The following is a 124,175-nucleotide window of genomic DNA, read 5'->3' as shown; positions in this document are numbered from 1 at the left end:
AGCTGTTTCATGATGTTGCTACTGTTCCTTTTTGCCTTTTTAGTCTTCCAATACCCATTTTACCAATTCCACCTAATACATCCTGTTAAAATAATCAGTGTGCTCTCTGTTTTCCTTACTTGATACTAATACACCTCATGTGTATGAATCAAAAAACAAAATTTATTTTCCAGTTTTTAAACTTTATATCTATATTGTCTTTTTATTCTTTGTCTGCCTTCTTTTCCACAACTTTTGGTTTGTGATATTCATCCATGTTATTGAATGTACCTGGAGACCATTCACTTTACATTGTGGTATTGTATTCCCCTGCACAGGTATATCACAATTAATTTATTTATTTTCTGGTGTTTGTTTTTGTGAATACACATTCAGATACCTTTCAGGTTTTCTATATTCTAAATAACACTGCTATAAACATTCCTGTATTTGCCTTGTAGTACAAATGTATAAGCTTTCTATAAGGCAGTGGTTTCCCAAATATTGGGTTTTATAGTTTTAGCTCTTATATTTAGCTCTTTAATCCATTGAGTCAATTTTGTATATGGTGTGAGGTAAGTGTCAAACTTTATTCTTTTGCACATGTCGATCAATTTGTCCTGGCACCATTTGTTGGAAAGACTGTTCTTTTCCCATTGAATAGTCTTGGACTCTTGGGAAAAGTCAGTTGACCATAGACATAAGGGTTTATTTCTGACCTCTCAACTGCAGATTTCATTCATCTATATGTTTATTCTTATGGCAGTGCAACATTGTTTTAATTACTGTTGCTCTATAGTAAATTTTGAAATCAGGAATTGTGAGTGTTTCAACCTTGTTCTAGTTTTTCAAGGGTTCCATGCAATTGTAGATGCATTTTTGGGGTTGAAGAAATTCCCTTCTATTTCTAGTTTGTTGAGACTTTTTATCATGAAAGAGTGTTTAATTTTTGTCAGATGTGTTTCTTCATCTTTTGAAATGATCATGTAGTTTTTGGTTTTTATTCTGTTGACATGGTGTATCACATTAACTGATTTTCAGAATTTAAAACAATCTTGCACTTCTGGGATAAATCCCACTTGGTGATGATATCTAATTCTTTTTACATGTTGTTGGATTCGTATTGCTGGTGTTTTGTTGAGTATTTTTATGTCTGTATTCATAAGAAATATTGGTCTGTAGTTTTCTTGTGATGGCTTTGCCTGGTTTTGGTATAAGGATACTGGTACTGGCCTCGTAGAATGAGTTGAGAAGTGTTCCCTCCTTTTCTGTTGTTTGGAAGAGTTTGTGAAGAGTTGGTATTCATTCTATAGAATTCAACACTGAAGCCTAGGTCTGGACACTTATTTGTATATAGTTTTTTATTACTAGTTTATCTCTTTATTATTAGATCTATTCAGATTGTCTATTTCTTCTGGAGTCAGTTTCAGTAATTTGCATCATTACAGGGATTTGTCTGTTCCATCTAAGTTATCTAATGTTTTGGCATACAGTTTTTCACAGCATTCCTTTATAGTCTTTTTATTTCTATATGGTTAGTAGTAATGTTCACTCTTTCATTTTTGGGTTCCAATAATTTCGGTTCTCTTTTTTTCTTGTACGGTCTAGCTAAAGGTTTGCTAATTTTGTTGATCTTTTTGAAGAGCTAGTTTTTCATTTCACTGATTTTCTTTATATTTTTCTATTACTAATTTCATTAATTTCACTGTTATCCTGAATTTTGCTTCTGTTTAGTTTGGTCTTTTTCCAGTGTCTTAAGGTGAAAGCTTAGTTTACTCATTTGATATCTTTCTTCTTTTTTAATATGGGCATTTATAGCTATAAATTTTCCTCTAAACCCTAATTTACCTGAATCCTATAAGTTTTGGTATGTTGTTTCTTTATTTTCATTTATCTCAAGTATTTTCTAATTTATCTTAATATTTCTTCTTTAACCCTCTGGCTATTTAGAAATTTAATTTCCGCATATTTGTGGATTTTTAAATTTCTCTGTGTTTGATTTCTGATTTCATTCCATCATGATCAGACAACATAATTTGCATTATTTCTATCCTTTTCAATTTATTTGGATTTGTTTTATAACCTAGCATAGGATCTATCTCAGAGAATGTTCCATATGCTCTTGAGAAGAATGCACATTCTGCTGCTGTTTAATGGAGATTCTATAAATATTTGTTAGGTCTAGTTGGGTTTATAGCATTCTTCAAGTCTTGTGTTTCCCTACTGACCATTTTGTAGTTGTTCTATTCATTATTGAAAGTGGGGCTGAGGATTCCAACTATTATTTTTGCATTGTCTATTTTTTTCTTCATTTCTGTCACTTTTGTCTTTATGTATTTTGGTGTTCTTATTAATTGCATAGATGTTTATAATTATGATATCTTCCTGATGGATTAGCCCTTTTTGTCCTTACTTGTCCCTAGTAACATTATTTGTTTTAAAGTCTACTTTTTCTATTAGTATAGCCATTACAGCTTTTTTTGGATGAAGTTTGCATGACATATGTTTTACATCCTTTTACTTTCAATTTACTTGTATCTTTAAATGTAAATGATGTCTTCTCTAGACAAAAGATAGTTGAATACTGTTTCTTTATCCACCCTGAAAATCTCTGCCTTTTGATTGAATTGCTTAATATATGTACATGTAATATTATTATTACAATTATATTACTGCTATATTTGGATTTGTCTGGTATTTACTTTTTATTTTCTGTATATCTCACGCCTTTTTGGTTCTTCTATTCCTCCTATATTCCATTTGTGCATTAAGCAAATATTTTATACTGTAGCATTTAATTTCTTTGATGATTTTTCCACTATAAATTTTCAATTATTTCTTCTGATTTATACTAACTTAATTACAGTGAGATATAAAAATCTCACTCCCATATAGCTCTTTCTCCTATTTCTCCCTTTTAATCATATTGTTGTTATACATATTACAACTATAAATATTACAAACCTAACATTATTACAATTATTACTTTATGTAATTTTATGTGTTTTAAATAAGCTGAGAGAAACAAGAGGAGAAAAAATATGTGTGTGTGTATATATATATAGAGAGAGAGAGAGAGAGCTTATTCTATATTAATCCTCTTATTTATCATTTCTGGTTTCTTTGTTTATTCCTATAAATTTGTCTTAAGTTATTTCCTTAGCCCAGTGCAGCTTTCTTCTCACCCACCTCCTTTTGCATAGAACAAATCCAAATAAATTAGCAGATATATTACATTTCTATATGCTATAGGCCCCCAGATGCATAATATGCATATTGTTTTGTACAATTACTTTTTGAATCAGTTAAGTACATATTTATACTGTCTTTTATAATTACGTGATTACCTTTACCAGTGCTCTTGTTTTAAATGTGTATTTGAATTACCATATGGTGTCACCTTCAGTCTGAAGAATTTCCTTTAGTATTTCTAAGACAGGTCTTCTAACAACAAATTCTCTCAGTTTTTGTTTATGTGGGAATGTCTATTTTGCTTTCATTTTTGAAAGGTAGCTTTGCTAGATGTAGAACTTTGGGCTGACAGTATTTTTTGTTGAACACTTTGAATATCTTATCCTGCCAGGCACGGTGGCTCACGCCTGCAATCCCAGCACTTTGGGAGGGCGAGGTGGGTGGATCATGAGGTCAGGAGATTGAGACCATAGTGGCTAACACAGTGAAACCCCATCTCTACTTAAAATACAAAAAAATTAGCCAGGAGTGGTGGCAGGTGCCTGTAGTCCCAGCTACTCTCGGGAGGCTGAGGCAGGAGAATGGTGTGAACCCGGGAGGTAGAGTTTGCAGTGAGCCAAGATTGCACCACTGCACTCCAGTCTGGACAACACAGCGAGACTCCATCTCAAAAAAAAAAAAAGAATAAGAATATCTTATTCCACTGCCTCTGGCCTCCATTGTTTCATATGAGAAGTCAGTCGTTAATTTGTTTAGGGTTCTTCTGTAAGTGATGAGTCATTTTTCTCTTGCTACTTTCCAGATTTTCTCTTCGTCTTTGTCTTTCAGTGCTTTTACTTGACATGTCTCTTTGTGGAACTCTTTGTATAATCCTATGTAGAATTTGTTGAGCTTTCTGGATGTGTAGATTAATGTTTTTCAACTAGATTGGGAAGTTTTCAGCCACTGTCTTTGACAATTTTTTCTACTCCTTTCTCTGTCTCCTTTCCTAGTGCTTTCATTTTGTGTGTGTTGGTGTGCTTAATGGTATCCCACATTTCTTTACCTCCTCTCCTGAAACCACTGTTGCACTCTCTTTGCTGTCTCTATTGTTTTGCCTTTTCCAGACTGTCATGTATTTGAAGTCATATGTAGCCTTTTCAGATGGTTCCATTCACTTAGCAATGTGGGTTTTAGGTTCCTCTATATCTTTTCATGACTTGATAGTGCATTTCTTTTTAATATTGAATAATATTGCATTGTATGGTTATGCCATAGTTTATTCATTTGCCTGTTGAAGGACTTCTTGGTTGCTTCCAATTTTTGCAATTATGAATAAAACTTCTATAAACATTCATGTGCAGGTCCTTATGTGGATACTCACTTTAAGCTCATTTGGATAAACACATGGATTGTGGTGGTTGAATTGTATTGTAGTACTGTGTTTTAGCATTGTAAGAAATTGCCACAGTGTCCTCCAAAGTGGCTGTACCATTTTGCATTTTCATCAGTAATGAATGAGAGTACCTGTTGCTTCACCTCCTCCTTAGCATGTGGTGTTTTGAATTTTAGCCAGTTGAATAGGTGTGTAGTAATATCTTACTGATGTTCAATTTTCAATTATAGTATCTTACTGATGCTTAAATTGCAATCAGTAGTATTTACTGATGTTTAGTTATATATAGCTAAACACTGACATATAGCATATGTCAGTGATGCTTAGCATCTTTTTACACTGTTTACCATCTGTATATCTTCTTTGGCGGGTTTCTGTTCAGATATTTTGCCCATTAATTTTTTACCTTATTATGAGTTTTAACATTCTATGTATGTTTTGTATACCAGTGCTTCAGCAGATACATACGTATTATGCAGATATTTTCTCCAGTCTGTGGCTTGTCTTTTCATTCTCTTAACAGTGCCTTTCACAGAGCAGAAGAGAACAGGAGGTGGCCTGAGCAAGGGACTGAGCCGAGTGTTTGTGGAGGGCTCAGGTTCTGGGCCGTAAGACGCGATTTCCCGTTCGTCCACTCCGGATCTCTGAGGCCACTCCTGATGGCAATCGCCATGAGTTTTCCAAGTGCGAACGGGAAGGAAACCTGGACTTGGCCGCTGGGAGACACAGGTGGATCTCAAAGGTGGCTGTGCGGCAAATGACTGACACCTACTGGCAGCGTCAAGAGCTGCAGAAAGGGAGAAGCGCGGGGATCTTCAATCAGCTGCCTTCCCGACTGCTAGTGCCACAAATGCCATCTGGACGGCACAGATACACCGGTCCAGACCTCCAGTCTTGCGCACCTGGGAAAGCCGACCGCACTCACCCCGCGGGGAGCGGATAGTGCTCCCCACTCAGACTCAGGGGATCCCGCGGGCAGACAGATCTGCGCCGGGGCCCTGAGCCCCCTGAGCCTGTACCTTCGAGGCCCATAATGGTCGCAGCCTGGAAACTGTGCACCCACTCTATTCCAGCTCTGCGCCACTTGGTGAAACCGGACCACAGGGTCCCAGACAGCCGCTGCCGACGCCAGGGGCGTGAGGCCGTGCGCTTCCTCTCGAGCTCCTCTCCCCGCGCCAAGTACTGTAACTCGCTGCAGAGAGAGCAAAAGGTCTGACCGCCCCGCTGAGGTCTCAAAACAGCAAAGCAAGTTACTGGGGCTGCTGAAGTCCCGCGTGTCCCCCGTTCCCGCGGGTGCCGGGTCTGGAGAGTGCCAAGCGCCCTGAGACTCGCGCTTTCCTCGCGCGTGAATCCCAACCGTCAACCGAACACTGCGCTCTTCGACTCGGTCCGATTGTGTAGATGTCCGAAACCTCGGAAGCCAAAACCTTGTTTGAAGCCACTGACTGCGCCTAGTCTTTCCTCATGGGCAGTTTCCTGAGCAAGCTGGGACTTTCGCCCTCGTCCCCAGCCCAGGTGCGCACCGACTTGCCCGAGAGGCCCACGAAACGCAGGCCAACTCAGCCCCTTCACCAAGTTCATCGGGTTCAGTTAGTCCACCGCGCCCACCCTGCCCCACGGTATAGACCTGTGAGGAGGTCGCCAAACCTGGATCCTGCCAATCCAACCACGTGGCTGGCCAACGAGGCTTGGAGGCGCTTTCCCATGAAGAAGTCCCAGAATTCCACTCTGGGGCCTCTCCCTTCAGACTGGTGGGAAACTTTCTTAAAGCGGACTATTTGGTCTCTTCGACATCCTAGGCCAATTTGGAGCCCAGTGACCATCAAGATCACTCCTCCTGACCAGAAGGTGCCCCCTTCCACTTCTCCTGAAGATGTAATTGCCCTTGCAGGACCCCCACCCTCTGAGGAGCCCTCAGATCCGTGTTCAAAGGAGACAGTGTTGAGGGCCCTCAGAGAGTGCAGAAAAGGGAAAGGGAGGTTGGAAGAACCACTGTTCCCTGAGGGCTTGGACAGTAAGAGAAGGAGTCCAGAGACCAGACCATCTGCATTTAAGCCTCTGATGAAAAATGGAACCCTCACTTCTTTTGTGCCCAGGCCTGGGCCGCTGAAGAGAAGTCTCCATTCCTGCAGCTCAGATCACAGCTTGACTAAGAGACCCAATTGCTCCTCTATGAGCTCCTTGGCCAGCATATACAGAGGTGGCCCCCTCAGCTCCAAAAGGAATGCTATTTCCAGCTCTTACAGCTCTTCCAGGAATTTCTCAGACCCTTGGAAGAGAAGTATTCCCAGTGTATCATTCGAGACACCAGAGTGGCCAATAAAAAAGAAAAAAAGTGGTCATCGGCCTTACTCTCCAGTCCCACTGGTATCAGATTTTGAGTCCCCAGGAGCATCTGGAAGTTCTGGGCAGCAAAATCAAAAGATTCCACAGCTGCCGTCTAGTCCTGAGAACCTGCTGTTGGAGATTCCACTTCCCCAGCTTGGTTATGCAGTCTCTGATGAGGACTTGACCTTGGGGAAGAAAACTGAACTACAGTGGAGCACCAACGCAAGAGAAGATACAACTGAGGTCACCACAGACCCTGTCCCTGAGACTTGGCTTGCTATTCAGCCTTCCCTATCTCTCACTCTGCCTTCCTCAGAAACAGATCTAACCCAGGGGGCAAATCCTCAGTTGGAAAACTTAAGAAAAATGCAGAAGTCTCTAGGTCCACTGACCTCCCCACAGTCCACGGGAGAGGCAACCAGTGTTGCCCATTCTCCTTTGAAGACACCCAGCCTACCAACCCCACCAGGGTGCTCACAGTCAGAGCTCCTTCCAGGCACCTCTCCAGACTCAAAGCCCACAGCTACTTTCATCCTGCTGACCCCCACCTCTCCTACATCACCAGTTACTGACACCACCTGGCTGCCTTCAACCTCTCAGGCTGACAGGTCTCCCATGCCCCCAGACCCACCTGCACCACCCACCATCCAAAGTACTTTGCTTGGAATGGTGAGTAGCCCAACTCCCCATCTTTCCGCATCTGCACTTCCTGATGCAACTTCTGCTCACCTCATGTTAAAACCGACTTTGGGGCCCCTGCACAATAGCGAGATTGGAGGCTCCTCATATTCCAGAATTTCAGTCACAGCTGCAGCATCTTCAGGCTCTTCCCTCTCCACAACTCAGGGCACCTTAACTTCTACCTTCAAGCCTATATTTGGCAGCATAGATCTACTTAAAACTATGCCCATGATAGCTCCTTTCTCCTCCAAGCAGACCCCTCCTCCATTTACTCATGCTTCTACCCATCATTTCCATGGCCTGGTCAAGGCCACCACTGTGGTCATGCCCACCACCCTAGCCAGCACATCTAAAGACTCTGTTTTTAAGCCACCTTTGGATTTAGGTATAGTGAATGTTACAGGTGCCATAGGCAACACTTATTCTGTCACTTCCACTTGCGACACTTTCCTGCTTAGGACTGCTCAGGCCTTCAGGGCCAACTTCACCCCAGCCACAGGATTCATTTTCCCACCACACCACCATCCTACCATTCCTACTGTGCACACAGTCACTATCTTTACCCAGGTCCTTTCCAGTGCTGTCCAGATATCCCCTAGAAGCAGCACTGCTAATTTCAGGGGTATGGGCAGCCCTCTGCCCGCCTCAGCCCTAGTATCCACGAACTGGCCTGCATCATCCCTCAGTGTCTCCAACCTGACTCCAGCAATCACAAGTCCCTTGGGATCAAGCTCAAGGCCACCTTTCCCACTATCCCAAGGAGCTAATCCCCAGCCTGCATTTGGTGCCACAGATGGACAGAAGCAAGGGCCTTCCCAGCCAGCCTTTACTCCAAGTGTCAGTAGCTCTTTCCTTTTTGGGAGCTCAGCAGTGGCATTGCCAACCCCAGTGCCAACTCCAGCTCAGTCAGCCTTCATCAGTACCACACAGTCGGCCTTGGGGTGTTTGATACCCTCAGCCTCCACCTCTCAAACCCCTGCCAGCACCTGGCCAGGCATTGGCAGCATTCCAGCAGGTTTTTCCATTAGTCACGCTAGTACAACTGGGTTTAGAATTGTAATTCAGACCCATCAAAGTGGGGCTTTTGGCTCAGTGTTTGGCAGCAGAGCCCCACGACCTTTCGCTTTTGGGGGATTCGTGACCCCTATGGACTGTGATGAGTCTGGGATTAGAATGACTGGCCCAGACATGAGCTCCACCTCCGGAGCTTTCAGCATTGGAGCATTGCCTAGTGGGACCACCAGTACCATGATCCCGTATGGAAAAGGCTGGAGCCAGAACACTCAAGGCCTGCCCAGCCACAGCACAGCTTTTGCCTTGGGGAGAGCCGGCATTTCTGCAAGAAAGACTATGGCCCCCATTGCTCAAAGCATCCCAGTCCCTGGACAAGCTAAGGCAGGCAGCAGTGTTGACTTTGGGATGCCTTTTCCACCTGCCCAGGGCTCTGTTGGGAGAGGACCTTTTAGATCATCAGCCTCTTCATTTTCCATGGGCACAAAATCAAAAACCTCAAAGAATCGGGAGCAAGGGCATTCCCGAAGGCATCATGCCTACAAGAAGTAGCCTGTGTTCCCTGTCACTTGCACCCTGATTTGGACCTCAGTATTGTTTTTGAAAAACCTCAGTGTCTTCCAATTTTCTAAAGTAAACATACTTCAGATCTAAAGCTGGAGCTTTGGATGTTCACACTGTGTGTCCTAATCTACATCCCTGAAGAATGTGAAGGACTGAAGCATCTAGTGGTGATTGCAGACTGAGGCCAGGTGGAACCAAACCCATTGGACTTGAACAGAACCTCGCCTTCCCCTTCCTGTCCACTCCTCTCTGTGTCAGGTGTGCAGCATGCACATCAGCAGGATCTATAATATCCAGACTTTCCAAACAAGTTGAATGTCTATCAGTAAGAACATTTTTTCATACATCCCACCATCCCTACTGCTGGTAAACACTAACATGTTCTCTGTCAGTCACTATACATTGTCTTTTTGATAGTGTCGCTTAAATGGAATCAAACAGTATGTAACCTTCGGAGACTGGCTTCCTTCACTCAGCATAATGCCACTGAGATTTATCCAAGTTGTTACTTATATCAATAATTTATTTCTTTTATTGATGACTAAAAATCCATTTTTAATTGTATTCAATTGTATGAGTATACCACAGTTCATTTATCCATTTACCTGTTGAAGAACATTTATTTCCATTTTTTCTCAATAATAAGTAAAGTCACCATAAACATTCATGTTCAGGTTTTTGTGTGAACATGTTTCCATTTCTTTAGGAAAATTTCTGGGAGTGGTATTGCTGGGTCATATGATAAGTGTATATTTAACCTTATGAGAAACTGTCAAACTATTGAGTTAATGAGAATCCTATGAGTAGGCACTGTTTCAGTCATTATTTTGCAGATGGGGACAGAACAATGAGGAAGCCAAGTAGTTTGTCTAAAGACACACAGTGAGAAAGTGACAAAGGCATGAATTGCATCTAGGGTGTTGGCCAGGATGCAGAGAAAACATTGTACGTTGGTGGCAGAAATGTAAATTAGTACAGCCATTATGGTAAATGGTATGAAAGTTCCTCAAAAAACTAAAAATAGAACTGCCATATGATGCCCCAATCTCAATTCTGGATATACATTCAAGGAAATTGAAGTCAATGTGTTGAAGGGATACCTGCACTCCCATGTTTATCGCGGCATTATTCACAACAGCCAGGATATGGCATCAACCTAAGTGTCTGTCCATCAATGACTGAATGGATAAAGAAAATGTGGTATAGATACACAATGAAATATTATTCAGCCTTAACAAGAAGGAAATTCTGTCATTTGCAAATGTGTAAGATGAACCTGGAGAACATCATGCTAAGTGAAATAAGACAAGCACAGAAAGCAAATACCACATGATCTCATTTACTTGTGGAATCTAATATGGTTGAACTCATAGAACTAAAGAGTAGAATGTGGTTACTGGGGTCGTGGGAGAGGAAGGGAATGAGCTATTGGTCAAAGGGTACAAAATTTCAGATAGATAGGAGGAATAAGTTTTGAAATATATTGCACAGCAAGGTGACTATGGTCAACAAAAATGAATTGCCTATTTCAAAATAAGAGAGTAAATTTCAAATGTCCCACCATAAAAAGTGATAGTAATTCAGCTCATCTGTGTATGAAAAATAAAAGATAGGCAAGGGAACATATTCAGCACCTGATTTAATTTAATTAACTAGCTTGATTTAATCATTCCACACTGTATACATATATCAAAACATCAAAACATCACACTGTACCTCATAAATATAGACAATTATGATTTGTAGATGAAAAATAATTTTAAATTTTAAAAAATTGTTGCTAGGTAGTTTGACTCCAAAGACTGTGCTCCTCACCCCTCATTATGGGACTTTCCTGGAGTAAAGGGTAGTGCTAAAAGTATAATATAGTCCAAATCTAGGCTGACACATGGCTCACCTCACATAGGAAAGTTTCTCAATCACTCTGTGCCTTTTACCTAATTAATAGAGAATAACTCAAAGGAAAATTAAGCATCTTAAGCCCTTAGACTAGTACTTGAATACAGTGAGGAAACAATGCCTCTTAGCTGATAGTACATTCCACGGTCCTCTTTCCGGACACCCAACACCTATGATATCGTTAACTTTCCTCAGTGTAGAAAGTGTGATATAAATATGGGTTATTTTCAATCTACACCTGGAAGGCAGTCATTTTCCTTAGTCAAGAGTTAATAATCTAGGAATGGTCCAATTGCTTCAGCTCTCTTTTCTGGATCAATAGCAGACACCATGCTGGTTAGTCTAAAGAATGTCAAAAACTGTGTTTACAACTGTAAAATTAGTGATATATTAATCAATGGACATTGAAAAGAGGTCATGATAAAAATTTATGGTATACAAGATGCAGACTGGCTACATCAGCCATAGTCCAACAAAATATAACACAAGCCACAAATGTGAGCCAGGTATATAATTTTAAATAGTCTAGAAGCCACATTAAATGGGTGGTGATATGTATTATTTAATATACTCAAAATATTATTTTAACATTCAATTAATTTGAAAAAGGTAGAGTTTTTTCACATAAAGTTTACAAAATCTGTTGTGTATTTTACATTTACATCACATCTCAAGTTCAGTCACATTTTTTTCCTTCTTTTTTTTTTTTTTTTTTGTTAGAGACAGGGTCTCACTTTGTCTTCCAGGCTGGAGTGCAGTGGTGTGATCTCGGCTTACTGCAGCCTCGACCTCCAGTGCTCAGGTGATGCTCCCACCTCAGCCTGCCAAGTAACTGGGATTACAGGCATGCTCCACCATGCACGACTAATTTTTTATAGAAACAGGGTTTCACCATGCTGCCCAGGCTAAGTCTAGCCACATTTCATGTGCTCAATAGCCACTGTAGATAACAAGTACATGAATAGTGCAGGTCTAAAATGTTTTAGAGTTACTTCTTATCCTTCATCAACACAGCATAAGAATATGGCAAGACTTACAGCTTTCTCCCTTAAGGAGGGCACCCCAGGTTCAATCCCCAAAGACTCTGTGTTCAGCAATTATATTACAAGTCTTCTTACTGGCTAGTACCCTAGCATAAGGAAACAGAATAACTCCCCTTGAATGTTGTTGTGTTTACTTCAGTTGAAACTTTCATGCAAGATATGACTGGATTCTCTAAAAGAGAATGCTGGAATTTAATAAAATTAAAGGATTAATTAAAGAATAGCTATAAATTGTTTGGTGCCTTTGTATGTGTGTCTATATGTCTATCTATCTGTGGATTTGTGTGTGAGCAGCTGCTCTGTATGTGTTGATTTCCCCACCAGTAGTTTTAACTGACTTCCCCACCACTGCCCCAGAAATAGCCTGACTCTCTTTACTCATTTTCCAGGGACCTCAGGATATACTCTCTGCTCCACTCCTGGACTGGCATAGTTAGTACTGCACATGCCCAACCACTCACGACAGTGCATAAAAGGAAGCCAAAAAGAAAACAATAGAAAAGCATATGGTCTTCATGCAGTAATTGCAGCCAGCCACAGAAGAGACCTGTCCCTACTCGAGAGATCTTTCTTTGTCTCTGAAGTCCAGATCCATGGTCCAAACAGACACGTTTTCCTGAATATTGAATGAATGAGCACCTCAGTTAAACAAGAAGTATTTCTTAGTTTTCTGGAGCTCCATTTAATTTCTGCTTTGTTTTTTTTTTTCTTTTGGAATTAATACATTAAAAGGAAACTTTCTTCTTATTTAAGAGAAGGCTTTCAAAATCTATCAGAGCCAGTACCCCCTTTAGGTCCACCATTCTGTCGTACATTAAGGCCTTTTGTAAACAATCCTGCCTTCCTGGGAGGAGAGCAAGGCTCAGCAAAATAGTGTTTTACATTGAGAGGGTGTTATCTGTGGGAGGCACAGCTCAGGTACTTTTTCCAAATAGTGCTAGGAATTTCCTTCTGCTCCTACGGACCACTTCATGGCTCTACAACTTCATTTAGGAAGTTGTTCTCTGGTCAATTTTGCCTTAGCTCCCTGAAGTGTATATAGAACATACTTTCCTTTTTCTTGCCTTCTTTCTTTCCTTTCTTCATTTCTGCTTTCACTTTTTTCAGTACTTTATTGAAATATACTTACATACAATAAAATGTAAAAAGAAAAGTATGCATAGAGCTCAATGAATTTTATACATGTATAATTTCATGTAATTTTGAAATTACACCATCCAGATCAAGATTGAGAAAATATCCAAATTGCATTGGGTTCCCTTATCAAGTCAATAATGCATCCTGCAAGCTAAGTTGTATTCTGACTTCTATCACCAGATGTTAGTTTGCCTGTTCCGGAACTCGATAGAAGTGAAATAATAGAGCATATCCCATAGTGTGGCATTTTTGCACAACGTTATGGTTTTGAGATGTATTTATGTCTTTTTAAGATTTATTTGAGTTGGGTGCGGTGACTCATGCCTGTAATCCCAGCACGTTTGGAGGCCGAGACGGGAGGATTGCTTGAGCTCGAGAGTTCAAGACCATCATGGGCAACATAGAGAAAGCCCCTCTCTACAAAAAATACAGAAACTGAAAAAAAAAAAAAGGTTAGCCAGGTGTGGTGGAGCGCGCCTGTAGCCCCAGCTACTCGGGAGGCTGAAACAGGAGGATCACTTGAAACTGGGAAGCAGAGGAGAGGTTGCAGTGAGCCTACATGGCCTAGCTGCCCTCCAGCCTGGATGAGAGAGGCCATGTCTCAAAAATAATAATAATAATAATAATAATAATAATAATAATAAATAAAAACTTTTATGTGTATTTAAAGAGTACTTGTGTTGTCACAGAAATTCATTCTTAGAGCTAAATAGTATTCCATTTTATAAATAAACCAGAATTTGTTGGTATGAGGAAATATAAACTTACTGATTATCATCTTAGCAAAGGAAAGTAAAAGGTCTCTTCAGCCTGCTAGCAGAGTGGCGCAGCAGAATCGTGCTGGGCCCATAACCCAGAGGTCGATGGATCGTTAAACCATTCTCTGCTAGGGTGTTTATGTTAATGATCACTATTTCCCAGGATCGTGGGTAACTTGATATAATAAAGAAAATCAGATACTCAACGTCTCCTTACTTAAAGTCTTAAAATTAGTTATTACACCATCGCCCAACTTTTATAAAGGTGTTAATCGTTTTCTTTTCTCATCTGTTCTTGCAATACCTTCCCTTATCAGTCATTTCAAAAGAGAGATGACAAATTTCACTTTAATTTCCAGCGGATTCACGTTCTGTCTTCCAGTGAATATAACACACACCTATCTTTGGTATGTTATGGTTTTATAATTTTCGTACACGAGAAAGAAAAGCATTTTTTACTTCTGCTCAATAACTATACAGTCGTCCTTTGGTATCCGTGAAAGGTTGGTTTCAGGACCTCCTGCGAATAGTAAAATCTACCAATGCTCAAGCCCTTGATGTAGAATGACCGAGTATTTGCATATAACCTATGTACACCTTCCGACATACTTTAAACTATTTCTAGATTATTTATCACACCTTATATCAGGGGTCCCAAACCTCCTGGCCGCGGAGCGGTACCGGTCCGGTCCGTGGAAAAATTGTCTTCTACTAAATCGGTCCCTACTACCAAAAAGGTTGTGGACCGCTGTCTTACATGATGCAAATGCTATGTAAATAGTTGTTATATCGCACTGTTTAGGGAATAATGACAAGAAAATTTCTGTACATGTTCAGTATAGACGCAGGGTTTTTTCAAGTATTTTAGATCCGTGGTAGGTTGAATCCATTGCATGCAGAACCCATGGTTACGAAGGGCCAGCTGTTTTGCATTTTTACTTGGGTTAGACTCTCCTGCTCACTGTCACTCCTTTGTACGCATTCACACATGATTTGTACACTTTAGATAAAGTTAATGAGAATGCTTTGTGAATTCTTCTCTAAAGCAATATATGTTAATCATGAAGACACCTTCTTTTTTTTTTTTTTTTGAGACCGAGTTTTGCTCTTGTTGCCCAGGCTGGTGTGCAATGGCACGAACTCAGCTCACCGCAACCTCCGCCTCCCAGATTCAAGCGATTCTCCTGACTCAGCCTCCCTAGTAGCTGGGATTACAGGCATGTACCACCACGCCCAGCTAATTTTGTATTTTTAGTAGAGACGGGGTTTCTCCATGTTGGTTGGGCTGGTCTGAAACTCCCCACTTCAGGTAATCCGCCCGCCTCGGCCTTCCAAAGTGCTGGGATTATAGGCGTGAGCTACTGCGACCGGCCCAAAAAGACACCATTTTTATCCCCACATACATAAGCTAGAGTCATTTGGACTTTATGGGGAAAACAGAAACAAATAAGTTAAATCTGAAATGCTAGTGGGGGAAATGGAATGCATTAAATTTTTTTTAAGTTTGTGCATCAGGTTTCAATAGCAAAATCGGGGAGGGGAGTCTTAGTACGATATTTGCAATTTTTGTTGCTGTTGATGAGGAAAAGGGGTTTTTTTTTTTTTTTTTTGGACTACAGGCGCACACTACCACGCCCACGTAACTTTTTTTATTTTATTTTATTTTATTTATTTTTATTTTTTTTTTAGACGGAGTTTAGCTCTTGTTGCTTAGGCTGGAGTGCAATGGCGCGATCTCGGCTCACTGCAACCTCCGCGTCCCGGGGTTAAGCAATTCTCCTGCCTCAGCTTCCCGAGTAGATGGGATTACAGGCATGCGCCACCACTCCTGTCTAATTTTGTATTTTTAGTAGAGACGGAGTTTCACCATGTTGGTCAGGCTGGTCTCCAACTCCTGACCTCAGGTGATCCGCCCACCTCGGCCTTCCAAAGTGCTGGGATTACAGGCGTGAGCCACCGCTCCCGGCCTATGTTTTGTATTTTTAGTAGAGACAGGGCTTCGCTATGTTAGTCTCGAACTCACGGACTCAAGCGATCCGCCCGCCTCCGTTTCTCAAAGTGCTGGCAATTACAAGAATAAACCCCCCTGTGAAACAGAGTGAATAGGGACGATATCTATTAACTTCTACGGAGCAATTTCTAGAAGACATTGTTAAGTGAAGAAAAAGCAAAATGCAAAGGAATATTTATAGTACTATATTACTTTCTGAAGTGCAAGAAGAAAGGAAAAATAAGGCAGACGTGCAGAAGGATAAATCAGGAAGCAATGAAGTCAATTACCTAGAAGTGTAGTGATTGCCAGACGCTGTGGCTCACACTATTAATCTCAGCCTTTTGGGAGGCTGGGGCGGGCGGGTCCTTGAGATCAGGAGTTCGAGACCAGCCTGAGAGAAGGGCAAACTCCTGTCTCCACACACACAAAACAAACAAACAAAAACAAACAAACAAAAACACAAAACAAAAAAAAGAGCTATTCTGGAGAGGTGAGAGGGTGGTTTGAGCCTCCGGGAGGTGGAGGTTACAGTGAGCTGAGATCAGGGCCCCACATTCCAGCCTGGGCTGGTATTCAAGAGAATACCAAATCACAGTGTAGGAAAAGAAAGAACCAGACCAAGTTACTTTTAACTTGGGGCAGGACGAGAATTACAAACAAATCTTGGACTCTTTTTAATTGATTTTGTTTTCTGTTGTAATGTGGACAAAGCAATTTTGAAGCAATTTTAGGTGTATTATAGGATAGGGCACGTGAGTAAATGTGTTGATTTGCTCATTTGAGTAAATCATTTCAGCCACTATTCTAACTGCAGAAGAGGATCATACAAATAGATGGTGGGAAGGCAAAAAATAAAAATTTAAATTAAAAAAATATTTTAAAAAGCCCCTCAGGAGATACATTAGAATTGTAAATATCTGGACGGATACAGTGGCTCACGCCAGTGCCGGTAATTCCAGCACTTTGGGAGGACGAGGCCGGAGGATCACCTGAGGTCGGCAGTTCAAGACCAGCCTGACCAATATGGAGAAACCCCACCTCTACTAAAAATACAAAATTAGCTGGAGGGTAGTGGCACACGCCTGTAATCCTAGCTACTCGGGAGGCTGAATCAGGAGAATCGCTTGAACCCGGAAGGTGGAGGTTGCCGTGAGCCAAGGTGACACCATTGCACTCCAGCCTGGGCAACAAGAGAAAAACTCTGGCTCAAAGAAACAAACAAACAAACAAACAAACAACCTCTCGGCTTTCGGAGGGGGCAAAGATGCTACTTTCTTCTGTTGTCCGGAATCCAGGTTCATCTGACACTAGCCACCTCCACTATGCCGCCGAAGTTCGACCCCAACGAGATCAAAGTCGTATACCTGAGGTGCACCTGAAGTGAAGTCGGTGCCACTTCTGCGCTGGCCTCCAAGATCAGCCCCCTGGGTCTGTCTCCGAAAAAGGTTGGTGATGACGTTGCCAAGGCAACGGGTGACTGGAAGGGCCTGAGGATTACAGTGAAACGGACCATTCAGAACAGACAGGCCCAGACCGAGGTGGTGCCTTCTGCTTCTGCCTTGATCATCAAAGCCCTCAAGGAACCACCAAGAGACAGAAAGAAACAGAATAACATTAAACACAGAGGGAATATCACTTTTGATGAGATCATCAACATTGCTCGACAGATGTGGCACCGATCCTTAGCCAGAGAACTCTCTGGAACCATTAAAGAGATCCTGGGGACTGCCCAGTCTGTGGGCTGTAATGTTGATGGCAGCCACCCTCATGACATCATAGATGACGTCAACAGTGGTGCTGTGAAATGCCCAGCCAGTTAAGCACAAAGGAAAGTATTTCAATAAAGGATCATTTGACAACTGGTGAAAAAAAAAAAAAGTAAATATCGTTGGGTAGGGCCGGGCGCGGTGGCTCAAGCCTGTAATCCCAGCACTTTGGGAGGCCGAGACGGGCGGATCACGAGGTCAGGAGATCGAGACCATCCTGGCTAACACGGTGAAACCCTGTCTCTACTTAAAAATACAAAAAACTAGCCGGGCGACGAGGCGGGCGCCTGTAGTCCCAGCGACTCGGGAGGCTGAGGCAGGAGAATGGCGTAAACCCGGGAGGCGGAGCTTGCAGTGAGCTGAGATCCGGCCACTGCACTCCAGCCTGGGTGGCAGAGCAAGACTCCGTCTCAAAAAAAAAAAAAAAAAAAAAAAAAAAAAAAAAAAAAAAAAATATCGTTGGGTACTCATAATTATTAAAATATTCATATGTATGTGCACACACATGTATATGTGCACATGTACATATGTGTGTGTCTATTTGCATATTTTGTATATGTGAGTATACACATGTATTTCCTAGATATTGTTGATAAAAGGTTCTAGAAGCAAAGGTGTCTTAGAAACAGTAAGTACACCTAGACCCTGGATATTGGTCTCTAATACATTCCTCACTAAAAGATCACCTCTAAGAAATAGGAGACTTCAGGACGGGGACAGGGTAAATGTAGTAGAGCCTAGAACAATTTGTCATGCCAGAAATTAAGAAAGTTTTAAGAAATATGGTGGAGGAATGTCACAAGGACAGAGTACTCAGCTTGAAGGATCTGCCTCTGACAAAATCTGGGTTATATGGACTACTAAAGTTATTAACAAGGCAATAATGGAATTGTAAATCACTGAAAAATAAGATTTTATGAGCCCATACTGATAATAAATACATAAATGGATGTTAAAGGGGGACTCTTTTTTTATTTTTTGAGACAGAGTCTCACTCTGTCGCCCAGGCTGGAGTGCAGTGGCGCAATCTAGGCTCACTGCAACCTCCGCCTCCCGGGTTCAAGTGATTCTCCTACATCAGCCTCCCAAGTAGCTGGGACAACAGGCGCCCGACACCATACCCGGCTAATTTTTTTTTTTTTTTTAAGTAGAGATGAGGTTTCACCATAATGGCCAAGCTGGTCTTGAGCTCCTGACCTTGAGATCCACCCTCCTCGACCTCCCAAAGTGTTGAGATTAGAGGCGTGAGCCACAGCGCCCGGCCAAGGGGGATTCTTGATTACAATAGAATGCCAAAGTAAAAACTGGTAAATGTGAAGAAAATTCTGGAGTTGAAAAAAAAGAACATCATTTTGCAACCATCATAGTAAATATGGTCCAGGTAGGAATTATCAATAGACGCTAACTCTAGAGGAAAATTTTGATGGGGAGTAAGTTATTTGTATGATCTTTAAGCATCTCCCGCAGATTGCTTATTAGTTGCAAGGAGGAAGCTATACATATATATCAGCTTGACTATGTGATTGGAATTAACCTCAGTAATGAGGGCAATGAACATTGCATGTCTCCAGATTTAATAGTCCTGAGAACGACATGTCACATACATTCTATTCTCTGGGATGCATAACGTGAACCCAATTATAAGGGGAGAAAATCACGCAAAGTCCAAATAAGAAATGTTCTCTGTTTTAAAAATGTGAGCGGTTACCATGTTCTTCAAAAAATCAATGTCATAAAATAAAAAGAAAGGTTGTGAAAATGTTCCAGGTTAAAGGAGACTAAAGGGGTACGGAAAACACCCAATTCTAGACTGATTCCTGAATGGGAGGGAGTAAATACTATAAAGGATATTACTGGTCAATTGAAAAAAATGGAATACAGGTTAGAAAATTCCTAAAAACTTATATCAATGTTAAATATACTGAATTGATAACTATATTATGGCTATAGCACAAGAAATTACTCCTTTAGGAAATACTCACTGAAATATTTAAAGGCAAAGGAACATATATATATAATATATATAATTTACTCTTAAATGTTCTGGGACACATACACACAAACATACACAGATATAAACATATACGGAGAGATAGAGAATTAACGTTAATAGGTAAATCCCGATAAAAGGTATATGGGTGGTCTTTATACTATTCTTATTCTTAATTTTTTTCCTTAAGTTTAAAATTATTTCCAGATAAAAAGTTTTAAAAGCTCGAGCACAATGGCTCACCCTGTAATCCCAGCACTGTGGGAGGCTGAGGCGGGTGGATCACCTGAGGTCAGGAGTTCGAGACCAGTCTGGCCAAAAAGGTGAGACCCTCATCTCTACTAAAAATGCAAAAATTAGCTGGGCGTGGTGGCGGGCGCCTGTAGTCCCAGCTACTCGGAAGGCTGGGGCAGAAGAATCGCTTGAACCCGGGAGGCGGAGGTTGCAGTCAGCTGAGATCGTGCCGCTGCACTCCAGCCTGGTCGACAGAGTAAGACTCTGTCCAAAAAATAAAAAATAAATAAAAAATGAAAAACATTTTAATAAAAATTTGAGGAAGTAAAAAGATTAGTATAACGAACATTCAACTTCCCATCAACCAGCTTAAACAATTAACAATATTTTGTCAATGTTTTCTCTATTGCTCCCCAACATCAACTAGTATTTTGAAGCAAATCCAAGACTGGAGATTCCAAAGCACTTTACTTTGACAATAAGCAAAGGTACAGATTACTCGTTTATATGTAAATAGAGAGGAAGGTGACACACAAACACTTCGGTTAATTGTTCGGAGGAGAGGGTAGTCGGGGTCTGAACAATGCCTTTGGTTCTTTGACTTTGTAACATGAAGCACTATGTGAGTGGAGCAAGGGATCGGTTGCACCATGCGGACATCTTGGCTAAGAGCCCTTCAAGTGCAGACAATGCCCGCAGCCCACGTGCTGGATGTAGTAAACTGTAATCTAAGAATGGAGAGTAATTCCACTCAGATCCGCAGAAATTCTGTGGAACCTCAGGAGGAAATAAAACTGATAGATGGTCGAGAGAAATAAGAGGAAGCAAAAGGAGGAAAGCTGTAGATAATCTATATAACGTTTCTGAGAACAACTCAGACCTGCGACAGAAACCTGGTTACCCTCTTAAACAAAATAGTCGACGAAGGTGGGATTCGAACCCACGCGTGCAAAGCACAATGGATTAGCAGTCTATCGCCTTAACCACTCGGCCACCTCGTCCTTCGGGTTGCGATGTGTTTTTGGGATAATCCTTTAAGGCTTGCTTTTGAGGAAGCTTTGCAGCTTGATTTTGGTGATGTGTTGATATGGATTGTAATGTCCTTCAAATTGTGGTCTCTTTAAAGAATTCTTACACAAAACAAGTTCTTTCCACCTTCGTATGGAGAACCTTTTACAGTTTAATGATCCTGCCCAACGCCCGTGTGTCCAGTCTTGAGTGTTATCGTTCCTCCGTATCCATTCTCACTTTCCAACTACAGTGAATTTTTTTTCTCCCCAAGCTCCATGCTCTCCTTCTCATTTTCTACCCGCAGCACTCTTAACTCTTCTCTCTGCCCTCACTTCATCTGCCTTAGTTCATTACTCATTTTTCAGATCTCAAGTTAGGCCTTACAGCCCTTCTTACTGAAGGCTAAGCAGCTGAAAATTGGGGGTGGAAGGGGAGGACGGGGGGGCACTCTTTTTCTGTTGCAAATGTATTTCTGTTCTGTTTCTGCCACAGAATTTTATCCCAATATTACGTATTTTTATGCTTAAAGACCCTGTCATAAGGCACAGCAACGGAAAATACTTAATATAAATTGAAACCTCTAATTTTTTAAATTTCCGTTAAGAATCCCCGAGAGTTTCACCATTTTTCTTCTGGTTTGAATTACCTTTATATTCAATGGTGGCACACAATAACAAACACAAATCAACAATTTTGGTAAGTAATTTAGTATATATGAAAAGTAGAGTTGCATTGGAAATGCATCTTTTAGTGAAATGGCTGTTAACATGTTTTTTCTCCATCAGTTCATGTGTCCGCGGATAAATACTTCTTATAGCTGGAATAAGAAAGGTTCGGTGGAATTAACAACAAAAAGATCAGTAGATTGTCGTTTTGAATAAGTCCGAGGCTTCCAAAAGGTGTTTTTATGATTATTTAAGGTGCATTATTTAAAGTGGAACCTTCAACACATTCCCATCACGTTTATCTAAGTTTAATAAATAAATGGTAGCAGTAAATAAAAGTGATGGCGAGCAGGAGATTTGGGACCACGCAAAATATATAACTTTACGGATATTCATATTTGATAAAAGTCAAAGAATTTTCCTACTAGTCTCAATAATTGTAAAAAAAATTGAAAACACTAACTTTCCACGGCCCAATATGTACGTTCCGATTTGTTAAAAATGGAATGTTATTAGTTGGAAGTAAATGAGGAATTTGTCAGTTCCTTCATGAAATCATGTAAAATACGCAATTGAGACGCGCAACTCTGTGTCTTGTTTACAGAAGACTTTGGAGACAACAGCATTTCCAATTGTTCTGTCACAGTAAGATGTTATCTAAAAGGCGAGAATGATTCGCAGGGGAAGATGGAAGTAGGGAGCACTCACATCCCATAGGGAGTTGGTGCGCGGTAGGGGAGACACATTTGGGGAAATGTTTCTTTGTAGCCTCGTGGTCTCCAGTGCAGCAACCCTGTCGCTAAGCTTCTCTGCTGCACCGGGCGCTGGCTTCTCTGACATTCCTTAGCGCAAGAACTTTTTCCTGATGACATTCCTTAGCGCAAGAACTTTTCCTGATCACATTCCCTGCCTTCTCTCCTCGCTCACCGCTTTCTTCTTTCGTCCCCGCCTCTCTCCAAAACCAAACCGCCCCAGCAATTTCCGGGTGGCTGAACTTCTCCAATCTGTCTAAGAGGGTCCGACCTCTGAAATCCCTTCTTCAGGAGCTGGTCCATGCCCAGACGTGGAAATGCCAAGAAAGCCGAGTTGCTGCGCGCCCAGCAATGCGCTCAGGGAACCCTCACTGGGAAACGCTGAGGGACTCTGGGGGTTGGGGAGAGTGGGCGGGGAGGGGGCGTAGAGTAAACTCTGTTATGCTGGGACAGGGAGTCTTTTCAGCTCATTTCCTCCTCTTCTCTGTCCAAGCAAAACTTGCTTGTGCAAACTCGAAGCAGCAATTATATTGACTATTGACTGTCGACAGTTGTAGCTTCCCGTCACCTGTCCTATCGGCCCAGCTCTCAGAAGATGAGCTTGTATCCCCTTGTGGTCTTGTCTGAGGACAGTTTTCTCTCGGCTTCGGCGACAGTCAGCTCTTCCAGACCCATTACGTGGGTAAATCCTTTCCTCAGTTTCCATCTCAACTTTTCTCTGTCCGTGACTATCACCAAATTTCCTTTCCTCTTCTCACCAGCCTCAGTTTTAGCAGGGCACAAAAACTAAGGTTCCACCGAGACTTGAACTCGGATTACTGGATTCAGAGTCCAGAGTGCTAACCATTACACCATGGAACCTACACCTACCCTCGTGTTTCCTAAAGTCATAGGTGACCTATTTCGCCACCTTAGGTTCCTTCCCTATGCCCCGTAGTTTGGGTGATGGGTACATTCTGCTTTTCCTCTTGGAGGATTAAGTCAAGAAGACGCTTACCTGCCACATGCCTACATTCAACACTTTTACACCAGAGTCGTAATGGAAAACGTTGACTTCCAAGTGTCCGGAGTACTCTCATCCCTGTATTTCCTTTCAAGTGGTTTAGGAGCTTGGCGCCCCGGGCCTCGGGCCTCTCTATTTCATCAATGGAAAACAAGTGAGATTGTTAAACAAGACTGTGTGCCAGGTGCCAGGCACACAGTATACCAGGTTACCATGTGCCAGGTTTTGTGACAAGTGTTTTCTATTGTTACCTCACCTGTGAGACTCACAACCACGCTGTGAGATGGGATCCATAGTTTCTATTTTACAGGTGAGAAATTTGAGTCAGATACCTGAGATGCTTTACACCTTTTCGTTATAGATCTAATTATTTTCTCAAAAATCATTTTTACCAGGGTGACATGTAGCGTTTTTGAGGACACGTTATGGAAAGATTTTACCGAAGTCACAGGTAAGTCACGTTGCTGTTTATAGAAAACTGAAATAACTGCACTTGAACTACAGGTTAGAGGAAGATCCCAGCAACCGTAGGATAGCAACTCAGGGAAAGAAGGGGAAGAATAGACAAAGGTCCCTCTGGAGTCTCCCAGGACAATGCACAGCTCCCCGGTCCTTCCACTGCCCTTCACCAATGAGAAATATGTACAGGGTAGACTTCCAAACGGACACAAAGAAAACTCCCTGCTTCTCCTTCGCATATCCCTTTGTGACACACACAGGAGCCCATGTGAAAACACACACACACACACACACACACACAAAATCGGTTTCTGTGAACAAAATAAAACAAAGAAAGTCTGTGGTTCCTTGTTTAAAGTGATAGCTTCCTCACAGGGCAACTTTGTCTCTCAGTTAAATTCGAAAGGGTTTTCAGAGACACACATCCACAACATTCTAAGAATTTATTCTTTATCTTGTGTCTCGACAATTTGAGAAAGAAGGTAGGTTTCAGGACTAATTTGGAAGGAAAATGTGAAATCAAATAAGCTTTATTTTTTTAAAAAAATGCCAGTTATCTTTCCACTCCTTGAACTCTTTCCGCGCCCCCCACCCCCAATCTGATTAAGCAGGCTCCCAATCTTGGAGGTCTCTGCTCTGAACAACTTTCTGTCCCCAATCCTTATTCCTGGAGGAAACAGAAAGAACATTTAAAACAAAAAAAAGAAGAAGAACATTACCTGGAGAGATGCAGCATTTCAGATGATTAGGAAACAAACTTAGGTTCTAGGTTCGTTAAGAAATGGGGACGGTGAATTTGAATCATCTTAGAGCATGAAAACCAAATTTCTCGGAGGGGAAAAATGGAAGCCAGTGGCCCGTACGGGGATCGAACCCGCGACCTTGGCGTTATTAGCACCACGCTCTAACCAACTGAGCTAACCGGCCGCTCCTGGAAGCTCGGCTTTGTTATTCTTCTCACCTGCATCCCTGCCCCTGCTCTGCTAAAGTATTAAATTCTTTAACGTAATTCCTGTTTGTCTTACAGGGAGGAACAATTTCTTAGTTGCTTTAGAGTCTTAATAGGAAGAAAGAGAAATTTCCTCTTAATGCAAAAACAGAACAAAATAGCTGTATTCGTAGACTTGAAAGAGGACGCTTAAACATTTCAAACTGTGGCTAATGGCCCAAGAATTTATGGAAATATTTGCTGCCTTCTGAATGTCTAGTCAACACATGCAGACAATGAATCAGATTCGGTGAAATATTAACGAGTCTTTGCTTCGTAAAAGCCGCTCACTAAAACAACATACAAATTGGTACCTGAAGGATTTTCCCAACGAGTCTGATTCTCGATGGTCCCACAATCGAGATCGTCCCAGGTTTCTTGTGTCCAGATCCTCAATTTGGGAGTCTTCCTACGTGTTCCCTTAGATTCCAAAAGTGAACTCAAATCAAAGGTCGCTTCGAAGACCTTGGTATTGGAAAATGCTGGAAATGTGGTTCTAGTCACCATTCTAGGGGCCGTTAAACCGAATCATTGTCTACTCAGCCATTGTTTCCCAAAAGCATTACCATTGTTTTTAATATCTTGTTTATCGTTCCAGAGATTTTGAATACATAGACAAAGTTACTCAAGTGTTTTCTTTTTTCTCTTCACGAATAGTAGCATTTTATACACTTTTAAAATCCCTTGCCTTTTAAAATTTTTACTTACAATGTATTTTTGCAACCTTTCCATATCAGAATAGACAAGTGTTCTCCATTCTTTTAAAAATATGTATAGTATTATATATACTATACACGTGTATACCTATGTAACAAACTTACACATTCTGCATATGTACCCCAGAATTTAAAGTATAATAATTTAAAAAATATATGTGTAGTAGTTGGCCAGGAGCAGTGGCTCACACCTGTAATCACCACACTTTGGGAGGCCAAGGTGAGCAGATCATCTGGGTCAGGAGTTGGAGACCAGCCTGGCCAACATGGTGAAACCTCATCTCTACTAAAAATACAAAAATTATCCAGGCATGGTGGCACACGCCTGTAATCTCAGCTACTCAGGAGGCTGAGACAGGAGAATCACTTGAACTTGGGAGGCGGAGGTTGCAGTGAGTGGAGACTGTGCCACTGCACTCCAGCCTGGGCGACAGAGTGAGACTTCATCTCAAAAAAAAAAAAAAAAGTATAGTATTCAATTATGTTATTATATATCATAGTTTAATGACCAGTTAGTTTAGTTTTCCATCCTGCTATTGCAAACTCTTTATGTCTATGAACATACACCATCTCTGATATCTGCCATGATACCACGCATTCATGTGGAAAAGCTGCATCAAAGAATACGTATATTGGCAATTTTGACAGCCATTGTCCCCCTGTGTTTTAGAGGATTGATCCCAATATTCTTTTTCCTTGTTTGTTTGTTTTAACTATATTGAGCACAAATAGGACGCTGGGCACATTTCTACCCCTCTTTCTTCCTGAATTACAGTCAGTGAAAATGTAGAGAAATTCATACTGAGGAATGTTTGTTTCTGGAATATCACCTTCTCTCAGTTAGGCAAGACTTTGGGAATGTGATAGAATCAGGTGGGAGAAGGAAGGGTCTGAATGGAGAGCAAGGAGAAGGACCAGCAGAGGCCTTCCTTTGTGCACCTCAGAGAGAACAACATGGCAAAAACACCTGATGGGAGAGGAACTAAGACAGTGTCAGTGTGTCTGGTGATTAAGACTGAGCTGCAGGGTGATGTGCAAGCAGTAGGAGATGACAACTGAGGAGGAGAGAACATGTGCATGCTGCAGGACCCTCTAGTAGATTATTATAAATAAATCAGGATACTTTACTTGATAGTGAAGAGGATGGGGCACTAAAATTAACAGGCATTAATTGATCTATATTGAGTCTAAACTAAGAACTATGATTACTCTGTATGGGCCAAGTTAAGGATTTTTGAATTGGCCCTACCAACAATGGGAATCCATGGAAGGATTTTAGGCAGAGAAGTCTCATGAACAGATTTGCATTTTGAAAAGATCTTTTTAAGTTCCTGTAACAGCAAGCCCATTGTTACTGGGCCCATGCTTAGCTTCCATCGCTGACATTAGGCTATTCAATTCATGTAATCAATCTGCCAGCACTGTAGTGGCTAATTATTTAGGCTAGCTGACAAAAGCTGGTAGAATCATTCCAGTTAGTTAGTTGTTTAGTTCTTCTGTGGTGGACGCACTCTGGTTAACTTAACTTGTGACACAAAGATCTTCACGCTTTGTGTCCACACATCTCCCGTCTAGGTTCCTTTCGAGGACCCCAGTGTATGTACATGTAGGAAAACACGCTAACTTTACCCCATATCCACCTGGAGCGTCCTTAAGTGGAACTTTGCCATGCCCCGGTGGGAGCCAGGTTCCCAGCAGCGAGTGAGCAACCAGAGCCCAGCCTGGACCTGGAGAGGCGGGTCCGGCCCAATGTTCCATGCAACGCTATCTTCCCACAAAAGTGCTACTACGCATTGACCTCGCAGTGGAAACGCTCCGAGCCAAAAGGCCCTTAAACAAGGCTCCTGCGAACCTAATCCCTGAGGTCTTTGTGGCGATCGGGAGATGGGACCATCAAGGGAAAGGATCGTGGAGAAACACGCGACGCAGTAGCCTCTGCCCTAATTGAGCTCTCCCTGCAGAATCTTGTCTTATACGTATTCCCTCCCCATTCTTTCTTCTTTTCTTCCCTAAAAGTCATGCGATGTTTGAAAATATTGTCTGACAATAAATGAATTGCTGGAGACTGGTAATGTTCACTCAAGTGGTCAGGGACTCTTGGTCTAGAAGCAGCGACTCATACTTATGGAAATCCCCAAGAGCCTCTCTTCGAATAAAGCCAGCAGGCAGCAGTTCGCATTAGGAAGAGAGCAGAGACCCCTTCACCCCCAATCTCGCCTCCTTTAAAGGCAGGAACCTCCTCCTATTCAGAACACTGCTGACAACATGCAGAGAGAAATACCTAACAGAACAGTATTAAAGCTTTTTGAAAGCTGAGAGTGTTCGAGAGATCGTGCAATGGTGCCTTTGTAAAGACGTCCACTGACAAGGTAAGCTAAGGGAATCTTGAAAAACAGAAACACCCCAAAAAATTACAAGTTGCTTCCGCTCGGTTTCGACCCGAGGACCTTTCGCGTGTAAGGCGAACGTGATAACCACTACACTACGGAAACCCATGTGTGTCGCCGGTTTCCTTCGTTAAGGGAGAAATAAATTTTTCTCTTTCAGCTTTGGTAACATCGAGTTGATTGGCCTTTCCTTTCAGTATATTATCAAGGTTACAATACTTTTCTTTACTACAAAGTCTTTCATTAAAACTTTTTTTTTCAGACGTGACTAGAGAATTTAAGAAAATTTCCCCTGAGATGCGAGGCTCGTTACTGTAGACGTTGATTTTCTTTTTCTTTTTCTTTTTCTTTTTCTTTTCACGGGGCAGAGGCAGGAATTCAGAAGAGTGTGATTTCGTTGTTGTTGATGTTTATGGAAAAAAATGTAAAGAGATGTAATGTAGTAAACAAGATTCTACATAGTGTAAAAGGAAGGGTTGTGGTGGCCAGAATATTGCGAACTTAAGTTGAGGCTCAAAGTGAATGTATCTCCTATCTTGATGACCAGATGTCTGCGTTTCCTGTCTGGAGATCTTCATATTGTTCTGAATATATCACGAGAGTAAGCATGCTTACAGAATTTGGTAAGGGCAGAGGATTATCAGGAAAGTGGAAAGGTTCTATTGTCTATGAAATACCTCTCTATACAGCATTCAATTTGTGTAGTTAATGAGTGTCTCACTGGGGTGATTGTGAAAATCCTGTTCAAATACACCAGTCTGCATTTTTCCTTAAAGATGCTGACCATGAAGGCCATTGTTATTATCCATCTTTTTTAAAGGGAAGAATTCAACTCCTCTTTCCCTACTGATTATACAGTTTCTGCAATTGAGTCCCAAATCTGAGAAAAATAGGAAATAACTCTTTTACTAATTCTGCAATTTGGACAATTAACTATTAACCTCAGTTCCTTGTCTCAAAATAAGATTAACATTTACTTTGCAGAATGGTATGGATTCACATATTATTCAAATCATATTTATTGTGTGCCCATTGCGTATATGGGCATTGCAATGGACAGTAGGGTTTTATTAGTAAACGAAACCAGGCACTGCACCTGTCTTCTTGGAAGTTATATTCTTGTGAGAGACAGACAGTAATCAAGTTATCATCCAAATTAATGCATCATTTCCAAGAAAAGAGAGACATATAGTGCTCTCATTTAATATATGAAGATTAATTTAGAAAGTTTAGGGGAAAATTTCTCTGAGAAAATAATGATTCTGCTCAAGTTTGAAGATTGGGGAGATGTTAACTAGGTTTAAAAGAATGTTAAAGGTAAAAGAAATCATATGTACCCAAACCCATGGTAAATAAGAGGGATTGATTTGCAAGTAGGACAGTGTGGTTGGAAAGAAAGGGGCAGTGGGGTATGAAATAAAGCTGAACACATGAGAGTCAGCCGTGGAGAGGATTTCAGGTCATAATATTAAGGATTACATTATTAAATAGCTATAAAATGTGTGATAATCGGCTCTTTTAAAATGCCAGTTTCTGCCCTTTATCCTTTCGTTCTCTCAAAGTATATAGGATGTGAGACCTAGTGTGACCTAATCTCTAAGTTAAAACCAGCTAAAATTTCCCCCAAATAATTTGGGAATACTCAGAGGAATTCAGATCATGTGTATACCCTTAGCCAACTAAGAACAAAGGCGATGGTTTCAGTTGAGAGCCCAGCAAATTTGATTCCCCTACGTAGAATTCCAGTTCTGTGTTCTCTCCGCCCCCACTCCCCTATCCCATCCTGTGCTGGGCTCTGCAGATGCACTAGGATTTAAGACATTGAAGTGTAGCTGGACTAGGGAGGTGGTAGCACTTATTTTCTAGTCTTGTACTCAATTAAGCAGAAATCCTGCACTCCGTATTTCTCATTTTTTAAAACCAAAATCTGTGACTAAAATACACTCCAGTAAGTCAATACACTATTAAACCATTTCCTCCTCTCCTTTCTCATTTCAAATTCCCTCAAACATCCTGGCAAATCCAGAGCCCGCTATGCACAGTTCTGATTCCGGGGGGAGTAGGGCTCCCTCCTTGCAACCAGGACGTCTTCATCCCCACCTTGAGCTGAGCTGGATGTCGAGTCCTTGGCAATATCCTGCACCAGCTGCTGCCAGTCTAGATACCCTGCCTGCGAGGGCCCCAATGCCGGATTTCGTATCTGTCTGTCCCATAGACCTATTTCTAAATCACACACTCAAGTAAACTCATCCTAAGCCAACCTCAACCCAGGCAGGACTATTCCGTGCCTAAATCTAACTCGCTGGAGCGGTGACTCTAGTGACAGTTGGATAACTCACAACCTCTGGCAGAGAGTGGCCGCCGCACCCAGGGAAGCCTCCGCCTGGACTCCAGACCCCTGCGCGGCGCCCGGGATTCCTAGAAAGGTGAGGCTCGGAGTTGACCCTGTTGCGGAAACACCTTAGCAGAGAGACGCAGATCAAGCTGGGCTGCTGACCAAGTCCCTGGAGGAATTGCTGGTGGTAAGAACAGGGTCGCGGCGGCAACTGCGGCGAAGGAAAGCAGAGTGAGGTTAAGTAGTCATCTCTATCCAAAGAGATCTGCCGCAGTTCCAGACAGGAAACTTTTCTTAGTAATCTTCTCTATCCCCTGCTACTTTCCACCCCACCCCCTCCACGCAGAAATCTCCTGCGGAAGGTTTCTGAAAATAATTCTGTAAAGGAAAAAACAACAATAAATGTTTACCAGAGATGGATGACACCTGGTAGCGTCGTCTCTCGTTTTTCGTTTGTTTACTTGTTTAGAACCTCTTCTTCTTCTTCTTCTTTTTTTTTTTTTTTTTTTTTGACTAATTGCAAATTGTTCTGTAGCCATTTGGCTGTCTTTGTGAAGCTCCTGTTCAAATTGTTCAACCATACACCTTAAAGTGCAAATGAAAACAAAGCCTATTAAAGAAAATTTAGAAAAATCCTTTTTGCCTTTGTGATAGCCAAATGTTTTGTAGATTTGACAAAACAAGTAAGCATTTTTAAAAAGATTGAAACTATGGACTTCATCCAAACTAAATGTTATTTTCATCAAAAGGCTATTGAGAGAGAGAACGCCAGCCTCAGACTGGAAGAAGGTATTTGTAAGACAAAATTTTTTGGAAAAGCTGTTGTTTCCACTGGATTTAAAGACCAGAATCCTTTCACAGGCTAGGCGGACATGCTAATTACTACATTACAGAAACTCCCTGCTACAATCAGGCCTTTCACAGCAGAATGAGACGGTGATTCTTTGGATATACTGAAACCTATTAACTTTTAATGTTTCTCTTTTTTCTTTTTCTTTTTCTTTTTTTTTTTAAGACGGAGTCTTGCTCTGCCACCCAGGCTGGAGTGCAGTGGCCGGATCTCAACTCACTGCAAGCTCCGCCTCCCGGGTTTACGCCATTCTCCTGTCTCAGCCTCCGGAGTAGCTGGGACTACAGGCGCCCGCCACCTCGCCCGGCTAGTTTTTTGTATTTTTAGTAGAGACGGGGTTTCACCGTGTTAGCCAGGATGGTCTCGATCTCCTGACCTCGTGATCCGCCCGTCTTGGCCTCCCAAAGTGCTGGGATTACAGGCTTGAGCCACCGCGCCCGGCCTCTTTTTTCTTTTTCTTTCTTTGTTTCTTTCTTTCTTTCTTTTTTTTTTTTGAGATGGAGTTTCGCTCTTGTTGCCCAAGCTGAAGTGCAGTGCTGCGGCGAGCTCAGCTCACTGCAACCTCTCTCTCCTGATTCAAGCAAATCTCCTGCCTCAGTCTCCCAAGTAGCTGGGATTACAGGCAGATGCTGACACGCCTGGTTAATTTTGTATTTTTAGTAGAGACAGGGTTTCACCATGTTGGTAAAGCTGGTCTCGAATACCTGACCTCAGATGATCCACCCATCTTGGCCTCACAAAGTGTTGGGATTACAGGCATGAGCCACTGTGCCCAGCCACGTTTTTTCTTTATATTTTTACCCACGTGTGTTTCTTTCCTTCATGCTTTCTTTTTTTTTTTCTTTTTCTTCTCCCCACCCCCAAGATGGAGTCTCACTCTCTCCTTAGCTGTAATGCAGTGGCACGATCTCAGCTCACTGCAACATCCACCTCCTAGGTTCAAGCAATTCTCATGCCTCAGCCTCTTGAGTACTGGGATTACAGGTGTGCGCCACCATGCCTGGCTAATTTTTGTATTTTTAGTAGAGACAAGGTTTCACCATGTTGGCCAGGCTGGTCTCAAACTCCTGACCTCGTGATCCGCTGGCCTCGGCCTCCCAAAGTGCTAGGATTACAGACGTGAGCCGCTGCACCCAGCCCTTTCCTTCATACTTTCTATTTGTTAAAATTAATGCTATAGAAACTCCATGATTCATAACCAAATACAGCTCATACCTAGAGTCTAAATTTCTCCCCCAAAGCTAGGCAGAATAAATACAGGGATTTGATTTCAAGGAACTCTTCAATGTTTTCCTATGGCTTTGATTTCCAACTCTCTTCTTGACCATGAGGAGCCAGGAGGATCCAACACACTAAGATCTGGAGACCACTCAAGCTTCTGCAAAGTCATTGCTTGTCTGGAGGACACTGCTGAGCAGGGGATGTGATGGGGGAGGGGTGGGCTGTGCCCAGTTGACTGTCAGAAGGTGAAGAAAAAAGAGATGGTATCTGGGAATTCATGTGACTGGGAATTCATGTGTGGTGAGTGTGTCTAGGAGTCATCAGTCATTCTATTGTTTGTGTCACTCATACTGCTCTGGAAAGCATATGCTCAGTGATAACATCAATCTGTTTAATGGACAGATGATGTACGACATTTTTCTATTCTTTATTTATTTTCCTATTTCAACTGACATTTGTCACTGTCTTTTTTCCTTTTCCAGCATTTCCCGGATATCTGGAAGGTGCTCAACAGTGAGATGGTGCTCTTCCTCCAAATCTGTTGACATGACAGGACAGTGCCGCTTATGAATCTCTGACAAATAGCAAAGTGGAAAACTCCTGCTCTTGGCAGCTAAAACTTGGGTTGATCACAATGTTTCAGGAAACAGAGAAGAAAGACAGAATTTTCCAGTTAGCAAGATCTTGGGTCTTATGATTTTTTCTGACATTAAATCTGAAACATAAATGGCATGAGTTTATTATTTTCAACAATTTGATTAGACATTTATTTCAAAGAAATTAATGAGTAGCCTACAATATGCCCCATCCTGAGCTAGGCTCTAGAGGTAACAGATAACCTGAAAAAATTGACATGCCCGAGGTAACAAAGGGCTCAAGCACTGATTTTCATAATAAAATTACCCAAAACAGGGTAGTTATATTTTAAATTGACAAATGAAACCTCAGAGATAAATACTCATGCACTATCACAGAAACATAGAGAAGGGAAAACTCTGTCACTCCAAATAGTGAGGAAAAACTTTCAGAAGAAGTGATAACTGATCCAAGACTTAATAGATGAAAAGTAAGAAATTGGCTGATGAGAGACGGAGGGTATTAGGGGAATCTGTCATTAGAGGCAGCATGGACAAATAAGTCAGTGTTTGGGGAGACTCCAAGGAATTCTAAATTTGAGGCAGGGAGTAGGAGCGAATAAGACAAAATGAGAAAATAAGGGTTAGAGCAGGAAGGAAGAGGAATATCTTTCACTTAACACTTTAGTGTGATGTGCTGTGGAGAGTTGGGAAAGTTTGAAGAAGAAAAATTATATTTTCCATTTCAAGCTAAAGTCTCAATGGCTACTATGCAAATAAGAAATTTAGGGGACCAAATATGGAGACAAAGGAGCAAGGAAGGCTTTTCTGCATATGTTAAGGTAAGGCCTCAGAAAATTTAATACTTTAATTGGATTATCTGAAAGAAAGAAAAAAGTCAATAGAGTAGATGTAATCATTGAAACGATTATCCAAGGAAAGTTTCTATAAATAGAAGCCTAGTATCAGACTTCTGAACAGTAATATAAAAAATTAGATCAGTATTAAAAATAGAAATAAAGTGTGAACCAAGAATTACATAACAAGCTAAGCTAATCTTCAAGAATCAAGATTATGGAAAATAAATCGGGAGGCTGAGGCTGGAGAATCTCTTGAACTCAGGAGGTGGAAGTTGCCGTGAGCCGAGTTGTGCGATTGCACTGCAGCCTGAGCAATGAGAGAGACTCCGTCTCAAAACCAACCAACCGAACAAACAAAAAAATATATATATGTATATATATGACAACAACTAAGCAATATCGTTTCTTCAAATTAAGGTATTAAGTGTTACTCAATACCCCCTCTGGCAGGTGAAATTATCTTGATGACTGTGCTTGGGTTCAGCAGTGACGATCTGTAGTTTGTATTCAGACATATTGGTTGCGTTCACAGCGTTCACAGATGATCGATATAAATGATGAAAAGCTAACACCCACTGTGGCCCGTTCGGGGATCCAACCCGCAACCTTGGCATTATTAGCACAACGCTCGAACCAATTAAGTTAACCGGCCGTGACGCGAAGTTCACTTCCCTCTTAACAAGATACATATATGTAAAAAAAGAAAGAAAAGGTCAGGCACAGTGGCTCACGCCTGTAATCCCAGCACTTTGGGAGGCCGAGGCGGGCGGATCACGAGGTCAGGAGATCGAGACCACCCTGGCTAACACGGTGAAACCCCGTCTCTACTAAAATTATAAAAAATTAGCCGGGCGTGGTGGCGGGCGCCTGTAGTCTCAGCTACTGGGGAGGCTGAGGCAGGAGAATGGCGTGAACCCAGGAGGCGAAGCTTGCAGTGATCCGAGATTGGGCCACTGCACTCTAGTCTGGGAGACAGAGCGAGACTCCGTCCACCCCCCCCCCAAAAAAAAACAAAAATAAAATAAACAAAACAAAAAAACTATTTTTTTCTCTCTTCATTTTTTTTTTTGAGACGGAATGTCGCTCTTGTTGCCCAGGCTAGAGTGCAATGACGCGATCTTGGCCCACCGCAACCTCCGCCTACCGTGTTCAAGCGATTCTCCTGCCTCAGCCTTCCGAGAAACTGAGATTACAAGCATGCGCCACCACGCCCGGCTAATTTTGTGTTTTTAGTAGGGACGGAGTTTATTCGTGTTGGTCAGGCTAGTCTACGAACTCCCAACCACGGGTGATCCGCTCGCCTCGGCCTCCCAAACTGTTGGGATTATAGGCGTGAGCCACCGCGCCCGGCCTCAAGCAATTTTCTTATTCGAGTTCAAAATGGGTCATAAAGCAGCGGAGACAATTCGCAATATCAACAACGCATTTGGCCCAGGAACTGCTAATGAACGTACAGTGCAGTTGTAGTTCAAGAAGTTTTGCAAAGGTGAGGAGAGCCTTGAAGATGAAGAGTGTAGTGGCAAGACAATTGAGAGCAATCAGCGAAGTTGATACTCTTACAACTACCAGAGAAGGTGCCAAATGACTCAGCGTCGACCATTTTACCGTGCGGCATTTGAAGCAAATTGGAAAAGTGAAAAAGCTTGGTAAATGGGTGCCTCATGAGCTGAGCAAAAATTTTTTTAAAAAATCGCCGTTCTGAAGTGTCATCTGCCCTTATTCCACGCAACAACGAACCATTTCTCCATCGGATTGTGACGTGCGATGAAAAGTGGATTTTGTACGACAACCGGCGACGATTAGTTCAGGGATTGGACCGAGAAGAAGCTCCAAAGCACTTCCCAAAGCCATACTTGTACCAAAAAAGGTCATATTCGCTTTTTGGTGGTCTGCTGCTTGTCTGATTCACTATAGCTTTCTGAACACCCGTGAAACCATTACATCTGAGAAGTATGCTCAGCAAATCAATGAGATACACCGAAAAGTGCAATGCCTGCAGCCAGCATTGGTTAACAGGAAGGGCCCAATTATTCATGACAACACTCGACTGCACGTCGCACAAGTAACGCTTCTGAAGTTGAGCGAATTAGGCTACGAAGATTTTCCTAATCCATCATATTCATCTGACCTCTCACCAACCGACTACCACTTCTTCAAGCATCTCCACACCTTTTTGCAGGTAAAACGCTTCCACAACCAGCGGGATGCAAGCATTTTCTAACTGTCCAATCCCGAAGCACAGGTTTTTACCCTCCAGGAATAAACAAACTTATTTCTTGTTGGCAAAAATGTGTTGATTTTAATGGTTCCTATTTTGACTAACAAAGATGTGTTGAGCCTAGTTATAATGATTTAAAAATTCGCGGTCCGAAACTGCAATTACTTTTGGACCAACCTAAATATTAATTTTAACGAATTGAAAGTATGAAGGGGCGGGGCGCGGTGGCTCAAGCCTGTAATCCCAGCACTTTAGGAGGCCAAGGCGAGCCCAGGAGTTCAAGACCAGCCTGGGCAACATGGTGAAAACCTGTCGCTACTAAAAATACAAAAAAAAAAAGAAAAGAAATCTTCAGGGTATACTGACGTAGGCTTGTAATCCCAGCTACTCGGGAGGCTGAGGCACAAGAATCGTTTGAACCCGGGAGGCAGAGGTTGCAGTGAGTCAAAATCGCACCGCTGCACTACAGCCTGGGCAACAGAGGGAGACTCTGCGCCACCAAAAAAAAAAAAAAAAAAGATTTCCGTATCTTGGTGGTATGCAGATAATCTCTTGGACATACTGATTTCACTTCCTTTAACTATATACCCACTAGAGGGTTTGCTGGATTATATAGTATCTTTATTTTTAATTTTTTGAGGAACCACCATACTGTTTTCCATAATAAATGGTATTAGTTCTTTAAATAGTTGATAGAATTCACCAGAGAAGCTACAGGTCCTGGGCTTTTCTTTGACGGGAGACATTTTTATCACGGATTCAATTTCCTTATCTACTATTGGTCTGTTCAGATTTTCTATGTCTTCATGATTCAGGCTGGATAGGTTGTGTATGTCTAGGAATTTTTTTTCATTTTTCCTAGTCCTTATCCTGCCTGGCAGACAACTGGACCCACTCGACTCCCGGGCCCTCAGTTTCTTCCCTTGGAGCACTGCCCAACACAAACAGCAGGCCGTTTCCAGGGTTCAATCCGCTGGCTTCCGGTTATTTTCTTGGGGTAATTTTCTGCCTCCCAAGAGATGGAGATCACAGAGCCTTCTATTGTTGGAGAAGGCCTAACGGAGGGAGCACTTAAACAGAAAAAAAATGTACTCTACTGGGGGGCTAAGTAAAATTTCTGTGCTATGTTTGAAAAGAAAATTTTCCACAAGTCGTGGTGTTTTCTTTGTGTGACTCCTGAACTCCGATATTACTGATTTTAATAAATAGAAAAGCTTATCAACCTTCATAATTTCCTGAAAGAAAAGATCAATTCGATGTTACCAAATCTGGGATACCCAGAAAAATTTTCTTCTCCCCCTAGGAGAAAAATTGTCAAACATGAGGGTTTCTGTAGTGTAGTGGTTATCACTTTCACCTCACACGCGAAAGGTCCCCAGTCCGAAACCGGGCAGAAACAACTTGCATTTTTGAGGAATCCTTAGCTGAATTTCTCATTGCACGTTTTTAGAATTGCACCCCCGCACCATCTTTAGCCGTTTAGGAGAGAAGGTTGTCCTTGTCACCTGAGGTGTGAATATAAACCAAAGTACCCCTGCCGCCTTTCTCCCGCCAGAGCCCTTACCGTTTTCGACAAGGAAAAAGTCCTCTTCAAAGCCAAGAGTCCATGTCTTCTCAGGTGGACACGAACAGTCCCAAGCAATTTTTTGCCGAACAAATTATTATTATTATAATTGACGCTCTCATCGCCTGGTCCCCAAAAGACCTCAGGGACTCGGTTCGCAGGCAACTTGAACGATCTTTCCGCTCAGGAACATTTTTTCTGCAGGGTCAATGCGAGGCCTAGACTTTGCTGAAAGCCACCGTCTCCGGGAGCACTGGGCCAGACCCGCCTCTCCAGGTGCAGGCTGGGCTCCAGTCGCTCACTCGCTGCTCCTAAGTCTCGCTCCATGGGATCATCACAAGGTTCCACTTAGACTCAGTACGCTCCAGGAAGATTAGGAGTGGGATTAGGGTGTTTTCCTATATGTACATGTACTGAGGTCCTCGAAAGGAACCTGGGCGGGCAGATGTTCTCTCCGAGTTCCCCTCCCCACCCAGACTCAAGAGTACAGCTCGGAGATTACTGCAATCAGGCCAAGGCCGGCACCTGTGGGTAAATGGAGCCTACCGGCTCTGGATGTATGGACCAGTTTGTGGATTTTTTTTTTTTTTTTGAGGTATAGAAGGAGCCAAACAGCCACTCGCCTCTTTTCAGATTTATTCACGAAGAGATCAACCGGAATCCTAGAAAAGTTATTCCCAGGTGGGTTGAATTCATTAATGAAGGAAGCGGCTCTGAATAGGGCAAGTGGTAGACTGTAATGGATATGATGGTGTTCTACCTAGAACCCACTGGCTTTCTACATTGCCCAATGTTTTGTGGGGCAAGGTACTCAGACACCCAACATCCTGGTGTGCTGTTTGCTGCTAACTCAAAGCTGAGCTCTTCCCAGGAATTGTTCTAAGCTAAAGAAAGCTACCGTGTTTAAGGTTATACCTTTTCTCTGGGATCAGCTTACATCTAAAGCCAAGTCCATGAGTGGATACAACGACCCAGCTCCTTTTTCCCAATTCAGGACAATTCTAAAGGATCATTATAGCTCCAGAGCTCCCCATGGGAATGGTTGAGTCCTCTTTTGTATATCATTCTTGGATACACAATAGACTTCCTTCATGAAAACTAGATCCTGGAGTCTGTTTCTCATAGAATACAAAAACCTAATGCAATCTTTTTTTTTTTTTTTTGAGATGGAGTCTAGCTCTGTCGCTCAGGCTGGAGTGCAGTGGCGCGATCTCGGCTCACTGCAAGCTCTGCCTCCTGGGTTCACGCCATTCTCCTGCCTCAGCCTCCCCAGTAGCTGGGACTACAGGCACCCATCACCACGCCCGGCTAATTTTTTGTATTTTTAGTAGTGACGGAGTTTCACCATGTTAGCCAGGGTGGTCTCAACTCCTGACCTCGTGATCCGCCCGCCTCAGCATCCGAAAGTGCTGGGATTACAGGCGTGAGCCACCGCACCCGGCTAATGCAATCTTAATATAAAACCGAATACAATCTCCTAGAGTCTGTTTACAAAAGACCTAGTAAAAACAGTATTTTAAAGCATGTATCAGATTTGTCTCTCCTGAAATCAGAATTATACAATAAAATTATTTAATTCCCATTTTACTTGAATTAAAGCCAAAGTCCTAAGACCTCCTACAAGATCCTACATACTCCGATCCTCCATTGCTCTCTGATCTCATTTCTATGACTTTCTTCCTCCCTTGTGCTCTGGCCACATGAACCCTTTTACTGTTCCTCAAACATTCCATGCGAGTACCCACCTTTAGACTTTTATAGTGGTTGTACTCTGCTTGTAACACCTCACATGTCAGATGGCTTGATTGCTCATTTTCTTCCAGTCACAATCTTACTAAGTCTGCACTAACAACTCTGTTCAGCATTCCAACCTATTCCCATCACTCCAATTCCTCCTACCTACCTCTATTTACCAATCACATTTAACACCTTCTTACATATTTAATAATTTACATTTTTATTATATTTGTTGTTTATATCTGTTTCCATCCTCTATGAGGGCAGATATTTCATTGGTGCGGTACTAGTGATGTGTTGCTATAGTTCCCTGATGCCTGTCAAGTGTCTAGAACTGGACCTGTGTGGTTGTTACACAAAGTTAAAGAGATCTTTTTAAAACATGAATCTGGCTGGGCATGGTGGCTCACACCTGTAATCCCAGCACTTTGGGAGGCCGAGGTGGGTGGATCATTTGCGGTCAGGAGTTCCAGACAAGTCTGGCCAACATGGCGAAACTCCATCTCCACTAAAAATACAAAAAAAAAAAAAAAAAAAGTAGCTGGGTGTGGTGGCACATGTCTGTAATCCCAGCTACTGGGTAGGGTACTAGGGAGCCTGAGGCAGGAGACTCACTTGAACCTGGGAAGTGGAACTTGCAGTGTGCTGAAATCGTGCCACTGTACTCCAGCCTGGGGGACAGAGCCAGCCTCCGTCTCAAAAATAAATAATAAACAAATTTTTAAAATGTAACTCTGTTCATGTGACTTTTCTGCCTAAAATCCTTGCATAGATTCCCATTGTTGTTAGGACCAATTCAAAAATCCTTAACTTGGCCTATAGTGATCATAGTTCTTAGTTTAGACTTAATGTAGATGAATTAACACCTGATAATTTATTTTTATTTTTATTTATTTATTTATTTTAGACGGAGTCTTGCTCTGTTGCCCAGGCTGGAGTGCAGTGGCGCTATCTTGGCCCACTACAAGCTCCACCTCCCGGGTTCACGCCATTCTCCTGCCTCAGCCTCCTGAGTAGCTGGGACTACAGGCCCCTGCCACCACGCCTGGCTAATTTTTTGCATTTTTAGCAGAGATGGCGTTTCACTGTGTTAGCCAGGCTGGTCTCAAACTTCTGACCTCAGGTGATCCGCCCACCTCAGTCTCCCAAAGTGCTGGGATTACAGGCGTGAGCCACCACACCCGGCCAAATTATTTTTAGTGCCACATCCACTTTACCATCAAGTATTCTGATTAATTTATAGCAATCTACTAGAGGGTTTTGCATCATGTATTAATACATGCTCTCTCCTCCTCAGACTTCATCTCCTTTTTTTTTTTTTTTTTTTTTTTTTTGAGACGGAGTCTCGCTCTGTCGCCCAGGCTGGAGTGCTGTGGCCGGATCTCGGCTCACTGCAAGCTCCGCCTCCCGGGTTCACGCCATTCTCCTGCCTCAGCCTCCCGAGCAGCTGGGACTACAGGCGCCCACCACCTCGCCCGGCTAGTTTTTTGTATTTTTTTTTAGTAGAGACGGGGTTTCACCGTGTTAGCCAGGATGGTCTCGATCTCCTGACCTCGTGATCCACCCGACTCGGCCTCCCAAAGTGCTGGGATTACAGGCTTGAGCCACCGCGCCCGGCCAAGACTTCATCTCCTACTAGTCGCCCTGTACCACTCTGCAGCTCAATCTTAATCTCCAAACAGACTGACGTGTCTTAGTTTCTCTCCCTCAGGTGTTTCTGCCCATGTTGTTCTCTCTGAGGTGCACAAAATAAAGCCACTGTTGGCTCCTTCTCCCTGCTCTCCACTCAGCCCCTTCCTTCTCCCACCTGATTCTATCACAGTCCCTTTACATCATTACTTGTAACCCCAAAACAATATTCCAGAATATAATATGCCCCAACTAGACAGTCTACACACCGATTGGCTAGTTTTGCTTCGAATTTGTAGCAGGGAATTCAGGAAGAAGAAGGTGTAGAAATGTGTATAGGATCCTATTTGTGCTCAGTATAGTTAAAACAAACAAGCAAGCAAAGAGAGTATGGGGATCAACCCTCTAAAGCACAGTGTGACAATGGCCATCAAAATTGCCAATGTACATTTTCTTTGATGCAGCCTTTCCACATGTGCAAAGTATCATGGCATACATCAGATACAGTGTATGCTCATATATATGGACAATTTGCAATAGGAGGATGGAAGTCTAAGCTATGCCCATTGAACTATGGTATAAACTCATGTAACTGAATACTATGCATATTTAAAAGAGAATGAAGAACACTTCTGTTCTGATATGAAAGAATTGCAAAAATATATTCTGAGTTAAAAAAAAAGCAAAGGGTTTAAAAAGTGTATTATCAGGGAAAACCCCCACCCCCAATATTCAATGTGGGTCCTTTTCTATTTCCCTAAGCATTGGCTGGTCTGAGAAATAAAGGGAAAGAATACAAAAGAGAGAAATTTTAAAGCTGGGTGTCCGGGGAAGATGTCACATGTCGACAGGTTCCATGATGCTCCCTGAGCCGTAAAACCAGCAAGTTGTTATTAGCGATTTTCAAAAGGGGAGGCAGAAAAAAAAAAGTGGGGGGAGGGAGTATACAAATAGGGTGTGGGTCACAGAGATCACATGCTTTAAGGGCGACAAAAGATCGCAAGGCAGGATGTCAGGGCGAGATCACAAGGTCAGGGCGAAACTAGAATCACTAATGAACTTCTATGTCCACCTGTGCACACATTGTCATTGATAGAGCAGATCTGGTCTTACTATAGAGCAGAGAACTGGTCTTACTATAATTTGCCAGGCTGGAATTTCCTAATCCTAGCAAGCCTGGGGGCGCTGCAGGAGACTAGGGCGTGTTTCATCCCTATCTACTTCTGCATAAAAGCAGACACTCCCAGGGCGGCCATTTTAGAGGCCCCACCCTGGGAATGCATTCTTTTCCCAGGGCTGTTAATTATTAATATTCCTTACTGGGGAAACAGGTCAGCGATATTTATCTCACCCGTTTTCGGTAATAAGAGAAATATGACTCTGTTCTGCCTGGCCCAGACAGTCAGACTTTAAAGTTATCTCCCTTGTTCCCTGAAAATCGCTGTTATCCTGTTCTTAAGGTGCCCAGATTTCATATTTTTCAAACACACGTGCTCTACAAACAATTTGTGCAGTTAATGCAATCATCACAGGGTCCTGAGAAGAGATTAAAGTAAAGACAGGCATAGGAAATCACAAGAGTATTGATTGGGGAAGTGATAAATGTCCATGAAATCTTCACAATTTATATTCTTCTGCCGCAGCTTCAGCCGGTCCCTCCATTCAGGGTCCCTGACTTCCCACAAATGCCACTATTTGTGAAGAGAAAAAAGAAAACATTTGTTTAACTTTGTCTATGCGTTCAAAATCTCTGGAACAATAAAGAAGATACAAAAAACAATGGTAATATTTTTGGGAGACAATGGCTGGGTAGAAAGATCGGTTTAACCATCCCTGAATGGTGTAGAGCCACATTTCTAGAATTCTCCAATACCAAGGTCTTCAAAGTGGGCTTTGATTTGAGATCACTCTGGAAGTCTGAGGCAACAGGTAGGGAAACTTCCAAATGGAGACTCCGGGCATAAGAAACTTCCAAATGGAGACTCCTAGGACGATCTCGACCGTGGGACCATCGAAAATAGACTCGTCGGGAATGTCCTTCAGGTGCCAATTTCTAGGTTGTGTTAGTGAACGGCTCTTAAAAAACAAGGACTTGCTAATATTTCACCGAGTCTGATTCACTGTCTGCACGTGCTGATTACCAGACATTTAGAAAGCAACAAATGTTTCCATGGATTCCTGGACTGTTCGCAGCAGTTTGAAATTTTTAAGCGTCCTTTTTCAACTCTAGGGACATGGATTAAAAAATAAAATAATAAAAATAAATAAATGAAAAATGTTCTTTCCTTGTTTTGTTTTTGTTTTAAGAGAAAGTTTCTCATTCTTCTTATTAAGAGTGTAAAGCAAGTAAGAAATTGTCTCTTCTTGTTAGACAAACAGGAATTATATTGCTAAATTTAATGCTGTCCCAAAAAAGGGATGATGGTCGAGAATAAATAGAAGAAAAAGAAACGCTTGGTAAATTTGGCTGGTTAGCTCAGTCCGTTAGAGCGTGGTGCTAGTAACGCCAAGGTTGCGGGTTCGATCCCCGCACGGGCCACATGTTTTTCTCAGCACACTTTCACGGCAGTTCTACAGAAACTCGTCGGTTTACAGCCAGCTGAGGGCTACGGATAATTAACAAAGCAACGCGTCGGTTTTCAGCCAGCGAAGAACTGAGGGTAATAAACCAGTGCTCTCAGACGGTTGAAATTCGCAGCCGTCATTTCTTAATCCATCTGAAACCTAACTCCATTCCCGAGTCCCCAAAATTTCTACATCTTCTCAGGTAAAGTTCTTATTCTTTTCACTATGTGTAAGGGCTGGGGACAGAAAGCTGTTCACGGCAGAGGACCCAAGATTGGGAGCACTGCCTAAGAAAGAAAAAAAATTAGAAGATTATTGGCTTTTAAAAAGTTATTTAAATGAAGCTCACTTTATCTCAAATTGTCCTTCCAAATTACTCCTGAAACCAACCTTCTTTCTCAAATTGTCAACAGATACAAGATAAAGGGAAGACATTCTTAGGAGATTGTTATTATGTGTCTCTGAAGACTCTCAGATTTAACTGACAGAAAAGATTGCCCTGAGAGGATGCTATCGCTTTGAACATGGAGCACAGACTTGGTTTGGTTTATTTTGGTTTGGTTTCTTGTTTTGTTTTTAGGAAAGGATGAATTAGACGGGTCGAATCTGGCCTCTTGTGATTAATAAACATGCATATTGCATACTGCTTCCAACTTGAAAGGGCTATTCAATATTTCTTCTCTGTTATCTCGTATCTCTTGTAAATTTGAGAAACAAGGTTGGTTTCAGTAGTAATTTGGAAGGACAATTTGAAATCAACTAAGGTTTATTTAAATAATTTTTTAAAAGCCAGTAAAATTCTAATTTTTAATTTTTTTTTTCCTTTGCCTGAGGAGATGTAGACATTTGGGGGATTCTGGAATGGAGACATTTGGGGGATTCGGGAATGGAGTTAGGTTTCAGAGAGATTAAGAAATGATGGCAGGGGTCGGGCGCGGTGGCTCAAGCCTGTAATCCCAGCACTTTGGGAGGCCGAGACGGGGGGATCACGAGGTCAGGAGATCGAGACCATCCTGGCTAACACGGTGAAATCCTGTTTCCACTAAAAACTACAAAAAACTAGCCGGGCGAGAAGGCGGGCGCCTGTAGTCCCAGCTACTCGGGAGGCTGAGGCAGGAGAATGGCGTGAACCCGGGAGGCGGAGCTTGCAGTGAGCCCAGATCGCGCCACTGCACTCCAGCCTGGGCGACAGAGCGAGACTCCGTCTCAAGAAAAAAAAATTAAAAGAAAAAAGAAAAAAGAAACGATGGCAGGGAATTTGGACCATCTGAGAGCACTGTTAATTGCTCTCAGCTCTTCGCTGGCTAAAAACAGACGAGTTGTATTGTTAATTATCCTTAGCTCTTCGGTGGCTGAAAACCGACGAGTTTCTCTAGAATTACTGAGGAAAACATGACGCCCACACGGGGATCGAACCCGCGACCTTGGCGTTACTAGCCCCACGTTCTAACCAGCTAAGCTAACCTGCCAACGGCTGAAGCGCTGGGTCTCTTCCTCCCCCTCTCACCCCATTCATCTAGATCCTCATCTTTTTTTGTTGAAAGCATGAAATTCAGCAATATAATTCCTGTTTGTCTCACAAGGAGAAACAATTTCTTAGTTACTTTAGACAATTCAATACCATATTACCTCTGATGATTCTGGGTAGTCTTTTCTGTCCTGTATAGTTTCCATACCTGCACATACTCATGAGTATTAAGCTGAACACTGCAGAAGTTTTTTCTGGAGTTATCTCATATTACAGCTCTCTTCTTTCTGGTATGCTGTCATATTAACTGTAGCTGCCCTAGTCTCCCAGTCTATCAATTCCTCATCAACTCTGGGAGTCCACCGGCTCCGCTTGGGTTCTGCCTTCCTGCACTGGGGCCTGGAAACTCAAGGCCATAGTTAAGGGCTAATCCTGGTGTTCACCTCCCCCTCTCTTCAATCATTCATTTTTTTCCCCTGTGATTCAGGGGTTATTATTCTTCCTTACCAAATATTGTACGTCTTGAAAAGTGTCATTTCATCTTTTTTGTTAGGTTTTGGTTCTTTACAGCAGGAATGTAAATCTGATCCCTGTTATTCCAACTTGACTGGAATCATCTCCCAGTTATTTGCAGGATGAGGAGCTATTTGGAGGAGCTATTTTCTGCTACGGGTTGCAGGCTTTTGGCACCAGAGAGGACCCTGTTATTATGTAATTGCAGCGGCCTGTCTCCCAGGGCTGTCCGGAGATCTTGCAGCCTCAGGATTCTTGGGGCAGGCAGATACTGAGCTGCATCTCCAGGCTCCGACTGGGACAGCATGTCTGAAGAGTTCAGGCTACAGGCCCCAGGGTGGCTAAATTGCCTGCTCTTCTTTTGGGTTTGCCCTGGAATGCTCTGTTTGGCTGATTGGAGTGGGCACAGAGGTAGAGAGAGAGCTTGGGGGAGGGCAGGTTCTGGGACCAGGGGTCCGGAGGGTCAAATATAACTAAAATGGACATTCGGATCTCTGCCGGACATCAACTGGTAGGTGGGATCCACGCACTTTTTCTTTATTTGTGCCCTGTAGCCACCAGTAGATATCCTTTACCTGAGGAAATCGGAACACCTTCGCCTCTGCACTCTATGGGCGTCTTCTGGTAAGCGAATCTGGGCGGTCCTCCCAGCGTCTTTACCTAGGAGGCCCAAGGGTGGTTGCCATCTGGCACAGCCTAGGGGATTGTGAGTGGATGAATGCCACCCGCCCAGAAACTGAGTTCCCCACAGCGAGTCCGCTCAGGCCCTGTCCTTCCCCACAACAGAGGGTACGGAGACCAGAGATCTGTGTGAACTCGCTTGTGGACTAGATGACTTTTGATAAGTTGTTCGCTGACGACCTTTAAATTACCTTTCTTGCAAAAGTTACATTCTACCTCTATCGGTGGTGGTGTTAGAAAGAGTTGCTTGTGTACATCTTTAAAAGCTGCTTTGTTTGAAATTCTCAGGAGATTGAGTATCCTAGCTGCTTTTATTATGGCATAAATATTTAGCCACTAATTCAATTAGATCTTATGGTATTTATACTAAAATTATAAAATCCTAGTGACCCTACAATTGTATCGAGATAAGTAGGCTTTTGTTCACCTTTTCAAATAGTTAACGTTCTAATTTTAAAGTGTATTTGGAGAAATAGAAGTTAGCATTTTTATTATATGCCCTGAGAACTTCTTTAGTTTCATTAAGAATCACTTCACGTATCTGATTTTGTAAATCAGTTACCCTTTAAAAATAATAATAATTTTTCACTGTTTTTGTCTTTTTCGTTTTCTCTATGAAGTAGCTAATACATCTTATTTATTGGAAGTAATATAAAGGTTCCTTTTAGATACAAATCCATATTCCAAGCACACCTGCATTTTCTTCGGTGAACATTTTAAAAAGAGAGAACAGAAATAAATCTATATAAGAAATATGTGGGCCGGGCGCGGTGGCTCACGCCTGTAATCCCAGTACGATTGAGAGGCCGAGGCAGGTGGATCACGAGGTCAGAGTTCCAGGCCAGCCTGACCAACATGGTGAAACCCCATCTCTACTAAAAATACAAAAATTAGCCGGGTCGTGGTGGCGTGCGGCTGTAGTCCCAGCTACTCAGAAGGCTGAGGCAGGAGAATTGCTTGAACCCGGGAGGCGGAGGTTGCTGTGAGATAGGGCCACTCTACCCTGCACTTCACTACTCCAGCCCGGGCGACAGAGTGAGACTCCGTCTCAAAAAAAAAGAAAGAAAGAAAGAAAGAAAGAAATATGTGAGAGGATTTAGAGAAATTATATTCTGTAAATCAGACAGTGGTCAACTTGCAACTATTTTCCCGGGTGGTTGAGACAAAAACACTTAGATTCCACCTCTACCAAACAACTTGATAAATGCAAAAGAAGAGGAGTATGCTAACACAGGAACTCTGCCAAGAAACTAAATCAGCAGAGATGTCAGGTTAACAAACTGTTGATAGTTCCCCATCTCGAAAAAAGAACTTCTCGTTGTTATAAAGGTGCTTAAAATCTAAACACGAACCCTGTGCCTAGCCTACAATTTTTTCAACAAACTGCAAAGAACCCTACACTAGTATATTAATATCAAGTTTCCACCCAAAATGGTCCAATAATTTGTTTGAAATACTTAACATATGAACTGTTAACTTGGCAAACTACAATTACGATGAAGTTTTATAATAAGATTTCAATCAGCCTACTCCTAAAGTTTCACCATTGTAATTTCCCATAAGCCACTGCGCCCAGCCAGAATTTCCTTTCAAGGCTGAATATTCCATTGTATGTGTATACCACGTTTTGTTTATCCATAAATCTGTTCATGGATATTTGGATATCGTGAATAACACTGCTATGAATCTGTTTGAGCCCCTGTTTTCATTTCTTTTGGATATATATCCAAAAATGGAATTGCTGGATCATATGGTAATTCTACATTTAACTGGGGATTGGCTGGGTGCTGTGGCTGACGCCTGTAATCCGAGCACTTTGGGAGGCCGAGATGGGCGGATTGCCTGAGCTCAGGAGTTCGCGACCAGCCTGGGCAACACGGTGAAACCTGGTCTCTACTAAAATACAAAAAAAAAAAAAAAATAGCCAGGCATGGCAGCGTGCGCCTGTAGTCCCAGCTACTCGGAAGGCTGAGGCAGGAGAATTGCTTCAACTCAGGAGGCAGAGGTTGCAGTGAGCCAAGATCATACCACTGCACTCTAGCCTGGCAGTCAGAGCAAGACTCTGTCTAAAAAAAAAAAAAAAAAAAAGGAAGAGACTTTTGAGGAATCTTACTGTTTTCCACGGTGGCTGCACCGCTTTTCATTTCCACCAGCAATACACAAGGGTTCCTTACCAATAAATCCTTACAAATTTATTTTCTGTTTTTTGATAATAGCCATCCTAATTGGCCCACAAATTACTCTAAAGTATACTTATGAGAGTCATATAGATTAATGGAATAAAATAGGGACTACAAAAATAGATGTACATGTATAATAAATTTGCTTTCAACATAGGTGCCTATGTGCTTTATAAGGAAAGGATAGTCTTTTTAAAAATGGTGCAGAAACAAGGAGATAGTCATATGGAAAAAAAATTAACTTTGACCCTTATTTTAGAATACACAAAAAAATTAACTGAAAATAGATCATAGGCCTAAACGAAAGTACTAATTTATAAATCTCTGAGAAGGAAATATAGGAGAAAATCATGATTATGAAATAGGCAAAGATGTCACAGGATATCTTTCACAAACATTAAGTCTGACAACAAATGCTGAGGAGGTTGTACAACCGGAACTCTCATACAATGCTTTTTGGAATGTACAGTGCACCACCACTTTGGATAACACTGGTAGCTTCTTATAAAGTTAAACACCCACTTACTAAATGACCAGTAATTCCACTTCTAGGTATTTCCTGGAAAAGAAGTGAAAACATATGCAATGGTTAATTTTTCACGTCAACATGGCTAGCTCATAGTACTCAGATATTTGATCGAATACTAGTTTAGACGTTGATGTGAAGGTACTTCTGGATGAGATTAACATTTAAATCAGTACACTTTGAGTAAAGCAGATTGCTTCCTACCTGTTGAAAAATACTTAAGAGAAAAAAGACTAACTTCTTTCCCCAGGAAGAGGGACTTTTGCCAGCCGACTGCCTTTGAGTTTTAGCTGCCACAGTAACTTTTGCTGGATCTCCAGCCTACTGGCATACCGTGCAGAATCTGAATTGGCCAGACTCTACAATCATGTAAGTCCATTCCTTAAAATCACTGTCTATACACACATGCACGCGCACGCGCGCACACACACACACACACACATACTATTGGTTGTCTGTTTCTGAAGAACTCTGGCTTATATATGTCTACACAAAGACTTGTTACACAAAAGTGCACAGCAGCCCTATTTATAATAGCTAGGACGTGAAAATAACAAAAATGTTCACCCACACATGAATGGAAAAACAAATGGTGGCATGTCTGTACAAATAGAATACATTTTACCAATAAAGTGCTAATAAATGGAATAAATTACTGATATGTGCAACAACATGAATGAATCTCAAAAATGTTCTGAGCAAAAACCAGGAACTAGAGTACATAGCATATAATTCCATTTAGATTAAATTCCAAAAAAGGCAAAACCATCATAATGGAAAGGGCCTATAGTTGACTGGAAATTGTGTGGTTGGAGTGTGACTCACTGGGAAAGGCATGTGTTAGTTTCCTATTACTGCTGTGAACGATTACCATAAACTTAATAGCTTAAAACAACACAAATTTTTTATCTCACAGCTCTGGATGTCAGGGGTCTAGAGTGAGTCAGCAGGGCTGTCTTTCTTCTGTAAGCTCTAGAGAATCTGTTTCCTCACCTTCACCAGCTAAAAGAGGCTGCTGGCATTACTTGGCTCATCGTCCTGCATCACTCCAACTGTTTTTTTTTTTTTTTAAGATGGAGTCTCACTCTGTTCCCCAAACTGGAGTGCAGTGGCACAATCTCTGCTCACTGTGACCTCCGCCTCCCGGGTTCAAGCAATTCTCCTGCCTCAGCCTGCCGAATAGGGAGGATTACAGGCGCATGCCACCATGCCCGGCTAATTTTTGTATTTTTAGTAGAGATGAGGTTTCACCATGTTGGCCGGGCTGGTTTCAAACTCCTGACCTCAGGTAATCTGCCACCTCAGCCTCCCAAAGTGCTGGGATTATAGGCGTGAGCCACTGTGCCCTGCCTCATCACTCCAACTTTTGCTTCCACGGTCACATCTCCTTCTCTAACAATGATCCCTCTTAAAAGGATCCTTGTGATTATAACGCCCAATCCAGGTAATTGAGGATAATCACCTCATTTCATAATCCTTAATTTAATCACAGCTGCAAAGTTCCTTTTGCTATGAAAGATAACATATTCACAGGTTTCAAGGATAAGGATGTGGACATTGTTGGGGGACCACTATTCTCACTATCACACGCCACAAGGGAACTTTTTGGGATCATGGAAATGTGCTCTACTTTGATTGTGGTAGTTGTTACGTATATGTATAAATATGCCAAAACATCAAATTGTATACTTTATCATATGTAAATCATCCCATAATAAAGTTGTTTTAAATAAAAAAATCATAATCTTGCAAAACTGTTTTGGATTCTGTTTTTTCCACATAACAATATCTCATCAGCAACTACCAGATGTAGAATAACAACTAATTATTGCATTCTAAAGAGTGGAGAAATCAGTAAATATTTGCTAAATTAATACATATTCTTGTACTATTTTATGCTGTTAGGCAGAAAATGTGTTGTCCTCCTTTGTAGCAGAACATTATAGCTGTCATCATCTCTCCGACTTTCAAGTTTCTCAAAGTCTCCTTCTTGTATACATTCCCTCCTTCAATGATGCAAACAGAACATTTTAGGTTCAACTTCTGCTGAATATGCCAACTCTTGAAAATGAGCTCTGATTTTGCCAACTGTAAAGTGCTATTTTCTAGATCTTTAAATACTGATAAAATAGTGATTCTAAGTTACATTGTGAAGTGATGAAGGCAAATTGCAACACGATGTGTTCTTTTATAAAAAAGAGCCGGTCAGACATGGTGACTCAACGCCTGTAATCCCAGCATTTTGGAGGCCAAGGTGGGTGGATCACTTGAGGCCAGGAGTTCAAGACCAGCTTGGCCAACATGGTAAAACCCTGTCTCTACTAAAAATACAAAAAATTAGCTGGGCATGATGGCAGATACCTGTAGTCCCAGCTACTCGGGAGGCTGAGGCACAAGAATTGCTTGAACCTAGGAGGCAGAGGTTGCAGTGAGTCAAGACGGCACCACTGCACACCAGTCCGGGCAACAGAGCCAGACTCTGTCTAAATAAATAAATAAAAAACAAGAGAGAAAACCAGAATTTCTATAAATATTGGAAAAGATACATAAGCAACTATGCATAGACTTTACCTATGGACATTGGAAATGATTTATGGGTGGATGAGCTATAAGAAGAGACTTTTTACTGTATCTTTTTATGCTTTTTAACTTTGAAATGTGAATATATTTCTTTTCTTTACTTTTTGAGACAGAATCTCACTCTGTCACCTAGGCTGGAGTGCAATGTTGCGATCTCAGTTCACTGCACCTCCACCTCCTTGTTCAAGCAAATCTCAAGTCCCAGCCTCCAGAGTAGTTGGGATTACAGGCGTGTGCCACCACACTCAGCTAATTTTTGTATCTATACTAGAGATGGGGTTTCGCCATGTTGGCCAGGGTGGTCTTGAACTCCTGACCTCAAGTGATCCACTCACCTCGGCCTCCCAAAGTGCTGGGATTACAGGCATGAACCACTGCACCCACCATATTTCTTACCCCAAGATTAAACTTTAATTAGACATTTAAACAACAATGTCTTTTATATGTCATTTCAGTTTAAAATGAAGCTTTTAGTTGTTTTTTTTTTCCTAGTGTGTTGATGTTAATGAAAATTGTTCACATATGTCATTTAAAAATCCTATTTCATGTGATCCGGTGAAAACCCAGGCGTGGAAGTGATTGGAAGTGCAGATGACTTTACAATTTCTTCTCAGATGGAGACAATTCACATAGGCCAATTTTCTGTGTATGAAGATGGAAATAAAAGCAAAGACTTAAATTGTGAGGGAACAGCCATCGGATTCTACAGATTTACTGGGGATGTTGTTAAACCTTGGAGAGGACTTGCAAGATCACGAAGTGTGCTTAGCCACGGACAAATGGGAATCTATGACAGAATTCTAACCAGTTGAGCTAACCAGTCACAACAAATAGAATCTTTTTTTGTCTTTCACAAGTTTATCGTGAAACGATGTTTCAAAAAGTTTTGTCTAAAACAAAACTGGAAACTGTTTAATGCTATTTCCCCTTCCTTTAGCACACACGCCTTACCTTACTCAATTTTACTTAAAAACAAAAATGAAGGCCTCCATCTTAGCTCTCACGTTACTTTTTTTCTCTTCTCTTCTTCTTTTTTTTTTTTTTGAGATGGAGTTTCACTCTTATCAGCTAGGCTGGAATGTAATGGTGCAATGTTGGCTCTCTGCAACCTCTCCCCCGCCGGGTTCAAGCAATTCTCCTGTCTCAGCTTCCCGAGTAGCTGGGATTACAGGCGCCTGAGACCATGCCTGGCTAATTTTTGTATTTCTAGTAGAGACGGGTTTTTACCATGTTAGCTAGGCTGGTCTGGAACTCCTGAACTGAAGTGATCCGCCCACCTCGGCCTCCCAAAGGGCTGGGATTACAGGCGTCAGCCACCGCCCTTGGTCACATTATTCTTTTAAAAGACCGTGTTCCCAGTTCAGTAGTGGTGATATAGAGCTTTTTTTCGGAGAAACTGTAAGCAGAATTCACAGGAGATGTGATCAACAAAAGTGGTAAAGAACTAATTCCCCTCATGTGGCCCGTAAGGGGATCAAACCCATGACCTTTAGCATGATTAACACAACACTAACCAACCAAGCTAACCAGCCGGCAGGATGAGAATTGCGGCCCCTTTGTTATATGCAAAGGAAAACAAAACGAGCTTTTTTTCTTTATTCTCTGTAACTCTTCTTTCCTTGCAGGGAAGAATAATCCCCAAACGTGAAACAACCAAAAACAATTTTTAAAAATCTTCACATTCTTCCTATTGCATTCTCTTCATCAAGCAGATAGGAAAAAGGAGAGAGAAAAGCTCAACATTTGGCCCAAAGAACCCTACTTCTTACGTGGAAAAGTAGTCTTTCTTAAACAGCCGATTCTTGACTGGGTGCGGTGGCTCACTTGGTCTCAAACAACTACTACCACTACCACTACCACTACCTACCACTACCACTATCACTACCACTACCACTACCACTACCTACCACTACCACTACCACTATCACTACCTACCACTACCACTACCACTATCACTACCACTACTACTACCACTACCACTACCACTACCACTACCTACCACTACCACTATCACTACCACTACCACTACCTACCACTACCACTATCACTACCACTACCACTACCTACCACTACCACTACCACTACCACTACCACTACCTACCACTACCACTATCACTACCACTACTACTACCTACCACTACCACTATCACTACCACTACCACTACCACTACCACTACCTACCACTACCACTACCTACCACTACCACTACCACTACCTACCACTACCACTATCACTACCACTACCACTACCTACCACTACCACTACCACTACCACACTACCACTACCACTACCACTACCTACCACTACCACTACCTACCACTACCACTACCACTACCTACCACTACCACTATCTCTACCACTACCACTACCTACCACTACCACTACCACTACCTACCACTACCACTACCACTACCTACCACTACCACTACCACTACCACTACCTACCACTACCACTATCACTACCACTACCACTACTTACCACTACCTACCACTACCACTACCTACCACTACCACTATCACTACCACTACCACTACCTACCACTACCACTATCACTACCACTACCACTACCTACCACTACCACTACCACTACCACTACCTACCACCACCACTACCACTACCTGATTCTGACCCGAAAAACTTCAAGTTCCCACGCAGGCTTCCTTCTCCCACCCGGGGAAGGCCCGGGAGCAAACGCCAAGCTGCTCCAACCCTGAGACTGTGGCAAGTGGATCCGGGAAGCAACCACGAAGCCACCGCAGGGTTCAAAGGACTCGGCTCCCTTGGGCAGGGTGCACGTTCCTTTTCACTTTTGGAGACCCTTACCCGGCAGGTGGGCTTTTTCCTGAGGCCTCAGAACCAGGGAATTTGCAGCCTCTCGCGCCTGGCCTCCGGGTGGTTCTCCAGTCATCACGACCCTGAATGGTCCTACATGGGTGGGTTTTGTTTTTATTTATGTGTTTATTTTTTGAGACAGATTTTTGCTCTTGTCGCCCAGGCTGGAGTGCAATGGTGCGATCTGGCTCACTGCAATCTCTGCCTCCCGGGTTCAAGCAATTCTCCCCTTTCAGACTCCCGAGTAGCTGGGATTACAGGTGTCCGCCACCATGACTGGCTAATTTTTGTATTTTTAGTAGAGATGGGGTTTCACCCTGTTGGCCAGGTTGGTCCTGAACTCCTGACCTCAGGTAATCCAGCGGGTGGAGTTTTAAAAACTGTATGGGATGGCCTGTCTCCAGAACTCTGAGTTCTCCCCATCTCCGGGCACAACCTAGACTCCCAAATCAATGCCATGAAGAACTCGAGGCCAAGGTGCATCCAGAGTCGGGGCATTTCCCTTGAGAGAAACATCAAAATTTGGGAAAAGCTGTAGGCATTGAGACTTAAGTTGGGTAAATTCACAGGAGGCAGGCAGGAGACACCTTGGCCCTGCCAGGTGCGGAGCAGCCTGGCCTTTTTCATTGACTATGGAGATAATGTTTAAAACTGCCCCCAGGCCAGGCGCGGTGGCTCACGCCTGTAATCCCAGCACTTTGGGAGGCCGAGGTGGGTGGATTACGAGGTCCAGGAGTTCAAGACCAGCCTGGTCAACAAGGTGAAATCCCATCTCTACTAAAAAATGCAAAAATTACCTGGGCGTGGTGGCAGGCACCTGTAATCCCAGCTACTCGGGAGGCTGAGGCAGGAGAATTGCTTGAACCCGGGCAGCAGAGGTTGCAGTGACCTGAGATCTACTACTTCCCTCCAGCCTAGGTGACAGAGTGAGACTCTGTCTCAAAAAACAAAAACAAAACTGCCCCCCTGGGACGGTTGGAGGTGACTCCCAGTCACTGCAGAAAACTGTTTAATTCAGGAAGGATGTGTGTGTGTGTGTGTTTGTGTGTGTAATTTTAATTTTAACGAATTTGATGTTAACAAAGGCATATACCACCAGGCAGGTTTTCCCCAGGAAAAATGATAGTCTTGAATTTGGTTGGCAGAAGCATTAGTTAGGAATTTTAATTTTTGAGAGTGCTTGATCCAGTATCAAAAACTTCCTCCAACCTCTTTGTCCAACACACACACATATGCACACACATACATGCCATGTGTTCCAGGCCACATTATAGCCCTGGTAGTGAAATAAAAGCTTTGAACATAAATTTAGATGAGTAGGTTTAAATATGAGTTTTATTGCCTTTGTTTCTGTGAGATGCTCGATCATCTCTTGAGATTTCATTGTTCTCATCTGCAAACTATAAGAGTCTAGTTTTGCTTTTTTTTTTTTTTTTTTTTTAAAGAAGGGGTTTCACTCTTGTTGCCCAGGCTGGAGTGCAGTGGTGTGGTCTCAGCTCACTGCAACTTCCACCTCCTGGGTTCAAGCAATTCTCCTGCCTCAGCCTCCCAAGTAGCTGGGATTACAGAGCCGGCCACTACACCTGGCTAATTTTCTATTTGTAGTAGAGAGGGGGTTTCACCATGTTAGCCAGGCTGGTCTTGAACTCCTGACCTCAGGTGGTCTGCCCACCTTGGCCTCCCAAAGTGTCAGGATTACAGGCATGAGCTACCATGCCTGGCCAAGATCTTCTTGTTTTAACTGTGCTGTTTACTTAAAAATACACCAGACTCTATCGTAAAAGTAATTTCCCACATTCTACAAGTGCAGTACCTCACTTATCCCAGGTACAGGTAGGATTTTCATTTAAAGTCTCTGGAAATTGACCAAATTTCTACAGTGTATTGAAAATCACTTACTGAGTATTGGTAGAGACCATGAAAGTCTGTGGCACTTAAGCCAGGGTTTGTGCTCATCTCTCCCCTTCCCAACATGTTGTAGAAGTCCCACTCTAGACATGAAGGGTCGTCTGTGAGGACCAGTAACTCCCATTGCTCCTGTGAGCCCCACTCCTACTCCTTGACAAGGAAGTTCTGCTCCAACAGGGCCAGAGTAGGCCATGAGGACAGGAAGGACTGGTGGCTCCTATTCCCACTTCCCTAAAGCTTCAACTCTGTGTTAAAGAGGTTCTGCCCTAGTAGGTATGGCAAACCTTGATGACTGGCTGCTCAGGGCCCCTGCGTGAAGGGGTTGACTTTATTTGGAGTAGAAGATGGAAAAATCCGGCCCAAGGGCAAGGTTGAAAACAATAGAGGTCACAGTGAAGAGTAATCAGGGAAAACTGACAGCTCAAGGATACTAACAGAAGCATACAAGTTAATATGTTTAATTTAGAAATCTACCAGAAATTTAAAAATGACATCTAGGGATGACCGAAGGGCACCCTACCCTTGTGCATGTGCACAGTCATCCAGACCACCCACTCATCTCTGGTGGTCTGGAAGACTGTACACATGCACAAGGGTGGGCTTGCTCAGAAAAGACCAGAAAGGATACTGTCTCTGGCTGAATGCACAGTAGACTTGTAAACCCCCTGAACTAGAGAGCAATCCCCAAGCCATATGAGATCCAAGATAAAAAGTTTGAGAGATTGGCCGGGCGCGGTGGCTCAAGCCTGTAATCCCAGCACTTTGGGAGGCCGAGACGGGCGGATCACGAGGTCAGGAGATCGAGACCATCCTGGCTAACACGGTGAAACCCCGTCTCTACTAAAATATACAAAAAAAATTAGCCGGGCGAGATGGCGGGCGCCTGTAGTCCCAGCTACTCGGGAGGCTGAGGCAGGAGAATGGCGGGAACCCGGGGGGCGGAGCTTGCAGTGAGCTGAGATCCGGCCACTGCACTCCAGCCTGGGAGACAGAGCGAGACTCCGTCTCAAAAAAAAAAAAAAAAAGTTTGAGAGATTGAATATACAAATGGATAATGGCCAAACTAAAAGTAAAAATAGACCTCTGACCTACAACCTGCAGTAACCAGCCCAGAAAGCCAACCTACTATTATAGTAACCAGTCAAGCTACTATCTGTAGCAAACAGTAGGAGAAGACAAACAATAATACCCCTGTTCCAATTGGCTCCAAACGGCCAGCACTTAGTAAATATAATAGCTCACAATTCCCTAATTTTTGCCCTTACTTTCAACTTAGGACCAATGAAAGAAAGCCATACATGTACTCCCAACCAATCACATATGATGCCCCTCTTCTAGTTAGCCTGCCCACAGCTTCCCCATGCCATAGCCTCTAGTTAAGGCATACCAAGAACCTTCTCTTTTTTCCACTATAGTGCTTTCCCACTCCTCTGCCTGTTGTGAATCGCTGCCAAACACAAATAATGGTGGTGGATTGTCTTGGTACAGCAAGTTCTGAATAAATAGCCTTCACTTGTTATCATTTGGGTGGTGTTATGGGTTGAACTGTGTCCCACCTTCTCCCCAAAAAAGATACAATGAACTCCTCACCCCCAGTACCCCAGTCTGTGACCATATTTGGAATCAGGGTCTTCACAGAGGTAACCAACTTAAAATCAGATCAATAGGCTGGGTCTAGCCCAAGATAGCTGGTATTCTCATAAAAGGGGAAATCTGGACATATGGATAGGCACGTGCAGAAGGAAGGTGATGTGAAGGCACACAGGGAAAATGGCCATGTGACTGGAGTAATGCATCTACAGGCCAAGGAACACAGGAGTGCTGGCAAACACCAGAAGCCAGAAGAGGCACGGAAGCATTCTCTATTTGTCTTTCTAATCTCCTTCTGTTTCTCTGAATATCTTCATTTCTATCTCTGTGTTTTTGTCTCTTTCTCTGTTTGTCTTTCTGTTCTTCAGTCTGTAATTTTATTTTTGACTCTCCGTCAGTGTCTTTGTCTCGCCTCTCTCTCTTGCTCTGCCCTGGCTATTTCCACTGCTCTATTTCTGACTCTCATTTTTGGTCAAGGAAGGATTAGAAGGCAAGGAAGGATTCTATCCTAGAGCTGTGAGAAAGAGAACGGCTCTGCTGACACCTTGATTTCAAACTTCTAGACACAAAAACATATAGTATATACTGCATGTTTCCATTTATATAAAGATCAAGAACAGGCAGAACTAATCAGTAGTGGAGATTGACTCTGGTATGATAGCATGAGGAGGCTGCCTCTTACCAACAAGGAAATATGAAACTGGGTAAAACTCTAAAACTACCATCTCTGTGCATACAAAGATGTACAAAAAGCTGAGAAGTATTTATTGTTGAAAACAATTGCTCTTTAGGAAAGAACAGTGCAAATCTATGGCAGGTTCTTGTCACAGCTAACATAGCTTAAGCAGGCACCCTTAGGATTAGCCCTATCCTCCCAGGCCCTGGAAGAAGGAGTCTCCACCAGAATGATGAATTCCTAGGGTTGGAAGCTGGAAGTATCAGGGAGTGATATTTGATTGTGGGAAGAGATGGTGAGTGAAGGGTGAAGGGTGTGGAAGGAAGACTAAATGAGAGAGACAGAGAAGGACAAAGATTAAGTGACAGGAAAAGAAATAGAGATACAGAAGAAGAGCATCAGAGACAGAAACAGAGCCTCAGGAAGACAAACAGACTGAGGACACAGCAGAGGAGAGAGAGAAATATAGACAGAGATACAGTGAGAGAGAAAGTGACTAGGAGACACACAGAGAACAAAAATGAGAGTCAGAAATAGAAAAGTGGAAATAGCCAGGGCAGAGCAAGAGAGAGAGGTGAGACAAAGACACTGACAGAGAGTCAGAGACAAAAACACAGACTGAAGAACAGAAAGACAAACAGAGACATAGACAAAAACACAGAGATAGAAATGAAGATATTCAGAGAAACAGGAGATTAGAAAGACAAATAGTGACAGGGGAAAGAGAGAGGAAGAGACTGAGGGAAAGGGGTACAGTGAGATAAACTGAGAAGCAAGGACAGGTCCAGGATCTAAAGTCCAGAAAGAGAAACTTACAGCAAAGCCCCTAACCCAGGAGCTGGAGTGGCAGAATTTGAACCAGAACCTGATCAGCAGGGGGAGGACACCAGCATGAGGAGTCACATTTGTTTGACATTTAACATTCAAAATACCAATATTTACAATGAGAATAATCATCTACTTATATTTCCATAACTCTCTGAGATAAAGCACTTGAAGTTGGGAATAAAGATGTTTGCAGACACATGCCGGTTACATGCAGAACAGGTGCTGAATCCCAATTCCTGGGAGTTTCTTCTTTCAAAACAAGCTGCTTTCTTTTGTTCAGTGAGTAAGTGTGTCCAGGACCGAGGTGCCCATGCAGGGAGTGGAAAGGGTCTGAGATTCAGACCTCACCCTTAACCTGGCTCCCCTTTGCTAGCTTGAGCCAGGTCTGTAGCTGCTGAAAGATGTTCTGTGGGGAGGTGGGAAGAATTTTGAAAGTCAGATTTCAGCACCAGCAGAAGGAAGGAACATGCAAGTGATTATTCAAATGAGAATGCAAATTATTCAGAGATGTTTTTGTCTTACCTGGCGCCCTAGGCGGAGGCTGGGGGAGTCTGAGGGCCTCTCAGGTGCCATGTCCAAGCAGTGGGAGCCAGTGCGGATAAGAAGAGCTGATTCTGAGGATCCTAAAGCCTGCGTTACACTTAGCACATGCCAGGGGTCTGTGTCCCCTGGAAAGAAAGGAGAGGATGGGGCTAGGTAGATGGGGGCTGGGAGAGGATGGGGCTATGTTGAGCTGGGGCTAGGTGGAGGCTTAGGAGACAGGTTTTGATAGCATGCTCACCATTAACAAACAGCACTTGGCTAGCCCCAGGGGTCTGGCCACCGTAGTAGGAGTTTGTCTGAGCCACAGCCTGGGCTACTGACAAGGCTGAGAGCCCGAACACCTTCTCACATAGGTCTAGCTGGGAGGGCAGTGCAGGGAGCTGGGAGAAAGGACATCTGGGATTCTCACAGGTGACATCTGTGTAGGGAGATACCTGTAAGTGTGGGTATACAGCCAGCCCACCACTCTCCTTTAATAATCATTTTCAGAGCTTTCCTCAGTGATGACCAGAACATTTGTAATACTCCCTTCAAGGAGCTCACAGTCCTGGCAGAAAGACTCACACAGTCCCCCAACAGTGACAGCCCAGAGTGATCAGGGCTATGATGGAAAAAGGCCAGACGGCAGGGATCCCAGAGGAAACATGATGGGCTGAGGGAAAGCATCCTGCAAAGGATAAGACCTTGAGAAATGAGTAGGACTGAGCCAAACAAAGATAGAGAGAGAAGGCATAATAAATAGAGGAAATAGCATGTGCAAAGGTCTGGAATGCTCGGAGCTCAAATTGCATTATGTCTCCCCTGCTTAAAATCTGTAGCTCACTGTGCTTTCAGGGTAAAGCTAACCCATAACATCAGATTAATTCATCCCTTCCCTCCCTATTTGTTGACCACCTACCATGTGCTCAGATAAATATTGTACACTATTGGACACACGGTGGCAATCAAGACAGCTCCAAGTTCTGCTGTCACAGGACTCAATCCAGGGGGGAAGACAGGCAATAAAAAATGTATGATGACAGGCTGTGTAAAATGCTAAAGAGAACACAGAGCTATCGAAGTCGGAGGTGGGAAGGCTGACTTATCTTGAGGGATCATGGCTTCCTGAGGGAGGGCATCCTGTTGAGACTTGAAGATGAATAATCTAAGCAAAGTAAACAGCATGTACATAGATGTTAAGGTGTTAGGAAGACTAATGTATTAAGAGGGTTAAAATATGTAAAGCCTTATAATAATAACAATAGCAACGGTTTATGGAATACTTACTGTAGACCTGCATTATTCTTAGAATGTTACAAATATTATCTCTTTTAGTTCTTGAAACAACCCTATGAGAGAAGTACTGTTTGTATTCCCACTTTATAGATGTGGAAACAGGCATAGAAAAGTAAGTCACTTGCTCAAGTTTGCCCAAGATCACGAGTAGAAAATGGAGCTGGAATTTGAACATTTAATTTTACCATATGTAGTATTTGGGAGATGCTTATACTAAAAAAAAATCTGTTGTATATCTGAAATTCAAATTTAACTGGGCATCCTGTACTGTATCTGGCAACCTTACCCTGGGGTCTTTGAGGAGCTGTGGTTTTGAGTAGAGGAGGGACAAGGTTATATTTACAAGGATCTCTGTGGATGCTATGAGAAAGCTGGATTGTAGAGATGAAGTGAAAACCATGAGACCAGAGTGGAGGCTGGGAAAGGATCCAGGCAAGAAAGGATGGAGGTTCCTAGCAGGACAGCAGAGGTAGGCGTAGAAAGCAGACGGGATGGACTACAGAGTTGTCCATGCAGAGTGAGGAGGACTCAGTAATTGACAGGCTAGCTAGAAAATGGGAAGGAAGCAACTAAAACAAGGCTCAAGTTTCTAGTCTGGTGGCTGGGGAAAGGGGGGCATCCCTGGAATGGGGACACAGAGAAAGAACAGGCTGAAGGGAAGATCACTCAAGTGGAGACCTGGGTGTGTGCGTGAAGGCATGTGGGGCCAAGCACATGCGCACACTAGCATGGCTTCCACCTTCTCCAGCCCAACATCTACAGGTTACACAATGCCTGGGAGCCGGGTCGAAATGAGTCCAGACCACCTGTAAGATGACTTCTCTGGGCACAGTAAAAACGTTGTTTGAGGGGACAAAGTTAGGGTTAGGCCAGTCACTTACAGAAGCCGAACTCGGTACATGTCTGGTACAACCACTGCCGGTCACCCACACCGGACAGTTGAGGTTCTGTGCTCCTCAGTTGTGCCACTGTCTCTGCTCGGGAAAAGCTTAAACACTTCTGGCCCAGGCTGTGCAAGACAATCTAGGGAACAATGTACATACATAAGACATAAATTCCTCCTCTCTTCCCAGCAAGCCAGGGCCCAAAGGCGTGTGTTCCCAGAGGTCAAAAGCCAGAAATGGATGAGTTCCTGAGTTCTCCTGGGAGTCAGTGCACAGTGGGTGGACGCCTGGGTCCTTGGGCTCACCTGCACCGCCCGACGAAGACCGCAGTAGGGCGTGGAGTGGCTGCGGTTGCCCCCGCCCACGAGAAGTCCACAGAGCTGTCGCACGCTTAGCGGCGCTCCCGCCTGCCCATCATACTGCACTGCACCTCCCACCAGTGCCTGCAGCGCCCCCAGCAGCTCCGCCTGATTTTCAGCGCTGCCCAGGATACCACACGCGCTCAGCTCAGTACGCAACGCTGCTTGAGCCGCTCCACCCAAGCGCAGCCGCCGCTCCACTTCCGCGAAGGCGGCGGACACCGCCGCCCGGCACTGTGGGAAGCAAGAGGCGATGTCCGCCAATACTTAGGCTGGGCCTCGGCTTTCCCTTCCCAGGACCTGCCTTCTCCTTGGGTTCCCCACTTTCCTGCAACGAGACTCAGAGGGTGCAGACCCAGCTCTTGGCCCAGGCCCCGGCCCCCAAGCCCCCGCCCCCAGGCCCCCGCCCCCAGACCTTGGACCCGCAGCCCTCCTCCTCGGGTGGTCCCTGCAGGCCCCGCCCTCCGATGTGGCCCGCCCCACCTTGAGCCTCACCTCCGGATAGGATCGTCCCTGCCAAACCCCGCCCTCTCTGGGGAGCGCTTCTTTTCTTGGTGCCCCGCCTCTTCGTCAGCTCACGCCTTCTTCCAAAACCTGCCTATTCTCCCGATCTCCGACCTTCCTTAGACCTCGCCACGTTGCAGGTTTCACCCTTCTGTGGCCTTCTGTTCCCTGGCATCCGAGGCCTCTTTTTCCCTCCCAGTCCCCCTCGGACTAGGCCCCACCTCCTACCTCCAGGGACCCGCCGATCGCCGTGCTCATTAGGCTTCTGGATACCACCTGTGGTCGGACCGCAGAAGAAGGTATCGGAAGTGTCAAGGGTCTCTGTCCACTGGGACCCCCTCTACCCACCGCACCTGCTGCCCTCCATCCTTACGTCATTATACTCGGAGAAATCCAGCACGGCCCGCACCGGGGCGGAGGAGGCAACGGACGCGAAAATGAGATGGGGGAACTAAGGAAGGAGAAGCCGTCAGCCTGCGGGCTGAGGGACAGGAATCGCATATCTTCCTGCCTCTGTGTCACTCCCTCGCTGTGTGATCTCGGGCTTTTGTGAGAACAGCTTGTGCAAAATTCTTGGGGGGGCGGGAGGAAGGTAGTGGTGGGAGGGTATTTCTATTATCTGAGACTGGGGCCCTGGAGTCCGAGTTCCCTCCCCCCAGCCCACCCGCAGGAGTCGCAGGACCTTCAGCCGGGCCCAGGCGGCCAAGGAGCCGGCATAGGAGCCTCCGAAGCAGATCCAGGGGCTGGAGGAGGAGACGTTAAAGAGGCGGGAAAGTGCCAGGCGGGCAGAGACCACATCAGCCAGCCTAGGGTCAGAGGGGGGACTCGGTCGGTCCTCATCGCTGAGAATCCCTGAAGATTTCCCCATTCTGGGGGAAACCCGGATCCAGATACATGAATGGGTGAATCTGGCCAGAAGCCAGGGCTGTTTTCTCATGATGTGTTTTCAAGGGTTCTCAAAGCCACATACACTTCCCAGAACGTGAGTGCCTAGGCCAAGGGAGACCCTGTCCTCGTCCACTTTCTAGAGAGCCTCCACCCTCTTTCCCTTCTCGTTTTAGGTAAGAGAGGAAAGATTTCCAAGTCAGTTTAGATGAAAACCTGACAAATGTAGGGAAGGGTTGAGGGCACTCAAGGAGGGCTACTCAGAGGAGAAGGAGGCATCCTAACCTAATGAGTTACAAGGTATTGGGAGAGGGAACAGACACAAAGAGAAATGGAAAGTGAAGTCTGGCTATGTCTAACATCCTCTTTCTCCTCCCAAAAGCTTTCTTTCTTCCCTAACGTTTCTGAAATGGCCTGCAGTTGGTGCCATCCTGCTGTAGTTAGAAAACCGTGCCGGGCGCGGTGGCTCAAGCCGAGACGGGCGGATCACGAGGTCAGGAGATTGAGACCATCCTGGCTAACACGGTGAAACCCCGTCTCTACTAAAAAATACAAAAAACTAGCCGGGCGAGGTGGCGGGCGCCTGTAGTCCCAGCTACTCGGCAGGCTGAGGCAGGAGAATGGCGTAAACCCGGGAGGTGGAGCTTGCAGTGAGCTGAGATCCGGCCACTGCACTCCAGCCTGGGCGACAGAGCGAAACTCCCTCTCAAAAAAAAAAAGAAAAAAAACCCAGAAAACCATTTAGCTTGTAGAAAAGATTAAGATGCAAATAGACAAAGAGGCACATATGTAGATACAGAGACGGAGAAAATGAGACAGACAGGCAAAGAGACTGTTACAGACAGAAACAGACAGAGACACCAATGAGGAAAGAAAAAGCTAAGTTCTGTAAGAATAAAGCAGATGAAAGAAACAAAAAGCAGGTGAAGTAAAGTTGGGGGAAAAATGGTGGGGGTTGTTAATAGGAGTGAGATGCACTGAAGGAGGCTAGGGTGGGAGCCATACAAATATCTGGGGGAAGGTCACACCATGCAGAGGGATGAGTTCAAAGGCTCAAGGCAGGAATGTGCCTGTAAGTCTGGAGGACAGTGAGGACCTCAGTGTAGCTGGAGCCCAGTGAATGTGAGAGAGTGGAGGTCAGAGTTAACTAGAGGCCAAAACCCATTGGACCCCATGGTCACTGTAAAAGCTTTGACCTTACTCTGAGCAATGCAGAAGACGTCTGAGGGACTTAAGCCAGGGAGGATCATGACCTGGTTTATGCTCTAATAGAATTACTCTGATTTTCACCTGAAAGTCAAGGGCAGAGCAGGGAAAATGGTGAAAATGGTGAGAATGCTGTGGCTGTAATCCAGGTAAGAAATGCTGGTGGTCTGCACAGTGATACAGTGGCTTACTTCAGACAGAGACACAGAAACAGAAAGAATACAGGATAAGGGAAAGACAGATAGGGAGAGACGGAGACCCAGAAATGGAAAGAGAAAAAACAAGACACTATGAAAGACAGAAGAAAATAGAGGGAACCAGAGACTCAGAGGTTGACTTCAGACAGTGGAGGAGAGAGACACAGATGCAGAGATGCCAAAGCACAGACATTCTTGTCCTTTGACCATAAATACTTTCCCTTCCTCCACTCACGCATGGCGGCTGGACAAGAAGCGGAGCTGGGCCATTTCCAGGCCTCCAGCAGGTATACTCAGGCCATAAAATCTGTGTTCCAGGCTTATCACCAAGGCACCCCAGGCTGGGGCCAGGGCTGCGGGATGGCCTGTGAAGAGTGTATGGGTAGGGGGGTGTGAGATGCAAGTTGAGTTTAAGTCCTTGCACCCCTCAGGTCTCACAACATTGCAATATGCAGCTCCCCTTCCTGGTCCCCACCAGCATCCCAACTCCTTCTTTCCCCCAACCTTGCCTCTTACCTTTCATCACTGAGCCAGGCCCAAGGCTGCCCTCACCCCCCAGATGCAGGAATATGGGTCCATCCTCGCCAACCCAATGTTGGTCATTCACCCAGTAACGCTAAGAGGCGGGATGGGGAAGAAGAAATGGCATTGTGAGTGAGAGTCCTGACTTATTCTTGATTCCTCGTTTGTTCCAGTCTCTCTCCCTAATGGATCTTTCCTTATGTACTTAACAGTATCTGAAATGAGCTTGTTTATTTACTTGCTCACTTTTCTCCCGTTCATCTCATCTAGAACGCAAAATCTACAAAAGCAAATTTTTGGCCTGCTTTTTCACTCTTATATCCCCAGAACTGAGGGAGTGGCTCTCACATTGAAGGAACTTGCTATTTCTTGAAGTAATAATTGTAGAATAAAACATAAATGCAGATGGATTTAGGAATAAGATCCAAGTGGAATGATCTTTGGAGACTAAATACAGAGGAAGCACTGACAAATGGTGAATTTGTTCCTTCTTTTGGTAGATATCTTTGAGAGCCTGTTGTGAGCTAGGTCTGAGTCCAAAGCTGGTTCAAATTTCTGCTACCTACTGAGACCTGGTGGTAGGTTTTGTGTCCAGTCTGGACAGGAAGAATTGGGTAGGGAGGAGCAGTGAGAGAATGAATGTGAATGACAGAGAGAAAGAAATGGTGAAAGGCAAGATCTGAGAGACAAAAAGAGTGGGACCCCGGGGAGAGGGGAGACTAAGGCCAAATCTAAAAAACAGGGAAGGAAAAGGGATACAGACAGGAGGCATAGATTCAAGCAGAGGGATGGGGAGAACTGAGACGTGGAGAGGGAAAAAAGTGCAGACTGAGGAAGAGATGAGGGAGACTGAGGAGAGGGCAGGATGGGCAGTGGACTCCCCTTCTCCTGGCCTCACCTGCAGGAAGGATCGCCTGTCCGACACGTTGAAGGGGTCCAGCAGTTGCTCCAGCCACCCCACTTTTGGGAGGGCCGCAGCACCTGGCCCCAGGCTCAGGCCCAGGCCTTGGGCAGAGCTCTCCTGAAACTGCTGAATGTGCTCACCCAGGCGCCTAAGAAGGGAGGCTGTGGGACATGGAGGGGAGGAAATCAGGCTGGGCCCCTTAGGATGCCCTGCTTGACCCTCAGCCTCCTCTTACCTGGAGCCGAGAGTCCCCAGAGGGAAACCAAGAGCAGAGGGCCCAGCCACCAGGCAAGCCAGGCAGTCATGGTGTTCGGGACTCTGGTCTCCCACAGGAGGACCTTTATCTTATCCTCAGCAGCCAGGCTTTAAATCCATCACCTTTCAGCAGAGGCTCAGGTTTCTTTCCTTTCCTGGCAGGTCAAGCGTCTGTAGGAACTGCTGAAGCGGGGCAGGGACGCTAGAGTCTGTACACAGAGGCTGCTGATGTGGCATCGGAACTCCCAGTTCCTTCTCTCTGGGTCTCTCAGTCTGTTCTTCCCTCCGCTCTCAGTAGCCCTCACTGTCTCAGTCTCCTTCTCTCCACCCTTCAGTCTACCCTTTCTTTATCTCAGATTCCTCCTTTGCATGCCTTACTGTCCTTCAACGTCTGTGTCTCCCACCTCAGCACCTCTTCTGGAACCCCAGTTGTCCACTTATTCTCTTTTCTTTCCGCCCCTCAGCATATCTTCAGTATCCCTCAGTTGTTCCCACACTCAGTCTCTCTCTCTCTTTGTCCTCAGCACCCCCATCTCTTTTTCAGTCTTTCTCTCCATCCTCCAGTCTCTCTGTCCCCCAATCTCACCTTGTCTGTTTTCCAGCCCCCTCACTTTCTGCTCCTCTTCACTGCCCCGAACCTCTCTGACCCACAATCTCACACCGTTCATAGATTTCTTACAGTTCTTTGAACATACCAGGCTTTCTTCTGCCTTAGGGTTCTTATTCTTGTTGTTCCCTGTGGATTTTGATTTCCCCATATATCCACATGACTTGCTCCCTCACTTCAATCAGATCTTTATTCAAAGGTCATTCATTCAGAAAGGTCTTCCATGGTCATCTTTTTAAAAATTGCCAAACCTATGGCCCTCTTCTATTCCTTTTCAAACTTTATTCCTAATTCTTTTTCCCTTCCTTCCTTTCTTCCTTCCTTCCTTTCTTCCTTCCTCCCTCCCTCCCTCTCTCTCTTTCTCTCTTTCTCTTTCTTTCTTTCTTTCTTTTTCTTTCTTTCTTTCTCTCTTTCCTTCCTTCCTCCCTCCCTCCCTCCTTTCTTTCTTTCTGTCTGTCTGTCTGTCTTTTTTTGATGGAGTCTAGCTCTGTTGCCCAGGCTAGAGTGCAGTGGTGTGATCTTGGCTTACTGCAAACTCTGCCTCCCGAGTTCAAGCGATTCTCCTGCCTCAGCCTCCCGAGTAGCTGGGACTACAGGTGCCCACCATTACGCCTGGCTATTTTTTTTTTTTTTTTTTGTATTTTTTAGTAGAAACGGGGTTTCACCATGTTAGCAAGACTGGTCTCTATCTCCTGACCTCATGATCCACCCACCTCGGCCTCCCAAAGTGCTGGGATTACAGGTGTGAGCCACCGTGCCCGGCCCCTAATTCTTTTTCAAAGGACTTGTCAGTATGAGAAATGTTGTACATTTAAAAAATTATTCCCATAAATTTAAAAAATATATCCAGAATCTGATGACTTCTCACTACCTTCAGTGCTATCTCTGCTGAGCCACCATCATCTCTCTCTTGGGATATCACGGAAGCCTTTTAGCTGGTCTACCTGTTTCTGCCTCATGATTTATTCTACACTCAGCAGACAGAGAGATATAATTAAATATTAGCTCAGTCATTCACAATCATTCACTCGCTGGTTCAGAACACTTCCCTGGTGCCTCATCTTACTCAAAGTAAATCTAAAGTTTTGAAAACAGTTTTTAAAACTCTGTATGACCTGGCCCCCTGTTACATATACTGTCATGATTTCATCTCCTACCCCTCCTGGGTTCACTGCTCCAGCTGCATTGGGCTATTTTATATTTCACAAGACACACTCCTTCCTTAGAATTTTTGCTCTCATTGGATGCTTTTCCTCCAAATATCTGCAAGTCTTATTTATCACTTCCTGTAGTTCTCCATTCAAATATTGTATCTTACCAAATAGGTTTTACCTGACCACCCTTATAAAATGGCACAACCCCTGACACCCTTCCCCTGATCCTTCTGTTGTCACTCCCTGATAGTGATGATATTTTATTGCATTTCTCTTCCAAACCATTCCCCAGGAAGTAAGCTTATTGTGGGAAGAAATTTTGTCTGTTTTGTTCACTGGTGTACTCATAACATCTAAACTACTTCAAGGCACTTGATAGGTTCTCAACGAATATGCAATGAGCAAAAGGCTATATGGATAAATTGATTAATTAATGAATTAGTTTTCTGCTCAGGAAAGAATTCCCTAAGAATGTGACCTAAGAGCTGAGGCAAGGGAGTGAGTGGAGAGGAAGGAAGGCAGGGAAAAAAAATATCTGAGGCAAGAATGAGGAGCTGTGGGGAGCATGAAGTTATCTGGAGTCAGAGGGTTTCTGGCCCAAGCAAAAGCAGGTGCAAAGACTCTGAGTCACAAACCTGCTTGGCACCTCCAAGGAACATCAACAGTTAGTGGGCTAGAAAGTCAATGAAGGAATTTGAATTAGATGAGAAGAGAGAAGTAATCAGAGATTCAACCCTGCTGGCAAGCCATAGAAAGGGCTTTGGTTTTTATTTAAAGACTTATATATGGCCAGGTGCAGTTGCTCACGCTTGTAATCCCAGCATTTTGGAAGGCTGAGGCAGGCGGATCACAAGGTCATGAGTTTGAGACCAGCCTGGTTGACATGGTGAAACCCTGTCTCTAGTAAAATTACAAACATTAGCTGGGCCTGGTGGTGGGGGCGCCTGTAATCCCATCTACTCAGGAGGCTGAGGCAGGAGAATCGCTTGAACCTGGGAGGCGGAGCTTGCAGTGAGCCGAGATCAGGCCGCTGCACTCCAGCCTGGGCAACAGAGCTAGACTCCATCTCAAAAAAAAAAAAAAAAAAAAGACTGATATGTTGCCATAAGGGTCCCTTTAACAAATTAATACATAAGTAAATTTAAAGTTGGGTGTGGTGGTGCATGTCTGTATTCTCAGCTACTTGGGAGGCTGGGGCGGGAGGGCTGGGAGTTCAAAGCTGCAGTGCACTGTGATCGAGCCTGTGAATAGCCACTGCACTTCATACTGGGCAACACAGTAAGAACCCATCTTTTAAAAAATGTATTAGTAAATTTCTAAATTTATTTTTTGATAAATACCAATTTACGTAGTTATTTTAATTGTTAGACTGGAAAGACAGGGATCTTTATCCCAACTCAATAATAAGACAAATAGCACAATTGGAAAGTGAAAAGGGGTTTGAATAGGTATTTCTCCAAAGAAAATATACCAGTGGCCAATAAGCACATGACAAGATGCTCAACATCATTAGTCATTATTAAAATGCAATTTTTTTTTTTTTTTTTTTTTTTTTTGAGACAGAGTCTCACTCTGTCGCCCAGGCTGAAATGCAGTGGTGTGATCTTGGCTCACTACAACCTCCACCTCCTAGATTCAAGTGATTCTCCTGCCTCAGGCTCCCGAGCAGCTGGAATTACAGGTGCACACCACCACGCCTGGCTATTTTGCATTTTTAGTAGAGACAGGGTTTCACCATTTGGCCAGGCTGGTCTCGAACTCCTGAACTCAGGAGATCTACCCACCTCAGCCTCCCAAAGTACTGGGATTACAGGCGTGAGCCACTGCACCCAGCCACTAAAATGCAAGTGAAAACTATGAGATAATCCTTCATACTGACAAAAAATGGCTCTGATACAGATAGGCAATACAAGCACTGGAAATGTAAAAGGAAACAGCCACTGTAGAAGACTCTTGAACTCATTTAAAAAAAAAAAATCACTTTTGTTAGGTATAATTTACATACCATAAAACTCACCTGTTTTTAAGTGTACAATTTAATGTTTTATAGTAGATTTACAGATTTGTGCAACTATTAGCAGAGTCCAGTTTTAGAACATTTTCAGTAACCCCCCAAAAGTCTTTTCATGCCTATTTGCAGTGAATTCCCATTTCTATCCTCGGCCTCAGACAACCGTTAATTTATTTTCTCTATGTATTTATTTGCCTTTTTTGAACATTCCATATAAAAGGAATTCTACGATATATGCTTTTTTATGTCTGGTTTCTTTCACTTAGCATAATGTTTTTGAGGTTCATCCATGTTGTAGCAGGTATCAGCATTTCATTTCCTTTTATGGCTGAATAATATTCTCTTTTATGGATATACTGTATTTGAATTATCTGTTAATCAGTTAATGAGCATTTGGGTTATTTCCTCTTTTTGCTATTGTGACTAATGCCACTATGAACATTTGTGCACTAGTCTTTTTGTTGAGATACATTTTCATTTCTATTCAGTAGATACCTAGATGTGGAATTACCAGAGCATATATTAAAATAAAATTTAACTTTTAAAGAAATTGAACTGAACTGTTTTCCAAAGTGGCTGTACCATTTGTTCATGTAATTTCTTAGACTCCAGAAACCTGAACCAAACAGGTAGAAAGCCCCCAATTTCAAACATGAACACGCTGGAAAAGTGAGAACTGAAAGACGCCAGGAAATATCATTGAATAGAGAGGACCAGAGGCTGCCAGATTATCCCTTCAGGCATGAAACTGAATCTTTTTATTGTGGGAAGAGGTGCCTGCTGCCTGAAGTTCAGTGGGTCAGACCCCTGGCGAGCATAGACATGATATCCTCCAGGAGGGTCAGAAATTTCCGTAGATTCCCCAGTCAGAAGCTCCAGGTTTGAAAACGTCTGCATCCTTTGTCTACTCCATGAGTAGGATTTAAAACCAAAGTTTGTTTGTTTTAATCAAAAATAGATTATTCTTTTTATTGAGGCAGGGGTGGAAGGTGGGAAGGGACTTCTTTCCGGTCTAAGATTATCTACAAGAAGAATGTTGATGAAGTTAATGTTTTCAAAGCAAAGACAAGTCAGTGGAATGATTGGTAGCTTAGTTAGGCTCGAGTGTGGTCCTAGCACCCACAAAATTGTGGGTTTGCTTCCAGTACCCGTACCTTCTCTGTGGTTTTTGTTCCTCTAAACTGTTCTTACCAGAAGTCATCTCAATTTGAGCAGTAAAACGGGATAAATTATGATACTGTAGGAAGCTTTAAATCCATCCCCTAGATTGCTTTGCCTTTTTAAACCATTCGCAGCCCAACAGATTCGTGATCATCCGCAGGCAGAACACTAGCGCTCTCACTCATTTCAATCCCCCGTGCCCCATCCAGCACGCTTTCATGAACGTCAATCAACCATTATAAACTATTTTTGAAATCTACCTGATAACTAAGGACATCTTTTGATTTGTGTGAACGACTTTCCATGTGATCTTGATTTCCTCTCAGTCCTTCACTCTGTCTCAAGCGTCTGGAGTTCCTGGCCCTACACAGAGAAAGGAGACCCATCTCTTTAAAGTGACACACATCTTTTGATTTGTGTGAACGACTTTCCATGTGATCTTGATTTCCTCTCAGTCCTTCACTCTGTCTCAAGCGTCTGGAGTTCCTGGCCCTACACAGAGAAAGGAGACCCATCTCTTTAAAGTGACACTGTCCAAAATGTATTTCCCATATCTTCCCTCCACCCTTGCCTTTTCCTTTGGGAGTTTAACTTTTTTCAGAGATCTCCTGCTCTCTCCTTGGGGACACTTTCTTAGTTACTGCCTTTTGCTTTGAAGCCATTGCCTTCTTTTTCTCCAGAACCTCAGGCACTAGTGGAAGGAATTTGAATTCAATAAACTCCTAATTATCTTGCAATTTCTGGTCTGCATCTTTCTCGGTCCTACAAGCGACCTGAAAAGGAATCAAGACTCCCCAAAATGAACCTTGGAACTCTCATGATGTCTCTGCTATGTTAGCTTCTGTCTGGGAGAGACTGTGAGGTCGAGACAGGTCTAGGTGTGCAGGTGGTAATGGCGGGTACTGGGGCCATGCAATGAATGCCCAATGAGGATAGAAGAGGTCTTTAAATGCCTTTCTGTTCTGGGTCAGTCATATGTTTTTTTTCAGGTCTATGCTGTATATATGAAAATTTCCTTTTTGATGAATTTTGAAAATTCATTATTGATTAATCTGGTTTTAAAATTTAAAAATATAGTTGACTCGCCAGGCACGGTGGCTCACGCCTGTGATCCCAGCACTTTGGGAGGCCGAGGTGGGTAGATCATGAGGTTAAGAGATCGAGACCATTCTGGCCAACATGGTGAAACTACTAAAATACTACTAAAATACATGTCTCTACTAAAAATACAAAAATTAGCTGGGCGTGGTGGTATGCACCTGTAGTCCCAGCTACTCGGGAGGCTGAGGCAGAATTGCTTGAACCCAGGAGGCGGAGGTTGCAGTGAGCCAAGATCATGCCACTGCACTCCAGCCTGGCGAGAGAGCGAGACTCCATCTCAAAAAAAAGTTATATATATAAAATATATATATAATATATAAATATTATATTTTATATATGTGTGTGTGTATATATATATGTGTGTGTATATATATATATAGTCCCAAATTAAGTGACATGCATTACTGTCCTTTTTCTTCTAAAATGTCTAGCTAGAAGTGAGCTCCATTTTCTTGCTTCTAACTGAAACTTTTTTTCATGGCAAGGCAGACGCTTACAAAGGTGCTCAGAAGTAAGACCTTTTTTTCCCCCACAAATTAGAAATGATTTGGGATGTTACGAAAAGCCTTTTCACATGAACACTATGTATGTGCCGGGTCCAACCTGCAGACCCTGACCGAAGGTCGGATGAAAACATGCACTCAGACACAGATATCCAGTGAAAGAGTGGGCTAGGGGACCGGGCGTTCACAGAAGGAGTTGTTGCAGTCTGCTTGCACACACCAAGGAGGGTGTTCTAAACAGTACGTAGCCACGGCCCTGACAAGCTGGCCCTGCAGGCATTTATTCAGTACAGATTTACTGGCAAAGGCTTTGAGTCAACACACCTGTGGATAATTAATATGGTCACCCTCCCCAAAGAGAGCAGTCCTGCCGGTGACTAAAGACCAGGGTCAGAGGCCTAAGTAAACTAACTTTTCTAGATCAGTTTCTTTACATCCCCTTGTTATTTGCTTTTTACTGTTAGCTCAAGGTAAGAGGATCAGGCTGCCTTCAGCCATAAGCCTTTCCTAAAGCTTTTACAAAACCTCCCAGTGTTCCAAGAAGGTTTATGTTTTTCCTGTAATTTTCTCTTACAACTTCTTCCACCACCCTGACCGAAATCCTACATATATGTGGTTCATATAGCAAGTTTCCTTTACCCTGTTAATGCACATGCTTAATGTATTTCCTAGTGTTACTCAGAGTTTAGTTACATCTGTCCCACTCTCTCCACTGATTACAAAGGCACAAATTCAAACATGTTTCAATTCTGACTTCCAAAGGCAATAAAGCGATAACTTTCATATGCCTTGGCTACTTATTAACCAAGTGCCATGGTGAAATTATTGAAACACTCAATAATACCTATCCTTTAGGAGTATGGGTACCACAAAGTAGTGGGACATGATAGATGGTGGAGATCTACTCTTTTCAGAGAATGAGGTCCAGTGGTCTACTGCAGCAGTTATCAAACTAGGGTAATTTTACCCTTGGGAACACAAGAGGACCTAATTTTAAAAAGTGCAAGATCCGGCCGGGCATGGTGGCTCACGCTTGTAATCCCAGCACTTTGGGAGGCCAAGACAGGTAGATCACAAGGCCAGGAGTTTGAGATCAGCCTGACGAACACAGTGAAACCTCGTCTCTATGACACACACCACACACACACACACACACACACACACAATTAGCTGGACATGGTAGCACATGCCTGTAATCCCAGCTACTCAAGGAGCTGAGGCAGGAGAATTGCTTGAACCCGGGAGGCACAGGTTGCATGAGCCAAGATCGTACCACTGTGCTATCATCAACCACCATATAGATTTTTTCTAAAATTGATCTGTCTGAGAACACTCCTGATATCAAGGTGTGCATTTTCTCAATGGCCTTTCTTATATTAAAAAACAAAACAAATAACAACAAAAACAAAACAAACAAACAAACCCATGTTTCTCTCACTCTTCTCAATATGACCAAGGTTCTTTAGCTCAAAGTGCGAAACACTCTGGGCTTCAACACAGGGACCATTGGAAAGACCTGGGTGGGAAGAGTCTTTCCCTGGTAATTGAATTGTTCTAATTGCTATGTAAGTATCCTTTAGCAAGTCAGGAAGTTTCCAAATATTTGATTTAAGCAAATTAAGGGAGAATCTAGTCAAGTTCTCAACTAGAATAGAGTGTAAAATGTAATTATTTATTGTAGGTTACTATGTGATTTTTGGTAAATAACTTAGTGTTAAATAATTCTGAGACATTTGTGTAACAAAACCTGATCTATTTTCACTTATTTGTATACTAAAATACATTTTCTCAGTAGTTTTAAGTTGGGCATAAAACTGATGTTGAAATGACTTATCATGGCAATGTGTACATTTATCAATAATCACATGAACTAATTATAAAAGCCCAAGTGTGTCATTTAGATAAATATCCAATTAGTTTCACCTTTATACTTACTGATTAGTTTCCAAATTCATATTTTTATTGTTATGCTTGATTGTATATAAGTAATAATTTTAGTGATAATTCAACTCAGAGGAACTCATAAAAATGAAAGCCGGCCAGGCACAGTGGCTCATGCCTGTAATCCCAACACTTTGGGAGGCTGAGGCGGGTGGATCACGAGGTCAGAAGTTTGAGACCAGCCTGACCAACATAGTGAAACCCCGTCTCCATTAAAAATACAAAAATTAGTCGGGCATGGTAGCGCACACCTGTAATCCTAACTACTCAGGAGGCTGAGGCAGGAGAATCGCTTGAACCCGGGAGGCGGAGGTTGCAGTGAGCTGAGATCATGTCATTGCACTCCAGCCTGGATGACAAAGCCAGACTCTGTCAAAAAAAAAAAAAAAAAAAGAAAGAAAGCCTGTGCCATCCCCCAAATTGATTGTAATGTACATATGTATTTTTGTTGTTGTTGCAAGTAAGTAGGCTATGGAAAACTTAAAATAATTTTAAGCATAACATTATTACATTATTCAAAATTTATAATCTTCAACGTATTCAAGAATTATGCAACACTTAAATTTTTTAAAATGTCAATAATTATAATACAAAGAAAAGCATCTGCTTAATCTTAAGATACATATTACTTTATCAAAAATGTGTGTGGGGATGTACATAGTTTTAAAAAATTGTGGAGGACGATGGGTAACAATATTTTGAAGCCTAAGGGCCCAGCTTGGCTAACCACTATGCTCTGTTAAATCTTCAGTTTTTATCTTGTGTCTATTGGAAACAGCCTCCAAATCCAAAGAGGCCCACTCAGACCAGATATTACAACATGGCCTCCCTCAAATTCTTGAAGTTTTCCTAGATACTCAGCAGGGTCATGGAGGCTAACGTTATCCTCTTTGTCCTCAAAATAGAAATCAAAGAAACCTGAAAGTGACCTGAAAATTTAGAGCGCTCGCTCGTGGATGCCATTGTCACTCCAGAAATGGTCTGAATTCCTCTTTCCACTCGAAATTTATTTGCTGGCCAGCAAACTAGAGTTGGACTCCAAACTAGACCTGAGCCACACTCTTAATTCCTGGGAAATTGTCCAGGAAAATGAGCTGCCTGTTCAGGATCTTTGCGAGGACTCTAGGGCGCAGACTTGTCTATTTCAACACATGCATACCTGAACCAACTCAACCCTGTTTGCATCGCCAGTGTGTTCCCTGTCTGAAAAGAACTGGGTGCTGAGCTTGTTGAACTTGAGAACCCTTAGGCTGCCCGAGGCGCAGCGAATGTGTACCAGGAACAGTACTTCCCGCGCCCGGACGGGAAGAGGCGCGGAAGCCTAGCTGAGTGGAATTCCTAGTTTTCCAACAGCCATAGCGGCGGGAGTTGGGAAGGAAAAGGTACGCACAAAGTCCTTTGTCGGAGAAGACCTCCGAACTGTTATTAAAGGACAGCTTTCTGCACCATCTTCCCATTCCACCACCAATGAAGAGGTAAATTGATTTCTGTTGAAAATATTTTTTGGAGGGGAGAAGACGTTGAGACTCCTAAAGACGTTTGCCTGACGCCTAGAGGATCCTCGTGCTCCACTTTGAAGAACTGAAGTCTTGATAATCAGCAGAAATGACTTCTGCACACCTTTTCCCCATTCATTAAACTATCGAGCAGCCTACCATTCTGTGCGGGCACCCGAGGTACCAGGAGAATGAAGAACAGGATAGCACAAAGAGTAACACAAGCAGTTAATTATAATAACGTGTAGCGGAGCAACAGACATAACCACCGGGCATTTTGAGGGGCCCACAGAGAAGGAGTACCTCCCCAGTCTTTAAGAACTCGCGAGGCATATCTGCCGGAGAGTTTCTTCCTTCCAGTATGGAGCGGATTCCTCATGCCGCGAACCAAATCCACCAGCCATTCCGCAGGGTGAGTCAATTTCATAATCAAACCATTTGGACGGAAAACTCAGAACGACCAACTTCTGCTTCTAGATCGTTCCCTGGGTCTCTGGACCCTTCCCAGGATCAGAAGGAAGGAAGCCCCTCTCGTGAATGGTTCTCTGTAGTATTTTCTCCGGGCAGAATAGGTGAGTTTGAGAAAATATCATTTCCCACGGGAGAGGCGAAGTTCCTTTCTGCTGGAGGTGGAGTTTTTGGTCTTGTCGTTGTTTTCGTTTTCGTTTTCCTTCTTCCCTGCGGGAGTACGGGAAGGGAAAATGTAAAACACCAACAGAAGTTTGAAGAAACAATATTACATAGTCGCAATTAAAATTATTTTAAGACATCTCTTTGAGGAGAGGAAAAGAATTTCCTTTAGTTTTAAAGAAACACAAGAACAACAAACTTTTTGCTCTTGTAAAATTAAGAAAAAAAAGATTGTCTCTGGGATGGCTGGTTAGCTCAGTTGGTTAGAGCGTGGTACTAATAACGCTAAAGTCGGGGGTTAGATCCCCGTACAGGCCGGAAGGATTGTCACCTTTTCTCTTCAATTTTGCGGCAGTCACTTCACATCCAGCTACATGTTGAAAATAACAACCTCTTCAACTTAAAGTCGGAATTAAATGTTGATGTCATTTCTTCTTCAGCAGTGACACCTACCCGTTTGATTCCTGCCCTCCTCTAAACGGGCTTGGGAAAGAAAAAAAAATCTTATGAAACAAGAGACCTGACACCCTAAGACATTTTAGTGAAGAAAATGAGGGTGTTAGAGAGGGGGTAGCACTGGGCTTGTATGTGTGTCTGATGCCCGCTGTCCATCTGAACTCCATGTTTTTTTGGTCCCTTTCTCAGGATCCAGCCTATCGCGTCTGCTTGTGGCTGTCACATGCTTCCTCCACCTGATGGTCTCCTCAACCCTGACGCTATCTTTTCAACACTGTTGAAATTGATATTTTGTATTAAGATAACCACAGTGGGAAACCATGCATACTTATTTTGCTTTCCTTTTTTTCATATTAAATTCTCAGTCGGTTCTCATCAGAATTTTTGTCTTTGAGGACAGAATTTTTTCTTTTTTCTTCTAGATAGCCAGGTCTCAGAATGGCTCTGAAGACAGAGTAGGCATTCAGTAAATATTTGTGGAGTGACAGTTGAAGACTCATCATTAGAGTGTGTTTTCAAACATTGGGATTTTGTTTGCCCAGTCTGACTGATAAACATATGTAAAGGAGCAAAAGCCTGCCAAGGTCTACATTTACAGCAAAACAATGTGGTTGTAAAGACCATATCATTTTATAGAATACACAGAATTACAGATGTGAAAAGTAAATGGTAAAAATAATCCCAGCAAGAAACGAAACTTAGACATTTCGGATTTGACAAAGGGGCATTTTCAAAGGATGATGAAACCACCGCTCAATACTTTAAAAAAACAAAATCAAAGCTCATTCAAGGGAGAGGTATACTGTAAACCACAGTCCCTGAAAACAGAACAGATTGCTGATCTTTTTCGTTAGGTTGTTATAATCTATGGGAGCATGATTACTTGTCAGAGACTGCCATTGTTTGGTCGGCACTCAGAGGTACGTTTATTGGAGTGAGTCCATCCCTGATCAGCTAACTTTCAGAAGCCAGGAGCAGACACTGATTAGTTTTCAAAAGTGTGCTCACAGAAGTGATTGTTACTGACAGATTGTACTGATTGAAAACCGGTTCTGGGCCGGGCGCCGTGGCTCACGGCTATAATCCCAGCACTTTGCGAGGCTGAGGCGGGCAGATCACCTGAGGTCAGGAGTTGAAGACCAGCCTGACCAACATGGAGAAACCCCATCTCAACTAAAAATGCAAAATTAGCTGGGCATGGTGGCGCATGCCTGTAATCCCAGCTACTCCAGTGGCTGAGGCAGGCGAATCGCTTGAACCCGGGAAACAGAGGTTATGGTGAGCCGAGATCACGCCACTGCACTCCAACCTGGGCAACAAGAGTAAAACTCCGTCTCAAAACAAACAAACAAACAAACCCCAACCATGCTCCCTTCCCTTTTGTTGGGAGCAAGCCCCCCAAAATCTGGCCATAAACTGGCCCCAAAACTAGCCATAAACAAAATATCTGTAGCACTGTGACATGTTCATAATGGCCCTAATGCCCAAGCTGGAAGGTTGTGGGTTTACGGGAATGAAGGCAAGGAACATCTGGCCCGCCCAGGGCGGAAAGCCACTTAAAGGCATTCTTAAGCCACAAACAATAGCATGAGCGATCTGTGCCTTAAGGGCATGTTAAGTAGCACAACCTATTCCTTTACTTTGGCCCATCTCTTCGTTTCCCATAAGGGATACTTTTAGTTAATTTCATATCTATAGAAACAATGCTAATGACTGGTTTGCTGTTAATAAATATGTGGGTAAATCTCTGTTCGGGGATCTCTGCTCTGAAGGCTGTGAGACCCCTGATTTCCCACTTCACACCTCTATATTTCTGTGTGTGTGTCTTTAATTCCTCTAGTGCCCCTGGGTTAGGGTCTCCCCGACCAAGCTGGTCTCCGCACCTTTACCCATGCTGTTCTTCAGGTGACCTTGTAGTGTTCTTCCACTCTTTCTTTAAGCTGAGCATCATGACTTTGGGACGTTAGCAAATATGACAAAGAATTTTTTTGTTGTTGTTTTTTTGTTTTTGTTTTGAGACGAAGTCTCGCTCTGTCGCTAGGCTGGAGTGCAGTAGCGCTATCTCGGGTCACTGCAAGTTCTGCCTCCTGGGTTCAGGTCATTCTCCTGCCTCAGCCTCCTGAGTAGCTGGGACTACAGGGGCCCGCCATCACGCCTGGCTAATTTTTTGTAATTTTAGTAGATGCGGGGTTTCACCGTGTTAGCCAGGATAGTCTGTTGTCCTGACCCCGTGATCCGGCCTCCTCAGCCTCCCAAAGTGCTGGGATTACAGGCGTGAGCCACCGCGCATGGCCCCGACAAAGAAGATTCTTGAGTAAGCCCTTTGCTCTTTCTGCTTGCTTTTTTTTGTTTTTCTTGTTTTTAAATAGACTTTATTTTTTAGAGCAGTTTTAGGTTCACAGCAAAATTAGATGAAAGAATACAGGGAGAGTTTTCATATATACTCTGCCTAATCCTCCTCCTCAACCTCCCCACTATCAACAAGCCACACTGGAGTGGCACATTTGTACATATGAATCTGCATAGACACATCATTATCCCCCAAAATCCATAGTTTACATTAGGGTTCACTCTTGGAGTTGTACATTCTATGGGTTTGGAAAAATATATAATGCAATATGGAGATTGATTTATTATTGTGCCCCAGCTGGGACACAAACTGTCTGGTCAATCCCAACTTATCAGCTATGAACTAGTGAGCTAAATAGATCTGAATTTTTTTTAAGCTATTGAGGTGGTTTATTAAAAAGTATATTTGTAGCAATAGGTAACTGATATGTACACTAAAATATCATTCATTCTACATCAGCAAAGTTAGCTTTTTTGCTACTATTCTAATAATAAGAGAAACACATCAAGGTCTTTGTGGGCATGATTTCCTATGTTTGGAATGACTTTACCTAGATAACCCCATGGCTAATTCATTTTCTTTCTTGATAGTTTTGCTCAAATATAACATTTACTCCATTTAGAAATTGAAAATAAAAACTCAACCCTAATGTCCATCCTTGATTAACTTTTCTCTTTAGCATTTGTCATCACATCATGTATTTTATATACACTGTCTTTTTTTTTTTTTTTTTTTTTTTGAGATGGAGTCTCACTGTTGCCCAGGCTGGAGTGCATTGGCGGGATCTTGGCTCACTGCAACCTGTGCTGCCCAGGTTCAAGCGATTCTCCTGCCTCAGCCTCCTAAGTAGCTGGAATTACAGGCGTCTGCCACCACACCCGGCTAATTTTTGTATTTTTAGTAGAGATAGGGGTTCACCATCTTGGCCAGACTGGCCTTGAACTCCTGACCTCGTGATCCACCTGCCTCAGCCTCCCAAAGTGTTGGGATTACAGGTGTGAGCCACCTCACCTGGCCTATGCTTTACTTTTCTAAAAAAGCACATTAACCCTGCCATTAGAAAGGAAATATTTCTTTCTATTTTGTTCATTGGTGTTACCCTAGTGGTTAGTACAGTATGTGACACATAGTATACATTTAATAAATACTTCTTGTGAATGAATGAGTGATCAAATTCTTCTTTGTCTAAAGAAAAGAGGACACATGCTTGAAGAGAGGTTGGGAGAGAGGAGCAAAGATTACCTTAGGCCTGGGACTTCAGATATGTTGTGTCATTAGAACTGGAACAACCTATTTTCCTTTTCTGAAAGTTCATAGCAGGACCTATCTGGTGTAAGCTCTCTCCATCCATCTCCTGTCCCTCCTTCTAATACCTGGAAGCTAGGTGTGATTGAAGTTACCCACACTGGGTTTTAGCAATAAGGTCATCTATATTCCAGCTCAAAGTATCTCTTAATTTATTAAGATCTATGGAAAGTCTAGATTATCTCAACCCCACTGAAGGGCAGTAATTCATTGATCTATATTCTATCAATTGGGGATGAATGTGAATCAATAAATCTTTCAGTGTCATCTTCTCTTTGAATCTATTATGTCTGTCTACTATCTGATTATCTTTAGTTTTTCCAGTTTCAATGTACCCTTTAAGAATCCATGTGGAGTACCTATCTAAATACTTGAATCCCTTTTGGGAAGAGCTTTTGTTTTTATTTATTTATTTGTTTTAACTGAAGGTCTCATAGATCTCCTCACAGATTACTTGATAGCCAATGGATTAACTGCCTTTACAAAAGGCAAATTACATATGGCCTGAGCTTGAGAGTCAGCATTAAATGTTAGAAAATATGGACACTTCTGAAGAATATAGATCACTTTTGTGATAGGCTGGAGGTGGAGCAGTGTTCATTAAATGACACCAGTGACATGGCAAACTAGTGGATTGCCAAGTCTGTTGCTCCGTAATTGACTTCTCATGATTCCTTCCACCACTTTAAATTTTAGCGTAGCTATTCTAGAATGAGTCTCCATGTATCTTTGTCTTGAAAACAAAAAATAACAGAAGAGAAGCATGAAATCAAAATTTACTGGTGACCTGTTGTGTTAGACAGCTTTGAAAAATTCCTTATTCTCCTGAAGGGAAAGTAGTTTTCCCATACTCCCATCAGTGAATTACTAATGACATAAAGAGAATTTTATCTACATTGAACTCAGCAATTTTCTCCTAGCTTTTGGATTATTCCTATGAACATTTAAATATGACATTTGACCCCTATCTTTTTTTTTTTTTTTTTTTTTTAGGCGGAGTTTTGCTCTTGTTACCCAGGCTGGAGTGCAGTGGCACGATTTTGGCTCACTGCAACCTCTGCCTCCCAGGTTCAAGCGATTCTCTGCCTCAGCCTCCCGAGTAGCTGGGATTACAGGCTTGCGCCACCATGCGCAGCTAATTTTTGTATTTTTAGTAGAGTCAGAGTTTCACCACGTTGGCCAGGCTGTGGCTCATGCCTGTAATCCCAATACTTTGGAAGGCCAAGACTGGCGGATTACCTGAGGTCAGGAGTTTGACCTCTATCGTAAAAAAAGCTTCTCTTGGCTCAACATTTTTCTCTAGTTAGTGCCCCATGTCTCAGATGACTTTATTTAAAAATTTCCTATATTCAGTTATTCAGATTTACAATCTGCAGTTTCTCTCTTCCCTTTCTTTTGGAAACCCACCACCTTTAGGTTTTTTGGTATCAGCACTTCATGGAAACTTCTGGTCAAAATCATGAATGACCTTTACATGTCTAAAATTAATGATCACTCCCAAGTCCTTATCTTTCTTGACTTCTCAGGGGCAATAGGCACATTATTCTTCTTAAAACATTTTATTTGATTTCCAAGACACTGCTCTCCTGATTTTCTGTCTTTCTCACTGGCTCTTCCTTCTCAACAGGCTTTGTTTCCCCTCTTCCCACAGGACTCCAAAAAAAAAAAAAAATAAGACTATAAGTCAAAAATGCATTTAGTACCCTCCCCCCAAAAAAAACATCAAAAAGTTTAGAAAATTTAAGGCAAACCATGGTAAGTCAGTTACCGTATTAGAAATGAACAATTAGGGCCAGGCGCCATAACTCACGCCTGTAATCCCAGCTGGATCATCTGAGATCAGGAGTTTGAGACCAGCCTGGTCAACATGGCAAACTCCGTCCTACTAAAAATGCAAAAAAATTAGACAGGCATGGTGGCAGGCGCCTGTAATCCCAGCTACTCAGGAGGCTGAGGTAGGAGAATCGCTTGAACCTGGGAGGCAGGGGTTGCAGTGAGCTGAGATTGCGCCATTGCACTCCAGCCTGGGCGACAGAGCGAGACTCCGTCTCAAAAACAAACAAACAAACAAACAAAAAAACCACATATCTGATTATTGTGGTTTGTTCAGAAAATATAAGGAGCTCTCAGAACTCAAAAACAAGAAAACCAAATAATAACGAATATTTAAGCACACACTTTGCCAAAGATTATATATGGCCAACAGATAAACACATATACTTTATGAAAATATACTTTAATATTTAGGGAAATGCAAATCAAAATCACAGTAAGATACTAATATATTTTTGCTAGAATGGCTAAAAAATTAAAAGATAATTGAAAACAAGCATTGGTGAGAATGAGGGGGAACATAAACTCTAATATATATGGTTCCTGGGAATTTAAAACGGTATGAATTGTTGCTGGAAATTTAAGACGGTATGACTGCTTTGGAAAGCAAGTCAGCAGTTTCTCATGAAACTTGTAATACAAAAGTGATAAACACTACATGAAGGTCCAATATCACTGTGAAGAAGGACAGGAGATAATTTAAAAAACAGCAGAACTCAAACAACAATTGGTTGCAGTCATGGGATGCAAGGATAGTCTCTCACTAAGTATATACAGCAGTCGGATTACACATATTTTTCTTTTATAAAACTATAACCACACCGAGGATCATTTCCTTTCATTTTCTTTTCAATATTGATTTAGGTTGGCCAATTATCTCTTGCTCGTTGAAGTAAATTTAAAAGCACATTATTTACTTATTGATGTTTTACTATAATGTCTTAGCTGAACATTTCTAGTCTGAAAGACTACTTACATTCGACAATCTTGCTCGCATTTGGGATAATTTCTCCTACCTGAGTCTGATTTTTGTAAGGAATATTGAGAGCCTTAACCTTAGTGGAGTTGGGCTTCTCTGAGTCCCGCTCTCTGGCAACAAAAAGAAGCAGTGCATGTAGGATTCACTTTTGCCTGCCTCAGTGACAAAGAGAACCTAAAAGCAAAATATTTCACAATTTCCTTTCTTTTGGAACTGAATCGCCTGCAGAATTCAGGTCTGTTTAGGCAGAGCATCCACTTAGGCTCTCTCTTCCCACAATTCCTTTTTTTTTTTGAGACAGAGTCTCACTCTGTTGCCGAGGCTGGAGTGCAGTGCCGCCATCTCAGTCACTGCAATCTCTGCCTCCTCCCCGCTTCCGGCGATTCTCATGTCTCAGCCTCCGGAGTAGCTGGGCTTGCAGGAGCGCACCACCACATTCCGCTGATCTTCCTTCCTTCCTTCCTTCCTTCCTTCCTTCCTTCCTTCCTCCTTCCTTCCCTCCCTCCCTCCCTCCTCCCTCCCTCCTTCCTTCCTTTCTCTCTCTCTCTCTCTCTCTTTCTTTTCTTTCTTTATCTTTCTTTCTCTTCTTTCTTTCTTTCTTTCTTTCTTCTTTCTTTTCTTTCTCTTTCTTTCTTTCTTTCCTTTCTTTTCTTTCTTTTCTTTCTTTCTCTCTCCTTCTTTCTTTCTTTCTTTCTTTCTTTCTTTCTTTCTTTCTTTCTTCTCTCTCTCTTTTTTTTTTTTGAGACGGAGTTTTGCTTCTGTCGCTTGGGCTGGTGCGCAATGGTGCGATCTTGGCTCACTGCAACCTTCACTTCCCGGGTTTAAGCGATTCTCCTGCGTCAGCCTCCCGAGTAGCTGGAATTACAGGCGCCCGCCACTACCCTCGGTTAATTTTTGTATTATTAGTAGAGACAGGGTTTCGCTATATTGGCCAGGCTGGTGTTGAACTCCTGACCTCAAGTGATCCGCTCGCCTCAGCCTCCCAAAGTGCTAGGATTACAGGCGTGTCAATGTACTTGGAATACATTCCACAGTGATAGGAATGTATTCAGGACTTGAATACACTGTGCTGTTAGGCTATAGGAATTGTGGGAAGAGGCGCCTCCTACTTAATACTTCGCAGGAAGCAATTTCTTTGAAGATAAAAAAAATTGTGTGTTGGGGAGAATATTGTTTAATAACCCTCGTTATCTTTTGAAGCATTTACACTCAAAGTGAGAAGGTTGTCATACTAGTTCTTTGTGTAAGCATACCTAGCTTCCAACTTTGCGCCAGAAATCGCAAACGTCAAAACGTGCACCAACACCTACCGGGAGTGGGGCTCGAACCCACGCGGACACATGTCCATTGGATCTTAAGTCCAACGCCTTAACCACTCGGCCATCCCGGTGACAAGATGCGGGGTCCTTGTCAGTGTTTACTAGGCTAGAATTTGTAGTTTCTGGAAGATTATGAATAATTTTGTATCCGTGAAAACTAGGACCATGTTTAAAAGAGTGTACAAAGTTAATAAATCTTTCTAATATTGCTTGGAAATAAACAAATGAAAAGATATATTTCCAAAAGTATGCTTAATCACTAATTTGTGACAGGCACTATACTAGGTGTTAGTGGAAAGACGAACCATCCCTGATTCCTTGGACTTCCACTAAAATGAGGCATGTTGAGGGAAATCCACGCCTGTCAATGCTGGGATCAGAGCTGAATTCTAAAGATTCAGCAACCTCCGCCTCCCGGGTTCAGGCGATTGCTGGGTGGAGGAAAGAACATGTCGGAGAAAAGAGTCTCCCATACATTGACATACAGAAGGTTTTAATTATTCTATCGTTGTGATTTTTTAAACATGCACTATACAGTATAATCATCTGTGGATTTTGTAAAATATACTTATCAAGATAGTTTAAATGCCTACATATGACTGATAAAAAATAATAGAAACATATGTAGAAAAATAGCATTATTATCTAGGGGACAGAAGAACATTAAACAAACGAACAAACAAAACTAAAAACACAAACAATAGGCCGAGCGTGGTGGCTCACGCCTGTAATTCCAGCACTATGGGAGGCCGAGGCGGGCGGATCACCTGAGGTCAAGAGTTTGAGACCAGTCTGGTCAACATGGCGAAACCCCGTCTCTACTAAAAAATACAAAAACTAGCCGGGGGTGGTGGCATGTGCCTATAACCCCAGCTACTCGGGAGGCTGAGGCAGGAGAATCGCTTGAACCTGGGAGGCGGAGGTTGCAGTGAGCCGAGATCGTGCCACTGCACTCCAGCCTGAGCAACAGAGCAAGACTCCGTCTCAACACACACACACACACACACACACAACACACACACACACACAGAGTAAAGCAAAACACTGATATAGTCTGCTGCACCCAAATCAAAGAAAACCACAATGGAAAAGTAAATAGACAAACACAACCAAAGTAGAAGATACTTGAAATATTTACAAATGAAAACAACTTAATCTACATGATATAGTAAGAAGCCATTAAAATCAGCAAGATCAAACAGCAGACTCAATAGAAAATGTGTAAAGAAGCTAGGCGCGGTGGCTCACGCCTGTAATCCTAGCACTTTGGGAGACCGAGGCTGGCGGGTCACAAGGTCAGGAATTCGAAACCAGCCTGGCCAATATGGGGAAACTCCGCCTCTACTAAAAATACAGAAATTAGCAGGGCGTGGTGGCGGGAGCCTGTAGTCTCAGCTACTCGGGGGACTGAGGCAGCAGAATTGCTTGAATCCAAGAGGCAGAGGTTGCAGTGAGCCGAGATCGCACTACTGCACTCCAGTCTGGGTCACAGAGTGAGACTCTGTCTCAAAAAAAGAAAGAAAAAAAAATGTGTAAAGAGTAGGGACAGGGTCCTCATCAAACCCATGATAAGAAGAACCCGAAAAGATTAACATTTTAAATACTTAATATTATTATTAATTTATAAAATGCAAGATAAAATAAGTTATTACTCAACCTACATTAGACTGGAAGAATTAGAAAGCTTAATGTGTCCACTATTGCAGAAATGGGGATATGGAAGCCCTCATATCCTGCTAGTGGAAGTTTATATTAATGCAGCCATTTTGGAAAGCAGTCTAATACTTTTTACTCAAGTTAAGATTGTCTCATCCAATGACCTAGGTATTCGGCTCCTAGGTATATATTCCCCCTCATGTCACAAAGATACAGATTGTATCATATATGGATGTTAATTGCCTCACTATTTTTCCTCTTCCAGAATCAGATTCAGCCTTGAAGCCAATGTTGAACAGTAGATAGGTGAAGTGTGGTAAACACACAATATTAAATATTATGCAACTATGAGATGTGCTAGAGTATATGTACATGTACCAACCTTCCTTTTTTTTTTTTTTAGATGGAGTCTCACTCTGTTGCCCAGGATGGAATGCAATGGTGTGATCTTGGCTCACTGCAACCTCCACCTCCCTGGTTCAAGCAATTCCCCTGCCTCAGCCTCCTGAGTAGCCAGGATTACAGGCACACACCACCATGCCCAGCTAATTTAGAAATGAGGTTTCACCATGTTGGCCAGGGTGGTCTCAAACTCCTGACCTTGTGATCTGCCTGCCTTCGCCTCCCAAAGTGCTGGGATTACAGGCATGAGCCACAGTGCCTGGCTGCATGTACCAATCTTAAAAAGTAATTTTTTAAAAAAAGATACTTAACACCAAAAGATTTTCCCTTATATTAACGCTAATCATTCTGTTCTCTGGCATTCAAAATCTTGCTACTTGCTACTGCTCTTCATTTTCTCATCTTTTCGTTCCTGTGTATTTATGTTTTTAAACACCCTTAATGCTTTGTATAAATGTAGTTTGGAATAAAGAGAAAACAAAAGCTGTGCTTAATTTACCATCATTATAACTAGGTCTATCTGTGACTTACTATGTTTTTTTTTATTACCATGGAATCCTAAGGATTGGTAAAATAGTGCATGGAGATAGAGAACCATCATTTTATTGGGGTCAAATACCAAAGAGTCTAGAAAATAAATTTTTACGTCAAAATTTCTTTCTCTCATTTCACCACTTCAATCTATTGAGGTTAAGTTGAAAGAACAAATATCGTATCCAGGACAGAACCTCATTTGCAAGCTACTTGCTATTTTTTTGACCACTCTTCCTAAGTTCTGACAAATGCTGGCTCAGTTACTACTATTCTGCCTTCCTTACTGCTCCAACTTTTCAGAATGTAGAGCTAAAAGCCAGACCCACATGAGCTCCCCTAGAAAGACACAAATGCCTTTCTATCCTGGGCATTTTCTATTCCTGGGGTTCTGGACTCAAGGCCTTCTCAGGCTATCTGAATCCCTGGCCTTCTCTTTGTTGGCTGAAGCTGGCATCTTTCTACATTTTCACAGCTTCCACCATAGTCTCAGAAATCAGCTGTTAATTCTGTATTCTGAATGTCTGGCAATTGTAAGCACTTGGGCTTTGTAGAAAATGCTTTTAGAGGGCTCTTTATGGAGGCGGGAAAAAAATAAGACAATGTTAGCTAGCCCCCAGAACCCTGTAGTCTGCTGGAAAAGGCAACCAGATGGTAACAACTGTAAAACAATTCCTTGGTCTGTCTATTAAGAAATGGAAAAAGCAGGATAAAGGGATCAGTCCTTGGTTTATTCTGGATCTCCTGCAGAGCAAAACCACGATCTTCTGCATATAACACATAGTGATAATCACTACACTAACACAAAATGTCATAGCTGATGACAGGTACAAATGCTAGAAAAAAAATTGGCTACAGTAAAATCCAGGGATAGTCTCACTACAAGATAAAGAGAGTGTTTTAAGTGCTAAACAATTCTAGATGCATCTCAACTGGCACAAGTCTGAAAGACCCATCAATTAGAATACACTGAGAAAAGGTAAGTTTAGATATTCAAAACGGAACTATTGATTGTTACTTGTTCTCATTTATTCATTCATTCATTCACGAAAGGAATGTTAATTAATTCTCTACTAAAAGTCCTAAGCCAGAGACTATTAAGTAGCTGTGAATAAAGCAGTGAACACAACAACCAAAATATCCTTTTTATCATGAAATTTATGTTTTAATTCCTATCAATAGCAGTGGATGATCAAATACGCTATCTTTTGATGAAAATTTTTACCATAGTTAGCAGAACTCTTTACCACTTCTTTAGGATTTATAAAATCTGGCCTCCTAGATACTTTTCACTGTGCTAAGGATGAGATAATTACGGATGAGGAAGCTTATCCTCATGTTCATATATATATATATATATATATAAAACAGCAAAAATACATAGTGTGAGAAGCATATATACATATGTGTAATATATATATTACCAATTACCATGTATAATATATAGATATTTGCTCATTGGTAACTGGTTCTAATGAATACAGTTGTTCTGTCTTGATTTTAAACTTCCCCATACATACCCAAGCTATTTATTTCTTTTTATATGCCTTTTCATGAACACTGTCTCTGCCTTTTGTTTCAAACCTCAAGAAAGAGTCTCATTTAGGAGTAAGCGGGACTTTGAATGAATCTGACAGGCTGCTAGCATGAAGAAAAAAATACTCAACGGCACTAATGTCCTGCCTAATTTTCAGTCATCGGGGAGATGAACATTAGAGTGTCTTATGAGAGCGGAGAGCATAGAACATACCAAAAAAAAATGAATTGAAATAAAATTTCCCAAGAGACTGCCTATTTCCCTGCCCTGTGCTGCTGAAGGAATTGAAGCTTCGGGAGAAGCATTTGCTCAATTGATTGCGAATTGTCGGATTTTAAACTATGGATTATAAGAATTAGAACGTGTAGGGGAAAATATTATCCCTCTGCCAAAGATATACCCTGAAGGAACGGATAAATTTAAAGTTCATTGTAATTAATTTGAAAGTGAAATACACTCGTATCAAGAAAGTTTCCGTGGTGTAGTGGTTATCACATTCGCCTAACACGCGAAGGGTTCCCAATTTGAAACTGGGCGGAAACAGCGTGCAGTTTTGTTCTTGAAACGGAGTCTCACTGTCGCCAGGCTGGAGTGCAATGGCGCTATCTCGGCGCACTGCAACCTCCGACTCCCTGGTTCAAGCGATTCTCCTGCCTCAGCCTACCTAGTAGCTGGAATTAGAGATACGTGCCACGACGCCCAACTCATTTTTGTATTTTTAGTAGAGACGGAGTTTCACCATGTTGGCAAGGATGGTCTCGAACTCCTGACCTGGTGATCCACCCGCCTCGGCCTCCCAGAGTGCTGGGATTACAGGCGTGAGCCAGCGCGTCCGGCCCATAGTTGTTCTGTAAAATTCTGAATCTGTTTACTTATATGTGTGGATTTGTGTATACACACACATTTTATACATATATAAACATGTATATATAACATATATATATATAATATATATATTTTTTTGAGACGGATTTTCGCTCTTGTTGCCCAGCCTGGAGTGCCATGGCACGATCTCGGCTCACTACAACCTCCACCTCCCTGTTTCAAGCGATTCTCCTGCCTCAGCCTCCCTAATAGCTGGGATTACAGGTATGAGTCACCACACCTGGCTATTTTGTATTTTTAGTAGAGGCGAGGTTTCTCCATGTTGATCAGGCTGGTCTTGAACTCCCTACCTCAGGTGATCCGCCCGCCTCGGCCTCCCGAAGTGCTGGGATTACGGCGTGAGCCACCGCGCCCTGTCAGTCAGAACTTTCAATTAAAATAATAGTAATATAACAAGAGCAGAGCTAAGACTGACTTTCTCACCCAGCCCTCTCACCCAGCCCTCAACAGATACTCGAGTTCACGTAGTACCTGTTCCATTAAAGATACTATGCCTTGGCCGGGCGTGGTGGTTCACGCACTTAATCCCAGCACTTGGGAGGCCTAGGCGGGTTAATCATCTGTAGGCAGATGTTCGAGACCAGCCTGGCCAACATGGTGAAATCCCATGTCTACTAAAAATACAAAAATTAGCTGGGCTTGGTGGCGCTGAAGCAGCAGAATCACTTGAACCTGAGAGATGGAGGTTGCAGTGAGTCGAGATCCCACTGCACTCCAGACTGGGCGACTGAGGGAGACTCTGTCTCACAAAAAATAAAAATAAAGATAAACATAAAAAAGAGATACTGCGCCCGGCTGCCGTTGGCCTTCTATAGGAAGAGATGCAGTACTCTTCTGTTGAGGGCAGAGAGAGTTAGTGCAGTAACTTAAGTTTTTGAAAGCTCTTGCTAGCCGGGCGAGGTGGCAGGCGCCTGTAGTCCCAGCTACTCGGGAGGCTGAGGCAGGAGAATGGCGTAAACCCGGGAGGCAGAGCTTGCAGTGAGCCGAGATCCGGCCATTGCACTCCAGCCTGGGCGACAGAGCAAGATTCTGTCTCAAAAAAAAAAAGCTCTTTCGACAGTTTAGTGGAGAATATTTTGTAGAGAGAAAAGAATGGATTTAAGGAGATCTGTTAAGTTCCTTTCATCAGAGATGACTGTGACCCGAAGAGTATGGTGGCAGTAGAGGTGGTGGGAAGAAGTCAGAGTCTGGTTATATTTTAAAGATAGAACCAAGAGGAATTTCAGAGAACATGGACGTGAAGAGTGGAGTAATAGAATTGGTGATAACTCTGAAGGTTTTTTTTTTTTTTTTTTTTTGGTTAAAAAAATGAAAGGATGTAGCTGCCATTAACTGAAAAAGAGAAGACTGGGTGCAGCAGGATTATTACGAGAAAAAAATGAGAGTCCTGTTTTAGACATGCTAACTGGTATAGCATAAAACATTTAAGTGTAATGCTGAGGAATCACTTGAATACACAAATCTGGAGTTTAATGGAGTGGTCTAGACTGCAGATTCAAATTTATCAGTGGTAGTCATATAAACATTATGTATGCCATGAAAATAGATGAGTGAGTGTATATAGGAAAGAAGTCCAAGGACCAAGCCCTGAGGTATCCCATTATAAAGCAGGCTTTATGCCCAGGCTTGAGTGCAGTGGCGTGATCTTGGTTCACTGCAAGCTCCGCCTCCCGGGTTCAAGCCATTCTCTTGTCTCAGCCTCCGGAGTAGCTGGGACCATAGGCGCCCGCGACTACGCCCGGCTAATTCTTTTGTATTTTTAGTAGAGGCGGGGTTTCACCGTGTTAGCCAGGATGGCCTCGATCTGCTGACCTCGTGATCCACCCGCCTCGGCCTCCCAAAGTGCTAGGATTACAGGCGTGAGCCACTGCGCCCGGCCTTGACTTACATGCTTAACTTGAAATAGGTTCTTTGGAATGTAACCCCACCATAAGTGGAGGTACCTCTGTACCTAGAAATACAACAGATTTTTATTTATTTACTTTTTATCTCACAGTCTTACTATATTCTTTTATTATTCTATTTTAGTTATTTATTATTTTTAGGTTATATTTATTTATATTTATTTTGGGTTATATTTATTTTTTGTTTTAGATTCTTTCGCATTTTCTGTATAGACAATCATGTTGCTTATGACTAGAGTTTTATTTATTCCTTTACAATCTAAACTGTGTGTTTTTATTTATTTGTCTTGTGTAATTACGTTAAATAGGACTTCTAGAACAATGTTGAATAAGAGTTGTAAGAGGCCGGGCGCGGTGGCTCATGCCTGTAATCGCAGCACTTTGGAGGCCGAAAAGGGTGGATCAAGAGGTCAGCAGATTGAGACCATCCTGGCTAACACAGTGAAACCCCGTATCTACTAAAAATACCAAAAAATTAGCCGGGCGTTGTGGCGGGCGCCTGTGGTCCCAGCTACCAGAGGCAGGAGAATGGCGTGAACCCGGGAGGCGGAGTTTGCAGTGAGCCCAGATCATGCCACTGCACTCCAGCTTGGGCGACAGAGGGAGACTCCGTCTCAAAAGAAAAAAAAAAAAAAAAAGAGTGGTAAGAGCAGATATTCTTGTCAGACATTCCCTATATTGAGAAGTCATTCAGTCTTTTACCATTAAGTATGATATTACATTTTTTTTTTTTTTTTGAGGCGGAGTCTCGCTCTGTAGCCCGGACTGGAGTGCAGTGGCCAGATCTCAGCTCACTGCAAGCTCCGCCTCCCGGGTTTACGCCATTCTCCTGCCTCAGCCTCCCGAGTAGCTGGGACTACAGACGCCCGCCACCTCGCCCGGCTAGTTTTTTTTTTTGTATTTTTAGTAGAGACGGGGTTTCACCATGTTAGCCAGGATGGTCTCGATCTCCTGACCTTGTGATCCGCCCGTCTCGGCCTCCCAAAGTGCTGGGATTACAGGCTTGAGCCACCGCGCCCGGCCGATATTACATTTTTTTTGCAGATGCTTTTTATCAAGTTGAAGAAGCTCATCTCTATTCCCAGTTTACTGAATTTTTTTTTAAATCGTAAATGGGTGTTGAATGTTATTGAATGTTTTCCTATGTCTGTTGAGATGATCATGTGGTTGAACCTTCTGGCCACCAGAATCATGAGCCAAATAAGTCTCTTTTCTTTATAAATTACACAGGCTTAGGTATTCTGTTATAGCAACCCAAAACAGACTGAGGCAGGAAGAGTCCGTGATCAGGGTCTATGAGGTTGGACTTTCTTAGTCATTCTGCCTGCTCCCAGAAGTTGACATTCTCTAATATTCTATACTTAATACTCCTTTAAAGTAGAAATTTTCATTCTTTTTTACTTTCTTCAGCTCCTATGAATTTTCTGCTCTCTGGATGTAACCATGTTTGCTGCTACTCCCTAAGTGTTTAAGCTTGCTTTCTTTAGGGACAGGCTACTCTCTCTGTCAGCCCTGTTCCACTGAAAGGGGCTTTCTCTGATCCCTAGCCCTGCTCCGTCATTTGTTATGAGCACGGGTTCTACATCTGTAGACTCAACCAATCAAGGATCAAAAACATTTGAAAAAAATAAAAACAACAATGCAACAGCAAAAAAAAAAAAAAAGTATAGCAACTATTTACATAGGATTTACATTATATTTGGTATTATAAATAATCTAGAGATGATTTAAAGTATACAGGAAGATGTGCAGAGGTTATTTTGTATAAGGGACTTGAGCATCAGTGGATTTTGGTATTCTTGGGGGTCCTGGAACCAATTCTCCCGGAACATGGAGGGCAGTAGTTCTTTGAGAATTGTGAAGAGAAGCCTGCAAAAGTGTGAAAACTCTTTTTGAGTACTTGATCCTAGGGGTTCTAGAATTTCCTTCTCAGACATAGATACTTAGACTAAATTTTGCAAGTCATAAGATACTGAATTTTTGCTGAATTTTTCTTAACCTCTCGCATGGAGGCCTCATCATCATCCTATTGCTATAGACGAGCCAGTATTCATTTCCCATTTCTACTTGGGAGTGCCTATTTTTCCATAGATTTCAGGCTACGTGGTTGCTCTGAGACCTCAACTCTTTCATGGGTTCAAGGAAAATTATGCTTTTCTAGACTATCTGGACTTTTTCTTTCTTTTTTCTTTTCTTTTTCTTTCTTTTTTCTTTCTTTCTTTTTTTTTTTTTGAAACGGAGTTTCACTCTTATTGCCCAAGCTGGAGTGTAATGGCTCGATCTCGGCTCATTGCAACTTCCACCTCCTGAGTTCAAGCAATTCTTCTGCCTCAGCCTCCTGACTAGCTGGCATTACAGGCGTGCATCACCATGCCTGGCTAGTTTTTTTGTATCTTTAGTAGAGACAGGGTTTCACCATGTTAGCCAAGCTGGTCTCGAACTCTTGACCTCAGGTGATAGGTGATCCGCCCACTTCAGCCTCCCAAAGTGCTGGATTACAGGCGTGAGCCACCATGCCTGGTCTATCTGGACTTTTTCATTGTTAGATTAGGAGCAGTATTTTTTCCAACTTTCTACATTCTAGGTAGAGGCTGGAGTCCCTTTAGGATTTTAATCTGAGCATAAAGGATAGCATCCTCTTCATTGTCTACTGTATTATTTTGCTAATCCTCTGAATATTAAGCATTATGAAAAATCATAGTAAGTTAGAAATAGACCTGTTTACAATAACGACATATTGAAGACAGGCATCTGATGTTTTTCTAGCCAAAAATTCAGAGACAGAGAGAGAAGAAGGAAAGAAGAAAAGAAAGAAAGAAAAAAAGGAGAGAGAGCCATTCATAAGTACAGAAGGACAATAATGGGAAAGGAGAAAGCAGTAGCAAAATTCTGAAAACTAAATAGTAGAAGGGCTAGTGTGATACACAAGGAAAGTTTCACTTTAAGCCAGAGTTGGGAAAAGCCAAAGAAGAATATAACTTACCTTGTGAAAGCCAACCCCCAAAATTTCAGGAATTGGTAGTGTTTGTGTACATGTAGTGAACAGGAGATTGAAAATAGATATCGTTTTAATGCCATTTTGAGGAAATTTAGAGTTATATAACCCCTTGCTCAGTTTCAGAATATGGAGGAAATTTATAGCAGAATATTTAGAAGACGATTCTATTAAGTGAGTAACATGGACGCTCACTAGCCTGGAGGAGACTAACAAATTTGAAAGGTGTACAACATCCTACAAAGTAATGGAACTTTACCTTATTTTGTCTCCAATTCATTTTTAGGACTATGATCTCCTGGTTGACTGGAAGTTGATTTCTGGAAATCTGCTCAACCCTCTTACTGATCCTTACTGATTTCCTGACAGTGGTCAGCCACGTAAATCAAAAGTTATTTTTTCCTTTAAGAACCACACTCAAGTGCTCTGAGCTTCTGATCAGGCCGGGGTTAGCAGGTGTGAAGGTGGACAGTGATACTACCAAATGAGGATAAACATCTCAGTTCCACACTTGGCCTTCTCTGAAACCACCTCAGCTGCTGGTCAAAGGTAAGAGTTTGGGCTCCTGACTGGGCCTTTCAGGTGGGGAATGAGGGAGTAGGGGTATTGGAGTTCAGCGTTTTCTGCAGTGTTCTGTTGGAATAGAGAATTATTGTCTATAAGTTTTCTGTCTTGCTAGGCTGCTCTTTTCCTTGTCATTTAGTTAGAGAAAGCTGGCTTTCTTGTGGCTTTTTTGTCTGTATTAACAAGTTGTTGGCTTCTCCGCACTCAGTCCAGGATACATGAACTTAAAAACAAAAAAAAAAATTAGAAAATTTACCACCATCTCTTTCCTTTAGTTGAAAGGTCTCCCACCAGTTTGCCTTCTCTCCATTTTTCGAAGTCTTCCTATGGTTGTTTTATACATGATGTCCAGGGTTTTTAATTGCGTTTGGTGGGAATGATAGGAACAATATGACTACATTGTCTTCTCAATCAGCGTTTTATTTTATTTTATTTTAATTTTTTTGAGACAGAGTCTCATGCTGTCGCCCAGGCTGGAGTGCAGTGGCAGGATCTCAGCTCACTGCAACCTCCGTCTCCCAGGGTTCAAGCAATTCTCCTGCCTCAGCTTCCTGAGTAGCTGGGATTACAGGCACGTGCCACCACAACCGGTTAATTTTTGTTTGTTTGTTTGTTTGTTTGGTATTTTTAGTAGGGGCAGGATTTCTCCATGTTGGCCAGGCTGGTCTCAAACTCCTGGCCTCAAGTGATATCCCCACCTTGGCCTCCCAAGTGTTGGGATTGCAGGCGTGAGCCACCACGCCCAGCCTCAATCAGCATTTTAGTCTCCTATTCTTAAATATATGTGTCAAAGATTAATTTGTGTCCTCCCCTCTCTACCAAATTCATATGTTGAAGTCCTAACACTTACTAATTGAGAACGTGACTATCTTTGGAGATGGGGCCTTTGAATGAGATATTTAGAATTGGCCATAATCCAGTATGACATGTCTTTGCAAGAAAAGATTAGGACACAGACACACCCTGAAGGAAGACGATATTAGGACATGGAGGAGATGGCTATCTGCAAACAAGGGAGAGAAGCATAAAATAAACAAACAAACAAACAAATCTTGTTGACACCATAATCTCTGACCTCTAGCCTCCAGAAATGTAAGAAAATAAATGCCTGCTGTTTAAATCACATGATCTGTGGTACTTCGTTATAGCAGTGATAACAAACTAATACAACGTGTATAGTGCAAGGATCACCGAAGATATATATAGAGAGAGGTGGGGGAGAGAAAGAGAGAGATGGAGGGAGGGAGGAAGAATACAAAAAGAGATTTTTAAAATACAATTTAAGGACACAGACTGCAGCAAAAACTTTACACCATATGTCATATTATATCATATCTCACTAATATCTTCAGAAGGAGAGAAACAATACTATATCCAATAACAAGGACTAGGATCCAATGAAGAAAAACTTCCATAAAACCAAAAAAAAGCATGGGCGCGGTGGCTCACGCCTGTAATCCCAGCACTTTGGGAGGCTGAGGTGGGCAGATCACCTGAGGTCGGGAGTTTGAGACCAGCCTGACCAACATCGAGAAACCCCGTCTCTACTAAACATACAAAATTAGCCCAGCATGGTGGCACATGCCTGTAATCCCAGCTACTTAGGAGGCCGAGGCAGGAGAATTGCTTGAATCCGGGAGGCAGAGGTTGCGGTGGGCCGAGATCGCGCCATTGCACTCCAGTCTGGGCAACAAGAGCGAAACTCTGTCTCAGAAAAAAAAACCAAAAAAAAAAAACAAAAACAAAAAAGAGGTTTTGGAATGCAAAATTATGTTAATAGGAAATAACTTAAATATGAAGTAAATGTATTTGATGATAGAATATACAAAAACTGCATGTGGTGTTTCAGGTTCAGTCAGATTGGCAACTTTAAAGGACATATATGTGGCTTAGCCCCAAAAAAAGAGAACTAGAGGAGGAGAGGATAAACCAATCATCCAGAAATACCTAAAGTGCGTTGAAAAGAGGCTGGGTGCAGAGGCTCATGCCTGTAATCCCAGCACTTTGGGAGGCTGGGGCAGGCAGATCATTTGAGGTCAGGAGTTCTACACCAGCCTGGCCAACAAAGTGAAACCCCATCTCTACTAAAAATACAAAAATTAGCCGGCCTGGTGGCGGGCACCTGTAATCCCAGCTACTTGGGAGGCTGAGGCAGGAGAATTGCTTGAACCCAGGATATGGAGGTTGCAGTGAGCCGAGACTGCGCCATTGCACTTCAGCCTGGAAGACAAGAGCAAAACTGCATCTCAAAACAAACCAACAAACAGCAACAACAAAAAAGACACAAAAGAACAAGCGGGTGCAGTCACTCACCCCTGTAATCCCAGCACTTTGGGAGGCCGAGGCAGGTGGATCACCTGAGGTCAGGAATTCAAGACCAGCCTGGCTAACATATAGTGAAACCCCGTCTCTACTAAAAAAAAACACAAAAATTAGCTGGCCGTGGTGGCAGGCGCCTGTAATCCCAGCCACTTGGGAAGCTGAGGCAGGAGAATCACTTGAATCAGAAAGACGGAGATTGCAGTGAGGCGAGATCCTGCCACTGCACTCCAGCCTGGGGGACAGAGCAAGACTCCGTCTCTCAAAAACAAACAAACAAAAACCAAAAAACCCAAAAAGAACAGAAGAAAAAGACAAGAGCACGTATATGGATCACTCACTATTTAAATGTGCATAATTGATGGTATCTACTTAGCAGTTTTCAGGTGTTATGAGTTGGAAGATACTGTTTGGGGGCACTGCTCTGGGACCCTGCTCATTATGGAGCCATCTGTGCCAATGATTGCTTTTTTTACGTCTCAACTTGCAATTCATCCTTTTAGACTGCTTTTTGAAACGGGATCTGGGCCCTTTAATTTTTTTTTCTTGTGCCAGCTGGCACTGAATTTTGTCAGTTGTGGGTGCTGGAGAGACTTTGTAGGAGGAAGAGAGTTTTGCTTTCTGGTTCCAGCAGCTCCTGCGGACCTCTCAACTTCTGCAGTGTCCAGCTCTATTCTATTGACTTCCACGGAAGTGGAGAAAAGAAAGTGGAGACGGGCGCGGTGGCTCACGCCTGTAATCCTAGCATTTTGGGAGACCGAGGTAAGTGGATCAGCTGAAGACAGGAGTTCCAGACTAGCCTGACCAACATGGCAAAACCCCATCTCTACTAAAAACAGAAAAAAAAAAAATTAACCAGGTATGGTGGCGGGCACCTGTAATCCCAGCTACTTGGGAGGCTGAGACAGGAGAATCATTTGAACCCGGGAGGTGGAGGCTGGGTGAGCCAAAGTTGTGCCATTGCACTCCAGGCTGGGCAACAAGAGTGAAACTCCATCTCAAAAAAAAAAAAAAATGTGGAGATCATACAAAATTGAAAATGTTGATTTCCAGTAACTACTGGAGTTCTTATTGCATGTTCTCAAATGGTAAAGTCATAAATAAAAGATAAAATAGTCAATAATTGCAAAAGAAATCATTGATAATCTTGTATTATTGTATAGAAAAGGAATTGTCATCAGATGAAAACACTAATTTTTTTTTTTTTTTTTTTTTTTTTGGAGACAGAGCCTTGCTCCCAGGCTGGAGTGCAGTGGCTGCCATCTCAGCTCACTACAACCTCTGCCTCCCAGGTTCAAGTGATTCTCCTGCCTCAGCCTCCCGAGTAGCTTGGGATTACAGGTGCCCGCCACCATGCCTGGTTAATTTTTGTATTTTTAGTAGAGACAGGGTTTCACCATTTTGGCCAGGCTAGTCACGAACTCCTGACCTCAAGTGATCCACCCGCCTCGGCCTCCCAAAGTGCTGGGGTTCCAGGCATGAGCCACCGCAGCAGACCTGAAAATTCTAAAGTTTTTTTTGTTCCTAATAAATAATTGACAATGCTTTAGTCACACCATGTAGGAAGTGATTGTTCACATGGCTTCCATCACGTAGCATATTCCATCCAGTCTTTCCCCCTTTTTTCCTTGAAGACTTCTTGCCACCCTCAAAAACTAAATTGATGAACTAGACCTCAGGCTTTTTAGTTTTCCACACCATATAACAAATGAATAACACAGATGTCATCAATAATAAATTCCTTAAACTGTATTCTACAAAGATACAGCTACACTTGTAAAAATTACAAAGCCTATAGAAAGCCCTACCAAATTGAAATCCAGGATCTTCAGTTTACTAAGCAAGCTATTTAACTAGCCAACCCATACAGCTCTCTTGAATGAAAAAAGAAAAGCAGGAAAAGAAATTTAGTATGAGGAGTTTACCATTTTTACACACTAGAAATTGGTGTAAGAGAGGCCAGATGCAGTGGCTCACTTCTGTAATCCCAGCACTTTGGGAAGCTGAGGCGAGTGGATCACATGAGGCCAGGAGTTCGAGACCAGCCTTATCAACATGGTGAAACCCCATCTCTACTAAAAAACACAAAAATTAACTGGGCATGGTGGCAGGCGCCTGTAATCCCAGCTAGTCAGGAGGCTGAGGCAGGAGAACTTCTTTTTTTTTTTTTTTTGAGGCGGAGTCTCGCTCTGTCGCCCGGACTGGAGTGCAGTGGCCGGATCTCAGCTCACTGCAAGCTCCGCCTCCCGGGTTTACGCCATTCTCCTGCCTCAGCCTCCCGAGTAGCTGGGACTACAGGCGCCCGCCACCTCGCCCAGCTAGTTTTTGTATTTTTAGTAGAGACGGGGTTTCACCGTGTTAGCCAGGATGGTCTCGATCTCCTGACCTCGTGATCCGCCCGTCTCGGCCTCCCAAAGTGCTGGGATTACAGGCTTGAGCCACCGCGCCCGGCCAGGAGAACTTCTTGAACCTGGGAGGCAGAGGTTGCAGTGAGCTAAGATTTCACCATGGAGTGCCTGGGTAACAGAGCAAGACTCCGTCTCCGTCTTTCTCTCTCTCTTTCTCTCTCTCTCTCTCTCTCTCTCTCTCTCTCTCTCTCTCTCTCTCTCACACACACACACACACACACACACACAAAGAAAAAAAAGAAATTGGTTTAAGAGAAGAAAATATGTATTTATTGATGAGAAACAAATGCAATACAACAGCATTATAGTCTGCTCAAAGGGACTGTGCCCCTGGTAAATTGATAGCACTTTACTGATGTTACCACATCAATAACCACAAGAAGATGTGAGAATTAACATACAATATCATATAGTGGGTAATTTTAAGTTTTCTAGTAATATAAGAAAGTAGAGTAAAGCAAGTGAAATCAATTTCAATTTTTTTTTTAAGAGAAGGGGGCTCGTTGTATTGCCTGCGATGGTCTCAAACTCCCAGGTTCAGGAAACCCCCCTTTCCACAACCTCTGGAATAGCTGGGATTACAAGAGCATATCACTGCGCCCAGGTACTTCTAATATATTTTAACTCCTAATATTATCATTTAAACATGTTATCAAGAAAATATGAGATTTCTTTTTTTTTCTGTTTTTGTGCTACGTTTTTGAAATATGTGTGAGCAGCTGTTGCGGACAGTGCTGCTCTAGAATACTCAGGGGAAAATAAAATATTTTAACTTCAAATACAATATCTGTAGTTTTTCAGTGGAGTGGGATGGGGGCCCAATGTGCTTATCATATCGAAGGTCAAAGGCTTCTTTTCCTTAGTATAATATTTTCAATGTTCATTCATGTTGTAGCCTGTATTAGAATTTCATTTCTTTTTATAGTCGAGTAATACTTTTTTTTTTTGAGATGGAGTTTCACTCTTATCGCCCAGGCTGGAATGCAATGGGGCCATCTCGGCTCACTGCAACCTCCGCCTCCCGGGTTCAAGTGATTCTCCTGCCTCAGCCTCCCGAGTAGCTGGGATTACAGGTGGCCACCACTACACCAGGCTAATTTTTGTATTGTTAGTAGAGACGGGGGTTTCACCATGTTGGCCAGGTTGGTCTGGAACTCCTGACCTCAGGCGATCCACCTGCCTCGGCCTCCCAAAGTGCTCGTATTACAGGCATGAGCCATCGCACCGGGTCGAATAATACTCTCTATTTGATTTTTTTTTTTAGTTGTCTTTCCAGAGATCTCTTTCAGCCAACCTCTTTCTCAGTGTCAGTAAAAGACAGGAGATTAAGAGAATGCAATTTCAGAAGAGAACATTTTGTTTAAGGGGAGATGTCTTTTTCAAAAAATTTATTTATTTGATTAGAGACAAGGGTCTCACTCTGTTGTCCAAGCTGGCCTTCTGTTCCCGGCCTTAAGCGATCCTTCCACCTCAGCCTCCTGAGTAGCTGGGTATAGTTACAGGGTCACACCACCACGCCCAGGTTGGTGTTGTCTTTCTATGATAAAGCCACCACAGAACAGAACAAAACAATGCGACGAAACCTACAAGTTATTAAAAACGAAAACAAAAATAAAAATCTTGAAAGTAGAAGGGAATTACCTCGGTTGGTTAAAGCCCAGTGATATAAGACTGTGAGTCTCATCCCTGGTAGACACTCAATTTTTCGCCTTCTACCGTGGAAGTTCTCTGCTAGTGTTAGTTGCAAAAAGTGGACGATAAAAGAAAACGCACGAATACAGTGCTGCTTACAGTCTGCTCGGCATCACCCAGCTAAAAATTAATGGGCCTCATCAAAGAATCCACCTAGAATCACTGGAGCTAAGTCCCAGAAAACTGGGTATAATACTCCTTCTCAGGGATTCTCCAGCACGCTGAAGTTTGAGTAGCATTTTACTGAGCTCAGAATCCTTTGGACCGTCCCCCACACCCACCGCTTTTTTACCAGCTCACAGCCAAGAGAAAGTGGATCCAATGAGGTCTAGGCGCATGAAGAGTTCGTTGAGTTCCCAGCACCCATCACATCGCACATTGTCCATCGTCGATACACTTCTGTAAGATAAATATTGAGAATACCACAAATTAAGGTGTCTTTTGCTTGTGCGTATTCTCTTTCCTGCGACACCTTGATTTCCTTTGCAAGTTCCTCCACAATGCCCCAGGCGTCGGGGATCAAATTCAGAAACACCTGGAAAGGAGAGACATCTGTTTTATCAGACACCGCCCCAAGAATGTCTCTTCCTTACACCCTCTCCCTCTTGTTGCATGTTTAACGTTTGTCTGGGATCCCTTTCAAATCTGGTTTCTTAGTGTCAGTCTGTAGCAGGGAGGCTCGCACGCTCTTCTTGGTGCGATCATGGGGCGGGACGGGGAGATCGAGGCTGAATCGCGTTCGCAGGCATGGGACAGGGCATTACCAAGATCGCCGAACTGAGGGCCTAAGGGAGACACTGATACCTATTCTTCACAGCCGCGCCTTTCTTGATGCAATATTTCTCCAGGCGATGTCCCTTCTTTTTCGTCCAGGACCTATGCTCAGGGACAAAGTTGTGCAGGAAAGGGTCTGAAGAGTGGAAGCCTGCCCAAGGCGGGGGAAAATCAATGAAGAAATTGTCTGGGTAAGCATAGGCACAGAATAAACAAACAAACAAACAAAAAGATATTCGATTTAAAATAGTAAAAAAAGTGGTCTGGCGCGGCGGCTCACGCCTGTAATCCCAGCACTTTGGGAGGCCGAGGCGGACGGATCACCTGAGGTCAGGAGTTCGAGACCAGTGTGGCCAAAATGGCGAAACCCCATCTCTACTAAATATATCCCCCCAACCAAAAAAAAAAAAAAAAAAATAGCCGGACGTAGTGGCATCCTCCTGTAATCCCAGCTACCCAGGACGCTGAGGCAAGAGAATCGCTGGAACTCGGGAGGCAGAGGCTGCAGTGAGTCGACATCGCGCTACTGCACTCCAGCCTGGGCAACAGGGCAACACTCTGTCTCAAACAAAACAAAACAAAACACAAAACAATAAAACAAAACAAAAGTAAAAAAAAAAATAATGTCGGTCTGTCGCGGTAGTTTACGCCTGTAATCCCGGCACTTTGGAAGGCTGAGGCGGGCAGATCACTTCTGTTCAGGAATTCAAGACTCACCTGGCCAACATGGCGAAACCCCATCTCTGCTAAAAATTCTTTTCCTTCCTTCCTTCCCTCCTTCCCTCCTTCCTTTTTTTTGGTTTTGTTTTGGCGAGTTTCGCTCTTGGGGGTCGAGCTGGAGTGCAGTGGTGCGATCTCGGCTCCCTGCAACCTCTGCCTCCCGGATTCAAGCGATTCTCCTGCCTCAGCCTCCCGAGTAGCTGGAGTGGCGCCCACCACTACGCTCGGCTAATTTTTTTATTTTTAATAGAGACGGGGTTTCACCATGTTGGCCAGGTCGGTCTCAAACTCCTGACCTCAAGTGATCCGCCCGCCTCGGCCTCCCAGAGTGCTGGGATTATAGGCGTGAGCCACCGCGCCCCTCCTAAAAACACAAAAATTAGCCAGGGCTGGCGGCGGTCACCTGCAGTCCCAGCTATTCCGGAGGCTGAGACACAAGAATGACTTAAACTTGGAGGCGGACGTTGCGGTGAGCCGAGATGGCGCCACTGCACTCCAGCCTAGGCGACAAAGGGAGATCCAGACTCAAAAGAAAAGAAGAAAAGTCGGTCGGTCAATACTTGTTTTTAATTTGGATTTTAAAAATTAAGATATGATTAACATAACATAAAATCCAACTTTTGAAAGTGTACAATTCACTGCTTTTTAGTGTATTCACAGACGTGTGCAACTATCACCATTATCTAATTTCAAACCATTCTCTTTTTTTTTGAGACGGAGTCTCGCTCTGTCGCCCGGGCTGGAGTGCAGTGGCCGGATCTCAGCTCACTGCAAGCTCCACCTCCCAGGTTTACGCCATTCTCCTGCCTCAGCCTCCCGAGTAGCTGGGACTACAGGCGCCCGCCACCTCGCCCGGCTAGCTTTTTGTATTTTTTAGTAGAGACGGGGTTTCACCGTGTTAGCCAGGATGGTCTCCAACTCCTGACCTCGTGATCCGCCCGTCTCGGCCTCCCAAAGTGCTGGGATTACAGGCTTGAGCCACCGCGCCCGGCCAAATTTCAAACCATTCTCATCACCCCAAACAAACTTTGTACTCATTCCCCTCTTTCTCCAGCCCCTGGGAAATATTAGCACTTTCTTTCTTTACATATTTGTCTATTCTGGACATTTTCTATAAATGGAATCATACAATATGTAGCTTTTCGTGTTTGGCTTCCTTAGCATAATATGTTCAAGGTTCATTCACTTTGTAGCACGTATTGTAACTTTATTTTATTTTATTTTATTTTATTTATTTTGAGACAGTGTCTTGCTCTACAGCCCAGGCTGGAGTGCAGTGGTGCCATCTCGGCTAAGTACAACCTCCACCTGTCAGGTTCAAGCGATTCTCCTGCCTCAACCTTAGGAGTAGCTGGGATTGCAGATGGCTACTTTTAGTATTTTTAGTAGAGCCATGTTTAGTAGAGCCGCGTTGGCCAGTCTGGTCTCGAACTCCTGACCTCAGCGGCCTCTACAAAGTGCTGGGATTACAGGACTTGAGCCACCACGCCTGACCTAGAACTTTATTTCTTTTTTTCGTTGAATGTTTGAATTTTTTGAGTTGTCTTTCCAGGGATCTCTTTGAGCCAACCCATTTCTCAGTATCAGTTTGGGGGGGAAAAAGGGAGAGATTTAAAAAAATGCAATTTCCAGGCCAGACGCGGTGGCTCAAGCTTGTAGACCCAGCGCTTTGAGAGGCCAAGGCGGGCGAATTGCCTAAGCCCGGGAGTTTGCGACCAGCCTGGGCAACACGGTGAAACCCCCGTCTCTATTAAAATACAAAAAATTAGCTGAGCCTAGCCGCGTCCGCCTGTAGTACTAGCTATTTGGGAGGCTGAGGCAGGATAATTGCTTGAACGGGGGAGGCAGAGGTTGCAGAGTGCCGAGATGCAGCCACTGCGCTCCAGCCTGGGCGACAGAGCAATACTCCGTCTCAAACAAACAACAACAACAAAAAAAAAGCCAAAATTAGCCTCGAGCCAGCCAGGAGTCGAACCTAGAGTCTTCTGATCCGTAGTCAGACGCGTTATCCATTGCGCCACTGGCCCACGACTCTGTCTGCGATTACCGGCCCCTCAGTCTGCGTCTGTTGATTATCGCTGATGTGTCCGCGGCTCTTACTCTGTCCCCTTCTCCCCCACCCCCTTCCTCCCCCTCCCCCCCTCCCCCTCCCCCTCCCCCCCCCCTCCCCCCTCCCCCCTCCCCCCCTCCCCCCCCCCTCCCCCCTCCCCCCCCCTCCCCCTCCCTCTGCTGCTGCTTCTTCTCCTTCTCCTTCTCCTCCTCCTCCTCCTCCTCCTCCTCCTCCTCCTCCTCCTTCTCCTTCTCCTTCTTCTTCTCTTCTTCTTCTTCTTTTTTTTATAAGACGGAGACTCGCTCTCTCGCCCAGGCTGGGGTGCAGTGGCGCGATCTTGGCTCACTGCAACCCCCGCCTCCCGGGTTCAAGCGATTCTCCTGCCTCAGTCTATTGAGTAGTTGGGATTACAGGCGTGCGCGACCACTCCCGGCTAATTTTTGTATTTTTAGTAGAGATGGGGTTTCATCATGTTGGCCAGGCTGGTCTCCAGCTCCGGACCTCGGGTGATCCGCCCGCCTCGGCCTCCCAAAGTGAGGGAATTACAAACGTGAGCCACCGCCCCCTTGTGTCTATTGTACTTGTGAAAGCTTCATTAATTTATGCATTCGGTTCATCTGCTCATGCATTAAATAATTTCATTTTTAAAAAACATACTTGTGTTGGATACCGATGCTTCGTGTGGAACAGTAGTCAGAGATGCAAATACTTTTAAATTTTGAGATAATGAAAAAGAAAATGGAATACTTTACTGAGTTATACATCGTATGTTTTCCATTTCATTCTCCAAAGAACCATAACAAAAGAAACACAACCAAAGAATCATTACAGAGGAAATAATTTCATACTTTATGCAACAGAAAAGACATTAAGAAACATCTCCCAGGCCGCGTGCCGTGGCTTACACCTGTAATCCCAACACTTTGGGAGGCAGAGGCAGGTTGATCACTTGAGGTCAGGAGTTCGACACCAGCCTGGCCAACATGGTGAAACCCTGTCTCTACTAAAAACACAAAAAATTAACCTGGCGTGGTGGCTCGCGCCTGTGATCCCAGCTCCTCGAGAGGCTGAGCAGGAGAATCGCTTGAACCGGGGAGGCGGAGATTGCAGTGAGCCGAGATCGTGCCACTGCACTCCAGCCTAAGTGACAGAAGGAGACTCCGTCTCATAAAGAAAAAAAAAAAAAAAAAAAAAAAAAAAAAAGAAAGAAGCGGGCACATCAATGAAAAAAATGTGAACGACAGTAATTCTATTACGTACATGATGTTCCAAAGCAGAAAATTTCTTTATAAATATAAATATCTGAAGGGAGTGAAACTTGTTTAAATTGACCACAAAGAAAATCGCACTTTGCCAGAATTCGCAGTCTTGTTCAATGTGTGCCTGGTTGCATTGCAAATCTACTATTTTCTTAGGAATCCTAATGAAGAATAGATAGTCGACACCGCTCCGTCGACGGGCCAGTGGCGCAATGGATAACGCGTCTGACTACGGATCAGAAGATTCTAGGTTCGACTCCTGGCTGGCTCGGCAACTACTTTTCCCCCCCGCCAGACGAAGTCTCGCTCTGTCTCCCAGGCTGTGTAGTGCAATGAAGCAATTTCGGCTCACTGCAACTTCCGCCTCCCGGGTTCAAGCAATTCTCTTGCCTCAGCCTCCCGAGTAGCTGGGATTACAGGCGCCTTCCACCACGCTCGTATAATTTTTGTATTTTAAGTAGAGACGGGGTTTCACCATTTTGGCCAGGCTGGTCTCGAATTGCTGAGCTCAGGTGATCTGCCTGCCTGGGCTTCCCAAGTGCTGGGATTACAGGCGTGAGCCACCGCGCCCGGCGTTTTTTTGTTTTTGTTTTTGTTTTTGTTTTTTGAGACGGAGTCTCGCTCCGTCGCCCAGGCTGGAGTGCAGTGGCCGAATCTCAGCTCATTGCAACCTCCGCCTCCCAGGTTTACGCCATTCTCCTGCCTCAGCCTCCCGAGTAGCTGGGACTACAGGCGCCCGCCACCTCGCCTGGCTAGTTTTTTGTATTTTTTAGTAGAGACGGGGTTTCACCGTGTTAGCCAGGATGGTCTCGATCTTCTGACCTCGTGATCCGCCCGTCTCGGCCTCCCAAAGTGCTGGGATTACAGGCTTGAGCCACCGCGCCCGGCCTAATTTTTGTATTTTTAGTAGAAACGGGGTTTCGCCGTATTGGCCAGGCTGGTTTCGAACTTCTGGCCTCAGTTGATCCGCCTGCGTCGGCCTCCCAAAGTGCTGGGATAATAAGCGTGAGCCACCGCCCCATTGTGTCTATTGCACTTGTGAAAGTTTCATTAATTTATGCAGTCGGTCATGTGTTCATTCATTAAATAATTTCAGTTTTTAATATACTTGTGTTGGGTACTGATGCTTCGTGTGGAACAGTAGTCAGAGACCCAAATACTTTTAATTTTGAGATAATGAAAAAGAAAATGGAATAAATAAAATACATTCTTGGGGTATACATCATATGTTTTCCATCTCATTCTCCAAAGAATCATAACAAAAGAACCATAACCACAAAACCATTACAGAGGAAATAATTTCAGACTCTATGCAACAGAAAAGATTTTAAGAAACATCTCCAGGCCGCGTGCCGTGGCTTACACCTGTAATCCCAACACTTTGGGAGGCAGAGGCAGGTTGATCACTTGAGGTCAGGAGTTCGACACCAGCCTGGCCAACATGGTGAAACCCTGTCTCTACTAAAAACACAAAAAATTAACCTGGCGTGGTGGCTCGCGCCTGTGATCCCAGCTCCTCGAGAGGCTGAGGCAGGAGAATCGCTTGAACCGGGGAGGCGGAGATTGCAGTGAGCCGAGATCGTGCCACTGCACTCCAGCCTAAGTGACAGAAGGAGACTCCGTCTCATAAAGAAAAAAAAAAAAAAACAGAAAAGAAAAAAAGAAAGAAGCGGGCACATCAATGAAAAAAATGTGAACGACAGTAATTCTATTACGTACATGATGTTCCAAAGCAGAAAATTTCTTTATAAATATAAATATCTGAAGGGAGTGAAACTTGTTTAAATTGACCACAAAGAAAATCGCACTTTGCCAGAATTCGCAGTCTTGTTCAATGTGTGCCTGGTTGCATTGCAAATCTACTATTTTCTTAGAATCCTAATGAAGAATAGATAGTCGACACCGCTCCGTCGACGGGCCAGTGGCGCAATGGATAACGCGTCTGACTACGGATCAGAAGATTCTAGGTTCGACTCCTGGCTGGCTCGGCAACTACTTTTCCCCCCCGCCAGACGAAGTCTCGCTCTGTCTCCCAGGCTGTGTAGTGCAATGAAGCAATTTCGGCTCACTGCAACTCCGCCTCCCGGGTTCAAGCAATTCTCTTGCCTCAGCCTCCCGAGTAGCTGGGATTACAGGCGCCTTCCACCACGCTCGTATAATTTTTGTATTTTAAGTAGAGACGGGGTTTCACCATTTTGGCCAGGCTGGTCTCGAATTGCTGAGCTCAGGTGATCTGCCTGCCTGGGCTTCCCAAGTGCTGGGATTACAGGCGTGAGCCACCGCGCCCGGCGTTTTTTTTGTTTTTTTTTTTGTTTTTGTTTTTTGAGACGGAGTCTCGCTCCGTCGCCCAGGCTGGAGTGCAGTGGCCGAATCTCAGCTCATTGCAACCTCCGCCTCCCAGGTTTACGCCATTCTCCTGCCTCAGCCTCCCGAGTAGCTGGGACTACAGGCGCCCGCCACCTCGCCTGGCTAGTTTTTTGTATTTTTAGTAGAGACGGGGTTTCACCGTGTTAGCCAGGATGGTCTCGATCTTCTGACCTCGTGATCCGCCCGTCTCGGCCTCCCAAAGTGCTGGGATTACAGGCTTGAGCCACCGCGCCCGGCCTAATTTTTGTATTTTTAGTAGAAACGGGGTTTCGCCGTATTGGCCAGGCTGGTTTCGAACTTCTGGCCTCAGTTGATCCGCCTGCGTCGGCCTCCCAAAGTGCTGGGATAATAAGCGTGAGCCACCGCCCCATTGTGTCTATTGCACTTGTGAAAGTTTCATTAATTTATGCAGTCGGTTCATGTGTTCATTCATTAAATAATTTCAGTTTTTAATATACTTGTGTTGGGTACTGATGCTTCGTGTGGAACAGTAGTCAGAGACCCAAATACTTTTAAATTTTGAGATAATGAAAAAGAAAATGGAATAAAATACATTCTTGGGGTATACATCATATGTTTTCCATCTCATTCTCCAAAGAATCATAACAAAAGAACCATAACCACAAAACCATTACAGAGGAAATAATTTCAGACTCTATGCAACAGAAAAGATTTTAAGAAACATCTCCCAGGCTGGGCGCAGTGGCTCACGCCTGTAATCCCAGCACTCTGGGAGGCCGAGGCGGGCGGATCACCTGAGGTCAGGAGTTCGACACCAGCCTGGCCAACATGGTGAAGCCACGTCTCTACTAAAAACACAAAAAAAAATTAGGCAGGCGTGGTGGCACATGTCTGTAATCCAGCTCGGGAGGCTGACGCAGGAGAATCGCTTGAACCCGGGAGGCGGAGTTTGCAGTGAGCCTAGATAGCGCCATTGCTCTCCAGCCTGGGCAACAAGAGTGATATTCCCTCTCAAAAAAAAAAAAAAAAAAAAAAAAAAAAGAAAGAAAGAAAAGAAACATCTCCCTTCCCCAAATTAGGTAAAATTGATGTAGCAATTCAATAAAGGTAAACATTTTGACTGGGCACAGCGGCTCACGCCTGTAATCCCAGCACTTTGGGAGGCCTAGGCGGGAGGATCGCTTAAGCCCAGGACTTCGAGAACAGCCTGGGCAACATAGCGAGACACGGTGCTGTCCCCCCGCCCTGCCAGTCTCAAAAGGAAAAAAAAAAAAAAGGTAAACATTTTAAGAACAAAATTCATTTAACAACCTAGAAACTTGGAGTTAATATAATTATGAAGTTAAATTATAACAGTCATCATTAAATTGGCTAAATATTATTTAAGGACTCAATGTAGGTGAAATAGGCACGTGAAAATGCAAAAGTATTTATAAACGGGGGTGGGTGGTCCTCTCCTCTGAAAGTGAGAAGCTCAGCAGTTTTGGGCCCCATTGCAGCCACAGTGCACAGCGCCTTTATCCCGACTCTTTCCTTGTAGCCTTGGCCAAGTTGTGTATCCTCCTTTTGTCTCAATTTCCTCATTTCTACTCACAGCTTTTTTGGTTTGTTTGTTTGTTTGTTTTTTTGGACAGAAAGTAGGATTTATGGTGAGTATTAAGAGGAGGCAGCACAGTGGAAGCCCTCATGAGTGCAAGGCGCACCCTTGTCCAGAGGGCCAAGATCCGGATGTAACTGACCCCACAACCATCTGGGATGAGCCGCTTCTCAGCCACCATGTCTTCAAATTCATTCGCATTGAACTTGGTGAAACCCCGCCTTCTTTGAAATGTGGACCTTCTGGCGGCCAGGGAACTTGAACTTGGCCCTGCTTAGGGCCTCAATCACATGCTCCTTTTTCTGCAGCTTGGTGCGGATGGACATGATAACTTGGCCAATGCGAATCCTGGCCACAGTGCCCTGCGGGCTTTCCAAAGGCACCTCCCATACCTGTTTGGAGCCTGTCATTCCCAGCACAGGACATCTTATTGATGCGGATGACGTGGAAGGGGTACAGCCGCCCTCGGATATGAAAGTCATTTTTGCCACAACTTTTTGCCATGTACTTACTGACACAAATTTGGGCAGCCACCAGGGCTTCAGAGGAGAGCTGCTCATATTCATCTGACACCATGTGCCCATAGAGCGGAAACTCATCCCACTTTTGCTTGCTTCCTCCCCAGGTCAAAGATGCGAATCTTGGCCTTAAGGGCTCCTCAGCAAAAGCAAGACTTTGGGTACCGCTTGTTTTTACAATACTGGTAACAAGCGGCGGGACGGCGGCCCATGGCGACATCAGAAAGACTGAGAGTCACAGCAGTTTGTGATTCAGAAAAAGAATAGAAGCACTGTAAGCAGAACTTGAACCTGCGTGGGGAAGACCCCATTGGATTTCGAGTCTAACACCTTAACCACTCAGCCATCACAGCCCTCTAAGAGGCTAGTCATGCATCAAAAACACAAATGTGTAGGGCCCTGCGCGCTGTAATTCTCGCTGCTAGCCTGTCTTGTTTATTTGTATGTGGGGCTGTAGGGCTGCAACTGTTTACTTTCAAGTGATGCCTGCATATTGTACAGAACATCTATATACCATTCTTGAGTTTTTTCTTCTTCAGTCAACTGGTCATTAGAACTCTTATGAGGCCATAGATGTAGATGCACACACACACACACACACACACAGAAAAGGCAATGTAGCAAGAGTAGATGCCATGAACATCTGTGCCACTTCCTCATGCAACCTGTTTGTGCCTTTAGGACCTGCTCAAGCTTTATCGAATACATCCCATTTCCATTTGATAATGAAATGCTGCTGTGCATGTCTAAATTTATGTCTTGGTAACACATACTGTCCAGTTCAAGATCTGCACCTGATCTGAGGCCATATGGTAATGTGGTGGCATGTGGCCAAGCATTCAAACTGTATTAAGAACCTGGTAGCAAACTAAAAGCTATTTGTCGAAAGAAGATTAGTTACCCACAGAGGATGACATAACTTTGCTCTGAAATTCTGAAGTTCTGTGCTGTGATTCACCTGTAGAAATTTGCCAAAGCCTCCAGATAACATCCCTCTTCTTCGACACTAAGCAAGATCAACTCTTCTGGTTCTTATGGTTCCAGTGGCAGAGTCGCATGAGCTGCAACGTGGTCCTGTAGCAGAACGTTCTAGGGCCCCCACTCAAAACTGGGATAACTCAAAACTGAGATATTTTCAGGTTACTTGATAAATCGTTTGGTGTAGCGTGTCCAAATGTTGCCTCCCAAATCCAAAGAGTTCTACTCAGTATTGTACCACTTTCTTTTTTTTTATTTTTTAATTTTAATTTTAATTTTTTTTGAGACGGAGTCTCGCTCTGTCGCCCAGGTTCACTGCAAGCTCCGCCTCCCAGGTTCATGCCATTCTCCTGCCTCAGCCTCCCGAGTAGGTGGGACTACAGACTATGCCCGGCTAATTTTTTTGTATTTTTTTTTAGTAGAGACAGGGTTTCACTCTGTTAGCCAGGATGGTCTCAATCTCCTGACCTCGTGATCCGCCCGCCTCGGCCTCCCAAAGTGTTGGGATTACAGGCGTGAGCCACCGCGCCCCACCACCACTTTCTTAATAAGGAAAGGTATCAGATGCAGCAACTCATAATGCTTCAGACAACTGGACCCCTAGAAATTTCACTGAGGTAGTAAGGCTCTGATTTTGTGTGAGGTTTATATCCCACCGTCTGGCATACAAATGTCTTACCAATGTTATAGAGTAGTTGCTACCTTTTTGTCACTAAAAATATAATTAATGTAAGAGACCAGTATGGTGTTCTATAGAACGGTAAGGTGATAAAGGTCCCTGTGGACTAGTTGGTGACATGGGGTTAGACACTCAATATACCCCCGAGATAGTGAGACAGTCAGGTGGGAGGGGGTTCCTGGATTCCAACCAGCCTGCCCACTGAGGTGGAGCCTCAGAAAGTTCATGACGTTTGCAGCTGGGAGGAGCCTGACCTCTCCTCTTCCTGTGTTGAACCTGGGATTCCAACTGCTAGGCGGGAAGTGGAAGCGCTCTAGTGGAGGGACTCTGGCCTCGCGAGAGTCCCTGTTTTCCCGCTTTTCCCTTTTCACCCAATAAAACCCTGTCTTACTCACTAATTTTCATGGCCGTGGAACAAAGAACCCCATCTTTAGCTGAACTAAGGAAAAGTCCTGCAACAGTAGGGCAGATAAGGTGTACTGCTGGCCTTGCCAGCTAAAAGACCACTGCTTCTGATGGTCTTAATGTTTAAGTATAAAGAAAAAAGATCTAACCATATCAATAACAGCATAGCAGGTACCAGGAGATGTGTTAATATTTCCACTAATGAAACTAAGGGAGGAGACCACTACTGCTCCTGCTGCCCTCCTTCCCCCACCTTGCCTAGTTCAAAGACAGGAGAAAAGAGAGAAAGAAACAAAAGTAAGATAAATAGCCAGACAACCTTGGCACCACCACCCGGCCCTAGGAGTTAAACAAAGTAATAATAATAACATCAACCCCTGGCCTAAACTACTTGTGTTATCTGTAAATTCCAGACACTGTATGAAAAAAGCATTGTAAAACTTTTTGTTCTGTTAGCTGATGCATGTAGCCCCCCAGTCACGTTTCCCACGCTTGCTTGATTTATCATGACCCTTTCACGTGGACCCCTTAAAGTTGTAAGCCTTTAAAAAGGTCGAGTATTTCTTTTTCGAGGAGCTCGGCTCTTAAGACGCGAGTCTGCCGACGCTCCCGGCCGAATAAAAAACCTCTTCCTTCTTTAATTCGGTGTCTGAGTTTTGTCTGCGGCTCGTCCTGCTACAAAACCACATCTGGAATAGCACATGCAATTGGAATATTTACCTGGCCAAATTTTCTTTCTTTTTTTTTTTTTGAGACGGAGTCTCGCTCTGTCGCCCAGGCTGGAGTGCAGTGGCGCAATCTCGGCTCACTGCAAGCTCCACCTCCCGGGTTCACGCCATTCTCCTGCCTCAGCCTCCCGAGAAGCTGGGACTACAGGCGCCCGCCACTATGCCCGGCTAATTTTTTGTGTTTTTAGTAGAGACAGGGTTTCACCGTGTTAGCCAGGATGGTCTGGATTTCCTGACCTCGTGATCCGCCTGCCTCGGCCTCCCAATGTGCTGGGATTACAGGCGTGAGCCGCCGCGCCCGGCCATACCTGGCCAAATTTTCAATAACTCACTGTCATTCTCCATAATCCATTTGTCTTCTGCAGTTGAATAATGAGTTGAATAGAGATATGGTAAGAGTCACCATTCCTGCATCTTTCAAGTCCTTGATGGTGCCATCCTTTCTGCAGTCCCTCTAGGAGTACAATATTGCTTTTGGTTTATAATTGTCATAGGTAGAGGAATTTCCAGTGGCTTCCACTTGACCATTTATATCATAATAGCCTGCAATCTATCACTCATGGCAACAATATAAATATTCTGTCTGGAATTGGGAAAATAACTACAGAGTAGGTTCAGGGATCTGCTGTTCCTACAGTGAAATGGGCTAGAGGCAAAATTTCATTGATTGTCTGACCCCTCTGAGTCCCTAACTTGCCAGGTGGGCAATAGTGATGCTTAGTATCTCCAGGAATTAATGTCAGTTCAGGATCTTTGTTTAGTAATTCCTGATATGTCTGCCTATTTCCCCTTTCCCAATACACAGTCACTCTGGTAAATGGACACAGGCCCCTTTAGAGAAGGGAGGAAGAATAACAGTATACATTTGTACTAAGCTATGAGTATTCTTTCTCAAGGGAAGCTGGCCTTCTCCTCAGTCAAAGCTGGCTCATATCTGGGAATTGGTTGGGAGGCCATGATTCTCTGTTTTGCTGATTCAGGTCAGACTTCTTTCTAATAGACTTTTCTGCTTATATAGATCAAGTAAGATATTAATAAGTTGCACATTTATTTTAATTATAGGGACATTATATAGTATCCTCATCAATGTCAAAGATCTCTAAGTCAGACTATTCTGCTTACTGCTTTTATTCGTTATATATAGTAAACACACCTGTATTTGTAAACTTGAGCTGCCATAAGATACCACAGACCGGGTGGATTGAATAAAAATTATTTTCTCACAGTTCTGAGGCTAGAACTCCAAGATGACTTAAAATATTTTGCCTTAATATAATGTGTCCAATACAATTTTGCTAGAAAGAGCATGAGATTCAAAAGTTAGATGAACTATAATCTTGTTTTGATTCTTGTCTGCAATGGGTATATCTTTGCGCAATAAGACAATAGAAAAAATATACCATCATGACCTTATAAGGAAGACATTACTAGATTCTGATTTCCTTGGGGGCAAAGACTGTATCTCTTTGCATTTGCATTCTGTGGCAGAGTTGGTGGTGTTCTCTACATGTTTCATCTACTTCCCAATATTTCCCAGAAGCCATGACTACTTCTAGTTAATTGACTGCAAACAAAATGATGAGAGCAGCTGTGGCAGAAAGTGCTGATGGCCTCCAATCATCTCCTGGTCTCAGGTCGTTCATGGTTTTCCCAAAAGTCACCAAGATATGACTATCCGGGTGGGTTGTGCAGATAAAGTAACGTGCATAGACAGCATAGGGAGGTCTTGAAATAAAATTCTCCAGCATTCTGTTCTAGCTTTCCATGTTTGAAATTTGTGCGGGAATTGGAGTCCTGGGGAAGCTTGGTTATGAATTGCTTTTGTTTTCGAAAACAGTGAAAGGAGAGAACTACACCACGACGATCATTTTCTAGACACACATATAAGGAACAGTCCAGGCCCTGCAGCAAAGCCCTCTTAGTTGAGAATGGGTAGAACCCTCGCAGAGATTGTTTCCGTAGTGTAGTGGTTATCATGTTCGCTTCATACGCGTAAAGTCCCTGGCCCATAAACCTGGCGGACTGTTTGGTCGCAAAGATTTTTCTACTCCAAAAAATATGTATGGTCACTTTGAAAAACAGGAAATGTCCGTACGGCCGAGTGGTTTCGCCTCTGTAAAACAGCTTTCCCCCTCTCCCTATCACTTCTGCGGGGCTTCCTCTTGGTCTAAAAGGGGTCATTGGAAGAGTGTCACAGAAAGGAGCGGGGTCACGGACAATGGTTGTTACTTACTTTCGGAACCTGGATTTCTAACAACAGCTCCGCCTTTAAGCGAAGTGGCGACCACCTGGGCGGTGACTAGCCCGCCATCCGGCAATTTATCTCTTGCTAGATAAATATTTTCTTTTTTCTTTTTCTTTTTTTTTGAGACGAAGTCGCGCTCTGTTGCCCAGGCTGGAGTGCAGTGGCCGGATCTCAGCTCACTGCAAGCTCCGCCTCCCAGGTTGACTCCATTCTCCTGCCTCAGCCTCCCAAGTAGCTGGGACTACAGGCACCTGCCACCTCGCCAGGCTAGTTTTTTGTATTTTTTAGTAGAAACTGGGTTTCACCGTGTTCACCAGGATGGTCTAGATCTCCTGACCTCGTGATCCGCCCGTCTCGGCCTCCCAAAGTGCTGGGATTACAGGCTTGAGTCACCGTGCCTGGCCCTAGATAAATATTTTCAACCAAAATCTACTTGCCGCCTGCATGGTGAGAGGGGAATGTTGCAGTAGGCGGGAGAGTGCTGGAGGATAATGTAAAGCACCTGTCCTTAAGAACTGACAAGGACCTCGGGCAGGTAACAAGAAGTCTGTTTAGCCAGAATCCCCCTTATCCTTGATGCTTCCTCTTAGCCCAGGACGCAGGTGGCAGCAGGCTGCGATCTGAGGCTCTTCGCTTAAGGACACTTACTAAATCATGGTAAGAGAGACTTTATTCAGGACCATCATGGTAGGTAATAGGGTCCACAAAGGAGTCTTGCAGTAGAGAAGAGATTGGGCTCAACTCTGAATACTGCATGGACAAGTGGGAATTTATAGCCAAGGATCAGGGTGGTGGGTAGTCATTGGATGGAAAACTACTAAGAGGAAGCATCAGGGATAAGGGGATTCTGGCTAAACAGACTTAGCAGGATTCTTGCTGAAGACAGGAGAGGACCATCAGACCTTACCTGGGGAACGGTGGAGGATGAGGAACCTGATCAGATATCGAGCGGGAGCAGATATCAAGGGTAGGGGAGCCTTGCTAAACTGATTTATCAGGATTCTTGCTAGGAATAGCACAGATGGGCCCAGAAGACAGTTCAGGAGCCTGACTAAAGTTTGACCAAACAAATAATCTTTGTCAACCTCCACAACTGTGTGAACCTATGCCTTAAAATAAATATCTTTCTGTATATACACACCTCCTATTGGTTCTGTTTCTCTGGAGAATCCTGATTAATACAACTGTTATTATTTTTTAAAAGTAGCTCTTCAAGAGATAGTAAATATCACCCAATGCAATTTCAACAGCAGCATTCCAATCTAAGTGGTTTAAAAGGAGTTTCGGCCGGGCGCCTTGGCTCACGCCTGTAATCCCAGCACGTTGGGAGGCCCAGATGGGTGGATCACCTGAGGCCAGGAGTTCGAGACCAGCCTGACCAACATGGTGAAACCCTGTCTCTACTAAAAATACAAAAAATCAGCCGAGCGTCGTAGCGCGTGCCTGTAATCCTACCTACACAGGAACGCTGAGGCAGGAGAATCGCTTGAACCTGAGGGACAGAGGTTGCAATGAGCTGAGATGGAGCCACTACACTCTTTAGCCTAAGTGACAGAGCAAGATGCTGTCTCAAAAAGAAAAAAAAAGAGAAGAGTTTTGAACCTGCAGTTTTTTGAGAAGAGTGTCTTATGAAGAAGACTATGACAAGTATCAGAGGAATAGAAAGAAAGTCAGGACAACTGATGTCACAGAAGCCAAAGGAGTGGTTTTGGAATAAACAATAGTAGAGGTAATTCAAGCAAACGGTCAGAAATGCAAACACTACATAGGAATTTGTGGCAAAAAGCTCTGGATCTACAGTTATGAATAAAACAGAGTTCCTGTTTTGGGAAGCTTTCTTGCAACCACCAAGCAAATAACTAAATAAGATAATTCAGATGATGGGGTTCAGAACGTGCTACCTCAAGATATGACATCTTGACATTTGACAAAACCACAGAAGCAAGTAGTTCACTCTCATCTTTCCCTAGCCCTTCTCCCCTAAAGCAGGTCATGAAATCTTCATTCTAAAGGTGTACTTCCTATAACTGAAGGAAAGGAACATGTTTTTCTCTGAAGACACAGGGACACACAGAAGAACCTGAACAAGTAAGCCTTGCTAAGTTCCCCCAGTTTATTATCATTACATCTTACCCTCTTTGTATAATTACACTTCTGCATAACTATCTTCTTTGTGTCAACCTATCATGAAACTACAAATGTTTCCCTGTTTCTTTGGGTCTTCATTTCTAGTCTCTCATATCACACAAAACTTATGTTAAATACATTTGTATGCTTTTCTCTTGTTTAATCTGTATTTTGTTATAGAGGCCTCCACCATGAACTTGGTGAGAAAAGATGTTGTTTTTCTCCCCTGCATAGGCCATAAGGATAATATTTTAAAACCCGATAGCTTGCAGAGGATGAAGTTTAGCCGTCTTTCCTTCTGGCAGCTGTATACTAACTTTGCAGGGTGAAGGAAGAGTGGGCTTCCTTTGCTAAATGACTCTGTGGGCTTATTAAAAATGTTTTAAGGCCAGGCACGGTGGCTCACGCCTGCAAACTCAGCACTTTGGGAGACCGAGGCAGGCGGATCACCTGAGGTCAGGAGTTCAAGACCAGCCTGGCTGGCCAGCATGATGAAACCTTGTCCCTAATTAAAATACAAAAATTAGCTGGATGTGGTGGTAGATGCCTGTAATCCCAGCTACTCAGGAGGCTGAGGCTAAAGAATCGCTTGAACCTGGGAGGTGGAGGTTGCAGTGAGATGAGATTATGACACTGCACTCCAGCCTAGGCGACAGAGCAAGACTCCATCTCAAAAAATAAAAATTAAAATTAAAATGTTGTAAGTACTTTGACCTTAAAATAAAAAGCTGTAAGTGTCTATGTGTTTCCACTAGTTTTGATCCTGCTAATTTCTGGATTGTATAAATGGATAAGTATAAGAGAAAAATCCCCACAATCTTCTGACAAATAACTGTCTTCAGAAATGACTCACAAAAGGAGTAATCAGCATTATGGACCAACAAAATAAGAAAGAAAAAACTGCTTAAGATGTCTTCTTTTGTGTGATAAATGTTTTGCCTAAAAATTAGAAAACTGGGCAAATGTAAAATGTAAAATACATTTGAAAATATGTCTTCAAGGCTGGGCATGATGATTTACACCTATAATCCCAGCACTTTGGAAGTCGAGGCTGGCAGATCGTTTGAGCTCAGGAGTTTAACACCAGCCTGAGCAACACGGCGAAACCCTATCTCTACAAAAAATTAGCTGGGTGTGGTGGCGTGCCCCTGTAGTCCCAGCTACTTGGGAGGCTGAGGGGGAAAGATCACTTAAACCTGGGAGTTGGAGGTTGCAGTGAGCCGAGATCACTCCACTGCACTCCAGCCTGGGTGACAGAATAAGACTGGGGGGGGGGGGGAGGAAGAAAGAAAAAAGAAAAAGTCATCATATTTAAAAAGAATTAGTGAAAATAGAATGAGACAATATCAGACTACCTTAAATCTCTCTTTTTAAAAGGTGTTGTCAGGAAGTGACTATTATTCAGGACCATCATGGTAGGTAATGGTCCTGAATAATAGTTCTGCACGGTTTGGCTTTCTGGGCAAGGGAAATTTACACATTAGTGAATGTCTTGGTTTCCCTAGACCAATTTGCTTCTCACATTCGAAAAGTGTTATCTCATTTAAAGGATAATAAAATTTCTCTCTCCTAGAACCATGGAGACATTTTCAGGCTTATAAACATGGAGATTGCTTATCTTTCACTCTGGAGACATTTACATCCCAAGAGTATGAATCCTGAGAGTTTTCTTCTCTCTTTTTATAAGAATTTGTTTAAGGCCAGGCTAGGTGGCTCCCGCCTGTAATGCCAGCCCTTTGGGAGGGCGAGGCGGGCAGATAACCTGAGGTCAGGAGTTCGAGACCAGCCTGGCCAACATGGAGAAACCCCGTCTCTAGTAAATACACAAAAATTAGCTGGGCATGGTGGCAGACGCCTTTAATCCCAGCTACTCGGGAGGCTGAGGCAGGAGAATCGCCTGAACCCAGGAAGTGGAGGTTGCAGTGAGCTGAGATCTTTCCATTGCACTCCAACCTGGGCAACACGAGCGAAACTCCGTCTCAAAAAAATAAAAGTAGGCCAGGCGCGGTGGCTCATGCCTGTAATCCCAGCACTTTGGGAGGCCGAGGCGGGAGGATCACGAGGTAAGGAGATCTCCATCTTACTAAAAACACAAAAAAATTAGCCAGGCGTGGCGGCGGGCCCTTGTAGTCCCAGCTACTCGGGGAGGCTGAGGCAGGAGAATGGCGTTAACCCTGGAGGCGGAGCTTGCAGTGAGCAGAGATCGCGCCACTGCACTCCAGCCTGAGTGAGAGAGACTCCGTTTCAATCATCAATCAATCAATCAATCAATAAAGACTGACAAAGACAGGACGAAAAAGAAAACTGCAGACCAATACACCTCATCTATATAGATACAACAATCCTTAACACAATATTATCAAATAGAATACAGTAATACACAAAAAGAATTATACACTATACTATGACTGTTATTGGCTGAACTGTGTTCTCCCAAAATTTATATTCTGAAGTCTTAACTCCCAGTTCCTTAGAATGTGAATATATGTGGAGGTAAGATCTTTAAAGAAGTTATTTAAGTAAAATGAGGGAATATGGGTAAGCTCTAATACAACATTACTGGTGTCTTTATAAGAAGAGATAAGGGGCCAGGCGCGGTGGCTCATGCCTATAATCCTAGCACTTTGGGAGGTCGAGAGGACGGACTACCTGAGGTCAGTAGTTGGAGACCAGCCTGGCCAACACGGCGAAACCCCATCTCTACTTTAAAAAAATACAAAAATTAACGAGCCTGACAAAATTAGCGCACGCCTGTAATCCCAGCTACTCGAGAGGCTGAGACAGGAGGCAGGAGACTGAGCGGGAGGCGGAGGTTGCAGTGAGTCAAGATTGCACCACTGCACTCCAGCCTGGGCGACAAAGCGACACTCAATCTCAAAAAAAAAATAATCATGGGAGGACACAGCGAGAAGGCAGCCTTCTGCAAGTCAAGGAGAGCAGCCTCAAAAGGAGTCAAACCGGCTGACACCTTGCTCTTGGATTTCTAGGCTCAGCTGCGAGAAAATACATTTCCATTGTTTAAGTCCACCCATGTACGGTAGCGCTAGCAAACTAAGATAACCACCAAGTAGAATGCAGGGGTGGTTCATGGCCAGGCGTAATCCCAGCACTTTGGAGGCCGAGGCGGGAGGATCACGAGGTAAGGAGATCTCCATCTTACTAAAAACACAAAAAAATTAGCCAGGCGTGGCGGCGGGCCCTTGTAGTCCCAGCTACTCGGGGAGGCTGAGGCAGGAGAATGGCGTTAACCCTGGAGGCGGAGCTTGCAGTGAGCAGAGATCGCGCCACTGCACTCCAGCCTGAGTGAGAGAGACTCCGTTTCAATCAATCAATCAATCAATCAATCAATAAAGACTGACAAAGACAGGACGAAAAAGAAAACTGCAGACCAATACACCTCATCTATATAGATACAACAATCCTTAACACAATATTATCAAATAGAATACAGTAATACACAAAAAGAATTATACACTATACTATGACTGTTATTGGCTGAACTGTGTTCTCCCAAAATTTATATTCTGAAGTCTTAACTCCCAGTTCCTTAGAATGTGAATATATGTGGAGGTAAGATCTTTAAAGAAGTTATTTAAGTAAAATGAGGGAATATGGGTAAGCTCTAATACAACATTACTGGTGTCTTTATAAGAAGAGATAAGGGGCCAGGCGCGGTGGCTCATGCCTATAATCCTAGCACTTTGGGAGGTCGAGAGGACGGACTACCTGAGGTCAGTAGTTGGAGACCAGCCTGGCCAACACGGCGAAACCCCATCTCTACTTTAAAAAAATACAAAAATTAACGAGCCTGACAAAATTAGCGCACGCCTGTAATCCCAGCTACTCGAGAGGCTGAGACAGGAGGCAGGAGACTGAGCGGGAGGCGGAGGTTGCAGTGAGTCAAGATTGCACCACTGCACTCCAGCCTGGGCGACAAAGCGACACTCAATCTCAAAAAAAAAATAATCATGGGAGGACACAGCGAGAAGGCAGCCTTCTGCAAGTCAAGGAGAGCAGCCTCAAAAGGAGTCAAACCGGCTGACACCTTGCTCTTGGATTTCTAGGCTCAGCTGCGAGAAAATACATTTCCATTGTTTAAGTCCACCCATGTACGGTAGCGCTAGCAAACTAAGATAACCACCAAGTAGAATGCAGGGGTGGTTCATGGCCAGGCGTAATCCCAGCACTTTGGGAGGCCTGGGAGCCCAAGGCAGGAGTATAACTTGAGGTCAGGAGTTCGAGACCTGGCCCACGCTGGGAAACCCTGTCTCTACTAAAAATGCAAAAACAGAGCCGGGCATGGTGGCATGTCTCTGTAATTACAGCAACGCTGGAGGATGAAGCACGAGAATCACTTCAATCTGGGAGGCTGAGGTTGCAGTGAGCTGAAATCGTGCCATTGCACTCCAGCCTGGATGACAGAGCGAGACTCCATCTAAAAAAAAAAAAAAAAAAAAAAGAAATGCAGGAGTTGTTCAACATTTGAAAATTAGTCAGTGTAATGTACCACACTCACACCAAAGGAAGAAAATCACATTATTATGTTAATTGATCAGGAGAAAAATTCAATACCAATTCTTAATTAAAAGAAAGATTCTCAAAAATATAGGAATACATGAACTTCCTCAATTTCTTAAAGAACATCTTTATAAAAACTCTATAGCAAATGTGAAAGGAAAATATCTTGGCTGCCAAAATCACTAAGCTAAAGGGAAAAGTCAAGCTGGGGACTTTTTAGGGAAAACCTGCCTCCCATTCTATTCAAAGCCACCCTTCTGCTCACTGAGATAAATGCCTATCTGATTGCTTCCTTTGGAGAGGCTAACTGGAAACTCAAATGAATGTAACCATTTATCTTTCTTTTTTTTTTTTTTGAGACGGAGTTTCACGCTTGTTGTATAGGCTGGAGTGCAATGGTGCGATCTCGGCTCACCACAACCTCCGCCTCCCATGTTCAAGCGATTCTCCTGCCTCAGCCTCCCGAGTAGCTGGGATTACAGGCATGTGCTACCACACCCGGCTAATTTTTGTATTTTCAGTAGAGACAGGGTTTCTCCATGTTGTCCAGGCTCAGGTACTCGCGACCTCAGGTAATACGCCCACCTCGGCCTCCCAAAGTGCTGGGATTGCAGGCATGAGCCACTGCACCCGGTCCATTTATCTCTTATCTACCTATGACCTGGAAGCCCTCTCCCTGCTTGGAGTTGTCTCACCTTTCCAGACCGA

General features: G+C 43.4%; 2 protein-coding genes, 1 long non-coding RNA gene, 11 other non-coding genes and 2 pseudogenes across 14 annotated transcripts; 6 read left to right on the top strand and 10 right to left on the bottom strand.

Annotated features, from left to right (window-relative positions):
• Positions 1–5,899: 5,899 nt before the first annotated feature.
• On the top strand, positions 5,900–9,729 carry POM121L2 (POM121 transmembrane nucleoporin like 2). The gene has a single exon (XM_033216452.1). The coding sequence runs from the start codon at positions 6,011–6,013 to the stop codon at positions 9,116–9,118; it is 3,108 nt and encodes a 1,035-aa protein (XP_033072343.1). The 5' UTR covers positions 5,900–6,010; the 3' UTR covers positions 9,119–9,729.
• Positions 9,730–17,267: 7,538 nt separating this feature from the next.
• On the top strand, positions 17,268–17,838 carry LOC117086866 (annotated as a pseudogene).
• A 3,031-nt stretch (positions 17,839–20,869) lies between these two features.
• Positions 20,870–20,951, bottom strand: TRNAS-GCU. Its single transcript has one exon. It is a non-coding gene; the product is annotated as a tRNA-Ser (tRNA).
• Positions 20,952–23,167: 2,216 nt separating this feature from the next.
• On the bottom strand, positions 23,168–23,239 carry TRNAQ-CUG. Its single transcript has one exon. It is a non-coding gene; the product is annotated as a tRNA-Gln (tRNA).
• A 1,454-nt stretch (positions 23,240–24,693) lies between these two features.
• TRNAI-AAU lies at positions 24,694–24,767 on the bottom strand. Its single transcript has one exon. It is a non-coding gene; the product is annotated as a tRNA-Ile (tRNA).
• Positions 24,768–27,963: 3,196 nt separating this feature from the next.
• On the bottom strand, positions 27,964–28,036 carry TRNAV-UAC. Its single transcript has one exon. It is a non-coding gene; the product is annotated as a tRNA-Val (tRNA).
• A 9,280-nt stretch (positions 28,037–37,316) lies between these two features.
• On the top strand, positions 37,317–37,389 carry TRNAV-CAC. The gene has a single exon. It is a non-coding gene; the product is annotated as a tRNA-Val (tRNA).
• Positions 37,390–43,385: 5,996 nt separating this feature from the next.
• Positions 43,386–43,459, top strand: TRNAT-AGU. The gene has a single exon. It is a non-coding gene; the product is annotated as a tRNA-Thr (tRNA).
• Positions 43,460–58,508: 15,049 nt separating this feature from the next.
• Positions 58,509–66,883, bottom strand: PRSS16 (serine protease 16). The gene is made up of 12 exons (XM_033216458.1): positions 66,783–66,883; positions 66,542–66,708; positions 65,638–65,737; positions 65,357–65,486; positions 63,516–63,639; positions 63,207–63,284; positions 63,062–63,109; positions 62,276–62,563; positions 61,968–62,109; positions 60,050–60,229; positions 59,791–59,936; positions 58,509–59,674 (listed from the first exon to the last, which is right to left on the bottom strand). Exons 1-12 carry the CDS (start codon positions 66,850–66,852, stop codon positions 59,606–59,608), a joined length of 1,542 nt encoding a protein of 513 aa, XP_033072349.1. The 5' UTR covers positions 66,853–66,883; the 3' UTR covers positions 58,509–59,605.
• An 8,936-nt stretch (positions 66,884–75,819) lies between these two features.
• On the bottom strand, positions 75,820–78,922 carry LOC117086873. Its single transcript, XR_004438604.1, has 2 exons — positions 77,738–78,922; positions 75,820–77,454 (listed from the first exon to the last, which is right to left on the bottom strand). It is a non-coding gene; the product is annotated as an uncharacterized LOC117086873 (long non-coding RNA).
• Positions 78,923–85,636: 6,714 nt separating this feature from the next.
• On the bottom strand, positions 85,637–85,719 carry TRNAL-UAA. The gene has a single exon. It is a non-coding gene; the product is annotated as a tRNA-Leu (tRNA).
• A 20,270-nt stretch (positions 85,720–105,989) lies between these two features.
• Positions 105,990–106,062, bottom strand: TRNAR-ACG. The gene has a single exon. It is a non-coding gene; the product is annotated as a tRNA-Arg (tRNA).
• Positions 106,063–107,542: 1,480 nt separating this feature from the next.
• TRNAR-ACG lies at positions 107,543–107,615 on the top strand. Its single transcript has one exon. It is a non-coding gene; the product is annotated as a tRNA-Arg (tRNA).
• A 1,644-nt stretch (positions 107,616–109,259) lies between these two features.
• TRNAR-ACG lies at positions 109,260–109,332 on the top strand. The gene has a single exon. It is a non-coding gene; the product is annotated as a tRNA-Arg (tRNA).
• A 2,219-nt stretch (positions 109,333–111,551) lies between these two features.
• LOC117086852 lies at positions 111,552–111,999 on the bottom strand (annotated as a pseudogene).
• A 58-nt stretch (positions 112,000–112,057) lies between these two features.
• On the bottom strand, positions 112,058–112,140 carry TRNAS-CGA. Its single transcript has one exon. It is a non-coding gene; the product is annotated as a tRNA-Ser (tRNA).
• Between the last annotated feature and the right edge of the window lie 12,035 nt (positions 112,141–124,175).

Source organism: Trachypithecus francoisi, unplaced genomic scaffold (assembly GCF_009764315.1).
Source record: "Trachypithecus francoisi isolate TF-2019V2 unplaced genomic scaffold, Tfra_2.0 Lachesis_group10, whole genome shotgun sequence".
Taxonomy (NCBI): Eukaryota; Metazoa; Chordata; class Mammalia; order Primates; family Cercopithecidae; genus Trachypithecus; species Trachypithecus francoisi.
This window is presented reverse-complemented; position numbering and strand designations above follow the sequence as displayed.

Coding starts and splice junctions, on each gene's coding strand:
- PRSS16 (XM_033216458.1), bottom strand. CDS start 66,852: ATGACTGCCTGGCTTGCCTGGTGGCTGGGCCCTCTGCTCTTGGTTTCC. Junction 65,738..66,541: donor ACAGGCGATCCTTCCTGCAG/GTGAGGCCAGGA, acceptor CCCGCCTCTTAG/CGTTACTGGGTGAATGACCA. Junction 63,285..63,515: donor CCGCCTGGGCCCGGCTGAAG/GTCCTGCGACTC, acceptor CTCCTTCCTTAG/TTCCCCCATCTCATTTTCGC.
- POM121L2 (XM_033216452.1), top strand. CDS start 6,011: ATGGGCAGTTTCCTGAGCAAGCTGGGACTTTCGCCCTCGTCCCCAGCC.